This window comes from Leopardus geoffroyi, chromosome C2, assembly GCF_018350155.1.
Source record: "Leopardus geoffroyi isolate Oge1 chromosome C2, O.geoffroyi_Oge1_pat1.0, whole genome shotgun sequence".
In the NCBI taxonomy this organism is placed as follows: domain Eukaryota; kingdom Metazoa; phylum Chordata; class Mammalia; order Carnivora; family Felidae; genus Leopardus; species Leopardus geoffroyi.
The window spans coordinates 11,226,242-11,365,853 of NC_059333.1; the positions used below are offsets into that span (position 1 = coordinate 11,226,242).

Consider the following 139,612-nt stretch of genomic DNA (forward strand, 5'->3'; position numbering starts at 1 on the left):
GAGAGGTTCCTGTGAGCCTCTGACCGTGTTTATGTCAACCTGTCAATATACAGTCTTGGTGATATATGTTTCTTTTTAAAGACACCTTATTTAACTTATACTGATTCGTTAACATTGAACGAGGCCAACAACCCAGTAACTCGTGCCTCGGGGAAGCCAATCTAACACATGTGTTTTCTCTGTAAGGCACAGCACAGCCTTGTCTGCTTAGGAACACCGGTCGGCACTTCAGCACTATGCTTGGGGCCGTTTTAAACAGTAAGATCGCCAACAAAAAGCACACTGATGCAAACAACACTGATGCAAACTGAATAGATCACAACAAAGACACTTGTTCACAGTAGGAGAGCTGAAACAAGGCAGAAGGTCACTTTGTACAACCTCATCTGGAAAAGGACTCGACAGGAGGCTCAAATTTTTGCCTCCCCATCTGTGAATGACTGTGAAAATACTGTATTGATTTGGGGGAGGGGGTACAAATAAATGTTTGCAAGTAGGCAGATTGACAAATACAGATTCTTTGAATAATGAGAACTGACAGTTAACAGGGTTTGACATCTATGAAAAAAAAAAAGCAGTATCTAGTCCTCCACAAAGAGGTACTCACATTTTGGGATTCGTTTGGACAAAGAACTTTATAGTCAAGTCATTAGGTCAATAGGAGCTTTATGGAAACAATGGTCTCCTACTGACTTGGAATGGAGAGATCAGGTCCGTTTTGCATATTCCTTACTTCTGGCATTGTCCACCGAACAATGCATCCTTGTCTTTTCCACTCACGATGGAAGCATCTCGGGCAAACCTTCTCTGGGAAATGGGATGAAATCACATTTCCTTCCCCAGAGGACGCACAGCTTAGCTTGCTCTGGGGGAAAAGATGCAGATACAACACACAGACACCAATTCCACAGTACCAGACAACACTTGCAGCAACCCAAATGTTCTCGAACATTGTGGAGACTCCATCTGGTTTCAGGAATCTTTTGTTAATTGCCCCACCGGGCTTGGGGGATCTGGGACTGCACAGGGTTATCTAGGTCTTGCTGCTGTCACTACAGACTTAGGGGTTGATTTTTAGGGTCGTGGTGTGCCGCTCCAAAAACAAGACTTTGCCACCGCCCAGAAACTTCTTGGCCACCACACTATGTTTTCCTCCTGTGGAATAAGAGTGCCTTGTGCCTGTGTTTGGTTTTAAGTCCATGTGCCTTAAAGCTGTGTTCTCAAAGCAAAAAGTATGTTGGCAATTTGAGCCCAGCAAATGCTCGTGCTGGCCTCTGGGGCTCCCTTTGCTGTTTTCTTGTGGTCGGGTACAGAGCCTATTCTGTTTCGAGTAATAGCCCCACAGAACCCGCTGGCAAGCCATGAAAACAACAGCTATGCTTATCAGAAGATGAAGAGAAGTGTGCAAAGAAGCCCCTGAGAAATTATTTTAAGCCCTCCCCCTCTCCCTACCAGGTTCCCGAATCACTAATGGAATAACCCTTCAGCAAACCAGGCAGTGGGACCTGATCCAGGGCCTTGCAGACTTGGAAGGCTCTTTAAGACCGGCTGGTTCACTGGCCACACTTTTTCAAAGACTCTGAAGCCTGAGGCTGAGGGAAGACAAGAAAGTGTGTGAGATCCTGTGGCTGGAGGGTGGCAACGCAGGGCCATTGAGGCGGTCTCTGACCCAAAGTTCTATGCTCCTAACACTCTTTTCAAGGTGACCAAGAATCCCACATATTGCTCTGGGATCTTCCCACCGTCAACACGATCCTGGCCTGCCAGGAGACAGGGCAGGTCCTGGCAGGTGGCATTCCAGGTCAAGCTCAGGTGCGGTCATCTATCACCGAGCCCTCTGAACAACAAATGGCAACAGCCCAGACCACAAAAGGAGAGGATGCTGTATACTCTCACAATGCTCCCACACACAGCATTTCAGGGCACACCCAGTTCAGCTGGGGGTCACTGGGCAAGCACACGGTCCAGTGCACTGTCCACCTGCTGGTGGACATCTGACAACCTCGCCCCAACCCCCTTCGTACTTCTCCATGATGAGTTTATATAACAGTTTCTTACAAATATGTGGGTAGGGTAGAGCATTGGTCAATTAGGACGCACATTTTATAGGGAATTAGTATGCATACTACTCGTTCCTGGCTCTTCAAAATGATCCTTTCAGTTCAAGAAAACTTCAATCACGAAATGCCTTCTCACCAGCAGTCAGGGACTTGGACCCTCCCTGAATTCCCAACCTGTCGTGTGCCAGACCATACCTGCCTGGCCCCCAGGTGTACTGAAAACACTATAGTTTTGCCACCTCCCATCTGCTACCCTCCCATGCCCCACACTAGTCCCTATGCCTGCTGAAACACGATCTCTGCTGGAAACCGCACCCTCCTCCCCAGCTCCGAGTGCTAATGAATCCAGTTCTGTTTTCCATTGCACTTAGTTTAAATCTTAATTACCATTTTTATTATGGCCTGTTTTTAGATAGCGGAGTATTTCCACCTCCCCTGTCTAGGACTTTGAGGTCAGGGTCACTGCCCACTCATCTTTGTATCCTGCCCAGGGCATCACCTGCCATGTGTGCGCTTCATACACATACCCCTGGAGTATGGAGGGGGAAAAAAAAAAAAAAAGAAAAACTGCGGGAAATTACAGAGAAAAAACAAAATGTGCAGAAAGGAGGCCTGGTCTCCAGGGCATGCTAACGTTTTTATTCTGTCGTTCTCAGGACTTCTCTTTGAAGACCTGAGATAAAAACACTCCCAAGAAGTCCCAGATCCACCCTCTCCCCTCTTAAAATGATAAAGCCTGGGTCCTTGGTCTAGGTGTGGGGTAGGAAGGGACCAGGGCATCAAATCCTGGAACCAGCCCCCCGGAGCATGGCTGATTCAGCAGGGATTGCTGGTGTCCACCTCCAGAAGGATGCAGTGAGCCAAAGTTGGACTTTCAAATCCCAATCCCAATCCTCCCGTTGCCGCCTTGGACGAGTCACTTATTTTCTCTGAGCCCCATCTGTAGAATGTTAAGGGAGCATAAAAGATTACTGTTCACATGAGCACTTGCTGAAAGTGTCCCTCAGATGTGCTGTCATGCATCCCCTGGCTGTGTGGGGTAGACCATGACTCTTCTGGACTCGACTACAAGGAGGGAAGCACAGCTCATGCTTTCAATCCTCCTAATCCTTCAAACAAATACTTCATCTCAATCAAGAAAAATGTTACCTTTCAGCAAAAATCTAAGGGGCTCACCTGTGCTTAACGGTCCTTCCTTGACATTCCATAGTACAGGACCTAGTCATCCGACTCGAGATGCCTGCTGAATACCTCCATCACTTACAAACGTCTCCAGGAAGCAGTTTCTGAGACACATCTGAAACTAGCTTCTTGGGCCCACAGCCTCCATCACACTCTCTACCTGCCTCCTGAGCCCAACCCATGTGAAAAAGTACTTCCAGAAGCTTGTTCCTGTCCAAAGTGAACCACAAGTATAGTCAAGGTAACAAAACTGAGGAAGATGCATCATTTCAAGAAGTGAGCCCAAAGGGAACGCTCTGGAACCACTGCTTCAACCTTCAGCCCTGGCCTCCTGTGCTTCTGAGGCTCAGTGCATTTTGGCAGACTCCAGTCCTCCAAATTTATCCCTGTGGGTCCCCCAGATCTGATGGGATTCTTTGTCAGGGACCTCTCTTCCCCTCCACAGGGGCCGCTCTGCTCTCTAGCTCAGGGTCCCAGGGCGGCTGCATGCGCAGGGCTGGCTCACCCCCCAGACCTCAGCCTGTCACTTCTGCAGCCCTCCCCATGCTGGGTGCCACACTCACTTTCCTGCCTTCTCTGCTAGGAGCCCATGAGGACAGGGGCTGTCTTTTGACTGCTTTCTTTCCAGAACCCTGCTCCTAATCACCCCGTGAAGGAGCAGACCACCGCCAACCTAGGCAGGAGGACCAGACACTCTTGGCTCTGATGGCAAACACGCAGCCTGGAAAGGACCCCCACACAGGCCCTGCTCAGACACCAGGTATTTTGCAAGGGGACAAGGGCCCCTTAGTGGCTGACGGTCTAGCTATGAATCAGCAGCTCAGAGAGGAGAGACTGTGCCTTCATTCTGGAGCTTCCAAGGAGGGCAAGTGGCACACTGCATGGCTGCCCTACTTAGCCAGCCTCCTTCCTCTCTCTAAACTGTGCCACAGGATTCTGAACACTGGCATGACCTGGAATGCTCAAGAACGTCAGTCAACTTCCCAGGGACTAGCAAGTGCAGGAAAACAATGTGCCAGCACCACTCTCAGGCCAGGAGGACCACTACTCCTCATCTGAGCAGTCATCACTCGCCCCAGACATCCAGGTGCCTGGTTTAACCGGAGAGAATAAAGACAAGTTCGCTGTGACTGAAGGGAAAAGACTGGATGGCCTCAGGGTCCCCAGTTCAAGATTCCAGCTGTCAGTTGGTAGTTGTAGGGTCAAGGTCAAATCGCTCTGAGCCTGTTTCCTCATCCAAACACCAGGGATGACAATGCTTCCTTGTAACGCTGCCGAAAGGACTAAGATGAGGTTCCAGAGAAGACGTGTGTGGCCCCAAATATGGCACGCAGTGTGCACACACTGAACTTTAGGAGAAGCGAAAATGCGTCGGACGGCACCTGAGCGAAAGTACACACACTTGCAAGCCATTCGGAAGAAGAGTTAGTGCTCTCACGCGGCCTGGCTGAAAGCCCAAACTCTCAGGAAATTCCTAATGAAACAGGAAGTAGCGTATTTTCCCAGATAACCTCCACTTTATCCCTTTTATTTCCAGGCTACAGTTTCTAATGACCCTCTTTGCTGAACTACTGCTCTTCAAAGAGGCTTATTTTACAGTGAGGAAGTTGAAGCTCGGTGCTGTCTGAGCCCTTAAGGAAAAGGGTGAAATCTCGCCATCTGCAACCACCTGGATGGGCCTAGAGGGTATTATGCTAAGTGAAGTAACTCACACAGGGAAAGACCATCACTGAACGATTTCACTTCTTTGCGGACTCCAAAGAATAAAACAAACAAAACAGAAACAGACTCATAAATACAGAGCGCTGCTGGTTGCCAGAAGGGAGGAAGGGTGGGAGGGGGGTGGGCAAAATAGGGGAAGGGGATGAAGAAGTACAGCCTTCCAGTTATACAATCAGTCATGGGGATGTCATTTACAGCCTGGGGAATACAGTCAACAATACAGTAGTAACTCCATATGGTGACAGAGTAACCAGGCCTCTCTGAGCAATCATTTTGTACATCTGTAATGTATAAAAAGACCAAAACACTACATTGGCTACCTGAAACTAATAGGATACTGTAGTGGGTCAATTATACATCAACTGAAGACAAAGAAAGAATTAAGCAAAGGGACAAGGCAGAGACGGGCAGTGTTACAGAGGGAGGAAGCCCGGGATTAGTTAGGAGCTGGGCTCCTCCCGATTCTTGGGGACACCGGGCTTGCACATCTGTGTCTCCGTCTCGTGATTTAAAAGAGGCAGAGGCCTAATCTCTGGGCCCCTTCCTGCTTTAACATGATCTGACTGTACAAGCTACAACGACCAGAGATTGTACTCAGGAGCTGGCGCTCCCCCCAACAATTAACGCACAGAAGCTCTGTCACTACGGACACCCCGTGCAGGGCACCCCTTTGGGAAGGTGGACAGGCTGGTTAATTTCTTCCGGTTCACCGGCTCTGAGGAGACTGAGGAGGAGACGCCAGTGACCGTTCCGGGAAGAAGCCGCCTCCTCACCCGCCACAGAAGCCATCCGGCTGCCAGAGACACCGGGTCCTCCGCTTGCTAGGCCTCGGGCAGAGCCCGCAGATGGACTTTCCTTAAAGGAGAATTTGTTTCTTGCTAAAGGCCGGTGGCACTTACTGATTCTAAGACTGCAGTGTGACTTAAGGCTCACAGAACAGATGATCTGGAACTGACCAGGGATGAAATTTTAGTTTCTAGATGGGTTTTCTGGTGGGCTGAGGGAATCAGAGTTGGAGGCAAACGAGCATGCCAGCTGCGTTCTCTTCTGTTAGCTCCTGATTCTCTTCAAACTCGCCTCGGTGCGACGCCACCAGCTGCAAAGCCAGGGTGCCCGAGGCCGGCTTCCGCTCCCCAAAGCTCGGCGAGGCAGAGCACACCCCGTCTCTGGGCAGGCGTCATAGCAACGTTGCCTGCCACATAAAATACAGAACACCCAGGTAAATCTGAATTTCAAACAAACGGCACATTGCTTTTTGCTCTAAGTATGTTCCATGCAACATTGGGGCATGCTTACGAGGAAAAAAAGATTCGTTGTTTATCTGCAATTCCAATTTAACTGGGCACCCTGCATTTCTATTTGCTAAATATGGTAACCTTAATTGCACTCAGTTCAAGCAAAGACCGGTTGGTTCTTAGTCTCAAAAGCGTAACAACATCCTACAACCAACCTCTCCCCTGCCGAAACAAAAAAACGCTCAATACAAAACTTGTCTTTTTATTTCAAGATGTGGTTTTAAAAAGCAGGTCCGTAAGTATCAAATAAAAAACAGAAAAAAAGAGATGTAGCTCCTTGGAAGTCTCCCTAAGTTAAGAGCTCAGAGTGCCACTGGCCACAGGCACTGGTGCCAGCCAGCTTTTTGGGCAACCCCACCGGCTTCCAACTGGTCAGGGTAGGGGGAGAGGGGAGGAGGCAGGTGTGGGCGGGGGCGGGGGGAGTGCAGAAGAATGAGAGGAAGCAGCGCGTGAGCTCAAGCCACAGCACTTCACGTCCCTCTACAGACAGCAACACCCACCTATGGTCAAGTTAACTGTGAGATAAAAGAAAAAGTCACTGATTTTATAGAATGCCTGGTAGTGGAGGGACACACACATCCCTGCCCCACCCTCGCCCCTGACTTCTCCCAGTCTCTGCACTTGGGCTGGTAACCAGGTAACCCTCCCACGCACTGCGGGCATTCCGGGCTTCTGGGCAGACGGCGCTCAGGGCCTCTGGCGGTTCACTGTGCTGGGGCAGGTGAAGAGACAAAAGACCTCCCCGAGTTTTTCTGAAATTACGTTTATTATTCTGGTCAAAAGTTACTCATATAAATGCAGTGGTCTTAAATTTTTATTTTGCATGGTTGACTAGCCTGAATAACGAGCTTGCAGTCTGAGGCAGTTTTCAGAAGCTTTGCTCTTCAAAATGGTGTTAGCGTTGTTGTAGGGCAAAGTCCTCACCAACAAAAAAATCACACGAATGAAATGAAGTCAAGAACAACGTGCTGGTACCACAGATTACAAAGTGGCTCTAAGCCGAGCCCTTCCCCAACCTCTTAGGGCAAGGGAGATCAAGAGCTAAAAAATACCTTCAAAAAATCAAATGGCACCTGTAACACACTCTTATATAAGGGTCAAGTCTGTAAATTATTAATCCATAGTACTCAAAAGTGATAGAATTAAATATAAAGCTATAATCTGGTAAATCTTCTCACTTCCTCTTCTTCGTGGAATATAGTTTTTCTTCAAGTGGGACTGGGACAATCCCTTCACACGCTTTTACTTCCTGGGTCAGAGGGTGTTTTACAACATTCGGTCTAATCACATCAATGTCTCGAGACAAATGTTCCATTATGCTTTCCACAGCGGTTGTTGGTGCATAAAAATCCACCAAGAAATACCTGCAATAAAATAAAAATGTGTGAATTCCTGCATTCTGAAATATAACACTTCCACTATTTTGGACAATGTTTTCTACTCCTGCCCAGATAAAGATCAACTACACAAAAACACATACACACCTTTGTCAAAATAGAAAGTACCAGCTGACCAGCTAAACAGAAGTGTTTGCCCACCCCCCACCCTTCCTATGGCTCTTCTCATTAACACTCTCAGGAAAATCCAAATCCAAACTCTGTGGTAGCAAAAAGTGCCGTGACTTTACATAGAGAGGGAAATAGAGACAATACGGTAAAATGATGGGTTTAGGAACAGAATTTACTATTCAACAAGGCTGGATTTTGCAAACTATTTTTGAGAAAACATCTTATTAGGGAAGGCCTTATAGTTTTCCAAAGGGTTACACAAGTAACTCAGTGCACCAGAGAGAGTGCAGACCACCAGCCACACTTCACAAATAAGGAAAAACATTCTGAAAGGCCTGGGACTTGTCTAAGACTACCCTCCATGTTCAAGAACTGACAAAGACCAGAAAGAAAATTCTGTGAATCCTGAGTAAGACAAAGAATTTAACGTTCCTCCACTCACAGCAGAATAACGCAGAAGGGCATCTCCTACAGCTCACTGGCTTCACCACATCAACAACTGGATCGGCTCAGCTGGTTGATGTCACAAAAGCAGCAGCAGCCCTTCTCCCTGCCCACGCTCTCTGCTCAGTTCTAAAAGTTTAAGCCTCCCTTGTACCATTTGGTTTGAACCACAGTGCTGCAAAAGGCCAGTTTTCAGTGCAGTCATTCAGAATTCTGCAGTGTTCCATCTGGCTAAGGCGACCTTTGACATCACTTACTTTGTTCCAGCCACACTCTCCTCCCCGAACATATTCCCATCCTAGGTCTTCATTCTCACTGTTCCTTCTGCCAGAAATGTTCTTTGCTCGAGTTCCCCATAGCTCACCCCTCACCTCTGTCATGTCTCTGTCCAAATGTCACCTTGTAGAGAGGACCTCTTTGATCACTTCTCCTAATGCAACATCCTTCTTGCTCCACGTACCAAGCCTCATTACTCTCTCTTACTCTCTGTTTGTTCCCACAGAGCTTATCACCACCGATACAGCATATAGTTGTTTACTGTCTATCTCACTCCACCAAAACATAGTTGCTGTAAGAAGGACTTTGTTAATCTCTCCCCAGCACCCTGAACAGAGACTAACACACAGCAGGTCCACAGTAAATCTCTGACAGCGGTAGTGTTATGTTAGCATGAAAGGTGGATTTCTCACGGAAAGCAGGAGAGACCAAACTGAAAATGGACAAATTCAACAAGGAAGGAAGTTACAGGAAAAAGGATGACGTTTTGTGTAATTCCATACAAAGAGGGTTCAAACTCACAAAACAACTTGCCAGGTGATCGTTCACCCTTAGCCAAGCCTAGTGGGAAAGTTTTTCAAGTAAATAATTATTCAAAGTGGAATGGAAGAAAAACATATACTATGCAAAAACACTAATCAAAAGAAAGCTCCAGTGGCCACAATAATATTAAAGTAGATCTCAGAGCAAAGAAAATTACAAGCGATAGAAAAAGATAGTATGTAACAATCAGTTCACCAAGAAGACACAGCAATCCTAAACGTGTATGTATCAAACAACAGAATTTCCTCATACAGGAAGAAAACTAACATAACTGACAAGAGAAATCCACAACTATAGTTGGTGACTTTTAATATTCCTCTCAGTAATCAATAAAACTAGTACACAGAAAACCAGCAAGGATATACAAAAAATGAGCACCACCATCAACCAACTAGGTCTGATCTTTATAGACCCTCCAAACAAAAAGAGCAGGATACACATTGTTCTCAACTGCAAACAGCACATTTATCAAGGTCAACCATATTCTGGGCCATAAAACAAGTCTCAATAAATCTAAAGGGACTTGAATCACACAGAAAAAACTCGGGAAAATCTCCAAATACTTGAAAACTAAACATACATCTAAATAGCCTACAGGTCAAATAAGAAGTCAAAAGGAAATGTGAATTGAATGAAAATGAAAGCAACATATCAGAATGCCACTAAAGCAGGAAATTTATAGCACTAAACACTTATGTAAGAAAAGAGGAAAAGTCTCAAAATTTCTACCTTAAAAAAAAACAGAAAAAGAAGAGCAAGTTAAGCACAAACTAAGACAAAAAAAAAAAAAGAGAGAGAACAGAAGAGAAGAGAAGAGAGAAGAGAAGAAAATGAAGGAAGGAAGGAAGGAAGAACGGAAGGAAGGAAGGAAGGAAGAAAAAATAAAGATCAGAGCAGAAATCTCTGAAGCAGAAAACAGAAAAACAAGAAAACATCAACAAAACCAAATCAACACTAGTTCACCGAGATCAGTAAAATTGATACATCTCTAGTGAGACTGATCAGTAGAAAAAAATAAAGAGACAAATTACTAATATTCAGGAATGGGAGAGGTGAAATGATAACAGGATGTGACAGACTATTACTATAAACAAATTTTGCAATAAATTTGACAACTTAGATGAAATTCCTTGAAAAAATGCAAACTACCAAAACTCACTCCAAAAGAAATAGATAACCTGGATAGCCCTATATCTATTAAAGACATTAAATTTGTAGTTATAAGCGTTTCCACAAAGAAAACCAAAGACCCACATGGTTTCACCAATGAATTCCACCAAACGTCTGAGGGGGAAATTTTGTGCCAGTTTTGGCACAAACTGGTCCAGAAAATAAGAAAACACTTCTCAATGTGTTCTATGAAGCCAGCATTACCCTTATGGCAAAACAAGGCAAAGACATTACAAAAAAAGAAAAAACTGATCAGTATCTCTCATGAACATAAATGAAAAAAAATTTTAGCAAATTGACTACTAAAATATATGAAAAGAATAATGTATCATGATCAAGCAGAGTTTATTACAGAAAGCAAGACTGGTTTAACATTTTAAATCAATGTAAATCCTATTAGCAAACTAAAAAAGAAAAATCATGTGATCATTCCAATAATAGCAAAAAAAAAAAAAGCAGCAGCATTTAACAAAATTTCATATCCATTTCTGATAAACTCTCCACAAAGTAAGACTACAAAGGAACTTCTTCAACCTTACAAAAGGCATCTCTGCAAAACCTAGAACTAACTAACATCATATCAACTGGTGAAAGTCTGAATCTTTTCTCCTGAGACTGGGAATAAACAAGGGTGTCTGTTCTCACCATTTCTATTCAATATTTTACTAGAGACTCTTGCCAGTGCAACAAGGCAAGAAAAAAAAGAAAAGGTATCCAGATTGATAAGTAGTAAACTTGTCTATATTTACACATGAAATGACTGTGTATACAAGAGAATCTAAAGAAATTTATAAAAAAGATACTAGAATATGTGAGTTTAGCAAGGTTGCAAGATACAAGATCAGTATACAAAAGTCAACTATATTTCTATATATTAGCAACAAATAATAACACCTTGAAATGAAATATGAAGTACTTAAGGATAAATCTGACAAAAGGTATGCAAGACCTCTACACCAAAAACCATAAAACATTACTGAAAGAAATTAAAGAAAACCCACCTAAATGGAGGTTTATGTAGATGTCAATTCTCTAAAACTGATCAATAAATTCAAAAGGATCCCAATCAAAATCCCTAAAAGACACTTTTATTAGATATTGATGAACTGATTTTAAGGTACACAGAGAAATTCAAAGGATCTAGAACAGCCAAAACAACTCTGATAAAGAATAAAGTTGAAGAACTAACACTGATTTCAAGACTCATTATAAAGCTATGGTAATCAAGGCACTATGGTATTTGTATAAAGATACACAAACAGATCAGTAGAACAGAGTCCAGAAACAGATCCATATATGCACAGCTGATTTTTGACCAAAGGCAATTCAGTAAAGTGTCTTTTCAACAAATGGTGGCCAACAATTCTATATATGTATGCAAAAAAGGAACTTCGATCCATACTTGTATCATATACAAAAATTAACTCAAATGGGACACAGATCTGAAATATAAAACACAAAGCTATAAAACTGGAAGAAAACACAAGAGAAAACCTCTGTGGCCTTGAGTTAAGCAAAGATTCTTTAGACATGACACTAAAAGCAAAATCCATAAAGAAAAATGTGATAAACTAGACTTCATCAAAATTAAAAATTGCTCTTTGAAAGATACTGCTAATAAAAACGACAAGTGACAGGCTGGGATTTGCAAATCCCATGTCTGATAAAGGACTTGTTTCTAGAATATAAAGAACTCTCAAAATTTAATTTAAAAAAAAATTTTTAATGGGGCATAAAATGTGAATGGCCTTTTCACCAAAGATATATTCTGGCAAAGAAGCACATGAGAAAGATGCTTAATAGGACTAGGCATTAGAGAAATGCAAATTAAAACCACAAAGAGATACCTACTATATAAGCTAAAATTAAGAAGACTGAACAATACCAAGTGTTGGTGAGGAAAGACAGGAACTGGCATTCTCACACACTGCTGGTGGGATTGCAAAATGATACAACTTTTTTGGCATTTTCTTAAAAGTTAAACATACACACTTGCCATTATGATCAAGCCATTCTACTCCCAGGTATTTATCCAAGAAAATTAAAACATTAGTCCTTACAACAATTTGTACAGGAGTGCTCACAGCAGCAACACTTACAATCCCAAACTGGAAACAGAAAATATCCAACAACATGTAAACCAATAAACAAACTATGGTATACGATGGAATAGTACTCAGCTATAAAAAGGAATAAGCTATTGATACACACTACTGATGAATCTCAGAATAATTTGGCTGATTGAAAGAAACTATGGTTAAAAAAAAAGGCGGGGGGGGGGGGTACATGCTGTCTGATTGTATCTAAGTAAGATTCTAGAAAATAGAAACTAATCTATAGTGAAAGAAAGCAGACCAGTGGTTGTCATAGACAGGAAACAAGTGGAGGGAAGGATCACAAGAGGCAGGAGGGAACTTCTGGGGTGACCAGTCTGCTTATTGTCTTGCTTGTAGTGATTTCATGGGTATATATACATATGTCAAACATATATTGTGGGTATATATACATATGATACATATGTGAATGTATTATGTATATGTATTACATTATGTAATATGTATTAATAAAAGCATGTAGTTTACTGTGTTGTCAATTATATCTCTGTAAGGCTGTTGATTTAATCATGGTACATAGAAAGCTGAAAGGGTAGGACTTGGTGAATGATTCGATATGGGTGGCAGCGATGAGGGAGCAATTGCAGATAATGAAGCCGCCCAGAATTTCTCAAGAAATGAAACAGGAGCGCCTGGGTGGCTCAGTCAGTCGAGCATCTGATTTTGGCTCAGGTCATGATCTCACGTTCATGGTTTTGAGGCCCCCCACCCCATTGGGCTCTGTGCTGACAGCTCACATCCTGGAACCTGCTTTGGATTCTGTGTCTCCCTCTCTCTCTGCCCTTCCCTTGCTTGTGCTCTGTCTCTCAAAACATAAAATAAAACGTTTAAAAAAAAAATCGAAAAAGAAAAAAAAAGAAATGAAATAAAAATGGTGTAAAGTCCTCTATCATCAGGCAAACTTCTAGGAAGTGACTTTTACCTCTGCTCACTGATGATATTACCATTTGTACTTACCATGAAAATCACACACCAACCTGGCCAAATTCTCCAATGTGTAATTCCACTGGTTTATTTCTGCACCACATGGAAGGCACGAGGTTTGCAAATCATCAAACTTAAGAACTGCTCATTTGTTTGATATTTAATTATTGATTACTTACCTTGAGTAACGCTCTAATATAGAACCTAAAAAGTTACTGTGATCAATCATAAATTACCTTCTCTTTGCCAATCCCCAGCCCTTTATCCAACTCCCCCAAGCCCCAGTAACTATGGTGGCCTGGTGGGCAGGGCAGGGAACTCTCTCACTCAACACTGCCCCAGCATTTCTTTCTTCCTATTTCATTCATTTGTTCTTTCATTCTGTATTCATCAAAATGTCCCTCCAAACTACCACAGACAACTTAGGACCTCACCCTCTGTTTGCCAACATTCCCACCATACTTAATTCTACAGTTCCTTCCTCTTCCCTTGCTTTTCATCTAGTTTTCCTAGACTAGTCTTCCTCTTTTGCTTTATTACACTTAAGGCCCTGTGCTGATAGCCTGAGGCAGTGTGCTGGTGAAATGCCACATATCACACATAGGGTAATATGGAAGAACGTGCTAAAGCAAGGGCTGGACATGCTCTGGGCACTCAATAACCCAGGCAATCACTACTGGCAGCCCTTGAAGTATTCCAAGTGCCCACTACCTCCAGAAGGTCCACAGACATCTCCTGCTCTAGAGTTAAGCCTGGCTTTCTTTACAGTCCAGTATTCAAGTTATTCAAATACCGCATCTGGGCTTCAGCAACCATTGTTTTCTTCCATTTTCCATTCAAGTGTACCAGAGGCATTTTTGTGGGCTAGCCTCAGTGTCTACTAAACATTCTAAAAGAAAGCGGGTGTACAGTTGCCAACGACCAACTCAACTGCCCACAGCTCAACTCTCGTGCAGTCTTCCTGAACAACATTCTCCATACACTCGCACTCACCAAATAATCCTAAGACATCCAAAGCTTCTGGATACCATTTTGTGATAAGGATAAAAATACCCAAGGATGGAAGGAAGCTAGATGCCAGATATTATCAGAAACCTCCTATTCCAGAAATTAAAAGGAAAGGGTCTTACATAGAACTTTCTAATTTTCAAAGTGCTTTCACATCTTTCAGATAGCTTCTGAGGAAGAGGATAAGCAGGAAGTAGAAGCTCCACCCCACGTGGCCCATTCAGAAAATGCAAGAGGAAGTTCCTCTGGGTGTTATTCTGGTCCAGGAGCCCTCTCTTAGCAACACTACTGCTTTAGCAGTTTTCAAAGTGGGCCTCCTAGAGATGGCCTCCTTTGAGTTTCAGAATGATTAAGTCACTAGCTCAAGGTCACTCAGTTACTGAGTGGTCACAGCCAGGGTTCTAACAGAGCAGATCTTTTGACTCCAGGATACAAGAAGCCACACACTGCTTTGGGACCAATGGGTTACAGAATCACAGAACGTAAGTGCTGGAGGGGACCATGAAGACAATGCAGTTCAACCCCTTCATGTCACTTATGAGAGAACTGAGGAACTGATCTGCTCCAGGTCACAGGGTAAAAAGCAAGTTCCAGACTTCAGGCCCCATAGTTCCTCACTCTATCAACCACATCTCTTGGTTCCTGCAGCCAGAATTCTGGAAGTTTCTCAAGGATAAGGAGAAGTGCTAGAAAAGCCTGGAAGTCCTAAGACTGGGCTGCAACTTGGCTTCTGGAAGATCGCTGTTACTATAAAAACGCTTACAGCCTTTACCTTTTACCTACTCTGCCTTCCCCCTACCAGTCCTGACACTCCTCTAGCAACTAAACCTAAACAAGAGAACTGGCCAAAATGCAAATGGGTTTGTGCCCACCACCACAGCTGTGACAGTCATTTCATGCTCACACCCTGCTGATCTGTGCCTAGGGTTCGTGTGGGCAAAGACGGCTTCTACTCCCATGCTCCTTATTATACCGTGGAAATTTCCACAAAAATGAAACACCACCAAAACAGAAAAGAGGGGAAGTGGCTCAGAGAGGGGCAGATGTTACTGTGTTCACCAGTCCTGGGTGAAAGCTGAACCTCCTACCTCCCCTGCTCCCTCCTAGGGCATTAAGTGGTCTCACCCCACCATGAGGGAACCAAGCATAAGTCCAGGACAAACTCAATCTCCATCTACCTCAGTGGCCCAAGCCCACGGGTCAATGGTCCGTTATGGCTTCCCCACACAAAAAAGACTACGACCAATTCCTGGTTGTTGCCAGTATATATTCTTTTTTCACGTAAGTGGACAAACTGAACTGGTCAGTGAACATCTGCTATGGGCACACCTCAGAGGGAGGCTAAAAAGGAGGAACATAATGGCCTGGACCACCCAGAACATGTAGTCCAGGCAGGGAGAGAGGTCACAGGGCTACTGGGCTGGCAGAGACCTGGGGTCCCACTATTTACACTGGTCTGCCAGTTCTGGAGGAGACTGTGGCGATGATGAGGTGGTCATGGACATCCGCCTCCTGGCGGCTGGGCTTTTCTTACTACAGAAGGATGACCCGAGGAATGACAGGGGCAGGAGAGAGTACCAAGCACAGCCCTGCATTTCCAGTTTTGCACACAAACAAAGTGAAGCCTAGAAACAGCCTACTTAGAATAGGGGGTTGGGCAGCTCCTGATGCCTGCAAGGATCCCTTTCCTGTGACCACACAGGTCCATAACAGAACTGAAAAAGTGGGAGTTAGGCTAAAAAAAATGACCTTGAACTCCCCTGATACCCACTCCTTACATCCCAAAGGCTACCCGGGAGAAACCATTCTGAAACCCAGATAAGTTGCTGTTCAAGGCAAGGGAGCCAAAAGAGGAATGTCTCAGTGTCTCCAGAGGAATCCGAGAGGCCCTGCCCTCCCCTTCAGCCTGGCCCTCAGGGAGGGGAGGATCAAGAGGATTCAATAACCACAATTAAATACCAATTTTTCCTTCTTCCCCTAACCAAGCAAGCCAGAACCAAAATACAAGACCAAAGTCACAACACATGTGGACTCTCTCTTACCTCCATCCTCACGATTTGAGCTTGAAAAGAGCAGAGAAGTAGGACTACAACTGCCACTGCCTAGACATCCCCAAAAGCTGGCATTCCAATAAGGAAAAATAGTTCTTCAGTTAGCCCTCCATTCCCCAAACAGTGTTTAAGTCAGCGAATGGACAGATCATCTTGGAGAACCCAGCTTAGTGATCTAAAGTCTAATTACATTATACACTCCCAGCACCTTCAACCCTGTGCTGCTCGGTGGCACCGGCGAGCTGGTTCTGCGCACCAGGCGGCCAGGGCTGATGGAAGCATCGCCACTGCCTGAAACCCGAAGCCCAGCAGTGTTTACATTTAAATGGGGGTTTTCCCACGTGTGGTTCTAATGAATCACTTCACCTACAAGGTAGAAATCAGCTTTACCCAGGCATCTCTCTTTCCTACAGAAAAGCACTGACCTTCTATGCAGCACCAACTCTGCAGAAGCACAAGTGAAGCGGTGACTGACACCAGGCGAGCAGAGAAAGGACAGAAAGAGGTTCAATACACAAATGCAATTCTCACTGCAGGTTCCAGTGTTCAAAAGCTGGAGGGAACTATTTCATGGATAGAACCTGCGCCCGTATTCAAGGTGGTAATTTACCTTCCTCGGTATTTCTTGAGACACTCTCAACACTACAAATCTCTCCACTACTGTGACTGAAAACCCCAGGGATCTGAGAAGATGCAGAGAAATGGGTTCCCCAGGACAGACTGAGCCCGACACTGGAAAATGATGCCACTAGGAACACTCCATCCACAGCAGTGTCTTCATGGGGCGCGGAGGGGAGGCAGCAGCAGCATCTCTTCTCACTATCCGTTCCCCCCTCCTCTCTGGGGTCCTACCCCTTGTCTCCCTTAGTCACCTTGTGCCCAAGCTGTCACCAGCCCCCTCCCTGCCCCAGGTTGTTGAGGGAAGATATGCGTCTTCTGGCAATGCTCCTATTTGTTTTTTATTTCACTTTTGTTTTAACCCTGTTATTTACAAGTTTACCGTAAAAGCGCTCGCTTGAATTTGAGTTATGTTCTTTGTCTGTTTCTCTCAGACACAGTCACACACTCACAGCCTCCCCTTCCCCCTGGCAGACAAGTGGAAATTTCCACCAAAGCGCTGAGTGGCTCACGGTGGGTGGGGGGTGGAGAAGGGGGATGGGAGGGATTTGAAACCATGGAGCATCTTCGAGCCTTTTTGAGAATAGGAAACAGATCCATCTGAATGCCAGTTTCTAGACTGTATCAGCTAAACCTTGCTGGCTTCAGGCTTCGCTGAGACAGTGAATTCTTCACCTTAAAACCAAGGAACACTCTGCGTGGAAAAGCCCTATTTCCTTTTATATCTGTTGGGTCTCATACATTTTTAAAACCACTAAACCTACAGCAGAATCCTTACAAATCTTGGGGCGCTGCCACTAAAAAAGAAACCTCCAAGGCCACAGCAGCCCTGCCTTGAAACCCAGTTGTGGAGCACCTTCACACAAGAATGGGGTCAGGATGCTGGCCTGGACTTAATGCTGGCAGGAAAGCACGAGAACATGGAAATGTTAGCTAACAGGAAAACTACAGAGAAGAATCAATCTCCTCTAGCGAGGGTGCCAGCTCTCTTGGAGTAAGCTGCAGACACATTTGGGGAGCGAGTCAGTAAAATTCCACTGATTCACCATAGTGCCGGTTATTTTTATCATTCTGCTTACCCGTAAATAGAAGGGCATCTTATATGTAGGCCAGCAGACCTTATAAGCACTTATTCCCATTTTAATGCAAATGAGAATGGAGAAAGAGGGGAAGAAACAGGCAAGAAAAATCTCCTTCACTACTTCAGAGTGTCTTCACACACGCCTTCTGGAGTAAGTCCTATCTCAACGCAGTAAAATCAGAGCTGGTAAAAATGGTCAGAGCCAACCGGGGGCACCCTCTTAAAAACAAGCACACTGAAATATGGACCACAGTCTCTTCTACAGTTCTCTCTCCTCCACCAGAAAGCCTGCTCAGTCTCCGTCCAGCCCCATCTAGTGGAAAGAGAGCCTTCAACTAGTATGTGCAGTCCTGGAGTCTGACACTGGAGTGGTTCTGGCCGAGAGTGACAGACACCACGACTCAGAAAATGCCTGTCCTTTTTAGCAAGGGTCTAAAGGAACATGTACTCCCACTGCTCCCCTCTGCATATGTGACATCGTCCCCATTTAGACTCTGAGGAATGCAGTTAAGAATCTTTTACAACACCCACCTTCCCTTTCTGAGTTGATGAAGGTACCAAGGTGAACATCTGAAGGTACAAAGCAGAGAAAATCTAGTGGCCCCCAGGAGACCAAAGCAAATCCAGAGCTGAGAATAAATCTCAAGACTTGTAAGACTTGCATGCCACCCCCCATGCCTTCCACAACTCTGAGTTCTGCTCCCATCGTTTCTAGACACTGCCTGGACATAACAGGTGGTGAGGCCAGAAGCCTCTATCTATCTGGAAAGCTGGTCCAGAAGACCCAAACTTCCCAACCACCCCAACCTGGCCCAAAGAGCAACAGAGCATCTGGCTAACTCCTTCCTTGTCTAAGTCACGTCACCTGGGGGACAACTTAACTAGTACGTGGAATCCGTACATCCATACGTCTGTACATCTGTACTTTCTTTCTGGCATACACTGGTATAATAATGAACACCAGGCACTGTCTCCTTCTCTGGGGAGACTCCCCAGATAACCCTGAGGTAGCGGTATCTCCCCTACCTACGCACTCTTTACCCACACATCCTTCTTTTGGGCCTAGGTGGCACGTGTGTAGCAGTGGTATACAGCAGTCTGTGGCCGGTGCCTAGGTCAGCAATATGCTGGCAAGTCCCCGACTAGACTGACAACTCCTTGTGACCAGGAACCACAACGACCACAAGAACCATCCTAAGACCTAGGAATACCACCAGCACATATATTTCCTCCCATAAAATGCAAAAGCAACAAACACAAAATACCAACAGCACCACAATGTGATGTGGATTCTTGGAGGGCATCTAGGCTCACTCATTAGCCAGCTAAAAAACTAGCTCTCACATACCAACCTCAGGATTCAAATCAGTGCCTCACCGAAAATTGATATGTGCCATGGCCTCCAGGGTTGTTCAAAGAGTTAAAAGCTTTTGAATGCTAGGGGCGTCTGGATGGTTCAGTCAGTGAAGCATCCTACTCTTGATTTCAGCTCAGGTCATGATCTCACAGTTCATGGGTTCGAGCCCCTCTTCCGGCTCTGTGCTGACGGCTCGGAGCCTGCTTGGGATTCTCTGTCTCCCTCTCTCTCTGCCCCTCCCCCACTCATGCCTGCTCTCTCTCTCAACAATAAATAAAGTTAAAAAAACAAAAACAAAAACTGGGGCACCTGGGTGGCTCAGTCAGTTGAGCATCCGACTTTGGCTCAGGTTATGATCTCATGGTTCATGAATGCAGACCCCGCATCAGGCTCTGTGCTGACGGCTCAGAGCCTGGAGCCTGCTTCAGATTCTGTGTCTCCCTCTCTGTCTGTCCTTCCCCCCTGCTCATGCTCTGTCTCTCTCTCAAAAATAAACATTAAAAAAAATGTTTTAAAAAAACATTATTAAAAAAAAAAACTTTCGAATGCTGAATTCGTAACAAACAAGTCCACGGTTTCTTCTTAATCACCTCAAAAAAGTGAGCCTTCCCAGCACTTGGTACCTAATCCTGACACATAATCCACTAAATACATGTTTGTAACACCTTATGTGGCTACATGCAGTGCACACACAGAACTTAGCAGATGAACGAAATGCCTGGTACAAACATCACTGGGGGTGGTGACCCTAGGGGAGGACCAGCTGAAGTCAACAGGACACCAGACCACCCTCAAGCTCCAGCTGCCAACATCTGACACACCACTCGATTTAAATCTTTATCCAGGTAACTCCAAAATATATTAGCCCCTCATCTCCTCTTTTACCAAAAATCACTGTGAAGGGTATTAATGAGTGTTACAAAATAAAAGATAATGGTCAAATAAAGGTGACAAACGAAGGGATCTAACTGAAGGGCCTCTCACCATCAGTACACTGATGTATGCTACACAGCTCTAGAAGGGATCAGACCACATCTAAATGCGTGCTCTCTCTCTCTCTCTCTCTCTCTCTCACACACACACACACACACACACACACACACCATTTTTTGGTCGAGCATATCTAGTATTTCAGAGACCACACTTTGGGGAACATCACCTTAAACAAACACATACCAGACATTGATTAATCCCAGAAAAACAAGCTTAAAACATGAACCTCCCCAACTGGGAGGTTCTGTGTCTACATAGAGCACACACATACATTACACTTTAAGAATGCTGCTCCTCCTTTGCTGAGGAGTCTAGTCTGGAAGTACAAGAACCAAAAATAAAACTGCTAAATGTAAATGAACCAAGAGATGCCACAGAGTCCTTGGTGGGGCACGTGCACCTCGTCAGGAATCCAGAACGTAGGGCTAGACATCGTCAGCAGTTCTGGCTTAGTTCCAGGGAAGTTCTTCCAGGGTCTGAACTTATTCCGTCCACAAAAGAGGAACAGCAGCACCCAACCCCAGCACCGCACACAGAAGGCGGATCTCAAAGTGTGGTCCTCGGACAGAGGCATCAGCGCCACCCAAGTACTTGCGAGAAGTGCAAAATCTACAATGCTGGTCACACCAACCCTCAACAAAGTCAAATCCGCTACTTGGGAAAGGGGCAGAAGAAAACAATCCTAGTGTCCATCCCTGAGAGCACCTGAATGAGGGAACAGGCTTCTGTCCCTGCTCAGTGCCTTCCATCAGAGAACCTGACTAGTCATTCTTGGCTCAATTTTATATGTTCCTCTCTAAGCAAAAAGGCAAAAGGATTCACGGCCTTGCTGTTAAAATGAAGCCCCTTTGTGGTTAAAAAAAAATGTTACATACACAGTCTCCATCCCTCACTGTTATGATTGTGGGAGAGGAAAATCGCCACTGTGCATTTCATGTTGCCTAGCAACACCTCAGGCGCTCTTCAGAGGTGTTCTCGAGAAGCCGAACACTAGCACAAAACAAGGTGAAGCGATCCAAAGATGAAATCCGCAGGACGTGCTACGCCCTGGCAGCAGGTTTAAAGGCGGCAGGAAAGCCTCAGCATGCAGCGTGACTGCACGCAGGCCTCTCCCGTGCACGGCGCTTGCGCGGGCCCACCAGCTCTACGTGGATAACACTCCGTGCTGTCCACAGAGACATCCAGAGATGGCATCACTCGATCCCCACGACAACGTGGATGGGAGAACGACCACCTGAGTTCAAGTATCCAAGGAAGCAAGAACCAGAGAAGCTAAAGACTCGCTCAAGGCCACACAGCTGGCAAGTATCAGAGGGAGAATCAAGTCTTCAACTCCCGCACTTTTCCACGACAATGAAAACCGATTCCCATCTTCTCTATCACTACTTTTGGGAAACTCAACAATATGAGAAAATTCCTCATCCGCACCAGAAATCACAAGTGTAAAAATAACACCATCAGGGCTCAGAGAGGCTTCGAACCAACTCACCAAGCAAACTGATATCAGAGAATTTCTACAAGGATAGTTATTACTACAGAGTCAGACCTTTGACATGTTTGAGGAAGCTGCTATGAGAAAAAATTTCGTAACAGACAATTGTGATTATTGTCTGGAGTACATAAACAACCATTTCTCTATTGTGGGTTAGGCACTGGTCAGAAGGAGTACCCTTCTACTTCTTACCCGCAAGCCACATATTTACAAAGGATGCACTGAGTGTGTGCCCAGCACATTGCTCACTGAGGTGTTTTAAAGGCAAAACTTAAGAAATGTCAACAGAAAACCGTGCTTAGGTTGACAAGAAAAGTTTCCCACAATCAAAAGCTTATATACCTGTTGCTCCCAGCATGACTTGCTTTTGTACTCTGATTATGGTTTACTACGGGCCAGCTTTACTCTAGCCCCATTTGACACACAACATGGCTGGAGTGTGGACCCGCACACCACCTGGCACAAAGGCGATCTACAGAGAAATTATAACAATTTCTAAGATGAACTAACCAGTATTCTTTACAGCCTATCAAAGACATTTTTCAAGACGCATGTAGACACTTACCCTCCTCTACTGTGCCGCTGACTGTGGGCAGAAATCTTATAAGGCAGTGCTCGGTCACCCAGATTTTCCAAGCTCCTCACTACCGCCCCTCTGTCCATCAGGGCTTCTATTGTACGTTTCAAAGCAGCAGCGGTCTCTGGCTGTTTTTTTGTTTTCATTTTTAAAGAAAAGAAAAAAACATATCAGAATCAATAGAAGAACTAGAATGATAAAGTCTGGTCAGTTCCAATCATAACAGCTCTACTGGCAGGGAAAAAAGCAACAGAAACTGTCTTGCTAACTTAAAATTTAAAGAGAGAGACATTTAGTGTAAGGATAGGAGATAGCTCACAGATAACGAAGGAAAAGCTGAAGAACCAGGCCTCGGAGTGTTCGGGAACCAGAGCAGCTCCAGGGATCTGGGAGGCAGGAACTAATAAATGGCTTCTTCAGAGCACCTTGGCCAGGATGAATCCACGCCAATCATGGTCAGTCCTCGTATCCCATGACTCAAAATCTAAATTCCAGGGGAAGAGAGTCCCATCCTCTTGGCAGGACACTCTGATTGGCCGTCCCACCAGAACCATAGCCAGGGGGAAAAGGGTCGTCCCCAAAGAAAAACAGGCAGATTATAACCAAAAGGGGGGAAAAGGATGATTAAGAGCCAATCTCTGCTCTCGTGGAGCTTACAATCTAATAAAGGGATTAACACAAAAAACCCAGGTAAGAAGACACGAGGGCAGAACACAGGACGTGACACAGGGGCTGGAAAGCTCCTGAAAGAAGGCACATTCAGTTGTGAGAACGACTGCATTAAAGAAAAGCTCATTTGCGAGGAGCCCTGAAAAATGACAACGGGAGATGCAAAGAACAAATGAAACCGGTGCTGAGTGAAGGAGCAAAGGCAAAGAAGTCCGAGCGCACTGAGGAAATAACTAGGAGTTCCACCGGATGAAGACCAGGACCCGGGAGGGCTGGGAGGTGACAGGCTGGATACAAGCATACAAATACTAAATACCTGTTAGAAAAACAAAATTCAAACAATGTAAAATCTCACCACCCAGAGATAAAAAAAACTTGAAACATTCTGGTGAATTTCTTTCCAGATCTCTCCTTTACATATGTATACACAAAAGAATTCTGGAGGCAAAGATACTTTACAGGGTAAACCTGAGATGTAGCTAATGTAATGTGGAGAATGAGGCAGAGATGTGGCAAAAGAGGGGTGCCAAAATACGGTGGCTGGGAAAACGGTACTGTTGCTACCACCTAACGGAAAATCTGGAGGAGCTGGTTGGGGACAAGAAAAGATGGATTTGGTTTAAGACATGCTGAGTTTGAGATGCCTACAGCTCCTCAAAGTTGACCTCTCAAAATGTTAACTTAAGCTCAAAACAACAGGGAGGGTTAGAATTACCCATTTAATAATCATCTGCACAGGAGGGCTGTCTGAAGCCCTAGGAATAGCGGAGACGAGGAGAGAGGGTGGGGGAGGGGGCAAAGAGATCAACCAACAGAACCTTGGGGACCACAACCATCTGGGGGCTGACCAGGGAACTTGAAGTCAGAAAAGCAAACGGAAAAGGCAGTCAGACAGTATGAGGAAAATCAGGCCCACCTGGTCAGAGAAACTAAAAGGAAAGAGGCAGACTCCAGAACAAGAGGGTAGAGGACGAAAATGAAGGCAAGGCCAGCATGTGCTGGCTACACGGTCACACTGCGGGATGGGGCTAGAAGCTGGATGGCAAGTTTCCGCGGTACAGGTGTGACAGCAAGGAAGGGAGAGAAACAGAGCCAGGGCCTGAGGGGCATCAAGTCTGAGCAGAGTGTCTTAGGGGGCAGAACACATGAGCAAGTTAGTAAAGGGGCACGAAGCAAGTGAAGAGGATGGAACGTACGCTGTTTTCAACGACGACGGTGGCAGTGGCAGTGGCCAGTATGATTGTGTAATTGCTGCAAGCCCAGCACTGGCCTGGTACGTACTACATACTGTTACACAGTTAATGTTCACCGAATAAAAAAGACAAAAGGTTTACAGATTTGGAAACGGGGCCTCTGAGGGATGCCAGGACTCTGAGATGCCATGGCCGCGAGTAAGTGGATGAGCCTGATGCAAGGGAAGGAACGCCGGCGAAGTAAAATCGGGGGGCGGGCAGAGGGTGGCCGAGGACACCTCAGCAAGGAAAAGGGACACTTCTCCTCAAAGACATTAACTGAAGGGATGAAGGTAAAGGGATAGCGAAGTGCAGGAATGAACTTCAGAAAAGGCTACCTTCCAGTGGCTCATTTCAGATCAAATGAAAAGAATAATGCAGAATAATTTTAAGTGAGCACTTTAGGAACCAAAGAAAATCCACCATTCCTATCAATTTTCCTTTCTGACGAATTCTGTTAAAATGCTGTGAATGCGCGAAGTATTAGTTTAAGGTTTACCAACAAAATTTTTACTTTCATTTCACGTTGTAGCCCACTGGGTTTTTTTTTTTAATTCCTGCTGAAAATTATATTTATGTATTTAACTTTATGATAAAACAGAAATTTCCTGCAAACAATAAAAATAGGAGCCCAAATTCCTTCACAGGAACACTAACTAGGTGAAAAATCTATGGCAATCTCTCCTTATGATTGTACACATATTTTTATACAGTTCTAATCAACACGTAGACTAAATTCTTCTCACATTTCATGAGTTCACAGACATTTCCGTATTTCTGCAGAAGCCTCATTACTAACAGCAGGGTAATAATTCATTTCATTAACAATGCCATTTCTTGACCTGGTATTGCACCAATTAACTTATGATAATTGGCAGACAAACAGTGTTTCCAAATAAAGAAATGGGTAAGGTTAAAAAAAAAAAAAATTGATGGATTGCAGTCTTCTGATTAGCTACCCAAATCATAAATTTTAATTTCAGTTTTGCCTGATTAAAAAAGAATATATCTCAATAACTCTTGTCTTGTTTAAATTCCAACTGCAATGTTTACAGTATGAAACATGGAGCACCCTCCTCTGAAATAAAAAATTTTCTTCTATCCAAAAATAGAGTAAAGCTACTTAAAAAGAATGTAACTCAGGAAAATATCAAAACCTATTTTGTTTGACTTAGGTATGTCAAGTCAAATTGTAAACTGCTGGAATAGCCACATTCACTTCATGGTAATTTCATAGGTAATTTCAAAAGTTTTAAAAGAAAGATGAAGAAGCAAAAATAATTCTGGTTTATTAGGGGAGCTCCACTCATCCCATATCCCTTACCTCATCACTCTATAGCAGGGGTCAAGCAAACGAGGGCCTGTGAGCCATCTGCCTCAGTACCTGTTCCTGCAAATAAAGTTTTATTGGAACAGAGCAGCTCATACATTTAAATAGTGTCCATGCTGCTTTTATGCTAAAGGCAGATCTCTAATTACATCTGAGACTGCATGGCCTGCAAAGCTTAAATTATTTACTCCCTGGCCAACCTCTGCTCTATACTGTAATGGATTGACAGATGCCGGCAAGGCCTCAATCCACTAACCCTAAGATGCGCCACAAATGAAACCATGAGCCTGGCCCAGAGGTATGCAGACAGAGAATTCCCCATGGGATGGGTAATCAGGTAGACAGGCGTGGCACCAACCTAACTGAACATTAGCCTGGCCATTCAAATCACCCCACAGGATTCACAGAAGTGACTCTACAATATTCACCATTCCAACCTACAAGCTCCTAACTTCCTAATCAACCCAGAGTGACAACTGCAGCTTTCCTCATCTGGTGAAACCTACAGCTCTATTAAAATAAAATTCTTAGGCTTCAAAAGAAACCCAAAGTTCTCCTTAATCCAATCCAGCACAATTTTCAATCTGTAAGAACATATGGTCTACAGGAAGTAAATGATCTTAGTGTCATAATTCTCATTCACAAGGTCTCTGAACCACTGAATTTCAACTATTCTAAGAAAGGTTGTGTGTGCTTCTCATGGGCTTCTCCCACCCCATCTGAAAGCAACTCCTTAAAACTCTCCTTCAATCCACCATATGGCAATGAAACACAATTTTGGCAAGGCACAGACTGAGGGGCTAAAAACATTCAGTTGAAAAAAACTATGGAAAAGAAACAATGAATGAATGTGAATGGGAACTAGGAAAACTGGATTCCGGTCCCAGCTCATTCACAAAGGAGTTACAACCCTGGGTGAATTGTTAAAATCTGCCCATTTTTAAACTTGTGCCTCAGTTTTCTCCTGTGCAAAATCAATGGTTCCCAACAAATTTTCTGCCTCTACAACCTTTGCACAAGCAACTTTTATATTGTAATTCTCAAAATATCCTAGGGGCATACAAAAAAAAGTCTCCCTCTCTTTTCTTCTGTGCTCATCCTGATGTCCTCATCATCCAAAAGTGCCCCCTGCCTTACTCTGAGTCGTTCCCGTTTATCTCTATACAGCACTTGTGGCAATCCGTAAATATTCTTTCATCTCTAGAATGTAAGTTGCAAGAGAGCAAGGACTGTAGTCCATCATGGACTCAGCTGTATTCCCAAAGTCTAAACCAGTCCACATATCAGGGAGCAGGCACTAGAAATAGTGCTTAAATAAGTAAATTAATGTATCAATTCTACCTCCCTTACTTGCTTTCTCCCTTTTTTTCTTGAGGAACCCCAAGCTTCCTCCAATCTATACTACAATTTGAAGCCACTTTTCAACGTAGCTCACCATCAGTTAGTAACTGCAATATTGAAGCAAAATGACAATAGTGTTTTTCTATTTATTTCATGTAATGCCAAAATGTTAATACTAATATTGTAGTCTTAAAGAATCCAGAACTCATCTAATGGAAGTGAAACTAAATAGTCATGTATTTCAGAGACCAAGTTCAAATATATATACAAATATAAATTAAACTTGGATTGCTCTAATTATTTGCTGAAAAGATAAAGTACTAAAAAAATTTACACTAAACAATGCTTTAAAAAATTCACACTGTGGGGGCGCCTGGTGGCTCAGTTGGTTAAGCTTCCGACTTCAGCTCAGGTCATGATCTCACAGCTCATGAGTTTGAGGCCCACATCAGGCTCTGTGCTGACAGCTCGGAGCCTGGAGCCTGCTTCGGATTCTGTGACTCCCTCTCTCTGCCCCTCCCCTGCTCGCACGCTGTCTCTCTCTCAAAAATAAACAAACATTAAAAAAAAGTAAAAAAAATAAATTAAAAAAAATCACAGTAGACAAAATTACCAATTTTGGTCTCATTATTATTAATTACTAAAACTACCGGTATTCAGGCTACAAAAGACGACTCAGGGAAAATCTAACAGCGAACTTCATATATTTGTAGGGCTACTCTGAAAAAACATAGGTATGTCATATTTTGATCACTGAGGTTTAGCACTTGTGGTAATCTATAAAAATCTCTGAAATCAGAGGGTAAAAATTCTAGAGAAAGAGAGCCTCAATGTGTAAACAACACATTTCTGAAATTACAGCTGTATGAAAGTGAAATGGGCTGGCATGACCCTCTCATCACTAGAAGTGCACAGGTAGAGGATGACCACTGAATCAATCTATGCATTAGGTGGGAAGCTGGTCTTGCTAACTTCTAAAGCCCCAGCCAAGATTAAATTCCAATACTATTCTGGCACCACTCATCATCCTGAAGGACACTGTGAAGTGAAAGTGGGTTTTTAAAAAAACTACAACTGGGGGGCACCAGTGGGTGGCTTAGTCAGTTAAGTGTCCAGCTTCGGCTCAGGTCATGATCTCACCGATCGTGGGTTTGAGCCCCGCATCAGGCTCTGTGCTGACAGCTTGGAGCCTGGAACCTACTTCAGATCCTGTGTCTCCCTCTCTTTGCCCCTCCCCTGCTCATGCTCTGTCTCTCTGTCTCTCTCAAAAATAAAGAAACATTAAAAAAAACTATAACTGCATGGTGGTGAAGAATACAATGACTACTAGTCAGGTGTGGTGCTGTTGCCTGGATTTATATTAAGGCAACAGCTCTTTTACCCACTACTGCTTCTACTGCTTTTGTAACGGTTCCCTGAGAGGGTCCCTAGGAAGCCCAGGCTCCTTAGGCTACATTTTGAAAACCCCAGTTCTAGAGATCCTAATGGTCGAAGTTTCTACAATAAAGATGAGAGCAAACAAATGGGAAAAATAAAAGGAAGGACATCTCTACTTGCCCGCAAAATAAAATCTCCATTCAGTAAGGTGACTTAAGCTAAGAATTCATGGGAGTACTCTACCACCACCATTGGTCAATACCAACATTTTATCTAATTTAACATATGTTCGTCCTAGTAAGAGTAGCTTGTGAACAAAATTATCTTGTCAATTAGACTCTCTGCCAACCATTAAGTTTTTGAAGCCAGTGGCCCTCAGATGCACTCAGCTATTGCTACAACAGCCTCACAGTCCACCAGGAAATACAAATCACACAGAATACACAACATCTAACAGCATGCAGCACCCACGTACCCCTCACCTTTCTCACATAACAAAGAGGTGTGCAACTCTCAGGAGCAGGTAGGATTTAAGGAAGGCGGAGCCAGGCCAGAAAACTGTCAACACCTGTGAAAATGTAAGAGTGAAAGCCTTTCTCGTTCTCTGCCACATCTTAATTCTGGAATTTATGTCCTTAAAAAAAATTCCCTTGAAACCTGCATTTTCAGAGAGAATGTCCCTGGAAATTCTGCATTGAGATTCTCACAGCAATTTGAAAAAAGGAAATCTGTGAGCACCTTTCAACGGTAGAACAGGATTTAAAGGAGGTTTCTGTCACTAGCAGACCTCAGAAGAACAGAACGGACAACCATCTAGTACAAAATGTGTAAAGTGCCAGCACTGCCTAACAACATCTACAAAGCCCAACTCTGAAAATGATTCCATGGGAACTGTTTCATAAAATATTTTTATGATCAGAGAACCCCTGTTGCCCCACAATTTGAATCAAGGGTTGCAGTCTTTAAAGATTAAAAATTATTAAGCACAGAAGCAATTTTAAAAATTAGCCTAAGATTCAGTAAAGAGAAGTAGAGAAAACTAAAAAAATAAAACTACATAAATACATGCCCAAACGTGATTACATAATATGTACACTGTATAACTTGTGGGTAAGTGACCAGCATAGTAACTTTCAAAGGCTTTTCAAAGGTCAAAGACAGAAAATGCTTCTAGAAGTAGAACTGCACTGCTCTACTACTTTGCCTATGAATCTTATTTAAAAGACCATTTGTAACAAATATAGACGAGCTACTGAAGAAAGACTTAACAGGCTTTCAAAAGTGGGGGAGAGGACAGGAGACAGTAAGAGAACCAGCATCTATAAAGTGTACTAGGAAAATAACAAATAATTAGAATTCAGTGAAACCCTTTTTGTAAGCAACTATCATGTGCTCTGCAAAAAGAAAAGTACCTCAAATAGTAAAAACAATTTTAGATTAAAAACTGTACATTCACAGTTCAGACATATCAAGTGATCATTTAACAAAGTTACGAGCCCTAAGAGCTGCTAAAATGTATAACAAGTGAAAAGAACCCATGAATACGAGATTTAATTTACACGATCATCTTTACGAGAAACAGTTGTAAGAGGAGACCATCTAGAAATCTTTATTGGGGAACAACTTTAAAATAATTTTAATGACACAAATCAGTCATAAAAGAGGAACCATATTCCTGACATGTGGAAAAGGAAAGAAAACTGAACAAGCATACCAAATTCTGTGAGTTCAGAAATACAGGTTGAGATTGCCATTGGGGGAGATTAAGTATAGTCAGATAGTGACCATTTCTTAAGGCTCCACCTAATATTAATCTGGAAACACTCCTCTCAAAGGCCTCTTCAAGCCAAGTATTTCTAGGTTGCTTACTGTGAAATCCACCTCCAAAAGGGTAGCCACAAGGATGTGAAACACGAAGTCCCAGCCCTTTCAAAGTTTGTGATACAGACATGAAGACAGACACATGTAAGTAAACTAATTAAAACAGAAGTTAAACCTAAACAAGACTGAATCAAAAAGCATCGATGTGACAGGAACTCCAAAGGAGCTGCTACTTCTGACTGCTGGGTTAGAGACAGTGGACTGCAACTGGTCCAGGACAGCTGAACACCTCTCCTAGAGGTGGAGAGAGGGTCCGTTAGGGTGCTCTCAGAGCAGGTCTGGACTAACAGCAGGAAAGAAGGACAGAAAGAGTCAGATGGCATTTATTTTTGGATAGAATCAACATGGGCACTGTGTTTGGCACACGCAGAAGCCATCACTTTTGTCCATTCTAAGCAATTTTTTTGCTTAGCACATTAAGAGTTCTCTTCGAACACTCACTTATACTGCTGGTAAAAATGTAAACTTTCTGGAGGGCAAATGGCAATCTAGATTAGTCTCAAATGTGTATACCTTCAATACTACAGCCACTTCTAAGAATTTACTCTGAGAAAACTGCCATACCCATGCACAAGGACTTAGCTCGGAAAAACTTCACCATAAAGTTATTAGGATAGTGCATAAATAGAAATGTAGTTGTCCATCACAGACCACTGGTTCAATAAATTATTTTCACTGAATAGTAACACAGCCATTTAAAAAAAGGACGCTGATCCTTACGTAAGACACAAAAATATTTTAACAAAACTAAAAATCAGCCGGTAGGGTCAATCCATATTTCTTTCTAAAAGAAAAAAGTACTTATGTACACATACATTGGAAAAAAGTCTGGATGAATATACAACAAAATGTTACTACTTTTCCCTAGGTAGTAAGATGACAGGAATATTGTTGTGTTTTCTTTTCATGTTGCTTTATTACTTGACTTTTTACAGTGAGCAATAAAAAGTTGTTTTAGAAACAAACTGCTTTTGGGGAAAATTCAGTTTTGTTTTGATTTAAAGAGGATTTCTTCCCCTAAGTCTATGCCAGAGACTTGCTTGCTATCTTACTATGGATGCCATAATTTGCAAATTTTGTACTGAAGTCCTAAACCTAAGCCTCAAACATTTAGAACTCATTCACAGACTCCACATCCATATACATTTTTAATACTAATCAGAGAGGTATTGATAGATAAGCTTTCCGTGGTTACTGAGAGAGCCTTGCAAGCTGTACTTCTAACATCATGAGCTATGTTTACATTGGCTGCTCGGATTCTTGACAATCAGAGAAAAACCAGAAATCTAGAAGTCAGGAGCCTAGAGATCATTGGTCCTAAAATCAGAGCCAACTAAGGACATGTGACAGGACAAGACCAAGTCTGACCCTGAGAACACAGTGGTCAATGATATCAAGGTAATGAGTGGTGGGTTAAGCATCCTACTCTTAGTTTCGACTCATGTCATGACCTCATGGTTCATGGGATTAAGACCCAAGTAAGGCTCTGCACTAACAGTGTGGAGCCTACTTAGGATTCTCTCTCTCTCTCTCTCTCTCTCTCTCTCTGTCCTTCCCACCATGTGCATACATGCTCTCGCTCTCTCTCAAAATAAACATTAAAAAAAAGAAGAAGAAGAAGAAGAAATCAAGGTGATGAGAAAAGAGGAACTTGACCATATTCTATGGTCATGCACCAGGACTGAGATTCTTGAGACCTGGGAAATCAAACATAAAAATTTATTCTTTGGGGCATGTGATAAAAATAAAAAGAACCCAGGGAAGAATGGAAGAAAAAAAAATCAGAGGAGCAAGAGTCCAATAACTGCTGAGTCCAGCACAGATTAATGTGTGCCAATAAGAAACTGAAAATAATAAAGCAGTCACACTTCATAGCATGGCTGAGTTTGCAAATGTAAAGGTAGTTAGTAGCATGATCAGTAACTTCAGCTGCAAGGTTGGCAAGACTGCCTCTAAATCATAAACTGGACTTATTAAGGGACCCTGCAGCTAGCCCACAGTGAGTCACCAATACCAGCTTTGGTGTCAAAAGATTATAAATGAATGAATTTCAAGACCCCACAGAACAAGAAGAAAGTCATGATTACATGAGATCCAACTCTGTATGAATTTATGACTTGTCAGTTACTTACGGGCCCAGGTTAACAGTAAATCTGTGTAGTTCGACTATAATGCAGTTTTGTTCCTTAATTAATCCACTTGTTTCCCAGGTCTCAAGTCAAAGAATATCAATCAGATAGATGCCATTTCAGGCCAAATTTGGAGGTTCAATTGCATACAACCAACAGTTCCTTTCATGATTTGGGTACATCAAAAGAAAAGGGCAGAATCACCAAGGCATCCTCTAGAGCACAGTGGAATCATCTGAGGAACTTTTTTTTTTTTTTTTTTTTTTTTGTGAGAGAGAGAACGAGCGACAGATGGAGAGGGGCAGAGGAAGAGAATTATCTCAAGCAGGCTCCACACCCAGCACGGAGCCCGATGCGGGGCTCAATCCCATGACCCTGGGATCACGACCTGAGCCAAAATTAAGAGTCAGATGCTCAATCAACTGAGCCATCCAGGCACCCCTAACCTAGGAACTTTAAAAAATGAGATGCTTATGTCTCACCTCAGATATTTTGATTCAATTGGCCTAGGAATTTAAGAATCCTGGGCACTAGCATTTTTGAAACTCTCCAGGTACAGACAAAGCTGAGAACCACATTCTAGTATGAAGTTGGCTGGCTTCTCATCAGCCAAAAAATGAGTGGTTCTGGCCGAACTGTAGTTTATCAAGTATTTTCAGCAATGATCTCCTACAACTCTAATTTAATAAACATAAAAGCTCCACTTCTTTTTTCACAATAACAGAGCTCTCCCTGACATGAAATAGAGAAATAACAACCCCAATAGGTGACTACTTGTGGTTAATAGTACTTCAACAGCTGGAAACAATGCCAAAATTAAGATGTCCATCTTTGCTATTCTGAGGACATTCTGAAATCCACACCCTTTTACTGGGAGATTTCCACTTCTATCTTCCCCATCCCCACTCCAGATGCCTGTACAGATGAATAAAAGATGGGAAAGAGGAAGACTGGCAGGAATCCTGGTTACTATGGCAGCAAGTAAATGAAATGCCAAAGCTCATGAAACGGATAGTGAGAGCAGGAATCAGGTATACATCACTGAGCTACCTGTCTTGTGGACTGCTCTCCCTCACGCACAATTCAGTTCCCTGCCTTCATCTTACAGTTCGGCCTCTGCAGGGAGTAGGAGGGCAGCACTGGAATGACAGGGAGACCAAGGGAGGTAAGAACCCGCAAAAGATTTAGTGACTAGAGACAATAGGGTTATTAAAGAAAGAATCCTATTTTATATCCTGTGAATCTTCTAAACATCAGTGTACGAGTTTAGCAAAAAATGTGTTCGTCGACTGGGTTAAGAGAAGTATTTTTTTTAAATATGCACTGATGGAGAAACTTGGGCCTTGGCAAGAGCCAGATCTGCATTACCCTACAGACCAACTGTGTCCACCAACCAGGTCACTGCAGGGGTGCTTAACTTAGGAGGTGAGAGGAAGGCATTTGAGGGATTGCACTACTCTGAAGAGCAGGAGGAGCAGGGTATAAAGGCATAGTGGAATTAAAGGAATAAAAACATCCTTCCAGATTCAGTTACTTCCTAGAAGTGTGCTTCTCCTCTGCGATCCTACACGGACCGCTCCCATTCCACACACATCTTGCAAGTACAACTACGTCGAGTACCATCCCCTTCCTTAACTAAGCTTCTTCAAGGTTGCATCTATTCATCTTTACTACATGCTGGAGATGCAACGCAACTGGCACACAGAATGTGTTTGCTAAGTATTTGATGAATGCATAAGTCAAAGAATAAATGGAAAAATGAAGGGATGGAAGTTGCTAACTGCACTTTAATTCACTGAAGAGAAAGAAAATGCTAAGCCAAGTCAGAAAATTCAAGGAGAAATAAGATATTCAACTGCAAAGAGGAAAACAGCACCATTTGTTTTCAAAAGACAGATATGCATAATAAAGCTAAAGCACATCCTGTTAGTCAAAAACAGATGCACAGTCAAGGAAGAAGGAATAAACAGGTAAAAGACTGATAGAAAACAAAGACACAGCCAGACTCATAAAGGTGCTTCCAGACTTCTAAGGATTCTTGGGACATAATCAAGAATCATGGACATTCTACTCCTAGAGTGTACAGGAAATGTTACGCATCCAACTTCAGGACTCTGAAAAGCTAGGACAACTTCTGGAAACCGAGTCAGCAGGTCGTGCTGTCTCTACATACCAAGTAGAGACAACAGCATTGTACATTGTCTTCCAGAGGGTGTGACAATGAAATTTCCTATTACAACCGGAAGGACAGTGAAACCAAGGGAATGGTAGTCTTCACTGTTGTGTTTACTTCCCACCCCTACAGTCTAACGTCAGTAGTGTGTACCCTGGAGACTGTATTTGCTGATTTAAACATATAAAAAGGGACGTCAAAGTGCCTCAAAGTTGTCTGGAAAAAAAAAAAAAAAGACAGGTAAAGGCTCTCTTGCACACCCAAGAGAATGAAAAAGATAAAGCTGGATTTTGAGACTTAAGAGTACCTTTATCTTGAATATTTGTCTTCAAATACTCAAAGGGAAAAAAGGTAACACTTCAGAGGCAGAACTTGAGCTATCAAATTAAAGAGGCAGACTGGAGGTAAGAAACCCCTTTAAAATCAGAACTTCCCGGGGGCGCCTGGGTGGCGCAGTCGGTTGAGCGTCCGACTTCAGCCAGGTCACGATCTCACGGTCCGTGAGTTCGAGCCCCGCGTCGGGCTCTGGCCTGATGGCTCAGAGCCTGGAGCCTGTTTCCGATTCTGTGTCTCCCTCTCTCTCTGCCCCTCCCCCGTTCATGCTCTGTCTCTCTCTGTCCCAAAAATAAATAAACGTTGAAAAAAAAAAAAATTTAAAAAAAAAAAAAAAAAAAATCAGAACTTCCCGTAATTGAAGTGCACCTTCTGGGAGAGCCGCTGACAAAGTTCTAGTTCTTGCGGGTGGTGGTTACACGGGTGTTTGCTTCGCAGGTACAGTGGATCCTCATTACGTGCGGAATCCATACGTGCCAATTCGTCTACTAGTGAAAACTTATTTGTGCCGCCCAGGTGGACACTCTCACCAACTTCTGCAGTCATCTGCAGACACACGCATGTGGACACTGGTGGAAAATGTGCCACCCGACATGCACATTCCCGGCTGAGGCCCAACAACCGAGGCTCTGCCTTCTTGTTTCAGGTCTCCCATGGTAATAAGCAGGTGTCTTTTCTGCGGTCCACATAGTGCCATGTTTTCCTGCATTCTGGTGCTTTTTGTCAATGCTGCTTAAAATGGTCCCCTGAGTGTAGTGACATGCTGTCCTAAATGTTCCTCGGTGTAAGAAGGATGTGATGTGCCTTACAGGAAAATTGCATTAGGTAAAGCTTCATTCGTGGCATGGGTTAGGATGTTGTTGGCTTTGAGCTCAATGATTATGAATCAAATATATTAAATATAATGTCTTTATCAGAAACACACATAAAATGAGGTTATGTATCAGTCAGTTAATTAAAATGTGACCAGCCAGAGGCTCACAGGAACCCAACCCTGCATCTCCTCAAGGGGCAATGACTTGTATTCACGAATTCAGCGTTAGAGGCCACTTTACAGAAAGTAACTGCCACAAATAACAAGTAGCAACCATACTTACTGTGCTGTATACCAGTTCATTTTCATGGGACGGAGTATGTATGTTAAACTCCACACACAAAAAATGTTTTCGTAGGTGGGCTTCGTGCATCGTACAGAAGAATCAAACACACAATTCCTGAGGCCCCTTTTGAAATGTGAACCATCATTAGCTCCGCGCTTTCAGAGACCAACAGAATTTTAAAACTCCAACTGTGCTTCTGGTCGTCAACATGTTCTTTTTGGGAAGGACTGAAATGGGCTATAGACTCAGAAATGTCAACTTTCAAATACTAAGCAAAGAGCAGATACCAAAACTTCCCAGTAAGTTGGAAGTTGCAACACAAGCATCTAATTATGCTCCTTCTGAAAAACCTACTAGAACTACAGTAAAGAGCTTTTTATTGTGTGTGTTTTGTTTTTTTTTTTTTTTTAAGGTACAACTCTGAAAGAATGAGGAAGACAAGACGGGAACACAGCAATTCAATCTGGAGAAGAAAGAAAATATATGAGAGAAAGCAGCAATGGGGAAAACCAAGAATCAACCGTACTTAACAATGGAGAATTCCTCCAAAGATCCAAGAATTGGCAACACGGGGTATGCCTGTGAAAGTGGGGGTGAAGTAAGAGGCTAAAATAAAGTCTGTCAAAAGCGTAAGGAGAAACTGGATCCTTAGATGCGTGTCTGGACGTTTATTCTCTGGAGTGGACAAAACAGAGAGAAACCTCTGGACTAGGAGACACACACACAGCTCTAAGTGGGGGCACCACACCAAAAAGAGACTGAGGAAAAAAATGCATACTGAATGATGAGACCCCTGGGCTCTTTCCCCACTTAGCTCCCAGAATAATGGCCCAAGGCCTTTCATCCTTCAGTCAAAAACTCTTAAGACTATTCTTTGGGCAATCTGACCTGTTCAAAAGATACCACAGGAGTCATGCAACAAACAGCCAGGCCATGAAGGCCAGACAATGAAGCAGACAAGCTCCACCCACGCATTCAGTAGTCCATTCTGTTAAACCAAAGACCGCATACATTTGAGAAAAGCCTTTAACATGAGAGCTCAACACAGAAAAAACTGAAGTAAACAAACACTGCAGGAAGAGAAAACACTATCTTCAGAGATGAAAAGATACAGCAACCATGAAACAAGAGACTAGAAAAAAGGAAGATTCGGGGAACAAAGCAGCACTGATAAAGTAAATATCTGAGAAATTTTTTCAACAGAAGGGTTGGAAGATAAAGTTAGAAACACCCTTAGAAAGAGCAAAAAGACAAAGACAATTAAGAAAATTAAAAAACAAGAGACTGTATGAAACTGGACCAGTCCACATGATCCAAAGAGTTGAACAAAATTCAAAGTTGAAAAAACTCCTTTTTTCCAAAAAGGAGAAAACAGAGAGTAATCATCCTAGAAATAAAAGACACTCGGTTGCCAAACTGAAAAGAGCCCACCGAGGGCCAGCACAATGGAAGAAAAACTTTCAAGGCATGTAATAATGAAATTTCAGAACACTGAGACTAGAAGCTAGGGAAAAAAAAAAAAGTCTTATGCTTACAAAAACTGAAGAAAAATACTTTCCAATCTACAATTCCATATTCAGTAAAACTCTTAAAAACATCTATACACCTGCAAAAACTTTAATTCTAAAGAGTTGTAAGATTGAAAAATGAGTTACTGTGTCAATATTATCTGATTTCTTGCAGCTGGAAAAGGGAGTAATGGGGAAAGCTAAAAGAACCTTCTAGCGCTGGTGTAGAATTAGGAGGCATCAGATGTATATGAATACCCTACTTCTGTATACTGAAAAGGGCCCAGAAGAAGGGCCATGTTCACCCCTGTAAAGAATGGGCACACCCAGACCTTGATTTCTAAATTCCATTCCCTAACTAAATGCCTGGTCCCAATGGGGAAAGGAAAGTACAAGATAAGCCTGCAACCCCTTGCTGTGTTGGGAAATCAGGAAGCACTGAAAAAATGATACAAATGGGCATCAAGGACACAGAAACTAGTCTGAAGAGAGTATCAATGGCTAAATCTGGAAACATTTGAGCAAAATGATGACAGTAATGGAGTATAACCCACTAAATGAGTTCATACAAATAAATGGGAAGAGGAGGAAGCTCTTCATTTGAGTATAGCAAACAACAACAAAACTTACCAAAAAAAAAAATCACTGTTTTGCATCATCATTGTAGTAACTTTGCTCAGGCAAAAATTACCTATGGACACTGAATTCAGGGGTTCAAGCTTGATGAGGAGTAAGTTATTTACGTAATCTCTTATTATTTTCCCACAAAGTATTTATTGGCTAAAGGAAAAACAGTAACTTGACAGTGGAGAAACCTGACAGACACCGTCTTAACCAAGCATCAAAGTTAATGCCAACATTAAGGGAACAACATCACGTACCTCCCAACATGAAGCTTTGAGGACGTTATCATTGCTTCACTTATGTCATACTCCTGCCAAAAATGCATAGTGTGAATCTAACCATGAGGAAATGAGGGGCATTCACAAAATGGCCTCTAAATTTCAAAACTATCAATACCATGGAAGACAAAGAAAAACTGAGGAATTGCTAATTAAAGGAGAGAGACATAAAAGCTAAATACAACGGACTGGCTTCTAAACTTAAGAAAAAAATGCTACAAAAGGACATTATTGGAACAGCAACATTTGAATAAAGACATCAGATTAAAATACTGCATCACTGTCATGTTCCAGATATTGATAATTACATTCTGATTAGATGATTGTCCTGGTCTTAAATACACTACAACCACTGAAGGAGTAGAGGGGAATGATGTCTGCAACTTAACACTCAAATGGTTCAGAAAAGTGTGTATGATAAAAGAATGACAAAGCAAATGTGGCAAAAATGTGTACTACTGGTGAATCTGGATGAAAATGATCCCGGAGTTCTTCATACTGTTCTCACAACTTTCCTGTGATCTGAAGTTATTTCGAAATAGAAGTGATAAACTAAGAGAATTTTTATTTACTCGGTGATTGCCATGTCACTCAATTCTGAATCAACACCTGTAAGCCCTGGTTTACGCTGGTAAAGAACAGCATTAACTGGTAGGGAAAACCTGTGGTGAGCCAAGAGAAAAGGCACTGAGGTACAACCTCTTCAACTCTAGACACAGAACCTCGTCACGTTTTGAGGGCAGATGTGTTCATACTGAAAATACTCAGTCACAGAAATGTAAATTTTTCATTTTATTCAAAGTTGGTACAGAAGTGCTAATAACATTTCCATAAAATAATTACTATACTTCAGTTACAGGACAAGATACCACAGAAAGGAATATACTTTTCAAGAAATGTAGTTCATCTGAAGTTTCCAAATACTTTTGAAGGCTAATGCAGCAGCTGGCAAAATAACACACAGTACACAAAGAACAGTGTATTTTACAGAGTCAGTAATGAAAACTGACAGCTCTTTAGCAGATTTGCTTCATTGTTTTTCCATTTTTTCAACAATAACACTTTTAAAAACACATTAAACCAAGATCATACATGTCTACAATTTTAAAAATCAGATTGTATACAGTAGGTTAGAATAATAGTCAAGTTAGACTTGTCATGTATGGTTAACAATCCTAAATCTACAATTTCAATGGTATTCCTTTCAATACAGAAATAACCTGGTTTATACCAAATTCTACTTTCTGCTTGCAACTAAAACATTGTACAATGTGAAGATGGACCCCGATCAAACCTGAAGACAAAACAAAACAAAACAAACAAAAAAACCTGTGGACAACAAACGGTCACTGGAAATCAGTTTACAATTCAAAAAACTCACCAATGACTCAACAGCTTCATTTATAATCACATTTGGTCTACAATGCATAACTGACGAAATGGTACATTTACACAATACACACCCCCAGTGCACAGACTGGTCTCTTACAGAAAATATGAACAGAGTAGAATAGGGAGGACACTGGGAAAAACAGCTTTCAATGTAGACATCTTTTTAAAATGCAATACTTACATATCAAAAGTACTAGATAAAAGCAGCAGTACTCTGCTGACATTTGGCTTAAAAATAAAGAAATGAATGAAGCAATTTCACAGGATATTAGAAAAGGAATCGGTTTTCTTCTTGAAGAAGACTACTAACTTTTGCACAGCAACTATTTTTGATATCCACCTTATCAAAAAAAAAATAATAAGTACTGAGAAGCATAACATAGTTCATACATGATTGCCAACACAGGTCTGGGCAACAGAAAATGGGATGTCCAAGCAAAGAATGGGTAGATCCCTGCTCCATTTCTCAACTCTGCTGGCAATCTATAAACCAAAGCAGTACCGGTGGGGAAAGGCAGGGAACAGATGCCGTATCATCATCTGACACTAACGTAACATGTCATTATTAACAAAAATAAAGCTTTTGCATTTTAACAACGCCACAGAAAAGTCCATGAGCAAAAGACTTGTTGATCTGTTTTTGCCACTCAAAAGTTAGAGATCTCAGAGTGAAATTAGAAAATTCTAATTATACATATTTACACTGCTAGGACTACTTTCACCTAGACGAATAATTAAAGCAACTTTCCATGGAATTTTAAATGAAAGAAATTCTGCCAAAGGAATCTTCAAAAGCATGAAGTTCTTGCAAATGATTTTAAATTTAAAAACATTTAAAGGTACAGACGCATACTATATAGGATTAACAGATTATAACTGTTTTGCCTTATCACACATCGCTAAGCCAAAGATACTCCTCAAGCCTCTTTTTTTTCCTGTATTTCTGGCACCCCTCTGCCCTCACCACACACACCCCCACCCCAAGCCTGAGGTTTTACATTCTAATACTGAGGGAACACACCTGACTGCTTTTTGCTGGAGGGGGAATGAATCTCTCCCTTCAGGCGCTCTGGTTAACCCCTCTAAAACATGTGATACCAGTCTACACCAGCTTTAATCTTCATTCCATGTATTATCCGAGTTGACCAAGTCTTTCCCTAAGAAGATAAATACACAAAATAGAGGAGAGTGGGAACAAAGGTAGTCACTTGTCTCCCATTCTGAGAGTTACAGCTTTTGACATATGGGCAAAATTCAAGACAGATTATTTATGCATTCTTGATAGACTGGGACTATGCAGGTAAAGAAAACAAGGGCAAAACCGAGTGCAAGAAAAACACACTTACTTCTGCTGCACCCACAGATTTCACCTCATCTGGTCATGAAGCGGGGGGAATGGTACAGGTAAAAGAATCCTTTAGACTCTTACAACCACTGTGAAAAGCAAAGTAGCTCGTTTGGCAGAGCTGTCTCAGACTTAGTTTGATGCTCAGAATACTTGGACCAAATTCTGCTCTACTAAAATGAAGTGCAGTAAAGCACACGAAAAAATAAAGATAGGTTTACCTCTTACAAACCTACACAAAGATGAAAGACAAGTATTTGCCCTGTGAAAATGTGAAATTTCTCCATGTTTTCAGGAACCTACTGATGGCAGGTAAAACTTCCTCAAGACTTAAGATAAAAAACCAACTCAAATGGGTCTACAACTTAAAGCAGAAGTTTATCAAACTGTCCCACCCACCAAAAGCTTAAAAGTCTGTCCCAGTTAGTTCCAGATTATAGGAAAGAACCCATAAACCCCATTTTCACTTGTAACCCCAAGTATAATTGCAACATTCTTGACATTGGTCTTCTCTCCCTCTACCACAGCAGTACAAACTTATTCAGATTATTACATTTGAATCCCTTCTCATTTAGGACCACAATTTAGATGACCTCATTGTCTAGGGCTTTCAAAACGGTGGTCCTCCCTAACTCCCAAGACAGACGCCCGGTGGGCTTTATGACTGGCACTTGCGGGACACTGAGAAACACTGTGAGTCTTGTGCTTTCTACGTGTGGAGATACACACCTGCGTGAACAGGATTTGTGCTTTCTACGGACCTCTACTTTAAGCTCTTTATCTAACATGGAATGTGAAACTGTTGCCACATGTATGTTCTCAGATATGCCTATTAAACCTACACTGGAAACACAATAGTTCAAATATACTCACAGAATAAGTAACTTTACAGTTTTAATGAAGGATACAAAACAAATATAGATGAATAAATAACATTTAAACTGCAACAGGAATTAGAGCTACTTGGTTTCCTTGAACCTAAACAAACGCTGCATATAAAGTATGTAAATATAAATGCATTTTTCTATTTCCTTGACTAGTTATAACAAAATTTAAAAAGAGGAATTGTAACAAATAAATATATTCTATCAAGAAAGGGAAATGTGTAAACTAGCAGAGTCAATATTGGCAACCAGAAGGCACTAATCAAAACAGAAATTTCAGAAGCTGATTATATTATGAAATACCCTATATACTGGCCTTTGCCAATTTGGGATTTCAATATTAGCAATAAGCTTAATTTCAGTTTCCAACTATTATTACCAAAAAGCGAGTTATTAAGGAAAATTCCACTTACAGAAGTCTAGGCTACAATTAAATACTGAAAAATTATCCACACTAGTTTGTCCAAAGGCGATAAACAAAGTAAACACTCCTTCCTCCAGCAGCACTGGGGTACAAGGTGAATTTACCAAGATAAATAGAAGTCTCCAATAAGGTTGTGGTTATCTACTGTCAACTTGTGCTGTTACGGAAATCACTGAAATATGTATTTCCCCTATCGATAGAGTTCACAGACTGTAAACTATTTTTAACTGGGGGTAGGGGTAGGAAAGGATTGGAGGGGCTTTAGGATCATGGGCAACAATTATGATCTAGTGCTTTTCTGCGAGTAAAGCCATTGCTCCTACACTAAGAAAAATCTGAGACCGCTGTGCTTTTTGTCTTGACCTGCTCTTCATCTGCTTATTTGTTCTAGCATCCCTCTCTTCACACATAGTATGAATCCAGGTAACCAAACCACACTGAAAAATTATTACATAAAGTAAGGTTATTTGGTTTAAACCAACAGCTTCCAATTATGGTCTTCCCCTTAAAAGTAAAGTACATGAAATGAGTAACGATACAAATACATCAAATCTTTCTCGTCTATTTCTGAATAAAAGGCAATATATCAATGGTTAAGGCTGTTAGTTACCAGAGAAACAAGAGTGCTTAAGCCAAAGTCCTATCTTTTCTAAAGGATTTGAGATGGAAACAGAAACATAAATTATATCCATTCTCATAACATTCCTTTAAAGGTGAATCAGTAGTTGAAAGCCTTATTCCCGGCATTGGAGAGAGAAGTTTAAATAAAAACATTTATATGACTATGTGAATGATGGTGTGGGACTCAGCACTGGCAAAGCCCATTATATAGTTTGAACCTTAGCTAAATCCAATTCTAGGAGTCAGAGTAGCTGAATACCAAGTCTTCCAACAGAGGGGAGAGTCTGATAAGAAGGATACCAAATGAAGAGAAGTGACCTTAATGGAGGAAAACGGGTTTGCCGCCCTGAGTTAATAAGCTAACCGAATGTAGTAATCAAAAGATTACTTCTTACATAATCCAGCTTCACACCTTACTAGTACAAAAGGGTTTCTCTATATGCCAACTGACTAGTTCCAACTTTTCACCTTTAAAGTACTGAAAGAACAAGGCTTTTTGGCATCAAAACAAACTCCATTCCTCTCTGCATTGTGATACCACCATTTCAAAGGGATAGGTATGAAGTTTAACTATTGTTGTCTCCCTAATTTTTGAAGAAAAGAGTTTTCAGAATAAAATACTGATGGATTATTAGGGCATTTATTAGTGAACACTAGTGAACATTAGCCTGAGAAGATCATTCTGGAGAATTAACAGTTTAAGCTTATAGAAATTTCGTATATTTAAACACGACTATACTTAATGAATCATTATTTGGATCCAAGTATTCAAAACTGGGGCAAAGCAGCACTTTTGCACATCACAGCAATAAACCTGAAAGTGAATTAAGCTGATAAAATATTAAAACAGGAATCTGAGAAATGTTAAAAGAAAGAATAGGTGAAAAATTAAAGCATGTGAGGGAAGACAAAGGGAAAGACCAGTCTCTCTGAATGGTAGGTGAGTATACACACAAATAGGAGTATACCCTATTTGTAAAGTCTGTTCAAGCTAACATCAGAATGACTTATGCAATGTAACATTTTGCTAATGAGAAATCTTATGAATACAAGCCTAAAAGCATTTTTTTCTACTAAAGTGTCACTATCAAATATCAGTCATTTAACCTCAAATAGGCTTAAAAACTCCTACTTCACAATATTTAACATCAAACCAGGGTTTTTAACAGGTTGGATCTTATTCGTTGATATACGAATCTATTATGAGGAAAGGCTTAAATAAGCTGATAGCCAAGATGCTTCAAGTTCTGGAATTCACTGAATAGAATTCTACATCTGCACATTTTAACCTAATGTTTGTCTGTTACCTAATTTGTTAAGTTTGTGTTTTTATCACCCAGGTATTTCTTCTCAGCATCTCATTTATAGTTTTTCTGACTTCTTAGAACAATTGTCCTGGCATGTCTCCGTGGTCACGTAATGTAACAGGAATGGTCTACGTACATCTCTCAATCTAAACCTGGGGAATGGTAAGGTGTAACTACTCCATACCCACATGGTCCTTTCCAGCCATCATACCTCAGATGAAAATGACATAGCAGAGTAAAAAGTATAAGCAAAGTAAGTAAGCCAAATACTGCCAAGTGGGAACATTGACGGGTCTAATAATATGGCCAGTCTTCAGGACGGTAAAGAATGAGAATAGCCCACAGGCTACACTAAATGATATTCGAAGACAGAGGAGAAGATCCACTCACCCTGTAAGTATAGGGAAGAAAACAGCGGACTGAGAAACGGAGACACTTACAGACTCTAAGCGCCCTGGACAAGACTTCAGTCCCCCACTCCCAATTAGCCTCAGGTTAGAGAACTGAGTGACAACCTCCCAATCAATTCTTAAAATGTGAAGTTTCACATATGATAGGTCTCTGCTAATTACTTGACATGCTAAGAACTATGACCCTGGCCAGGCTCTTTGTACAAAAAGACAATGGATCCTTTGAGCCAAGGGAAATGGAAACCTTGGGAGAGCAGATCTGCTGAATTTAGGCTAAAGGACACAGTACCACCACTATTGCTTGATGCTTCTCTAACCTAAAGATATGAGTGATAACCTCACCAGGAAAAGAATGGCTGCAGAAAAAGCTCGGCTCAGCTATTTCTAAAGCCACATACTATCTCGGGGCAAAAGGATATAGTTATTTTTGGAGCCAATAATTATTCTGCATGCCCGAATAATAAGCTCTTCTCATCAGATCTTAAGACTGAGATTGTGTGGAAGGACAAAAATCTAAGAACTGGGGATACCATTAAGAACAGATAAGACAATATCTGTCTCTACTTTTTGAAGACCAGTGTTCTCACTTTTCATTTGGACTCTTAGGTAACTATTCTAGTCAATATCACTCTTACTCAATTCTGAACCTTAGCTTGAGCCAATATAAAAATATATACATATGTCTACAGAGCAAATGTCATCATTTAGGACCCATTTAGTGTAAAGTATGAACATTTTGCTAGCTTAAAACAGACCATGTATCATTCCATGAACAATCATTCTAATGAAATCTAGACTGAACAATGGTCCCCTGAATGAAGTTGCAATCGGCAATCCACACACTTATTCAAGCACATTATCTATTACTGGAAAGCAATACGAAGGGCAAGCTTCAGGGACTTCAGTCTCAACACAGTGATGTTTATACTGACAAGAATAAACATCCTAATGGATATGCTAATAGTCATTCCTTATTTACAGACATTAGTACTCTAAACTTGACCTACTGCTATATACACACAAATAGACACAAGATGATGTATTTCACGTATCGTACTAAGACAGCAGCAAAGAGAAAGTAGGGGGATCCTAATACTCCAAACTATTAGGACTCGACATTAAACAAAGAGGAAAAAACCTACATAAACACCACCTATTAATTTATGCCGTAAAAAGGAGGGTTAAGAAGGCTGCCCAGCCAATGTGTCAATCCTCTTTGTGGAGAGTTACACAGCAATGTGTTCAAAGAAAATTTTAATCCCTATGACTTAAAAGCCAATTTGAAAAATCTAAGGTCCTATTATTTTCCCAAATACCAAAAAGGTTGTCTCAAAGGAAAATAGTTCCTTTGAGAAAAGGACTAACCATGAGTCCAGCTTTGGATACATGGTTCTCTGTTCTCCCCAACAGACTTTTTGTAACCTTAGATATGTCACAGCCACAGCCTCCTCCATACAAGAAAAGGATGGTCCCTATTTATTTGGCCCCCAACTTCTAAATCTTAAGAATGAAATTGGGAAAAAAATTCTACAAGGCACTCTAAGCTCTCAGAAATCATGCTATTCATACATAAATTACTTTTTCATCTACAGACTCAGTCCATCAGAAAGCCTCCTGGAGATGGGAAGACATTATGCTACCTGATAATTTCTAAAATCAACTTTGGACTAATCAAGTCCATCATAATGAAACTAGTTTACAGAATACAAAAAATTGAAAGTTATTAGGACTGAGTTTTGATTCAAAATCTACAAAAGTATCTAAAAAAGTAATACTTTTCCCTAAAGAATACAAGCTTAATAAAATCATGCAATTTAAAAAGTATCAGAGATTACAGGAAAGTCAAAGAAAGTAGATACACAATTAGTTTCCTTCATATGTCACAAAGGAAAAAGGACCATGTTGAGCACACAGACACATAACTACATGATCTATAGAGCTTTCCTCCAACATCTTTTGTACCCTGCCCTCACGAAGGGGAATCAGACTGTGAAAAAGATTCCCATCCATGAAGGTTACAACGGAGTGCCATGCCATGTGAAGATCGAGGGTCCTATAATTTACACAAGTCCTACAATATCCTCCACAAGACATACTATTAAGCCCAGAAGTTCTTATTCTTGACACCTCTTTAACATGCTGTTCCACAGAAAGACAATACTGACAATCTACCAATGGCAAAACATGCACTCTGACTTTTCTGTTACTGATGCCCAGTTTGCATTGAAACCTCCTCATGCTCTAGGTCAATAAAACTTTTTAAACAAAAACGTAGAGGCTGTGTACAGATGGCAAGTCTTTCGAAAAAAAGTAAATCGGGGGGCGGGGGGAACTTCTCAAGGACACAGTATGATCTCAGAATTAAATTTTCCCTCCAAAAGCTCAACTTCAATATATCATGGGGCAACCCAGCACAAAGGCAGTGACAATTTTTTTTTTCTTTCAAATTTCTGGACATATCTTCTGACTGAATCCACTTGGAAAGGTATGTGGCTAATAAAAAATGTTACCAAATGACAAGAACAAAGAACAAAGCTAGAGAATTAGTGGAGTACGAGTAGTCACCTGTTTAGCATAAGCTGACCAAACACTGCTTGAGGACTGCTAATTCCCAAACTGTATAAACAACCTGAACTCGGTCAATAAATCTGGGGATCATCAGCAATGTTTACTTCATTTTCTCCCCTAATCATCTGACAATACAGTCATGACATAAATGTATCAAGATAGACGTGGTGGTCATTTGAGTATGGTTCACTTAAACTTCAGTCAAAGCAGGAAAAAAAGAAAAAAAAAGGAACCGGAACAACTTTTGCTCAACATTCCATATATTGGTGGTACAAGAACAGCTACAGGAAAACATTCTTCTTCCTTTCTTTTGGCATTCAGAATCCATAGGCTCATGCTAGCAAAATGAGCCTGGCAAATGAACTAACTTGTCCTGACACAAGTACCCCACAAGAACATGAGTTAGGTTTTCAGTACACAACTGATTATACAATGTCTACAAATTCAGTTTTAAATGGTAGTAGGGATTACAAAGACAGAAAAAACTTTGAAATGAGCAAGTCTTCTACTTCAGGTTAAGAAGGCCTACCAAGATTTGGCAGTGCAGACAGTATACCTTATTTGTAATATCTTAGCATATATTCTGCTCTACATGTTCTATGAGAATAATTGGTCTCTCCTTACTTTGGTATGGAAAATTTTAAACCACATTTGCACAATTCAGTCTGTTAAACAAGTTTTACTTCATTTAGGTTGAAAATTTGCTTTCATCCATCTCTGGGAAAATAAAGTCTTGCAAATAGATGATTTTCTGCTAAGTAAAATTTGGCTAAAACCTACAGCGTAAACAATGCCTGAGAGATGCAACAGTTACATGTTTTCTTTTTTTTTTCTTTCCAAAGACCAGTATTTTCTTAAGTTAGTGTCTCATCATATCCTTAAAAGTTCATAAGGAAAAATAAACAAACATGAAAATTCCAAGTGAACACACAGCAAAAAGTCCAATATTTAGTATTAGTTTAACTTGTGGAGGCTCTTCCAACATTTGTAAACAAACAGCCTCCTCCTCCATCAGGTCTCTGAGACTCCTCTTGCTGAGGCTCTTACTTTTAAAGCCACAGAACCAATCTATGAACTTCCAGTACCGGCCTCCATCCTCTGTTTCTTTCTTTCTCTCTTTCTCACCCATGAGAGCTGCTTGCCCATTGGAATAAGCATCTACTGGTGTTTCTGCCTCTGAATGACCTAATGAAGCCACTGGGTTGCCTTCTTCTCTGCAGGTCACCAAAAGATTAACATCTTCAGGCTGAAGGCCCTTGATGCTATCTTCAGATTTCCCATTGGGAATGATGTGGTTGATGGCCTCACTATTCTCATTGCATCTCAGAATGCTCTTCTCTTGCATTTTGTATGGTTCATCTTTCGGGGAGCAGCTCTCCTTCACCACCAAGCTCTTCTTAGACCAAAAGGTGGTGGTACGAATCTGTTCCTTTGTGGGAGGTGGTGTGAGAAGGCTAACAATGACAGTAATAAGTCCTGTGACCCAAAACAATGCTGTGGCCACATACATGTAATGGATGTCTTTGATGAAGCCTGGCCTGTTATCAGGTTGGTCACATTCTGGGGCACGGTATGCAAAGGCCAGTGTCAAACGGACTGCTCCAAGAACAAAGCCAGCCATTCCACCATAGAAAGCCCCTTGTTCATTGCAGCGCTTCCAGAAAATTGCCAGAAGGAATAAGGCCGCAACTGGGGGTGTCAGGTAATCTGCTACCTCCTGAATGTAAAGGTACATCTGGCCTCCTTGCATCTCCACGATGATTGGCACCCATGCAATGCTGATCACCACCATAAAAGCCACAAATATCCTCCCCACAATCATTAGTTCTCGGGAGCTTGCGCTCCTGCGGATGAGTTTATACACATCGAGGGTGAATATGGTACTGGCACTGTTAAAGATAGAGTCCAAGTCGCTCATCAAAGCCGCAATCATCACTGCCATCATTAAGCCCCGGAGGCCCACAGGAACCAGCTTCATCACCAGGCGTGGGTAAGCAATATTAGAGCACCCAGCTCTGCTTCCACATACTTGCATGCAGTGCTCTGGGTTGATGCAAGCTATATCATCAGCAAACAGTATCCTGGAAATCATTCCTGGGACAACTATGATAAACATTGGCAGAAGCTTCAAAAAGCCAGCCATAAGAGTAGAGCCTTTGGCATGAGCAATGTTTTTAGCTGCTAAGACTCTCTGCACGATGACTTGGTCAGCACACCAGTACCATACTGAAGCTGGGGTCTGCCCAAGAACGAATCCAGGCCAAGGAACATCTTCATCTGTCGGATTCCGTAACATTTTCAGCGCATCTTTCTTAGGGTGGACATTACAAGAATTTGTGTTGGAAAGGTTGTATGTCAACAAGATGGAAGTAACATTGGGCGAGGCCAACATGTACCTTCTCTTAACTTCCTCAAACCCGCCAATCTCCATCATGCTAATAATCATAAGTGTGAGTGCCCCAACGATCATAAGCAGAGCCTGTAGAGTGTCTGTGTAGATCACTGCAACAAGGCCTCCGGTGACAGTCAGCAAAGCAGTCATGCCAATGAGCAGGATGACAGACACATAGAGGTTCCAACCCAAAGACTCCTGGATAAAGAGGGCACCCGAATACAGATCCACTGAGAGCTTGGTGAAGATATAAAGAATCAGAGACAAGGCTGCGAAATAGACCTGAATCCTATGGCCACCAAATCGCTTGGACAAGTATTCAGGCATGGTGTATACCCCTGACCGGATGTAAATCGGGATGAAAACCCATCCCAGAAGTTGCAAAAGCAGTAAGGCATTGAATTCCCATGCGCCCACTGCAAATCCACTTGCAGCTCCAGATCCTGCCAGCCCAATGAAGTGCTCACTCCCAATATTGCTCACAAACAGAGAGGCACCAATTGCTACCCAGGTCATAGAGCGCCCCGCCAGGAAGTATCCACTCACGGTGCTTCTATTAGATTTCCACATGGCAAAAAAACCAATGCACATGACCAGGATAAAATACAGGGCCACTATGGCAATGTCTGCTGTCTCCAGTACAGCCCTCATTTTGGTAACTTTGTGAATAAGTGTCCAACGACAGGAAGTGTCCAACTTTTTATTTACTCATTAGTAACCCCAGCCAAGTCTGTAAACCATACGTGAACTGGACTACACAGAGCAACACAGCAGGTCAAAGTCTTTGTCCTTTGGTTTGCTGTCTTGATGGTGGTGGTTGTGATAAACTTTGAAGGAGACAGTTTAAATTTTCCTCCGCTTCTTAATTGGGATTGAGAACTTAGCTCGTACTCTTAATCCACTCTCCACAAGACCATCAGCATTTACTCAGGTGCTGGAGGAGAAATTCTGAGTTGCAGCTAAGTTAGTGAAGCCTACTGTACCAACCCTGCAAGGCAGCAAAGACAAAAGACAAAGATTGAATTAGAGGAGGGTCTCACCAAGTGATGAGGAAACTTTCAGTCTAGCAAAACGGCGCAACAAGACATTCTTTATAAAAAGAAAAACTTTTAAAATATACTTCAGTTCCAGAGGAAAGAACTATACTAGCACATCTGATACTTAAAAGTCATGAGAATATTTATCATTTTGAACTAAGAACAAAAATTCATCAACCTGATAACTAAGTGGCCTAACTTCTCTAGCAACTAAGAACTGCCTACCATGACATTGCCTTTTCTTGTCTTACTGTGATCGTCTCAGACTGGAAGACACACCAAGATCTTAATTAAAGCACCTTAAAGGAGCAAGGGAGAAAAACACTAATTATTCATAAGGGCCCCAGAATAAATCTTCAAATGCTATAAATCCTGAACAATGCACTTCTTATAGCCAGTTACGGTCCAGGATGGAACAGGCAGGTAGAGTTTACTGGATGTTATCATCTACCCCCAAATTAAGTATCACTTAGTCTATGCAAATTTATTATAATAAAATTTTCCTAAATCCCCACAAATGTCTATCTGTGGTAGTTATACAGCAATGTAGAAATTGTGAGAGGACTCCTGCCCTAAAGGAAAACAAAACATTCCACGCAAAAAAATTAGGAACATACAACTTAAAAACCCTAAAATTTTATTATTTTTGCTAGCTAAAAGGAGGACATCAGAAGATTTTTGAAAAATGTTCAAAAAGGTAATTTCCTTGCCTTCTTTTTCATCAGGCATTATTTCCAAGAGAATCTGAGAGGATAAAGGCACACAGACATAAGGTTTGATTTTGTTGAGTATTTTTTTTCCTTTTAATAATGCTTTCTTGTTAAAGGGTATAGAAAGCTAGGAGAGTAGAGAGGGGAAGAAACAATTTCTGAAAGTCCAAAAAATAAAGTATTATTATATCTTCCAAACCTCAATAAAACAAACATTTATCAACCATTAGATAATAAATTATCTTCAATTAAGTCAATCAGATAACTTTTCAGTCCTGGGTTAAGAAAAAAATCACTCTGGAAAACAGACATTTAAATCCACCTAAAATCAAGTTCATGACTGACGGTTTTTCTCCTGGAAAAAGAGACAAATTCTAAATCTACAAAGTTAATTATAACTGTAGCTGAAAGATCAATACAAAGAACAATTTGTTATTCAACCTAATGCCTTCCACACATCAACTTCTAATGTGATTTCTCCTTTTGTGATAAAGCAACCGCAAAGTGAAATGTTTTCCTATACTCAACAAAGTAGGTTGCTTTTTGATGAATCTAGGCAACTTCCTTTAAAAATCAGTAGTAAACTTAAACCCTATTAATGATACTAAAGCCACTTCTTTCCAAAACTGTTCAAAACAGACCACAGTATTAAAAACTTTTTTTTCCTTTTAATGTTTGTTTATTTTTGTGAGAAAGAGCGCGCGCATGCACGCGCATGGGCAGGGGGAGGAGCAGAGAGAGAGGGAGACACAGAATCCAAAGCAGGCTCCAGGCTCTGAGCTGTCAGCACAGAGCCCAACGTGGGGCTCGAACTCATGAACTGTGAGATCATGACCCAAGCCGAAGTCAGACGCCTAACCGACTGAGCCACCCAGGCGCCCCTTTAAAAACTTTTAAAAACACACCTCTCACTGGCAAGGAAAGGAGCTGGCAACAATGCCTAAACAGAAATGTTCTACCAAGTTAGGTTATTAGGCCTTATTCATAATGCTGCCTAGACAGACATGTCTTACTTAAACCCATCTTTATGCCTTTTTAAATGTGAAGCACTATAATAATTATACTTAGAAAACTGATTAAAATCCTTCCTCTTAAAAGCCAGTGTCAATAATGACTGAATAAAACTCCCACATACAAAAGCATAAAATACACTAACAGTTGGGATTTGTATCACCTCATACTTGCCAAATCTTGAAGCTGGTCATTATTTCTTGACCTCCAAAACTTTCTAAAGGAACCCCTGGACATTATGGAAGAAGAATGACCTAAATTTTATAAAATATAATCAGATGACTAATAAGCATTAACTATTTAAAAGAGCACCTTTAGGGGCGCCTCGGTGGCTCAGTCGGTTAAGCGTCTGACTCTTGATTTTGGCTCAGGTCATGATCCCAAGGTCAATAAGATTCTCTCCACACACACACCACCCTGCCACCTCCCTCCACCCCTCTCTCATGCTCACGCAGGCTCTCTCTCTAAAAGGGCGGGGGGCACCTTTAAGGTTTCAGTATAAGGGGCAGGTCCTTAATTACAAAGAAAATAGTTGCTGGTAGCTATGAAATCCTGCCTTCAACAAAGCTCTCCCCACCATTCAACTACCAAGCCGCCTGTTTCAACTTACACAGAAAAGCCTAACTCACAAATCAGAACAGCCCTTTCAGGTGTTGCTCTTCTCAGTGGCGGTAGCTGACCAACCAACCATGTGTTTCCCCCAAGAAGGGACAAACAAAACATCCAGGGTTTTGCTGGGAGGGGAGGGGAGAATGCATGCTGTAGCAGCCCCTACCAGTAGCTTATTTGCTCAGAGAACCAAGTGCTCAGAAACAGAACGATCACTAAATCACTAGTAAGCACTGCTAATATCAGTATCCTTGTTCTTCTTGTCAAATACAATCTATACAAGTCAGATATCCGAACCACATTCTGCTCCCTGATGAATGAAATGTTCACCCTGGTCTAATCCCTAACTTCTCTACAACAGCAAGTAAGCTAGAGAAAAGATGTTCTGCCCACAGGAGAGGTAGCAGAGAATGGCCAAACACTAGCTCAACTCTGTCTGCCTATGCCTCCTCAGACCATTCAAAAGCCATTGCCAACAAGTCCCCATCTCACTGGATACCATACCAGTCTGTGGGCAGGCTTAAGATTTTTCCAATTTAAACAAAAAACATCCAGAGACCAGTACCCGGTAGACTGGAAAAGGAAAAACAAACAAAACCAAAAATAGGTCAACTTAGTTTGTAGAATGATATAAAATACTATAATGCAATGCAGCTAAATTTTACAGTCCAGTCATGAATACAGATGGTCACAGTCTTGAACTTTACTCTGTTAGGAAATAAACTGTGCATTCCTTAAAAATGGTTCCAAATAGAATATACAATATAAGTTCTTCGTATTTTTCTCTTTCCTTTGAAGTAAATATTTCTATGACAAAAACACAATGAACGCTAACCAGAATTCCTTTATTTTCAGAAAAAATATACATGCAGAAATTTTTTCATCAGCCAAAAAGAAGCTTTTTATGTTTTTATATTATTAGAACAAAGCTGCTACTTGGTTCAGGTAAATCCCATCGAGTGAGACAAGTAATAAAAGAGGTACATGAATGATACATATATGGGTTGGTTCCCTGGTAGTAAATTTTTAAGGAAACAAGTATTTCTATCATAGGAGTATTATTTGTAGAATGTATAAAGTGGTCCCCTAGTGGTGATGGGCAGTATAATGAATTTAGCCAAATCTCAAAACACGAGGGGAGTCAGTGTAAAACAGAGCAGAAGCCCCCACAGAGGAAAGAGCTTCTTTCTCAGAAAGTGTTTTGTTGATAGTTTTGCACAAAATTAGAATACAATTTTGGTACTGTTTAGATGAATTAAATTACAACCGAAGAATTAATCTAAATAGAGAAGCATACCTAAATATTTGCTGTGTTTGAACTAAAAAGACGAAAACAGGTAACACCAAATTAAATCAAATCAGCTATTAACCTCCCATTAGGTAATAGAATAAAAATATAATTATTATAATAAGCAAATCCAACATCTCTTTCCTAGTATCTAGGGTGACCAGGTAATTTATCTTCCAAACTAGGAAATTATTCTGGGACAATCTATAAAATCCAGGACATATAGTCACTCTAGAAATAAAGTCACCAACAGAGAACAAGAAAAACAATTCCTAAAGCTATCAGGGCTCCACATCATAACAAATTCAATGAAGCAAAGGGACTAACAAAGGGTAGAATACAGTGACATTAAAAGTGACCAAACAACAATCATTTTAGCTTTGGAGTCACTTTAAAAACCACACAAAGGACCACCTGAACAGGCCAGTCCAGCACTACTAATAGTACTCTTGCCGGGTCTTGCTTACATTCTGATCCAAGGAAAAATGCTCACTGTAACAGCTAGCAATTTCAGGGTTATAGAACACAGACACTTCTGAAAACTTACATGTATATAAGCGGCATAATCAAGAAAGCAGACAAACTGAAGGGCTGGAGCCCAAGCTGTTTCTTCCTAAACGCAGGATGGAGGCAAGTAATCTCTATCAGCCTCAAGTGTCTCCTCTGTAAAATCAAATCACCAACTAGCGCCTAATGATTTGATAAGGAATAATTAACACAGAAAGAACAGAATATTGCCCGCTACAACAAACAGGCACTCAGTAAGTGTCTCTTTACCTTCTACAACTTGTGTGGACTAAAAATGATATCAACTCCTTTCAAATTGTCAACTATAATACAGGCATATTAGGTTCTTCACAAAAGTTATTTACAAAGAAAAGAACTAGGTAAAGTAATATATTAAATATGCAGTTCTCCCACAAATATTTCAAAGAGGCTCTCAACCATATCATGAATAATTAGTTCCTATTTACGTCACTTCAAGTAAAACACACACAAACTAAATTTATACAAAATTCTTAGGGACTTTTCATAACTCATTTTCACTTTTGTCACCTTGACTCAAGGTTCAGTAAAGCAAACTCCACTAGCACAGTAGACTAATGGTGCGTGGTACAGAGTATGTGAGTACTCATACAGGACCTTCTTCAACCCACACTTATTCTAAAAACGTAGAAATGAGTATTGGTAGCAGTTTATCAGTGACACTTGAAAAGCGAAAGAAGTGTTCCTAATACAACTGATATGAATTCCAGCCAATTTCAAATTACAAGTGGAGCTAAAGATAACACTACATGTAATCATATGATAGAACAGTCCCTAAAACATGTAAGGAGTTTGCCCTTAAAATCTCTCCACAAAACATTTCTATTACACCTACAACCTTACCTATTCAAATTTTTAAAAGTACGTAAGAAATGCATGAAATTCTGAATTCAAATGGCATTTAAAGTGTATTCTAGGGATTTCTAGTCCCAGTGTACCATCACAGGGGTGGAAGGAGAGGCAGAGTGGGCAGGGATCTGAGCCCCACTCGAGCAACCCCCTACCGATGGGAACAGCTCCACTTTTAGCGAAGTATGGGGGAGAGAAGGGGTTTAGGAGGACGGTTTCCCATGTAAGTAAACCATTTCTTCAAATAAAATCTTATTCACCTAAGAAAAATCATAAACTACCAGATTTATCATTTTATCCATATACACACATTCCCCAAGATATACTCATTGTAACCTGCTTCTATCAATACAGAAGTCTGGCTCACAATGTTTTGTACTGTTGTTGTTGTCGTCGTTTTAAAAGTCTCAAGAGAATGAAAACCTTTTGGGTATGGGGACAACTTTCAAATTACCACCAATCTCAACGTTTATGTGGGTGATACCACATCACGTATATGGAACAAACTCCAATAATCTTCTTGAGAGAAATGAGAATATGAAATAAGACAGCAGCAGCGCCTATGTTTGCTTGTAAGAGGTGACGGTCAAAGACAAGTGAGTGATAAATGACACTAACTGACCTAAGTCCTAACACCTTATATAGACACTGTACCCAGAGTGCTGTGTGCATGACTGTGCTCCTCACAACAATCACGGGACAAGTAGTTATTAATGACCGTTTCACAGATGAGAAACCTGAATCCAAAAAGTAGCATAACTTGCCCCACTTATTATGTTATTATTTGTATTTACACCAAGATCTGCACTCACACTCATTTGTCTAAATAGTTTCTGCCCTTGTCATCGCTAGGCAATACCAACTTTAATGACAAGAACATTTCTTTACTCACAGGAAGAAACATAAACCGTATCAATTAATAAAAGATCATTCCGTATCAACCATGTTTAAAAATCTGTGCTTGCAGAGAAAATACCTGAGATGTATACATGTACATACAACAAATGTTTACAAAATGGACAACAACACAGGATAAAAATTCAACTGAAGTATTATGTACGATCACATGTAATGGATACATGTAAGGAGAAACTGAGGTAAGCAAACAATTAGAGCAGATGGAGTCAGCTGTAAGACCAGGGCTTATCCTCCTTCTCACCATCCAAAGCCAAGGCTTCTGCCTTCATTCTCTCTGCACTGTTAATCAGTCCTTTCACCAGAGAATAAAAAATTAAATCTAGTCCCTTCTCCACCTGACTTTGTTACCGTGGGCTCTATCAGTCTACTACCCAAGCCAGGCTTCCTTCACCTGCTAAATCCTCCATCCTCAAGACATTAGGTTAAAGGAACTGGCAATACCTGATCGTCTCTTGGACCAAAGAGTTCTCGTAGTAAAATCTGTGGGGTACAGTTCTGACTGAAGTTTGGAGACGACCTATCCTTGTTTGGGAGTGTGAAGAACTTGGCTCATATCCCTTAGACCCGTCTTCCTGTCAGTCCTCCCCATCTCAAGGAATGGGAACCCATCCTCACTACTGCCCAAGTCCTATGATGTCAGTAACACAGTCATCCTTGACTGACTGCTGCTGCACGGTCTCTCTCAAGCCACACACAATCAGTCCACTGGTCTGTTGGGTCTACCTTCAAAAAATGTATCTAAAATCAATCCACTCACAATTTCAAATGCTAGAACTCTGATCCGAATCACCATTTAATCTCGTCTAGTTAACGAAATGCCCTCACCTCTTCACCTACCTCCAAATTTTGGCCCTTGGCCCACCGCACGGTATCAACAAACACAGGAAGCAGTCACCCCTTTATTCACAATGCACCAAACACACCTATGGGCCCTGACATTTGCTGTTCCCTCTGCAGGGTACACTCAGCACTCCCAGATTTTCACAAAACTTGCTTTTTTCTCATTCACATCTTTGCTCAAAAGTAACTGCCCTAGCCATCTCAGTCTCTCATCCTGCTTTATTTTATTTATTTTTAAAAGTAATTTCTACACCCACCGTGGGGCTTGAACTCATGACCCTCAGACCAAGAGTCTGATGCTCTACTGACTAAGCTAGCCAGGCACCCTATCCTGCTTTATTTCTTTCCACAGCACTCGATACCTTCTAACATAGTGTAAACTTGTTTATGTTTGCTGTCTCCTCACTACCAGAATGTAAACTCCATCAGGGTAGAGATTCTTGTCTGTGCTGTTCAGTGATGCAATCTATGTCTAGAACAGTCTGGCACACAGCAGGCAGGCCCAGTGTTTGTTAAGTAAAAGAATCAAATATTAATGATCAAGTACCCAACCGAGATACCCAATACTTTCAATATCCTACACAATCATCAATGGTGGGTCTTTTCAGACAATAAATGATGGCAGATTATTAAAAGGCCAAAAGGGAGTACAGCATTTCCTCCCATAACAAAAACATCAGCTATCGCAAAGTTTGGAAGGTGTGTGGAATGACCAGGCAAATCCAACTAGGCAAGAAGCCTTTTGCTCAGATAAAAATCTCAATTGGGGGTAAAATCTCAATGGGCCATGAGGTAGTAAAAATCTGTGTCTGGAGACACGATCTCATCCTACCTGCCCACCGTAAGAGTGGTCTACATACTTCATCGTGCTCACTCCACTTCAGAACGTGCTCCAGGTACTAGCAACATCCACCTCGTAGTGCGCAGTGATATCCAAGTGCTTCCTGTACTGCAGTCATTTCCACGCAAAAGGCACGTCAGTGTGGGCAAGCAGCACCTTCCTTTAGCCCACTCAACACAAGCCCAAGCCTCTCGCTAACGTCAGCTTATGAAGACTCTCTCCCTTCTCCGCCTCTTCAGGTGCCTCTTCATTACACCGGACAGTTTAAATGTTTCCAAAGAACTGAGAGTTACTTTGTTAACTACACTTACCAACACTAGTGCCAGGCACCATTTCTACACTACATGTACCAGCTCATCCAATCTTCACAAAAACCCCAAGAGGAAGGCACGATAATTATCCTCAATCTACAGATGAGAAAATTGAGGACATGTCATGAAGTCCAAGAACATCCTCAGCGAGATGAAGATGAAGAATGTATCCTTTTATAACGTTCCCCAGGAAGATACACATAACAGGAATAAACACAAGTCAGAAAAAAACCTCACTGATACAAAAGGAAAAATGCAATTAGACAGTCACCCTTTATAGTCCCTAATGAATCAAAGTCTAACCTTATCTCTAATCATGAGAAAGCAACTATATAAATCCTACGCAATGGTTACAATGGATGCTAGAATCCTTAGGTGAAAGGTTGATGGGGAACTTTAAACTGGATGGATGAGGCTGACAGTATCAAGAATCAATCTTCTCTAAAAGGCAGACATACAATGCCACACCCAGAATACTTATGTCCTCTTGCAAAACGAAACAATCAAATTTCTACCTGCCAGTGTACCGAAAATACCCGGAATAGATGAACACATAAAACACCAGGAAATTATCAAATTCAGAAAAGAAGGGTGGGGAATCTGTTAGAGTAAAAGACTCAACAGGCCATCTGGTAAATGTAGCCTGTGGACCTTGTTTGGACTCAGATTCAAGCAAACCAACTGGGGAAAAACATTTGAGACAATTCGGAGAATTTGAACATGGAGCTGTTATGGAATTCATTTGATGTCATAAAAGCACTGTGGTTGGCTTCTGTTTTTCTTTAAAGCCCTTAACTTTTGGATGCATACGAAACACTTACAGGTGAAATCTTGTATCTGTACTTTGCTTTAACGTAGTCCAGCAACAAATGATTCAGAATCATCAACAGATGCTAACCCCAGTGGAAGACTGAAGAGAATACTCAGTCTCAAGTTTGTCACCCCAGAGGTCACGGATTACAAAAGGAGATACATTTACATTAGGGCAATCTAATGGCTATCACCTACACCAACTGAATGCTTAACATCAATAGTGAGACAAACTGACATGCCTCTTGATACAATACACTGACATCCCTCTTTAATAATTATCCCAACAATGTTTAACCTATCTCTAGTCATGAGAAAACCAACTAGACAAATCCAAATTGAGGGATTCTGAAGACCAGTGGGCCTGGACTCTTCAAAGTGCTACTGTCATTAACGACAAGGACCAGAGAATTGTTCTAGATCAAGGAGACTAAACAACTAAATCCTTGATTGATTCTCGATTAAATACTGGATTAAAAAGTTAAAAGATATTAATGGAATAAGTTTGAACGTGTATTGAACATTTTATAATACAGTAGCAATGTCAGAATTGTGCAATGGTTATGTTGTAGTTAGGAAGTAAAGCCCTTATTCCTTAAGAAAAAAAAAGGGCCATGTCAAGATGTCTGCATCTCTCCAACAGTGCAGATTAAAACAAAAACAAAACAAAACGGCAAATATGGCAAATTCTAACAACCAGTGATCTAGGTGAAAAGCCTGCAGGTGTTAATTGAACTGGTCTTTTTTTTTTTTTTTTTTTAATGTTTATTCATTGGGGGGTGGGGGGCAGTGGGGAGCAGAGAAAGAATCCCAAACACGTTCCGCCCTGTCAGTGCAGAGCCCAAAGCAGGGCTCGATCTCACAAACCGTGAGATCAACCTGAGCCAAAATCAAGTCAAGACGCTTAACTGACTGAGCCACCCAAGCATCCCTGGTCTTGTAATTCTTCCGAAGATTTAAAATTTTAAGATAAAGTTAAAATAAGATAAAATACTTCCGAAAACAAAACCAAAGGGGCAGAGTGTAGATGAAGCAAGATTGGTAAGCGTTGACTGGTTATTGAAGCTGGGTGATGGGCACAGTATGGAGATTCACTGCACTATGTCCTTTTATGTGTGCTCAATTCTGGATCTTAATTTTCACTTCTATAAAATGGGGAAAAAGATGTACCTTAAGGCAACGTCTAGATTACTAAATGAAAAGGCCCTGTGGACAAAAAATAAGCAATAAACAACTGTTATGCACTGTCAATTCTTTCAGGAAAGGTTTGAAGGCAACCGACAAAACAAAAGCCTGCTGAACTGAATGCAAAGCTAACACAGAACTCCGACATATCTGCACTTGTTCGTCTCTTCTGCCCCCAGTTACCGGCAGCAGTGTACTTAAGACTCCTCACTTAAGTTTCCGCCTTGCCTGAGCACTCTAACAAAAATGCAATTTGCCACATTTGTCTCTCATCACGCTTTCTCTAGCATCTGCTGGTTTGTCTCCCTTACTAGAATGTAAGCTCCAAGAAAGCTGGAACTTTGTCTTCCAGTTTACCACTATATTCCCCCAAAACATGGTACTGCCAGTCCTCTCTGCAGGCACTCAAAATTGATGTGAACTACTTCTTTCAAACTAAAGGGACTTTAACTGTACCACCATGATGTTGTAAACTCCTTTTACAGATACAGTGATGAAAAGCAGAGCTTGCTTCTAGGTTGAGACTGCTCGTGAGATGCTGGCCCAGCCACTCACTGAGCTGTGTGACCCTGGGCACCTTTCTGCTTCAGGTTTTTCACTTGGAAAATGGAGATCACACCACCTCACCCTTAAGATGGCCGAGTATTGAAGGAGAAAATACACACACACACACCCTGCTTGAACTACCCACTAAGGACTAGGTAGTATCAAACAGAAGGTTCAGAAGGAGAACATCCACCATGTCAACTCTGTGGTTCACCTTCATGTTTTCTGTGCTCATCCAACTTGATGTCTTATATTCCTGGAAAAAAGATTCCTAGAAGGAACACATGCCAAAATTTTCTTTTTCCATGTAACAAGGGCCAGAAAATATAAACACAAGCCTTCTTGTAGACCAGATTCTAATTCTCCCAGGAGGCCAAGGCATAAATAGAAGATCCTGAAACTGGGATGTTTCCTCAAGCAGATACATTTGGTTGGAAAACTTTTAAACTTTCTAATTTTCTTCAAAGGTTGGGGAATATTAAGATTTTGAAGAAGTAAAAAGTAAGACCACAAAACAGGATAACTTTACTTCTATTTGGAAGGATTGGTAGAAATCATGGCTTGAATTGAATGTAAAAAGTGAACATAAAACTGGGGTATGGTGTTACAGACTACGAATGCAGCTAGATTTTCCCCTTGTATTTCAAAGATAGGAAAGGAGACTGGTCTAAAAAATCTGGAAAAATAGGATCACAACTGCTTTCCATGAATGTCAGAAATTTGAAGATGCTTAAGTTACAGCTTCCAATTATTTCAGCCTAATCAGATAAAATATTTAATTTAAAAAACTTTATCAGGAGGACTTTTTCTTCACCTTGGTCTTCTTAAACTGACCTGGCAAGCACTCCTGGCCCTTAGCCCATACGAGAATGGTTCCTGAGACCGACACTGCTACTACAGCTACTACGGACTTAAGCTCATCCTAATGGAAATGTGGTGTCTAAGGTTTTCAAAACCGCAATTACTGTATATGAGAAAGCAACTGTGTGAAGTATGCTAACAAAACAGAAGGCAAATAGCATACCAGCAAAAGAATGAGAATCAAAACAACGTACCACTGGATCATGCATTTACTTAACAGGTTCAACCGATTTTTTTAAAAGTACATCTTTTCTATATGTAACATACACCTGGCATAGACCCTACTCTCAAATTTAGCCTTTCATTCACCAACACTCACCTTAACACTGCATCAAAACCAGAACTGAACGGTATTTTATATTCATAATGTACCCACCTAACTACAGCAAAGGCTACACATGGGTTCCAAGTCAAGGACCTTCTCAGCACCTGAAATCCAAGTGCAGCTAAGGTCTTGATCGCCACCCTGAGAATGTTCCCACACTGGACTGCTCCACAGCAGTCTGGCTATATGAGAGCTGCACTTGGATGTCTTGACGAAAACTGCAGCATTTTAACAGTAAGGGTGGGTGTCAACAAGAACATTTAAAAACTGAAGTCCAAATGAAGACAACACCAGCACTTCTGGATTCTGGGGCAGAAGCCACCGAAGCCAGTTTTCAAGCACGGAGGGCTCCAGGTTGAGGAGGTTCAGATTAAGGTTTTGTTAAATCCACACTCTTCACTTGCAATTCTGTTTTTAAGCTCTCACCCACACCAACCACTCCTGAAATGTCCCCCAAAGTGGGTAGGGATTGCCTTAACCAGGACGCTGCAATCATGGTAAAAATGAATTGGGGGGGGGGGGGGGGGGCGGGGAGAAGCAGGACTAAAAAGGCTGGAAAGAACCTGAGATGGACCTGAGATTTTTAATTTGCTATTAAGTATATGAAGTGAGAGTGGGGAAGTAACAAAGACAAAAAATGTCAGTCAAGATAATAACTTGGCTTCCAATCTACAGAAACATGAAGCCTGGTCAAAAATAAAAATACTAGCTGGGGCTCCTGGGTGGCTCAGTTGGTTGGGTGTCCGACTTCGGCTCAGGTCATGATCTCACAGTTCATGGGTTCAAGCCCCGCATTGGGCTCTGTGCGGACAGCTCAAAGCCTGGAGCCTGTTTCGGATTCTATGTCTCCCTCTCTCTCTGCCCCTCCCCTGTTCATGCTCTGTCTCTGTCTCAAGAATAAATACACATTAAAAAAATAAAAATACTAGGGGCGCCTGGGTAGCTCAGTCAGTTCAGCATCCGACTTTGGCTGAGGTCGTGACCTTATGGTTCTTGAGTTCCAGCCCCACGTCAGGCTCTGTGCTGACAGCTCAGAGCGTGGACCTTGCTTTGGATTCTGTGTCTCCCTCTCTCTCTCTGCCCCTCACCCACTTATGCTTGCTCACTTGTGCTCTCTGCTCCCTCAAAAATAAAAAAAAAATTTTTAATACAATAAAAAAACACTATATCATCCCCTTGTTCTAAACTGTGACTGGAAGAGCACCTACATTTTTTCAGGGTAATATTATATTCCAAGGCTCATGGGTCATATAAGCTAATGCAAACTTCAAAAAATTTCATTTTCTCGACAAGCTGTCTGCTCAAAATAGTACTGCAAACCCCAAACAGCTTAGTACAATAGGTATAAACCAAACTGCACTAATGCATGCTTAAAATACAAAATACAAAAAAAAAAGTGTAGTACTAAAAATACCAATTTCTGACAATTTACATTAAGTCGTACTGCAGTTCTTGTGCAAGTCTCTGAAGTCTATACATACACTTTAGCCTAAATGGGCATACCTAACACGGTAGCCCCAACTAGAAACCAATACTACTTTTAAGAATTAAACAGGTTTGCCATTTATAGTAATTAACTGTTAGTCCTATCGTAAACCATTGACCAGTTAAAAAGTGAGTTTATCAACATGTGAGCAGCAATTTCTGAAACCTAAATTCTAAAAGAAGTCTAAAGACCATCAGGGACACCTTTAAAAAAATGTCTAAAGCCAATGATCTCAATCATAAATTCTAAGATGGGAGCATATCTGACCAACAGATAGATTTCATTTGGTTCATCGTGTTTAAATATTTTTGAGTTAATTGCCAACATCTTAAACATCAAATTTTCTATAAAATCTGGATTTCTGGCTGCGAACACTAGGGCAGAAAAGGACAAGCTGGCAAAACCAGACCCACGTTCCCAGGCAACAGACTTGGTTAATAAGCACCGTCCCTACCAGGACACACCATCTCCTCCACCCAGCAGCCCTTCCATTTTGCCACAGGCCCTCCCAACCCTTTGCAGTCTTGAGTTGAGACACTCCGAACTAGGACAAAATATAATCTAAACCGAGGACGACAGTTCATACTTACCCGGTTTTAAAACACAATAGTTAAAAGAATCCAACACACATCCTGGCTATTCCTCAGGCAACTTTGTTGAGTAGCTTTTATTAACTCACGAATACATTTACATTCACATTGCCGGCTCCCAAACAGAATGAAAAGGACTTAAGTTACCAGCATTGCTATTCCTCTTGGTCACAGTCTGGTTTCTTCCGTTACAGACTCACATATACACATTTCTCAAGTGTGCTTCAAATGGTGCCCAATACCTCATACCATCCCCAATCCCATTATGCAACTTCAGCAAAATAAAATAATCAGGTACAAAGTCACAAATTAAGTCTGAAATGAAGTTGGATTTAAAAGATTGACAGTTAAGTAAACATCAAAAAAAATGCACATTCTCTTGTAGAAGATCTTATCTTGGACTCGTTAGATCACGAGTATTCCTGGCTTACAAAACAATTACTAAAAAAAAATAAATAAAAAGCGTATTAATAAAATAAACATATACATTCCAGCAACATGTGCTGTAAAATAGTTTTAATTCTTTCATAAAAGTAAAATCTGTACCAACAGGAATGGAACAAATCTCTTAAAATCACCAATTAAAATGAAATATTTGGTTTTATAATACAATGCTGCATCAGAAATGAAAAATAGAATACTAACTGAAAATACCATGGAGTGTGAGAAATCAACTGGGCTATCATCTATCTGCTCCATCTGTTTTTCGTACGGAAGAGTTCACCCTTACAGCTTTAGCAATTTGGTCACATTAGCAATCGAATACTCACTGAATAAATCAAAATACTGTTTCCCCCTACACTTGCCTCAAGTCACCTTAATAATTAAGAGCCTATCCAAAGTAATTCTTCTGTTTAGATTTTCCCTATTTGTCACTTTTCCCAACTTCTCACCTAAAATACGAAGTCTTACTAAGCACTAGTTATAATAAAGTTGGATGGGAATGATAACACAAAGACCAGATGCAAATAGTGTAGCTCTTTATGAGGAGTCCCACTGCACGGTGCCTGGCAAAAGCCAGCAGTTGTTAATATAAATGATGGACATCAGTCTGACAGATTGTTCTAAGCTGGTGGAGTTCGTGGGAACCCTCATACTCACACGCTACATCTCCTAGAATCAAAAGCGTGCCCTTGCTTAATTAGTATGCAAGCTATTATGCAGTATGACTCACGTTATAAATTCAAATACTTACTGAGCAACTACCATATTCCAGGTCTGACTAACTGTCAGATTCTGATAAAACAACTTACATATAAAAAAATTTACCTTTTGGAGTCTTCTCATCAATAAAGCGGCCATAATGAAAAACTACGTAATAAAAGTTCAATAACTTGCCTGATATCACAAAGCTACTTCAGTGACATACTGAACACCTATTACCTCCAAGGTCATGTTACCACTTTATCTTCAGACTCTCCAACTTAGAGATTACTCCCATTTTACAGCGAGGAAATGAAGATCCAGAAAGGTTAAGATCCCTAGGAGATAGGTGCCAGGAACCAAAACCAGGTCGATCTGTCTCTAGCTCTTTCTAGTATCCCCGTGCCAGTTCTTTGTTTATTTCGAAATACAACCAGTATCTTCATTGAGGGTCTTATGTTCTTCTAATCATTTAGAAAACAAAAATCAGAACACTTACTGAAGCAGAAGCTTTCATATCCCAATCATATCCAAACGTAACAGGTTAAAAAAAAAAAAAAAGGGATTAACGCTAAAGCAGGAAGTCAAAATATCATACATACGTACCTTAAACATTTTATTTAAGTTTAACACATAAATGTACATTCATTTGCCAATCTTAATATGGGGTCAAAGCACTTGGAGAATGGGATCGATGAGGAGGAGCGCCTTGCTGATTGAAGTTCCTTCTGCTTGATCTAAACCACACCTATTAATGCATCATCTACAATTTCCATTTTCAGTTTCATTAAAGTGGAAAGCACACAGAATCCTTTGGGACTAATGTTCTTCCTCCCAAACTTTTAGTTACTACGGCCATATCTAATTCTACAGCCATTATTTTAGGAACTCACCTTTATCAAGTCTTTCCAAAGAATCCAACTTGGTTTTCAGGGAAAAAAAAAGTTTTGCACTCATTTTATCAGTTTACATGAGATTTAATTATTATAAAAACAAGATTACCTGCCATCAAATAGTCTTGAAAACGAACACCACTTCTAGTAGGCATATATCTTGCCCAGTGCAAGCCAAGTGCACTGACTTGAAAGCAATTCACTAACACAAGAGGTCAGCATGCTATCACCCAAAACTGTTTCAGAGATGAGAGTAGGAATCCCATAAGGTAGCTAAGTGAACACAGACATGTGCAGTGCAGAGGAGCGGAGAGGATAGAAATGACACAGGCTGGACTCTCAAGAATTTGTAATCTAGCAAAGAAGATAAACATTCACCAATTAACTACAATATGCAGTAGAAAGTGATCCGTGTGATAAGACACAGGAAAACACCATGCAAATCCAAAGGAAAAATTACAGTCTATACTCCCCCAACAGTGCAGGCCCTCAATATTTTTTTAATGTACTAACGGAGTGAAAATGAATTTGAGGCAAGTTTTCATGTATATCATGGGTAATACGGAAAGGGAGGGCATTCCAAGAAAAGCAGGATGACACAGGCACCAAAGAAAATGAAACGTAATGGTATTTATGGAGATCTACAACAGGTCTGTTTACTTAATATATGGAAAGGGGAATGAAAGAAATTGATATGAAGTCTAAAAACAAAAAAGTTGGGCATTCTATCACAGGTGGCCTTAGATGCCAGACTTCATTCTGAATGTCTCTGAAAAAGAGAGGTGTGCTGGAATTTGGCAAGTGTTGACACAATCAACTATTACAGAAAGACAATGAAGTAGTCAGAAAGCCACCACTATACAATGCTTTGTATTATCTCCTAGTTAAAAATGAATCTCAACTGAATCTGAATTTGACTGTCTTACAGCATCTCAAGAACTATTTTTGTACTCCAAGAAACATATTTACTACAGGCATTAATTATCCTCCCCTCAGCAGTGTGTTAGAGACCAGCTAAGAAACTGCAAGAATCAAGATAGAAATATTAGTGGTTCAACCTGAGCAGAGAAGACACTACATGGGATTGGGACTGCAGGAATATAAGGAGTTGCATTTGCTCAGCCACAGGTGACAGAAGACAGAAGCCACAGAGTAAGTTAGACTAGTTTTAGGGTAGGCGACTCAAGTCTGAACCATATTGAGTTTGCAGTGCCAAGGGGACATCCACGAGGCTATATAACCAGCACACAGAAGAGCACAAAACGCCAGGGTTCTGGGCTTGTTACCAAAAAAAGGCAAACCATCCATATGAAAGTAAAAGGTATAGTAATATGAGGAGGAAAATGGAAGGCATTGATGCAGAAATGTCAGAAAACAGCACCGTAAAGCTAATACTGAACCTAGGAAATTTTGTTTGTATACTCTAAACCAAGGGTCAGCAAACTTCTTCTGTAAAGGGTGAGAACAAATATAAAAAAATAAACAGGGTTATGTTCCAATACACCTACATTTATGGACACTGAAATTTGAATTTCATAAAATTTTCACATCATAAGTTATCCTTCTTTTGATTTTTTTCCCCAACTACTTAAAAATGTAAAATTCTTTCCAAGCTCACAAACCATACAATACAGGCGGCAGCTAAACTGGCCTGTGAGCCACAGTTTGCGGACTCCCTGCTGTAGCATAGAACAAAGATAAGAGAATTGGATTAACTGTCCTTTTCCAAACTCCTAAGGGCAGTTTTTCCTTTAAATATATTAATACCTTACCAGACATTCCTTAAATTTGGTTGATTTCCTTAAATTTGGTTCCACTAAGAGAGAACACGTGTTGACATCCCTGTTGGGTAAGAACATTGCCTTTCACTAAGAAGAGGTATTCTTTATAAGGAACAGAAAAATTACGCTTGTACTACAAATACAGCAAAGGCAACTGAATGAAAATTATTACCTTAGAATTTGTCCCTCATTGCTTTCAAACTCTTTGTTTCCTTTAAAGTGATTTTGTGATCTAAAGGTGAGAAGATTCAATAGCAGTCTGCACATAAATTCCCAGATTTTTAAAAACCTATAAACATGAGTAATGAATGTGCGGGTCATGAGTAACAATTAAGAAAATAAAAATTAGTGCAGAAATGTCAACTTCCGACAAGCAGTCTTAACAAATACAAACCACATCTGGTGAGGAAGGATTCCTTACCCCCAAGCCACTCCTTGTACCTTAGCTGTAGCTCAGGGGCAGGAACAGGACTCCTTCTTCAATCACTTGCTGCGGCAATGAGCTGTAACCCAAGAAAACTTTAATACCAAATGAGAGTATAACATTGCCCACAAGGCTCAAGTCTTTCATTACTGGAGAACTATTTTCAGTTGTCTGGTTTCAAGCAGACAAAACACAAAGGGTGATTATTAAAGATACAAGCTAAGCTGTTCAAGGAGGGCCCAAAAGAAAAAGACTAACTTCTCCAGCTGACAGCTAGAACAAAGAGGTTTCCTTTTGAACTTTTGTCTGCCACCACCTGAGAGCAGAAATGTCACTATTTCCTCATCATCAAATGTTGCCAACAAGCCAAGCTGCAATGACCTAGGTTTGGCCAGTCCCATACTTGAGTTATCATTAGCACTTTATGTCTCCAAAAGGGATCTCAAATGCAAACATTCTGTAGGTATTACTTTCAGAGGATTCTATGGTGGAAACAACTCTAGAACAAACACAAAACTGTTGCCAGTTTTTCTCATCAAAAAGGCTTTAGTAAAGAAAAAATAGAAGACTCTTTACCGCACAATCAGAAAGCCTACTGCTTTCTATAGGAATTACAGAAATTGTAGAAATATTCAAGGATTGGAATATCACTACACTTCTATTTCTAAACTTGTAAAACCAGGTTGTAAGTTAAACTCAGATTACAACATAAAACTCTTCGCAAAGAACTATTTCAATGACTGATTTTAAAATTTAAAATATAATCTGCTTTCCAGTGAAATTTAAAATGAGAGTATTAAACATAAAATGACCAGTGAAATCTGTTTTAATGGAAAAGAACTCAAGATTTCCAAAGTAGCTCTCTGCTATTTTATTCCTATTAGAAAAGTATATACAAGATAAATAAACACTATTTTGCTGTACACATGTGCATTCATTTAGCAATTAAACTAGTTATTATTTAAACCACTAATCTTTAATTCTTCATGTAAAAATTCCTGAGTAGCCATGGGAAAACTTCAGGAAAAGATATTTGCTCAGGGTTTTCACAACTTTAAACATGCCAACTCTGAGAAACATACTAACACGTGACAATTAAAATGTTCCTAAACTTAAAAAAAAAAAAAACTTCCTAAGCAAAGCAACCACAGAATATAAATGTTCTGCATAGATTTTTTCATCTCAAAATTCTTCTTCCTGAACCCATCCTAAAAGTAAAAATTTTATACAATTTACACAGCTTTTCCTAGGCTTTTCTTACACAGCACGTGGCTTTATCATTCACATATTGGCAGCTGTCTTCCACCTAACTGAAATTAAATACCAATCTTTAAAATCTAATTTCAAGGTGAAATGAAAGGACATCAGCCATTTTCTCAAACTCGCCAGAGAAAGGTCCTCAGGAGTCAGTGTCAGACCTCACCCGAAATGCATCACCCCTCCTCTCTCTACTTGAGTGTTCCCACTGCAAGAGGACGAGGTGGAGGTGAAGAACGAACTCTCCATCTCACAGGTAGGTAGTTTCTCAGTCGTCAGAAAACTCCGATGCTACCTGATATAGGTATATCAAGATTCCAATCTTTTTATTCTGGAAACCCTTCTATAAATATAATCTAAGAATGATCTAAGCAACCAACCATCTTTTCAAATGGCTTTAGTCATCACCTTTAAAGGCCTGGTTTCACAACATCCATTACTTTACCATTTCTAATTTCAGAATTTAGCCACACTTTCACCTACTTTTCATGCTAAATTAAAAGTCGGGGAGAAACAAAAATATGACCACTTTTTTTTTTTATATACACACATTAAAACAAACTTCAAGCTAAATGGCACCTGCCAAATAAATTTGGTCTTGGAAGGACTGGTAACTAACTACATTCATGAATGTATAAACTGGGAAATGCAACAAAAACAGAGACTCCTTTAACTTCCAGTTGCAAACTGAGAAAGAACACAGCACTGGAAATTCTAAGGGACTGATCAACACAAAATTGTATAGCTGAATAAGGACTTGTGCTGTATGCTACACCCTGAAATCTGTCAACGGAAACTCCCACAAGTGACTGTACTACAGTGCACTGGGTCTCCGCTACACGAGATGCTGAGCCTCAACACGGTATCGTGTGTTTTAATTTTAAAAGTTCTTGTTTGCTCACTTTTAAGGAGCCCAGCTAGGAGTCAAAGGAAATAAAATAGGGGAGGGGAGAGTAACATACTCCAAAGAGACTAGGAATGCTCTTCAGGCTTCCAGAGTACCACAAAAAAGAAACAAAGAGGAAGACCTCTCTGGGAATCAAAAACAAAAAGCTGGAAAAAACACAGTCTCAACTTCCATGTCTCCTGTTAAGAACTGTCAACATAAACCCATTTCCTCAATTCCAAGACACATAAATGGTTGGTTGTGGGAGACGGGGTGGGGAGGGGGGATAAACTATCACCATTAGAGGGGGTTTCAGAATCTAAAAATAGGAAAAACATGCAACTTGGAATTGAGAAGTTACAAGAGGCTTCCTGCAGCAGAAACAAACTGCCACAGACTGGAACGGAGGTTTCCCAGGCCTGCCAAAGGTGTTCAAGCTCACAAGTGGCATTTTGCATTACATACCTAACGTTCACTTTTTCATTCATTTTCCCAAGCATTGATGCTATTTTAGAGTCCAATTCCTAAACTGAAAACAAAACTGTTCAAAACCAGGAAGTCTGTTTGTTACACATTCACAACCTCCTCCAAAATTAGTTTTATGGGGGGGAAAAAAAGGTGTTTTTGCTGTTGTTTAATCTTACTTTTATTCAGGTCAAGGAATTCAATACAACTTCACCACTGTTACAATGTCCTATCAGAGGCCACGGAGGCCTCCTCCTCCAGGGAGGAGTTCACCTTGATTATCTGCTAGTGGGTCGCCCCACCCCCTTGAATTTCAAAGAAACTATTGAATTATTTTCCCCAAACTAGCACTAAAGTAAAAAATGTTTGCACCACATACAGGAGCATACAAAAAACAGAACACAAAAAAAATACATAGAACATGGTAAAGGCAAAACATTTAACTAATCTACTTGGAGCCATGTGAACTACCCAATGTACTTGGCAGCTATGCTAAAGACAAAGTGCAGCGTTTTCATTTCAAAGGTTTATGGAATGAACAAACATTAGGTCTATACTCGGACTCTTTAGCGATCACCTGTTTGGTCCCAAAACGAGGTAAAATAAATGTCAATAAACACGTTTCCCAAGCTCTATGGTATCGCCTCAGAAGCACAGATTAAAGGGCAGGGCCTAACCGATTTCTACATGATTAAAAACGTTTCCTTTTTAAAAATGTGCTTTTTCTCATCCCTCGTTCCTCTTCTCTTTAGGCATAATGTCTTAGCATGGAGACAGAAGACCCGGGGTTGGGGGGAGATACTCCAGAGGTTAAACAACACAATCCTATCTTCTTCCAAATTCTGATAGAACGAAGTTGGGGACACAATGGCATGCCTGACCAGACTCTCCGGACCTGATCAAGAGGCACTGGTGTCCTTTCCCACTTTATAGTGTGCCAAGACTGTAACAACTTCCTACCGCTCCCTGACTGCCAGTTTTTCTACAGAGGTTGGACCATGATCCCAGCCTTAAGTAAGTTGAACCAAACTTCATTGAATAGCTACTCCTCAAAATTGACCCAGAGCGTGATTATCTAGCTGTAGACAGCTCTGCCTCCCAAGTTCAGACGTGGTACAGGTTTTATTATTTTTTTTTATTATACCTGGGCTTGGGGGTGGGGGTGGGGGGCACACACCACACTCTACGTTACCGAATTCACGGGAAGAATGGGGATTTCGGCGAAGGCTGGTGGAGTACCTGACCCAGAACAGAGGACGAAGAGCTGCCTTCCGGCCGCGGGGCCCTGTCCTCGGCCACACCATCACTTGCAATGAACGGGCTGCAGGTTCGCTTAGCATCCCTCCAGACCTGAAATTCCCTACCTCAAGAGCAATCAAAAGCAGGGGGAGAAAAAATTTCTTCCGGAAGGCGCAAAAAAGGCCACAACTTGGATGAATGAAACCGGGCTAAGGGCACCCGGAGCAGGATTTTCGCTGAAGTCAGAAAAAGAAAAGTCAAAGATTTTTTTAACGTGAGACCGGTTACAAACGCCCGTGGTCCAGATAACTGCACCAACACGCTGTGGAGGACGTTTTATTGAGCGCGGACGGCTCCGGGGCGGCCGGCGGGCGCTAGTGTGGAGGCGGGCGGCGGAGCGGGCGGCGGCGGCGGCGGCGGGACCGGCGACGAGGCAGCTTCGCGACGACGGGAGCGGGGCCGGACGCTCGCGCGTGTCCTCCCGCGGACCTTCCAGGGACTCCCGCGGCCGCCCCGCCCCCCGCCCGCCCCGCCGGCCGGCCGCGTGCGAGGCACACCCTCCCGCGGCCGCGCTCCCGCGCGGGCACACCCCCGCCTCCCGCGCGCACGGGGCCTCGCCGCGCCGGCCGGCCCACGCGCGCCCCCTCAGCGCGGACGCCCGCCGCCCGCAGCCCGCCCGCGGCCCCGGCCTCCCCCCGGCCGCGCGGGGAGGGCGGGGGGCGACGGCCTAGCGGCTGGGGGTGGGGGGGCGCCCGCGCGGGAAGGCGGGCTCTGGGGGGGGGGGAAGGTCACTTACCCGCTGCATGGCTTTCAGGATCAAAGCCAGCTCGTAGCGGGGCATGCCCGAACGCTCCGCGCGCGGCTCTGGACCGAGCCGGTTCACGGGACGCAGGAGGGGAGGGAACCGCGGGGGCCTGACGGACTGCTGGGCCGGAAAGCTCCCGGGCGGCGAAAGCACGCTCCGGCCGCGCGAGCCCGGGCTTTAAGGCTCTGGCAGCTGCGCAGACGGCCCGCCACGCCCCCTCGGCGCGCCCCGCCCCCCCTCGCAGGCCCGCCCCGCCCCCTCCTTAAGGCGGCCGCGCCGCGCCCCCTCGACAGTCTCTTTCCCCCCAGGCTCGCCATCCCCGCCGGGACCCCCCGGCCCCGTAGCCCCCCGCGTGGGGGCGGCTCCGCGAGCCCAGCCAGGAGGGGCCAGTACGGGCCGCACTCCGCCTCCGACCCTGCCGCCGCCGTTCCAGCTACCTACGGTTCTCGAACCAGCTGGAACTTTCCATGCCTTCCGTCTCATCCTGGGCGGCGGGCGAGCGTGCGCCCTCGTGTGCGCGTGCGCTAAACAGTGCGGTCTCGTCCGTGCGCGCGCCCCTCTCCCGCGACTTCTCAGCGCGGGGGACCTTTTAGGCGTCCACGCTGCTCCGGGCGGGGTCGCGGCTGGACCTGGGCTCTCCCCGCCTCTGGTTGCGCAGGGGAGTTCCAGAACGTTCCGGCCAAGGACTACGGTTCTGCGCGCAGGGAATGCTTGGTGCACCCTGCCCCTCGCGCCCCCTGCCCACAGCCGACCTCACGCGGCTGCAGGCGCGGATTCCCGGGTCCCTTCCCCTGCGAGGTGGGCGCAAGGCGCAGACTGTGAGCCGCTGCGCGCGGGGTCGGGTCAGGCCCATTCCTCGCCGGCAGCCTGACCTTGGCAGGCTGCTGCGGAAAGGGGATGTGAAGGGCACCTACTTCCCAGGACCGCGATGCCTTTGAGTGAGCTGATGCACGTAAACCGCTGACAACGATGCCTGCACAGACAAAGTGAGGCGCGACACAGTCATCTGTTGTTGTGTGAGCCCGGTCTGACCCACGTGTTGTTGCCAAGGGCAGACTAATACTTTGGCTCAAACCGATATTCTTTAAATGTTTGCTCAGTGTTCATTTAGAGGACCAGCTGAGAACTTGGAAAGCCGTTTAGTAACCGTCTGGGAGCCTGAGCGTGCTCTGGAGGGAGGAGAGTCTCGTGGTGCATTCCCTTTACCCCCAAAAGGGGCACGCAGGGCTCACCTTTCCCTCCAACCATTGGCTGTACTTTCCCTGCTAGGCATTGTATAAAGTGCGTTTTCTCCAGCGCCACTCCTTGGAGACTGAGCGTGCGGCCATTGTCACCCCTGCCCATGCTTGTCCCATTAAAAGGGCCTGTAGGTGAAATGTTTGCCTTCAAAGTGCTTTAATGATACGAGGTAAAACTTAGTGAGCACTTACTGTGTGTCAGGCACCACGCTAAGGTTTTTACATGCCTCTCCAAAAATTCTTGCTTTATGAGGCACGTACTATTATTAACTCCCACTTTAGGGATTCAAAGATACGGGCACGCAAAGGTTATGTAACTAGGCCCAGGTCAAACAGTAATAGAGAAAATTTGGATCCACATAGGAAGGCTGAGCCCATACTTAGTCCAGCCTCTGCCTGTCTCCTACCACACAGACTAAGGTGCTAATAATAATGTTATTTACCAGGTATTCCCATGTAAACTTAGAGTCCCTTTGTCACCTTATCCAGAGACCTTAGTATTTCCTGTAGCTTACCTCCCAGCTCCCACCAAAGATAATGATTTGAACACGCCTACTCTGTGATATTTGGGTTTTAACATTTTCTATTCTTGCGCTTCTTCACAATCTGTATTCTTCCAAAGAAAAACTACCCAGGCATTAATACAAATTACCTGGTTAGTGCTGACTAATTTCACTTTTGGTTAAAAAAAAAAAAAAAGAATATTATAAATAAATTACAGAAGAAAGCAAAGAATTTTTGAACCTCTAGAAGTGAGATACAGGTGTTCCAAGATGGTCCCTACTTCAGGTGTCCCTCCTGTTATCAGCCACATATCCCATTTTGGGAATGAGAAAACACAGACCCCAAAGTAATATGCCAAGCCAAAGGCCAGGGCACTACCACCAGTTGGCTTCAACTTTCAGTATTTCCTCTTGGAAGCTCCATAGTTTTTCCTAGCTAATACCCAGGGATGAGTGAGGGGGGTCAATTGGCATAAGGAAATTAGCCTGATTGCATAATGCCTCAACACAGCACCCCCAGCCTTCCCGATCTGGTGGCTGCCCACAGGCTCACTCCATTTCTTCTGAGAAGGAGAGGAAGGGCAGCTGCCCTGATTTGCCCCCTTCAACTTCTTCTTTTTTAAAGCACAGCACCAGAATGCTCATGGGTTCATTATAAAATGATAAAATCCCAAGGAAAGCTGATGCAAATTTAGTGTCTTCCTGTTATAAGTACAAATTTAAATTCACCAAAAGATTCTTTGAGTTTTGTACTATGTATGTAAGGCAGCATTTAGAGTTATAAAATATCACTGTAGTAGTTAATGTATTAAAATTACTCTGGTACTTAGGAATAAGCTTAACCAAGAAGATAAAAAATCTGTACGCTAAAACTATAAAACACTGATGAAAGAAATTGAAGCAGTCACAGATGAAAAGATATCCATGTTCATGGATTAGAAGAGGTAATGTTAAAAAGCCCAGACTACCCAAAGTGATTTACAGATTTAGTGCAATCCCTAGCAAAGCCCAATGACAATTTTTAGAGAAATGGGAAAAAAATTTTAAATTCATATGGAACCACAAGAGAATAGTGAAAGCAAATCTGAACAAGAAGAACAAAGGTGGAAGGCATCATACATCCTAATTTCAAACTATGTTACAAAGCTATAGTAATTAAAACAGTAGGGTACTGGCATAAAAACAGACATATAGACCAAACAGAATAGAGAACCCAGAAATAAACACACATGTATGGTCAACCAATGGTCATCTGATTTTGACAAGGACCTAAGAATACACAATGGAAAAAAGTCTTTTTATTTTATTTTATTTTTAAGTTTATTTATCTTGAGACAGAGAGCGTGAGAGGGGGACAGGCAGAGAGAGAGAGAATGAGAGAATCCCAAGCAGGCTCCACACTGTCAGCACAGAGCCCAACACGAGGCTCGATCCCATGAACCCGTGAGATCATGACCTGAGCTGTAATCCGAAGTCGGACACTTCACTGACTGAGCCATCCAGGCGCCCCAAGACAGTCTTTTTAATATATGGCTTTGGGAAAATTGGATATCTACATGCAAAAGAATGAAATCAGACCCTTATCTTACACCACACTCAAAAATCAACTCAAGATAGACTAAAGTCTTAAATATGAGACCTGCAACCATAAAACTCCTTGAAAAAAACTTTTTGATGTTGGCCCTGGTAATGATATTTTGCATGACACCAAGAGCACGGGCAACAAATGCAAAATAGACAAATGGGACTACATGATATTGTAAAGCTTCTGCACAGCGAAGGAAATAATCAACAGAATGATAAGGCAACCTACAGATTGGGAGAAAATATTTGCAAACTATATGTCTGATAAGGGGTTAATATCTAAAACATATAAGGAGCTCATACAAGTCAATAACAAAAACAGCAACAAACAAAAATAATTACCTGGTTTAAAAACGGACGAAGAAAGGAGGACCACCAGGTATGTGAAAATGTACTCAATATCACTAATCATCGGGGAAATGCAGATCAAAACTACAATGACCTATACCTCACACCTGTTAGAATGGTGTCAGGAGTTATCAGGTGTTGGCGAGGATGTGGAAAAAAGGAAACCCTTCTACGTTGTTGGTGGGGATATAAATTGATGCAGCCACTATGGAAAACAGTATGGAGACTCCTCAAGAAATCAAAGACAGAACTCCCATATGATCCAGCAATCCCTCTTCTGGTTTCATATATAAAGGAATTGAGAGCCGCCTGGGTGGCTCAGTCGGGTGAATGTCCAACTTTGGCTCAGGTCATGATCTCACGGTCCAGTCCGTGGATTCGAGCCCTGCGTTGGGCTCTGTGCTGACAGCTCAGAGCCTGGGACCTGCTTCAAATTCTGTCTCCCTCTCTCTGTCCCTTCCCCCATTTGCGCACTCTCTCTCTCTCTCTCTCTCTCTCTCTCAAAAATAAAAAACATTAAAAAATTTTTTTAATAAATAAAGGAATTGAAATCAGACCTTGAAGAGATACCTGTACTCCTATGTTCATTGCAGCATTATTCGCATTAACTGAGCTATCAAAGTAACCTAAATGTCTGTGGGCAGATAAAGAAAATGGGGTACAATGGAATAGTAGTCAGACTTAAAAAAGAAATAAATCTTGCCATTTGAGATAACGCGGGTGAAACTGAAGGACAAATACGGACACAAAAAGGCAAATGCTACGTATCACTTACACCAGGCATCTGAAATAGTCAAACTCATAGAAGCAGAGATTCTAATAGCCAGGAGCTGGGAGAAAGGGGCAATGAGGTGGGTGATATTAGTGAAAGAATCCAAAACTTCAGTTATACAAGAAAAAAATTATTCTGCCACATAGAGTCTCCCAAACGTTTTATATGGTATGGATTTAAGATTTGGTTAACCAGGGGCGCCTGGGTGGCGCAGTCGGTTAGGCGTCCGACTTCAGCCAGGTCACGATCTCGCGGTCCGTGAGTTCGAGCCCCGCATCAGGCTCTGGGCTGATGGCTCAGAGCCTGGAGCCTGTTTCCGATTCTGTGTCTCCCTCTCTCTCTGCCCCTCCCCCGTTCATGCTCTGTCTCTCTCTGTCCCAAAAATGAATAAACGTTGAAAAAAAAATTTTTTTTAAAAAGATTTGGTTAACCAGACATCTTGATTCATCTTCAAGTAAGGCTTTATGAGAGACAATAGAAAAGAAGAAATAAGGACAGAAGTTGAAATCCAACCCTATTTCTACAAAGTAACTTCACCATATGCTCTGGGGCAGTTTAATCATTTTTTTTACCTTCTTATTTTATATTACTGTATAATAAGGCTTTACCTTGAGCTCACACAAGGTCGTTAATTCTCAAAGATATGTCAAAGACAGGCCTCCTTTACTTAAAGACAACTCTCAAAAAGTGAAGAAATGTGCAGGTGTTCAATTAATGGAGAAAATAATCCCACAGTCCAGCCAAGTCATATTTTAAGCTGTCAGTCGTCACTCTCCTCAGCCTATCATCTTCTCCCTGAGGAAAGGACGCCGCCATTTCTCTGCCGGACGGCTCAGCGTCTATCTTTGTTCCTCAGCTGATGGCCCAGACCCAAGTCACATTTCAAACTTATTTTGTGTTTAATGTCTTCCTAGTGAACTCACTGGCGTTTCTTTAAAAAGAAACAAATGTTTATTTTTGAGAGACAGAGAGCAAGCAAGGAGGGGGAGGAGCAGAGAGAGGGAGACACAGGATCCAAAGCAGGCTCCAGGTTCTGAACTGTCAGCACAGAGTCCCACGCGGGGATCGAACTCACAAGGCACAAGATCATGACCTGAGCCCAAGTGGGTCACCCAACAGACTGAGCCACCCAGGCGCTCCTGACCTCTGGTAGTTCCAAACTCCCTTGCACACACCGTCACCCACCCTTGTAGACCGTTATAGGGTCATCTCCCACGTGATATTGGCAGAGTGCCCTCCAGCGTGAAACACTTTGCGCAACATACATATGTTATTAGGTCAGGCATTTTTGGAGCTCTTTTTTTTTTTTTTTTTAATTTTTTTTTTCAACGTTTATTTATTTTTGGGACAGAGAGAGACAGAGCACGAACAGGGGAGGGGCAGAGAGAGAGGGAGACACAGAACCGGAAACAGGCTCCAGGCTCTGAGCCATCAGCCCAGAGCCTGACGCGGGGCTCGAACTCACGGACCGCGAGATCGTGACCTGGCTGAAGTCGGACGCTTAACCGACTGCGCCACCCAGGTGCCCCGGAGCTCTTTTGATCCACTAATTTCCTAATTATTTTTCTAATTTTGATCAAGAAAGTTTTTAGGTGGGGGAGATGGCTCAGATTTGGGCTCCACTTTATAAGAAAAAAAAAGTGAAGCAAAGGTTGCCTCAATGGAATGTTTCCTCACTTGCTCCTCTGCCTCCCCTCCCTTGCAAAAAAAAAAGATTGTGAGATCGTTTTTAGGAAAAAATACTATATTTTTGAACTTAAAAAAAACAAAATCCTTGCTGCATCTTCACTTAGGGAAGAGCTTAGTTTTTCTTCTGACGTTACAATGTCTTCAACAGCCGATTGGGGGACGTTAATGTTAAATGTCAATAATGTCGGAGGTGTGAAACAGCTCTATGTTCTTGCTCCGCAAGTGCAAAATCCGGAACGCACCTGGAAGGAGTTTAGATTCAGTAAAAGGAACAAAGGCTGTGAGCCGAAGACGTGCAGGGGGACGAGGAAGCATCTGAAGGGGTCTTCAGGGGACGAGGCTTCCCCAGGGGAGGCGCTGTATAAAGCGAGCGGGAGCACCCAGCAAAATAAACTAGGGGGCCGTCGCTCAGGGTGAGGCCCAAGACATGTGCAAGCCAGGCCTGCTCAGCAAAGAGCAGTTTTAAGGCTGGACAGGAACAGGCAGAAGGTAATCAGACCCTAACGGATTCAAAGGGGGCAAGTGCAGGGGCTGTGTCAAGCTCAGAGGGCGCGGCACAGGCCGAAGAGGGGATGGGGGCTGGCAGAAGTTGAGGGGAGGGGTGTGAGGGGATAGAATCTGTAGGAGCTGGTGACTGATTGAATACTTGCCGGGTAGCTGGTGAGGCAACAATGGATCCCAGGCTTCTCTTCAATAGACATTCTGGACTGACTTTCCTTGGTTCTGGTCCCGCCTACATGTGGTATTTCCTCAGCTCCTAATTCATGAAATTTCTATTACAATTCAATGTATTAGTATTTTTTTCTCAGGGTGTCTTAGCTTCATAAATCTTCACAGCGAGATTATAATCTTCTGAAAAATTGACAGCGTATCTTTCATTGCTCTAAATAGTCTCCCTATTCAGGGCTTTAACCCAAAGAAAGAAAGCGATAGTCCTAAAGCCTGTGAGGATCCACCACCTGAATGATCTGGCCACCCAAGGAATGTTGAAAATTGGGTGTCACGACACCGCTAGTCAACACTTCCTGGTGAGAAGATCAATATACAAGTATCATCTCAAAGTCCAGCCCTCTGTGAGGATCATCTCGCCTGTGTTGCTAGGGTTCTGTTGATTCGTGTGGGGGAGAATGCCCTAATTATAAGAAGAAAGGCTTGCACAGATTTGATAAAAGGAGCAAAGCCCATCGGCATTAAATTCTATCCAAGAGTTATTAACGCAGCCCTCCCATTGACTCAGGGTCAAAACAGAATTGTGTCCTTGATCTGATCCGAACTTCTTTGGACTTTCCTTTTACTAAGGCAGATGACAGGCGGGTATGAGCATGTGGGAGGCAGAGGGGATTCCAAAAGACAACATATTCGGGAAGGAAATGATCTTTTGCAATGGAGAAATTGTCTGGGAGGAAGTCAAGCCCCTCAAAAGCAGCTATCAGGAAGATTTTATACTTTAGAGCCTACCAAGTCAGGATGTAATATTTTAGTATTAGATAATCTCTATTTTTTTTTCAAATTGCCCATATTAAAAAAAACAAACTTAATGGCAACAATAACAGCAGCTATCTATGCTGCCAAAAGGAAAAAAAATCCTACGCACAATTAAAATTACAAGGTAATTGGGAGCTACCTGATGATACCTCCTACAATAAATCGTCTTGAACTTTCAGCCTAGGGTTACCAAGACCTGAAGAGAATACGCAGGAAATATCTTGGGAATTTCGCTCCCAACTTGAATAAAGTCCACAACTTAATACTAAATACATAATTACTAAGAAAATATTAAACAACCATGTTAACCCAGTGCTCCTCTATAATATTGCAAATGGAACAAGTCATTTTAGTAATTAAAGAATCATTACATATAGTGCTATCATTAAATGATTCCTGAAAGGGAATTCCTAAGGGGTTAGCTTTTGCAGTGATCAGTTATTTACAAATTCTTTTTTTTTTCTTTCTTCCTCTGCCCCCAAAATGTTCAGCATCTAAATGAGAGGGCCTTTGGGACCAAGGATGACACTTTATCTTCAATCCATAATATGCCTGGTTGACATTAGAGAGCAGCCAGATAGGAGAATCTCCTCCTATTGTTAATGATTCAGTGATTAAGAAATGGCAAAGGCCCTACATGCAGAAAGGAGGGCCTTTGGTCTGACAGGAAGATCACCTTCAGGCCTGGGAATCGGTGCTATTAAATTTGACTCCAGCTGGAAGCCAACAGCTGCAAGCCCTGGACAAGTGTCACAGGCAACACTCTAGAACCAGGAACCCTTTCTTTGCCCACCTCACTGCCACCCATCTGGGTACTGTGAGGTATATCCCCACACTGAGGCCGTAGGATCTTTCTGAAAACGTACATCTGATTCAGTTTCTCCGCAGCTTAAATACTTCAGTGGCTTTTCCTTTGCACTGAAGGTAAAGTCCAAACTCTCAACAGGGAGTTGGTTACAAGGCCCTTCCTTCTGCAGTAGCCCTCCCACCCCCCCCACCCCGACCTACACACGCCTACCTCCATCCCTCTCGCCACTCCTCAGTGTCACTCCTTGGTGTTTGCAACCTCTGAGCCCTGTGCACGCTCCCCCTTCTGTCCTTTGTCTTCCGCCTGGAACACACTCCAGGCCCTTCCCCAAGTTACGGAGTGTAGTTGTGGCTCATTTATTTTCATCGCCGAAGCTACTCTATTGTCCAGCTAAACCGCTGTGTATCCGTTGGGATGGCAGACATGGTTGTTTCCTTCGTGGGTGGCTTTAACCAATAATAACACTGGGAACATCTTGTACGCATAGACAGGTGCATATAGGTACATGTGCAGAGTGGAATGCTACTCTAAACTTGAAAGTCTGGATCAGGTGCACCTCATCTGTGCTCTTTTTAGCACCTATGCTTACTCCATCATCACATGAACCACACCGTGTTACAGCATGCACAGGACAGAAGCGAAAAGATACTGCTAAGATCCCCAGCTGCTGTCCCTCTGGATCCATTGCTCTATTAGTTCTGAGGCCACATGTCCCTCCGGCTGCTCCCAGGTTCATTTCTCTTATACACAGCACTCCTCTGATAGGTGACTTGGGCTCAAAGACTTTGCAGTGACCTGAACAAACCCTTCTTGGAATTGTACGACAGTCCTCTCCCCTCTGGCCTTCCCCCTTTCCTGCACAGGTGTCAGACCTGCAATGTCTTCCCCCAGCCTTCTCTGCTTCCCTCCCTTTGTCCTTCACAGGCATTTCCTCCAAGAAATCTCTTACCTGTCTAATCCCGTCTTGGTGTCTTCTTCTTAGAGAGCCCGATCTAACACGGTGTCTATCTCTTCATTACCCTGTGGCCTTAACAATTAATACGTAAATTCTCAAAAAAGAAACTCTTGTGCCCGCAGTGCCAACCGGAGGGACTGATATGTGATAGATGCTGAGTAAATATTGGAGAATAAGTGAATATAAATAAATAAATAAATAAATGAGAGGCCTACTCCATATGAACATGTTTCTGGCATCATCTTGAAGGCAGAAGAAAACTGCTTGGCCCAACTCTAGTACCTTTCTTTCTTTCTTTCTTTCTTTCTTTCTTTCTTTCTTTCTCTCTCTCTCTCTCTCTTTCTTCCTTTCTACCCTCCTTGAGAGAGACAGAGAGAGCGAGCATGAGCGGGGGGAGGGCAGAGAGAGAGGGAGAGAGAAATCCCAAGCAGGCTCCGCACTGTCAGCACAGAAGCCCGATGATGCAGGGCTTGAACTCACAAACCAAGAGTCAAAAGCTTAAGACAGCCACCCAGGCACCCCACCTCCCTTCTTTCCGTGGGCCTACCCACAGACTGTGCTTTCTACTTAAAAGGTGCTGCCAGTGTGCAATGGCGGACAAAGGAACTAAGATCTCACTTTCTCTCCATGAGGGAAGGGCAAAGTCTCCCATTAGGTCATTGGCTTGGGAACACTCTCTTTGGCACCTCATTCCATATTTCAGAAGCTTCTGATCACAACCCCAACCTACCAGACTTGTGTCACTGCCACGTGGCAAAGAGAAGGGGCCTATGGTAAGTGGCCTTTAGGATGGTCTCCTATGATCTCTGCCTACTGGCATTACACTTTATATAATTCCCTGTCCTTGACTGTGATCCACATTTAAAAACCCTAAGGAATTGTATACAGCGGAAGTGATAGGATCTGCCGTCTGAGTTTACATTATAAAAAGACTGGAGCTTCCATGGGTTGAGAGTCAGAAGACCTAAGTGTAACCTTTATCTTTACAGGGCACTGGCCAAGTTATTTTCTTTTTTAAACTCTTTTTTTAAGTTTACTTATTTTGAGAGAAAGAGAGCATGCTCACACGCTCACAAGTGGGGGAGGGGCAGAGAGAGACTCCCAAACAGACTCAGCACTGTCCATGCGGAGTCTGATGCAGGCAGGGCTCGAGCCCCACAAACCCTGGGAGCGTGATCTGAGCTGAAATCAAGAGTTGGGTGCTTAACCTACTGAGCTACCCAGGCACCCCCTGGCCAAGTCATTTTCATCTCTTTATGTCTTAGGTTCTTTATCCATTAAGTGGATTAAGTAATACCTAACTAATTATGATTAGTTTATGTGGGAAATTATATAAAAGCCAACTTTTATATAAGTTGGTATATATATATATATATATATATATATATATATATATATATATATAAACTTCCATGGGTGAGTACTGTTATCATCCTCATTTCTTTTTTTTTCTATTCATACATTAGACGTTTATCCATACATTACAATTTTATTTTTGTGTAAAAAGTTGTTTAACAATCACTGAATTTCTAGGCCAGGTTCAGGTACCTGAAGAGCCTTTATAACTAATTTATATTGTCTAGATCCAAGGTATGCTGCAAACACGGTCTGGAGCAAAATGGGAAATAACATCTTTCTAAAGGCAGGCTTAGAAATTCTAGTCCAGCAAGTTAAGATGTTTCCTTTTTCTGGTAGCAAGGCTGACTCATAACTGGCTGCTAGGCCACCATTCACAGGTATAGCCAAGAAAACAGGGTATAGACCACCAAAAACAAGACCAACCCGTCCACCCTGTGTTATGGTACAGGTTTCACAATTCAAATCACCTGTATTCAAAGGTAGATTTACAAAACCTTTGTAAGGTGCATGCGCAGTCAAAAATGGGATCACTGCCATTGGTAAGCCAGCAGCTGTACGAGCCTGTATCACATTTAAGATGCGTCAAAAAAGACTATTTGCATTAGACCACAGAGAGCAGCATTAAGTGCAATATATACTGATCCATGTTCAAATAGATTCCTTTCTGCTTCTGGGAGGTGGTTAATTTTTCTGGTTATGATATTGAAAATTAAGTCTTCCTTGACAGTATCATCTGGTTCATGACATTTCAACTTGAGCCCTATGCTCTCCTCACAACCCTCCTTGGCACGCTGGGGTTCACGCCAACCTTTGCTCGACTAGCCTGAACGCAGCCATCTTTTCATACAACTCAGCAGTAAAAAGAAGAGAGCTAGTCACACGTTCAGCAACATGGACGAACCTCAGTTAGGCCAAATGAAAGAAGCCAGACCCCTCCCCCGCAAAAGAACCCACACCAAGTGATTCCTTTTATATAACATTCTAGAAAATTCAAACTACAGTGACACAAAACAAATCAGTGGCTGCTTGAGGAAGAAGTGAAGAAGAAGGATTATAAAGGTGAATGAGGAAATGTTTAGGGATGATGGATATTTTTATTATCTTAGAGCATATGATTAGAACATATTTTAGAGCTCTAGATGGATATTTTTATTATCTTAGAGCATATCTTAGAGCATATATGATTAGAGCAATATTATCGTGCGTGTATACCTAGGTCAAAACTTACCAAATTATATACTTCAAATATGTATGATTTATTATGTATCAATTAAACCTCAAAAAACCTACAAAAATCTAAATCATTCACATCATTATTATACTCAGGAAAGCCATTCTAGGTCATTGTTGTGATATATCTCTACTCTCTTCTTACCCTGCTTCCCCTTCCCCAAATTCCTGAATAAGAGGTGAAGACCACACTCACCTCTGGTATTCCCGTCAATTAAGAAAAAAAAAAAAAAATAGGTCCATATGGAAAGAATTTTAAGTTTTACAGGACATGCAAAGATGGATAAGAAATACTCCATGTCTTTAAGAAATTGTAATAGGGGCGCCTGGGTGGCGCAGTCGGTTAAGCGTCCGACTTCAGCCAGGTCACGATCTCGCGGTCCATGAGTTCGAGCCCCGCGTCGGGCTCTGGGCTGATGGCTCAGAGCCTGGAGCCTGTTTCCAATTCTGTGTCTCCCTCTCTCTCTGCCCCTCCCCCGTTCATGCTCTGTCTCTCTCTGTCCCAAAAATAAAAAAATAAACGTTGAAAAAAAAAAATTAAAAAAAAAAAAGAAATTGTAATCTACGCAGAGAGAGAAGCTATAAGTATGTTTAAAACTAAATTGTCTAACGGGGTTTAAGTGTCAATTCTAAGAAATAGAAAACATCTAAAAGGGGAGTGATTAACTGCCTAATGAAGAGTCGAGGCAAAAATTTCCAAAGACACATGACTTCGGGCTGGGATGGCTTGGGAATGTTTCATGTAGGATGTGGGATTTGAGCTGGAATGTGAAGAATGGATAACATTTAGATAGATGGAAGGAGAAAAGAGAATAAACACAAGATGTTTTGGTGGGGTCAGAAAATGGTGACATTGAGTGAATAAGTCTGACAGGAGGAAAGGTGTCTGTAGAAGACTCACAGGACTTAGCTCTACAAAAGTGAGACCAGAGTTGGAGGGTCTTGAGTACCAGGTAGAGAGTATAAACTCTCAGCCTATATTTCATCTTAACAACAAGAAGGAAGAGAGCTTTTCGTTGTCAGAATCATTCAGCAAAGAGCATATGAGCATATATGAGGAAGGTGGAAAGGAGATAACTTGTCTGAATGGACTAGTCCCTCCCAATCCTGAGACACTGGTCACAGATTCACCGGCTTTGAAAGCGTCAAAGAGGTAGCACTGGATATTTGTTTGATCATATCTGGGTTCCTCTTGGAGGTGGTGCCTAACTTCCATGCCAGGGTCAACAGGGACAGATTTTCCCCTATTCCACCAAGTTCAGCCAGCAAATGGAAAATGATCCATGTACAACCATCAGACTCTCTCTCATGATTTTGAGTCCTGAGTAAATGACTCAGTGACATGAGGAACAGTTAGAGGCCACTCGTCATGCTCACCAGACCCTTCCTTCTCAATGGCTGTGGTTATTCTTCTTGATAACTAGCACTCCAAAGTACTCTTGGTTCCTAACCAGTTCTCTAGTCTCTGGTCAATTCTGAGATTCCCCCAAATATTATTCCTATAAATTTCATTTTTGCCTGAGACTGTAGAGTCTGTTTATGTTACTTGAAGCCAACAACTGGGTCAACGTAGAACTCTTTACATCTTAGCACTTCAGGCCCTGCATAAACCTGTTGGCCTTAGTTCAGCCCCTTAGGTCCATACAGAACAAGTCTATCCCCTCTTTCACATGAATTCTTCTTATGTCTGAAGACAGCTCTCTGGCCTATCCTGAACCTTTCTTTCCCTGGGCTGTATGCCCTGTGTTCCATTGGGCACGCATCAACTCACATGGGCTGGATTGCTTCACCAGCCTGAACAGTTTTTCCAAAGGTGCTCAGCTGTTCACATTCAGACCTTGGTGACTTGATAAACATTTGTTGAATGATGGCTACAATTCCTCTTGTAGGAAACAGTCATTCGTTTTTGGTTTTCCATGCAAAGGCTATGTTGTAGTTGGGGTATTGGTTCAACTACTGAAATAAATATCAAAGTAACATTGACTTATATAAGATGGTTTATTACATGGAAAGATCTAAATTTAAGTAGGGCTGGGGATCCAGGCTTTTTCCAGCTTGTTACTATCCATTTATACCCATTTATATTCATTTATAACACATGGCTTCATCTTGCGGTCTAGCATGGCCATTTCTGCATCTAGCACCATGTTCACATTCCAGAAACAGGAAAGAAAGGGAGAAGAAAAGTCTTGCGGCATTCCTTTTAAGGCATGTTCCAGAAGCCATCACCTCTACTTATCTTCCATGAGTTGGAACTTAATCCTAGAACTTTGCCTTGCCTTCTTTTTAAAAAAAAAATTTTTTTTTAACATTTTATTTATTTTTGAGACCGGGAGAGACAGAGCATGAACAGGGGAGGGTCAGAGAGAGGGAGACACAGAGTCTGAAACGGGCTCCAGGCTCTGAGCTGTCAGCACAGAGCCCGACGCGGGGCTCAAACTCACGGACCGTGAGATCATGACCTGAGCCGAGAAGTCGGCCGCCCAACCGACTGAGCCACCCAGGCGCCCCTGCCTTGCCTTCTAAGAAGGGCTGGGAAATGTAGGTTTAGCTGAAAGAGGATGGTAAACTAGCAGTTTCTACCATAGACCATACAATGAAATTTAGATATCTTCCAATAAAACACTCCCAAGTATAAGGAGATGCTACACAAGTCACAAGTAGCTTATTGGCTGTAACTTTCTTATATTCAATGTTGGGTATTTTGCAAGTGGCTATCAGGCTAGAGTTATGCTAAGAATGGAGCTTTAGGTAAATTGGATTCATGGATTTACCAGCACACATGCCTTGGACTAGTCCCTGTACTTATAACCCAAAGGTCAGGTCTACACTGTAAAGTTCCTCCAACTGAGACAATCAAACAGCTATTTCTTTTGAAAACAAAACCCACAAATTTGCTTCACACAATGAGTTTAATATGTGTTCACACATATTAGATAGTATTCTTTTGGTTACAAGTAATACAAACTGACTGTAGTTTGTTTAGAAGGGAGGAATGAATTATTATAAGCGCACCAGATGTATCACAGTACTCAAGGCAATGTGCAGCTGACTGGGCCTCTGGAACAGACTATAATTAAAATGCTCTCCATCTTTTATTTCTGTCCTTCTGCCCAGAAGCTTTATTCTTCTTTGTCTTAAAAGACCCTTTTTCTCCGCTTTCCAGTCTGCACAGTAGACAATGACTATTCCTAGCTTCTTGGTCTACATGTAATCCCTCAACCCACCCAGAGATATCTGAGGCTCTCCTTCAATTGCCATGTTTATTACCCTTGGTTGGGTTAGTGGTCCACCTTGGGCCAATCGGCCAGGTCTAAAGAGTAGGCCAAGGGGCTCCTAAGTAGCTCAGTGAGTTAAGCATCTGGCTCTTGAATTAGGCTCAGGTCATGATGCCCGGGTTGTGGGATCAAGCCCTGCCTGGGGCCCTGCACTGAGAATGGAACCTGCTTGTAATTCTCTCTCTCTCTCTCTCTCTCTCTGCCCCTCTCCCCTGCTTTCTCTAAAATAAATATTTTTTTTTAATTTTTTTAAAAAAGAATAGGTCAAATCTTATCTTTATGACAGCCAGCAGCTACCTCTGAGCCCTGTAGGTTTAGAGGGTTACAGGCAGGGAAAAATAGTTTCCAGCGAAGGGAAGGCTAGACAGGCATCTCAACAGGCATATTCTCCACCCATTCATACGTGGAGGATTGTCATGAGCGAAATGAAGTTTAAAAATGTAGCTATGAGGTCGGTGACACTCAAGTTAGCAGCATGATGCAATGCGGCTGGGGGAGAAACTATGTCTGCCTCAAGACTGTTTTCGTTGTAACCGAAACCCATCCAAAAGCTCTTAAGCGTATCACTCGAGATATTTAATCCCTGAAGAAGGCTTTGATGTACGGAGGGTCACCTCTAGTTACTTGTTTTAACTATTACTCAAGTTGTCAAAGTTGTATTATTTTTTAAAATACTTTATTTTTTAGAGTAGTTTCAGGTTCACAGCAAAATTAAGCAGAAGGTAGTGAGGTTGCCCATAAACCCTCCTACCCCCACATTTGCATGGCCTCCCCCATTATCAAAGTCCCACACCAGAGTAGTACGTTTGTTACTGTTGATGAACCCACATTGACACATCGTCACCCCAAGTCCATAGTTTTCATGGATATAGTTCACTCCTGGGGTTGTATATTCTGTGGGTTTGGACAAATGTATAATGACAGGTATTACCTGTTACAGTATCGTACAGAGTATTTTCACTTCCCTAAACATCTTTTGTTCTCCACTTATTCATCCTTCTGTCCTTGCTAACTTCTGGCAATCATTGGTCTTTTAACTACCTTCATGATTTTGCCTTTTCCAGAATGTAATATAAGTGGAATAATACAGGATGTCGCCTTTGTAGTTACAACCCGAAAAGCACAATCCATGAAAGAAAGAAAAACCTGATTTAAAAATAGGCCAAAAATCTTTTTCGCAAGAACACAGGTGTTGTGAAAACCACCACTAAACCTGACCCAAAGTGGGAAAGGAAAAGACTCATATCAACGTCATTGTCATTGGACACGTGGAGTTAAGGCTGCCTCTGCCAGTCATCTGATCTACAGATGTGGTGGGACTGACAAAAGAACTCTCGGAAAATTTGAGATGGAGCCTGCTGAGATGGGAAAGGGCTCCTTCATGTATGCCTGGGTCTTGGAGAAACTGAAAGCTGAACATGAACATGGTATCACCATTCATAGCTCCTTGTGGAAGTTCAAGACCAGCAAGTATTATGTGTGCATCACTGATCTCTCAGCGCACAGAGACTTTATAAAATACATGTATAAAAAATATGATTATAGGCACATCTCAGGCTGACTGTGCTATCCTGATTGTTGCTGCTGGTGTTGGTGAATTTGAAGCAGGTGTCTCCAAGAAAGGGCAAACCCGTGAGTATGCCCTTCTGGCTTACACATAGGTGTGAGACAACTAATTGTTGATGTTAGCGAAGTGGATTCCGCTGAGCCACCCTATAGCCAGAAGAGATACGAGGAAATCATTAAGGAAGTCAGCACCTACATTATTATAACTGGCAGGAGCGCCCGGGCGGCTCAGTCGGTTGAGCGTCCGACTTCTGCTCAGGTCACGATCTCACAGTTTGTGGGTTCAAGCCCCGCATCGGGCTCTGTGCTGACAGCTTGCTCAGAGCCTGTAGCCTGCTTCAGATTCTGTGTCTCCTTCTCTCTCTCTGTCCTTCCCCGACCCATGCTCTGTCTCTCAAAAATAAATAGATGTTAAAAAAAAATTTTTTTTTTTAATTGGCTACAAACCCAACACAGTAGCATTTGTGTCAGCTTCTGGTTGGAATGGTGACAATGTGCTGGAGTCATGTGCTAACATGCCTTGGTTCAAGGGATGGTAAGTCACCTGTAAAGATGACACTGCCAGTGGAACCACACTGCTTGAAGTTCTGGATTGCATTCTGCCATCAGTTCATCTGACAAGCCCTTGCATCTTTCTCTCTAGGATATATACAAAATTGGTGGTATTGGTACTGTCCACGTGGGCCAAGTGGAAACTGGTGCTCTTAAACCCGGCATGGTGGTCACCTTGGATCCAATCAATGTTACAACTGAAGTAAAGCCTGTTGAAATGTACCACGAAGCTTTGAGTGAGGCTCTTCCTGGGAACACGTGGGTTTCAACGCCCAGAACGTATCTGCCAGAGATGTTTGTCATAGCAATGTAGCTGGAGTCAGTAAAAATGACCCACCAATGGAAGCAGCTGTCTTCACAGCTCAGGTGATTATCCTGAACCATCCAGGCCAAATCATTTCTGGATACGCACCTGTGCTGGATGGTCACACGGCTCACAAGTTGCCTACAAGTTTGCTGTGCTGAAGGAGAAGATTGATCGTTGTTCTGGAAAAAGGCTGGAAGATGGCTCCATGTCCTTGAAATCTGGTGATGCTGGCATCGTTGATATGGTTGCTGGCAAGCCTAGTGTGTTGGGAGCTTCTCTGGTTAGCCTCTTTGGGGCCATTTTGCTGTTCCTGACAGGAGACAGACGGTTGCTGTGGGTGTCATCAAAGCAGTGGACAAGAAGGCAGCTGGAACTGGCAAGGTCACCACGTCTGCCCAGAAAGCTCAGAGGCCTGAATGAATATTATTCTCAATACCTGCCACCCCAGTCTTAATCAGTGGTGAAAGAATGGTCTCAGAACCCTTTATGTCAATTAGCCATTTAATTTTAATAGTAAAAGACTGGTTAATGATAACAATGCATCGTAAAACCTTCAGAAGGAAAGGAAAATGTTCTGCGGACCATTTGTTTTGTGTGTAAATGTGGCAGGTTTCAGTTATTAGTTTTTTTTTTTAACGAGTACTTTTTAATGGAAACAACTTGATCAAAAATCTGTCACTGAACTTCAAGACCCATTAAAACAAAGGTTTAATGAGAAAACTGTGTCTTCTTTTGGTCAACACTGTAACTTCATGTAGTACCATTCAGGTAAAAGATTAAGAGTTGCCCATAACCTATTTCTGGTGTTATCTTATGTCAAAACTCGGAATTTGGGTTAACATTTTTTTTCTGGATGGGAATTTTTTTCACCTTGTCTGAGGGAGAGAAGTCATCTATTTAAGAACATAGTAAAAAGCTATGGGGAAAGGGGATCTGTTGGTGTAACATATCATAGCTTAGAACAGATAAGCAAAGAGTAACAGTATAAGATAGCTTATAAAAAGGTTAAATTCTGTAATACTAAAATCAGTGTGTCTCATATAGTTTGTATTCTATCAATATTGGGTAAACTTGGTGATACCAAAAAAAAAAAGGGGGGGGTGGGTGAGGGTAAAGATTTTAACAGATACCTCACCAAAGAAGATATACACATGGCAAATAAGCATATGAAAAGATTTTCCACATCATCCACATCATCAGGGAAATGCAAATTGAAACAACAATGAGGTAATGCTACACATTTATTAGAATGGTCAAAATCCAGAACACTGACAGCACACAATGCTGGTGAGGATTTAGAACAACCGGAACTCTCATTTTATGCTGTAGGAATGCAAAATGGTACAGTCATTTTGAAGGACAGTTTGGCAATTTCTTACACAACTCAACATACTCTTACTGTATGATCCAGCAATCGTGCCCTTTGGTATTTACCCAAAGGAGTTAAAGACTTATGTCCACACACGTATACCTGCACGTGGATGTTCATAGCAGTTTTACTCATAATGGCCAAACCTTGGACACAACCAAGATGTTCTTCAGCAGGTGAGTGGATAAAGAAAGTATAGTATATCCAAAGACTGGAATATTATTCGGCAATGAAAAGAAATGAGCTATCAAGGCATGAAAAGACATGAAAGAAATTTGAATGCATATTACTAAGTAAAAGAGGCCAATCTGAAAAGTTGTAACATTTTAAAACCTAGGTTCTTCCAAAGGCTTTATGTTTAATTCACAACTCCTACCCTTATTTATGTCTAGTAATTTTTATATAGAAATAATATTAATCACTTTCATTTTTTCTCTGATTAATGTTGAATTAACTAAATTTAAGTAGTAAGTTGTCCTAAGTAATTAACCCTATTTATAAGCTTATGATTTAATTCTCTGAAACATTTTAAGTGCATTTAAAATTAAAATATAAGGTTTTCTAAAACACTTCAAACATCTGATGTGGCAAACTTATAAAACTGACAAGCAAAATTTTTCTAGGCCTTTAAGTAATTATTAAAATTTCATAAACCTAGTGAATGGAGTTTCTTAAGATTCATGGTGGATGACTATCAAATGTTTTCTAGTATTAATGCTCCCCTCTTTGCCTTTAGTTAAAACCTCTGAGCTTTAGCTGGACATATGTCCACCCAACAATAGACTACATTTTGCAGACAGCCGTGGCCATGTGACTAAGTTTGGACCAATGGGATGCAAGTAGATATGATATATGCTACAACTAGATCATCTCCCTTAAGACACTTGCTGTGGACCCACCTCTTTCCCACTTCCCTGGGATGTGGTGGTGAGCAAACATCAACCATGCTGATGAAGATAACACAGGCAATGGCAGAGCCAAAGGAGAAAAGGAATCCATTCCCCAGACCTCACACAGCAAAGCTGCTTGGCTTGCAGCTTTGGACCCCTTACTACTTGACTGTTACATGAGAGTGAACAAACTTCTATCATCTCTGAGCAATTGTACTTTGGGGTTAGATTGTTCCCCAATAATACAACATTCAAAGACTTCCTATAAACTCAATTAGTTATAATTTCTTAAACGTTTCAAATTCAAATTGCAAGTCCAAAAGCTCGGTTTCCTCATATGTTAGATTTTCTTCAATGTTTCAAGTTCTTTAAGTAACACATAGATTATAATGATGATTAAACACTTGTTTCTGCTGTTACCACGAAAGGGACGCCCTATTTCATGGGATCTAAGATGTCTTCGATTTGTAATAATATCACCATTTATAACTGATGCCACAGATTGCAGAATGCATTCCAAATTCCAAGATGTTAAAACAGAAAATGTAGCAATACTCTGGTTCTAGTTCAGCTCACCATCTATACTGATCTGTGCATTTTCTTCAGGTTACAAATTTACTTACCCAACCAAGAGAAGAAGATTTGCTGCCGTAGGCCATCTGAATCTAGTAGTGGAAGATTCAGGATTTTGAAGTAGTTACGGATTCAAGTTCTCGGTAGAGAAGTGAAGGCAGGACCTGGATGTGGGTGCTTGGTACGTCCAGAATGACTCTACCTGAGAAGCTGTATATACCAGTTGGGATACTGGAGTTTGACTTTGTCCTGTCAAAAGGAAGCTCTGTGCCCACACCTTTAACCCAGAATCTAATTTCATAACACGGTCTTCTGTGTTTTCTGGGTGGCTTTCAAGTTTCTCACTCAACCTATTTTAATTGCATCTTCTTTCAACTTCTTATCACTTGATTTGAGTAGACATACCCCATACAGACTCACACCCATACATACACATGGCAGATTGCAGGTGTAAGATTAGGGTTATTTGAATGCTTTCTGCAATACTCTATATTTTATATTTTTGCCTGTCTCATTGACCACCATTTTGTAATCATGGCAGTGAACAGGCAAAAACAGGGATTTATTGCAGGATTCCAGACTATATCCTAGATTCCGGGATAGGATCTGGGGCTCCTGAGGAGCTAGATGTGACATTTCTGGTTTCTCTGGGACTACATGTATCTGTCTCTGCTCTGCTCATGAACCATCTGACCCTGCCTCTCCCTTCTCCCCACCCCATCTTGTCTCTCTGGACACAAGTGCTCTCTGGTTCTCCATGCCCACTTGGAAGATGGCTAGCCCATAGCCGGAATGTCCTGAGGACAAACATGCTGAGTTCAAGTGACCAACAACACTGACACTCATCTTTCATATGAAATCCATCTTGAATCCACAACAGTGTAGCCATGAAACGCAAACACTTAGTCCTCAGGAAAGAGCCGTCCTCGGAAGCTGCAGACAGGGCAGGTCTCACCAAAGATGGCTGCTTGGGGGGAGTAGAGTTTGGTGGCTAAGGATATGGAGCCCAAGCCAGACTGCCTGGATCCAAACCCAGGTCCTGCTGCTTCATGACTGTGTGACCTTGACCAAGTAACTGAATGCTCAGAGCCTTAGTTTCTGTAACATAATCTGTAACATAATCATACCTGAGGCATAGGGTTGTGGCAAGGATTTCATGATGTATGTGGAAAACATGGGAAAATCTGCCACGTGGGAAGTATTCAATAACTAGTTTGCCATGTATTCTGATGGCAGAGACAGGAAACAGAAGCAGGTTGTGTGAATGTGCTCTCCACCTCAGGTGCTAGAATCTTTGCATTTATGTCTTTGCTTGTTTATTTGTTTATCTAAATCAACTGCTTTGGCTCCCATCTACCAAACCTAACAAGCTATTCCATCTCAGTCATGACTTGCTTCTGGAATGCTCATTCTCCATCCAGACCAAAGAGATGCATCCAGAGGTAGAGGATTGCATCCCCCCAGGCCAACATGAGTGTGAGTTCATTGATTCACTCACTGTGGAGTGGTCATTATATGTGCTGAGGCCTGGGGATGCAATGGTGACCAAAAGCACCATGGTGACCTTTCTGCCTCTGGAAGAACAACTTCAAAAGTGTAATCGGCAAGGCTTGGTGATCGGATGGATGTGGAGGGTGAGCATGAGGAGGGGGTCAACAGCATGCCTGGGCTTTTGTTTTATGTCATTGGATAGATATTGATGACATTTAGGGAGACAGCGTGAGAGGGAAGTCACAATTCTTGTTTGGGGCAAAAGCCAGGATGTTTGGAGTGAGAGTGGGGCACTGAGAATCAGGCTGCCAAGCCCCAGCCCAGCCCCACACTCAGCAGCATTGCAACATCAGGCGAGTCCCTTAACCTCTCTATCGGTTTTCATCTCTGAAAACGAGGAAAGTAATAGCTGTAGGTCACAGGGCTGTTGTGAAGATAAAACATATTTATACAGGCGTATCTCATTTTATTGTGCTTCACTTTATTGTGCTCTGCACATATCGCGTTTCGTACAAATTGAAGGTTTGTGGCAACCTGGCATCGAGCGAGTCTATTGGCACCATTTTTCCAACGGCAATTGCTCACTTCCTGTCTCTGTGTCACATTTTGGTAATCTCACCATATTTCCAACTTTTTCATGGTATTTGTTACGGTGATGGGCTCGCTGATTACATCTTGCTGAAACCTAAGATGATGGTTAGCATTTTCTAAATGAAAGTATCTTTAAGGAAGGTATATACATCGTTTTTTTTAAGACACAATGCTATTGCTTGCTTAAGAGACCCCAGTGTAGTATAAACATAACTTTTGTGTGCACTGGAAAACCAAAAAATCCATTGACTTGCTTTATTGCAATATTCACTTTATTTTGATGGTCTGGAACCGAAACCACGATATCTACAAGGTGTGCCTGTACACATAAAGTGTCTGCAACTGTGCCCGGCTCTCTAAGTGTCACCTTTGGCACATGATGGGTTTGAGGTGCCTTTGAACCATCAGAAGAATGCAAGCTCCTGAGAGCAGGGATGTGGTCAAATTGCTCTTGGATCCTGGCCCCTGGTATAGCGGCTGACACATAGAAAGTACCCAACAAATATTTGTTAGCAGGACAAGGTAAGGATTTTGTCTAGAGGGTGGAATGCGAATATCAACCTATGAGTCCCTGTATGGGTAGGAGCTGAAGTCTTTGGCTAGGTTGAGTCCTTGGGAGGGAGAATAGAGGGAAAAGGGTCTGAGCTGGAGGGCTTGAGGAGCCTTAGACCTGGGGCCAGGGGGTCCATTTGGGACATGGGTGTCTCCCATTTCTGCCCCCACACCCCTTGCCTTTTCAGCCTCATTCTCCCCAGGGATCCCGAAACATAAACATTCTAGGGAGTATTTGAAGACAGCTTGAACCTTAGGATAAGGATGTTGGCCTTTCCATCCTAGTGTGGGGTGGGAAAACGTGGCATTTTCTACTCCTGGATCCACAGCTGGGCAGAACAATAATATTGCAACACTATTGGAGTTTTTCTTCCTACGAATCCATCCTGTGGAGAGTCAGCTGTAACCCATGCCGGCTGTCCTGTTCTTGCAGCCGAAGTCCCGTATGCCACCTCCCCCCACCCCCTCCCTTTCCTCCCTCTGCTCTTGTTGGAAGACCTCGAAGGTGCCAGAGACTGGCCCCTGAACTCTGTCAGGATGGTCACCCTGTCATGGCTCATATGCCTCCCTGGGCCAGCTGTCTGGCAATTTCCCCCTGTCTTTGATGGTGTTATTTCCCCACGGCCTGCAAGTTCACTCTTGGCATGCCAGGGTGGGGCACTCAGCCAGAAGGGCCCGCAGGAGGCTGAGCGCCTACACTTGTGAGCCCACCTCAACGCCTTCATGACCAGTGTCAAGGGCAGGCTGTGGAAATGAGCAGGGAGAGGGTCTGGTTCCCAGTGGAGGGCCTGCCAGAAAGCCCCAGCCTGCTTCCGTGAACTTCCCCAGCTCAGCAGATAGAGCCCAGGCCACAGAGGACAGAGAGGGGCAGGGGGAGGACCAGGACAGTCTTGTCCTTGAAAACCTGAGGAAACAAGGTCGCTATCAAATTAGGTTTCAGGGTTTTAAAAAGTTATTTTTATTATATGCATTTTCCCATTGTAAGATCAATAAAATCTCATTACAGAAAATTTGGGAAACAGGAACAAAAAATGCCCCAAATCCCACAGTGCAAACCCAGCCACTGTTGACATTTTAGAGGTTTGTTTCTAAACTTCCTATGTGTGTGTTTTTATTTACATAGTTTTAATCATGCTGTATATATATTTCTGTGTTCTATTTTCTTCTTGGTATGTAATCGTTAGCATTTCCATGTTCTTTTTTTGTATTTTTATTTTTTTTACATTTTATTTATTTTTGATAGACAGAGAGACAGAGCACAAATGGGGGAGGGTCAGACTCTGAGCTGTCAGCACAGAACCCAACATGGGGCTCGAACCCACAAACTGCGAGGTCATGACCTGAGCCGAAGTCGAACGCTTAACCGACTGAGCCACCCAGGCGCCCCTCATTTCCATGTTCTTAACTGACCTTTGTAACTAGTATTAAACACTGTTACATTATATTCTACCCAAGGAAATGCTGTTGTCCACTCAATCATCCCCTTTTGGACATTCTGGTTCACACTTTTTCGCTCTTCGTTCTTATAGCTAATTCCAAGATGAAATCCTTCTGCATCGGATTTTTCTGCAGTTAGGAATGCTTCCTTTGGTTGGCATCCCAAAGTAGGACGCCTTGAATCATTTATGGCTCCTTAGGTCTATTGCCGCTGTTTTTTCCAAAGGGCGTGCCGGCAGTGTGGAGCAGATTAGAATCAGAAGCAGGGGAAACTGAGGTCCAAAGAGCAAGGACCCTCTGCTCTCAGTACCCCAGAAACTGCAACGTGGCTTCCCCAGGGCTCGGGCGAGAGGTCAGAGGTTCTAGGAAGAGGACCTGGGGATGACTGGAAACGCCTGATTTATGTGAAAATCTGTGCCAAAGAATGTGAGTAATAAATCGATGTGTAATTGCCCGTGTGCGGATGTCGTGTTCCCAGGCCTCCCCAGAGGTGCACCGCCCTGAGCAGCTGATTGCTCGAGTGCTATATAGCAGTGAATTACAAGAGAAGGACAGGTGAAGGCCACAATCCTAGGGGTGTAACATTTAAAGGAGAAGCTCTAATCACCTGGCAGGTGGCATGGAAAGTTACTGAAGGACAGAATGCACCCCACCCCGATGGCTCCTGGAAGCCACCTCGCCCCCACCTCACTTAGAGCATCCTATAAAAAGAGAGTTCTAGCACCTGCTCCCTGCTTGGTTCCAGGCTGCCTGCCTCAGCCCATTCCCCCCACCTCAAGCCATCCTGGATTGTATCCTTTCGATATACAGTCTTACTGGACATTCTTTCATGTTTCAATTATGTCCAATGGCAAGGTCCTTGTATGTTTGAATTTGGTTCCTTCAAACCATAATTCTGGTTCCAGCACCCCCTGCTAGCATCTAGCAGGCTTTGGGGCACCTCTCCGCTTCTTCCTTTCCCATGCCATCAGGACGACCGCACCTCCCTCCCTGAGCTCTCTCCTTGTGCGTTTGGGCTCCACGGCCCAGACCCCGCTGGCATCTGTATCTTCCCCCGGCCCAGACCTTTCTGCTGGGCTCCAGGCCCACATTCCAGTCTGGAATTCCAAATGCAGTTCAGATGCAGGAGTCCAGGTGAACCCAGCATCTCCCCCTTTGGGTTGCACCCGCCCCAGCCCCTCGTCCTGTGAGTGGTACCACGAAACAGCCAGGTCTTAGGCCAGAAAGGCAACCCTCCCAGGCGTGCCCTTACTTCTTCCCTCCCATCCAATCAGTCGCCAAGTAGTTTTCAAATCCACCCCTTCCTTCTGACCCACCTCCCTCCGGGGTCCTCGAATTGACTCCTGGGGTCACTCCTCACTGACCCAAGTCTTCCTTCTTTCACTCTGTGGCTCCCAGAGTGCTCCTTCTCAAATGTCCATCTAGTCAGGTCACTTCTCTATTTCAAAGTCTAACTGGCTCCTGGAGCAAGGGATGCTACAAGGTAACATTCCAGATCCTTTGATTCATTTACGCATTCGGCAGATACTTACTGAGGTCCTACTATCTGACGGGCACCGTGCCAGCAGTAGGTATGCATTGAGAAAGAGAACAAACATAGCGATATAATATTCAGTGAAATTCAAGGTCACCTGTGAATGGCTCTTCCATACATATCCAGTTTAATCTCTCAATGCATCCCTGCCTTTTACCATGTAGTCCCATCCATGACCTTGCACGTCCCTGCCTTTGATGAGTTGCTTCCCAGACTTGTATAGGCTTCTCCGTTTCTTTGGATAAATGTGTTCTTCCTAACTCACTTGTGCTCTCTCAGCTCCTCGAAAGCTTTCCCTAACACCCCACCCCAACTCCTCCGGATTGACCTGCCCTTCCTCTATGCCCCAGCACCTGTGTTTATCTCTATAATTGTATTTACTATGCAGTGTGGTGACATAATTTACTGGCCTGTATTCTCTTTCACACACACACACACACACACACACACACACACACACACCTGCTCCTTAAGATAAGAATATTTCTTATCACCCAGGCTCAGCAATGTGTGGTACATAGTCAGCATTTGGCAAATATACCATATAAAAGTAACACATCATTCTTGTTGTTTAGTATCATATTTAATATGATATATAAATGTATATAATTCATAATAAATACAGGTAACCATCTTGGTCACTTTGGATGCAACATTTAATAAGCTATTGAGAGAGTAGCATTAAGTACATCTATTCAGTGCCCATCGAACTAGTTTTTGCTTGGTGCCTACTATGCGCCAGACATCATGTTAACACTAGAGATACGGCAGTGAAAAAGTTAGACAAAACCCCTCTCCTCATGGAGCTTGTATTCTAGTGGGAACTTCCTTCTAGTGGGGAAGGAAAGAAAGAACTAATTCTTGAGACTTAGCGAAACAGTGGAAGTAGGAAAAAATGTCTAGAAAATATTCCATATGAAGCCGTTCTAGACCACCTCCATCAAGATCTTGAGTGGCTTGACTCAAAATTCTCAGCTTGGTCCTCTCTCCATCCTTCCCTCCTTCCCATCTTCCTTCCTTCTTTCCTTCCTTCCTTCCTTCCTTCCTTCCTGCCTGCCTGCCTTTCTTCCTCCCATCCTCCCTTTTTCCCTTCCTCCCTCCCTCCCTTCTTTTTGGTTTGTTTTAGTTATACAAAATCATACCTATAGCTTCTCCCAACAGCACTCAACCCTCTCCCTATAGGCAACCACCATTTTTAGGTAGGGATACTTCTGAAATTATTTCTTATGTGTATGTATATATGACCATATATCTAAAAGTATATGGTACTGTCTTGTTTTGATATGAATGTACTATATTGTGTGTATCATCCTGCAACCTGCAAATTGTTTAGTTTTCTCGGAGGTAATAATATGTCTTCAAAAACTCCCCACTGTCACTATGTAAAAATCTATTTTGTTTTTTAAAACTGCTACTTAGCATCTCAACATGCCACAATTTACCTGTATCTTGGTGTATTTAATCATTCTTTTTTGTATTTAGTCACTTGGTTCTATAATGACTCATTATCCAATAGAGCAAATCCTTCTGTGTTATTATTCTTCTTACGAGGGCTTTGCTAAAAGAATAAATGTTGTTAAAATGTCCATATCATCCAAAACAACCTACAGATTTCATTCAATCCCTATAAAAATATCAAAAGCATTTATCACAGAATTAGAACAAACAATTCCAAAATTTGTATGGAACCACAAAAGACCCGAATAGCCAAAACAATCTTGAAAAGGCAAAACAAAAGTGGAGATACATCACAATTCCAGATTTCAATTTATATTACAAAGCTGTGGTAATCAAAACAATATGGTACTGGTACAAAAATAGACACATAGATCAATGGAACAGGATAGGAAATCCAGAAATAAACCCACAATTATATGGTCAATTAAACTTTGACAAAGGAGGCAAGAATACACAATGTGAAAAAGACAGTCTCTTCAACAAATGGTGCTGGGAAAACTGGGCAGCAACACGCAAAAGAATGAAAATGGACCACTTTCTTACACCATACACAAACTCAAAATGGATTAAGGACCTAAATGTGAGATCTGAAACAATAAAAATCCTAGAAGACAGCGCAGGCAGTAACGTCTCTGACATTGGCTGTAACAACATTTTTCTAGATGTCTCTTGAGGCAAGGAAAACAAAAAAGCAAAAATTTTGGGACTACAAAATAAAGAGCTCTGCAAGACAAGGAAATGGTCAACAAAACTAGACAACCCACTGCATGGGAGAAGATACTTGCAAATGACACATCTGATAAAGGGTTAGTATCCAAAATACATACAGAACTTATACAACTCCACACCAAAAAAAAAAAAAAAAAAAAAAAAAAATCAATAGAAAATTGGCAGAAGACATGAATAGATATTTCTCCAAAGAAAAGATCCAGATGGCCCACAGACACACAAAAAGATGCTCAACATCACTCATCGTTAGGGAAAAATGCAAATCAAAACCACAATGAGATATTACTTCACACCTGTCAGAATGGCTAAAATCAAAAACATAAGAAACGACAGGTGTTAGCGAGGATGTGGAGAAAGGGGAACCCTAGTGCACTGTTGGTGGAAATGTAAACTTGTGCAGCCACCGTGGAAGACAGTATGGTGGTTCCTCAAAAAATTAAAAATATGATCCAGTAGTTGCACTACTGGGTATTTACCCAAAGAATTTGAAAACACAAATTCAAAAGGATATATGCAACCCAATGTTTATTGCAGCATTATTTACCATAACCAAATTATGGAAGTTGACCAAGTGCCCACTGATGGATGAATGGATAAAGAAGATGTGGTAAATATACACAATGGAATGTTATTTAGCCATAAAAAATGAGATCTTACCATTTGCAACAACATAGATGGGTCTAAAGAGTGTAACGATAAGCAAAATAAGCTAGTCAGAGAAAGGCAAATATTACATGATTTCACTCATATGTGGAATGTAAGAAACAAAATAAATGAACATAAGAAACAAAAGAGACGAACCAAGAAACAGACTTTTTTTAACTTTTATTTTTTAAAAAATGTGTGTTTATTTATTTTGAGAGAGAGAGAGGCACCGAGAGAGGGAGAGAGAGAGAATCCCAAGCAGCCTCTGTGCTGTCAGCACAGAGCCTGACATGGGGCTCATTCTCAAACTGTGAGACCATGACCTGAGCTGAAGTCAAGAGTTGGACACTTAACCAGCTGAACCACCCAGGCGCCCCAAGAAACTGACTCTTAACTATAGAGAACAAAGTGACGGTTACCAGAGGGGAGGGGAGTCGGGGGTGGGTGAGATAGATAAAGGGGATTAAAGAGCACACTTATCTTGATGAGCACTGAGTGCTGTATGGAATTGTTGCATCACCATATTTTACACCTCAGGCTAATATATCACTGTATGTTAATTACCCTGGAATTAAACATTTTTTAATGAGAATTTCAAAAAGTGCTTTACTATTCTTGGTCCTTTGCATTTCTATACCTGTAGGTTCTTTTGGATATTTTACACATACTCTGATATAATCTATATATAATGAGAGTTGTATATTTTTCTTTCCGATTAATATATCTTTCATTTCCATGTCTGGCTTTTCTTCATTGGGTAGGACTTCCAGTACGATGTTGAATAGGAATAAAAGTAGACATTTTTGCCTTTTTCCCCACTTTCAGAGTGAAATCTTTCAACATTTCACCAGTGAGTAAGATGTTTGCTATAGCTTTTGTTTTTTATTCAAGGTAAGTTTCACCAGATTGAGGAAGTTCTCCTCTATGCCCAATTTTCTAAGAATACTTTTGTATGGATGATAATATTGTATTAAGCTTTTTATTTTAATCCCAGTACAGTTAAGGTAGAGTGTTATATTAGCTTCAGGTGCATAATACAGTGATTCAACAATTGCACACGCTACTCAGTGTTCATCATGATAAGTGTATTTTAAAAGGATAATAAAGGGGAGCCTGGGTGGCTCAGTCGGTTAAGCATCCGACTCCAGCTCAGGTTATGATCTCACGGTTCGTGAGCTTGAGCCCCGCATCGGGCTCTGTACTGACAGCTTAGAGCTTGGAGCCTGCTTCGGATTCTGTGTCTCCCTCTTTGTCTCTGCCCCTCCCCCACTCATGCTCTATCTATCAAAAAAATGAATAAACATTAAAAATAATAATAATAAAACAATAAAAGGATGATAAAATGTCTCAAAAGATTTTTCTTCATCTCTGGGATAATCACAGCTTTATTGGTTCTTGTGGTAACTTCTATTGATTTTCAAATGTTACTCTTGGAGCTGATTTAATTCCATCATGAAATTGTCTTCTACTTAATGCTGAATTTGGTTGGCCGGTGTTTGTTTGGGACTTTTGCTTGTGGATTCTGTAGTAAGATTGACCTGAATTTTCCTTCCTTTTCAAGTTTTGGCATCAAGGTTATGCTTTCCTCATATAATGACTGTTAGATTATTTTTTCTTCTTCTAGTTTCTGAGACCATTTGTGTAAGATTGGTGTTATTCTCTAAATGTTTGTGCGGGGTGCCTGGGTGGCTCAGTCGGTTAAGCGGCTGACTTCAGCTCAGGTCATGATCTCGCGGTCCGTGAGTTCGAGCCCCGCGTCGGGCTCTGTGCTGACAGCTCAGAGCCTGGAGCCTGTTTCGGATTCTGTGTCTCCCTCTCTCTGACCCTCCCCCGTTCATGCTCTGTCTCTCTCTGTCTCAAAAATAAATAAACGTTAAAAAAAAAATTAAAAAAAAAATAAATGTTTGTGCGAATTCACCATTGAAGACTTCAGCGACTAGAGTTTTCCTTGAGAGGAGGTTTTAAATAATAATTAAATTTCTCTAATAGCTATTCAGGTAATATGTTTTTCTCGAGTCTATTTTGATATGTGGAAATTTTCTAGGAACTTCCTGCTTCCTTTTTTACACACAGTCTTTTCAAACTCCCCTCTTAAAAAAAAAACCTCTTATCTTTTTGAGGCCGATGGGATCTGCAGCGAAGTTCCTCTTTTAATTTTTGCCTCTTTGGTCTACTTTAATGTAGATAATACTATATTATATGCTATATACTATAATCTATATATATATATATATATACTATCTATTTATACCATATACTATAATCAAGCTTGGATCTGTACTGTCACACAAACACCATTTCCTTCGTTGTTCCTCTCATCTGGAAAGCCAGACTTCACTTCCCTGTCTTTTCAAATGATGCTCATCCATTAAGACTCCACACAAGTTTCACGTAGAATTTGATGACTATCTCATCCTGCACTCATTTCTTTCTCCTCAGGACATCTATATATTTTTATCTCTAATCTCTATTTTTATCTCCAGTTCGTTCCTAATCATACACTTTTTCTGTTTTATTGTTTTGTGCCCTCTAATCAAACTGTCTGTTCTGAAGGTAAGAACAAAGACATTTTCAAATTTCCCATAGCAGTCAGATGGTGATAATTACACAGAAAGGCTCAGTTAAAGAAGAATACAGACTGAGAGACTCATCCTATAGTCCTATAAACGCAATACTACAGAAATAGCACAAAAAATAATACAGAAATATTGCCAAAAAATCACAATCTCACAGTCTCACTGCTTGATTGATAAAACAGTAGAATAACATACTAAGGATAGGAAAAATAAAAGCACAACCAAAACTGTTCATATGCCAACTCTTCAGTAGGAAAAGAGCATCACCCTTTTACACCAGCCTCCACTGTCTCTATTCCCACAAAACGTAAAGTCTGAACTTAATAAGCTTACATGTGAAAGTTAAACAATGAAGTTACAATTTATTTTTTTTAATGTCAACAAGCAAGTAAGCAAAATAAAACTAAAACGGGGAAGAAAACTACTTCTAACTGGAACTTTAAAAAGCCCTGTTTATTACACACTCTGATTAATCTTATCCAGATATGATACAATGTGGATTAAATGGAAAGACAACTTTGGGAGTCACTACACAATTCCATAGTGCATTAGTCTAGTACGATGGGACAGGTAAACCCATTTGGAGAATCATCAGAGAAGGAAAACCATGAAGACATTGGGAAAACTACAAAAACTTGAGGGAACTTTGTAAGAGATTTTAGTTTGTTCTTAACCTGTTCAGGCTGCTATAACAAAAGTACTGTAGATTGAGTGCAACAGGAATTATTTCTCACAACTCTTGGGAAGTTCAAGATCAGGGTGCCCACAGATTCAGTGCCTAAGGAAGGCACTCTCCCTGGTTCACAAAAAGCTGACTTCTTGCCCGATTGTCACATGGTAAAAAGGCCAAGGAAGTTCTCTGGGGTCTCTCTTACAAGAACGTTAATCCCATTCACCGGAGCTCCACCCTCGTGATCTAAAAGGCCCCACCTGCAATACAATCACATGGGGGGATTAGGTTTCAACATATGAATTGTGGGGTGACATGCACGGTTTAGTCTATAGCATTCATTGATACTTGTGAAAAATTGAGATCCATAAGGCAAACTACTATAAAAATAGAGAAGATATTTGGAAGTTAAAAAAGAAAAGTACATCAGAATAACCTTACTGGGGGTGCTGAATAGCAGAAACAAACTCAGTGTTTGCACAACTAAAAAAAATGAAAACCAGGAAATGGACATTTTAAGACTAGGATATGAAATATGGGTAGAAATCTAAGAGAGTCAGCCACTTAAATGAGTTCCAAAGGGCAATACTTCACTTGGGAGGAGAACCATAATCCATTAAATAGTTTTTAAAACCCCTCCCCTAAAGAAAGAGTTGGATTTTTATATCAAAGGAACCCACCAAACACATGTAGCAGGAATATTAAAGAAAACAGTCAACTAACCCTGCCGTGATGAGATTTATTTTCCCCATATTTATTCCCCAAATAATAAAGAATGTATTTCCCCATATATTTAACGTATAAAACATGATGATTTGATATGTGTACACATCGTGAAGTGATGACCTCAATCAAGCTAATTAACACATCCATCCACTACCTCACACAGTTAACTTTTCGTGTTCACCCGTTTTTGGTGAGAACACTTAAGATCTACTCTCTTAGCACATTTCAACTATCACAGTACAGTATCATTAACTATATTAGTTCTACAGTCACCATGTTAGGTCCCCAGAACTTATTCATCTTACAACTGAAATTGTGTACCCCTTGGCCAACATCTCCCATTTTCCCCACCTCCCAGCTCCTGTCAACCACCATTCTACTCTCTCTGTGCATTCAACTTCTAAAAAATTCCACCTATAAGTGAGATCATACAGTATTTGTCGTTCTGTGTCTGGCTTATTTCACTTAGCATAGCATTCTCCAGTTCCATCTCTGTTGTCACAAAGCTGAAGATAAAAATCCTACACCCTTCCAAACAAAAACAGAAGACCACTGATGGAAGACTCACGTTGAAATTCTCATCTGCAGTTTTCAAAGGCTGGAAGAGAGAAACCACACTGACGGAATGCAGAGGGAATTCTAGAACTCCGTTCCCAGCCAAACTAGGATTCTTGTATGATCAGAAAAAGAAGACAGGTTTGGACATACAAAGATTCAAATTACATGTCACCCCATAATCTTTCTGATTATATCTTATTTAATTTTCCCACGATAACCGTGGGTATGACTTCTTATTAGCTCCATTATATAGATGAAGAAAACAAGACATACAAATAATTTGCCCAAGGTTGTACAGCCTTTTGGCAAAGCTGACCTTTGGACCCGTGAGACTGACTACACAGCCGCCGCTCTTACTCATCTTTTTTACTTTGATGGTAAACAATAAAACCATCTATTAAGTTATTCTAGGTGCTAAAGATAAAGGTGTAAATAAAACAAAGGACCTATCCTTATCATATCTGCACTCTTGTGAGCACAAAGTCGACAAACATACATGTGCTATGAAGAAAAACAATGTAGAATAAAGCGTGAACGGAAAAAGCTGCTATTATTGATGATGGTGGTCAGAGATGCCATCTCTGAGGAGACACTGGATCAAAGACCAAATGAGGTGAGGAAGGCTGCCATGAGGATGTAGAGGGGAAGTGTTCCAAGCACTGAAAAGGCAGATATAGTCTTGGAAAACTCAAGAAACAATAGGAGGCAGGTGTGGCTGGAGTCAAGTGAACGTAAGGAGAATAGTGGGAGGTGGAAGGGCGGAGGTACCAAGAAACCAGATATCCTAAGGTCTGTATACAATGGAAAGGACTTTGGATTATATTCTAATGTGATGATAAATAATAGGGGGAAAAAATCACTCTTTCTTTGGTTTGGAGGCAAGACTGTAGAAAGGCAAAGGGAAAGAATCAGGACAGTTAAGAATCTATTGTGATAACCCAGGAGAGATGTGATGTTGCTTTGGACCAGAATGATATTAGTAGAGGAACTGGAGATTTGCTTTGAAGATAGAACCAACAGAATTTCCTAGGAGATTGAATGTGAGGGGTACGAGAGAAAGTGGATGTTCCAGTTTGATTTGGGCATGTTTGACCTGAGTAAGAGGTTTAATAGGGTGCCATTCACAGAGGTGGAGAATACCCGAGGAAGACCAAATCTGGGGAGAGAACAAAGAGTTTCGTTTCGGACATGTTAGTTTTTGACATCCCTACCGGACATTCAAGGGGGGAGATGTCAAATTGGCGAGTGGAGTTTAGAGATCAAGATTGGAGGTACAAATGTGAGAATTACCTGTGAAAGATGGTGTGTAAAGACATGGGACCAGATGAGATCACCCAAAGTATGCGGTAAGTGAAGACAGAAGAGGTCTGAGGACTCCGTCTTGGCATACTCCACTATGTAGAAGTCAGGAAAAAGAGGAGAATCAAGCAAAAGAGAATGAGAGGGAGTCTTCTAGAGATAAGAGAATACTGGGAGTATGAGGTGTCATAGAAGCCACAGAAGGAAAGTAGCTTAAAGAAACCAATGCAGGGGCACCTGGGTGGCTCAGTCGGTTAAGCATCCGACTTTGGCTCAGGTCAGATCTCATGGTTTGTGGGTTCCAGCCCCACATCGGGCTCTGTGCTGACAGCTTGGAGCCTGCTTCAGATTCTGTGTCTCCCTCTCTCTCTCTGCCCCTCCCCCACTCACTCTCTGTCTCTATCAAAAAATAAATAAATGTTATGCCATTCGCAGCAACGTAGATGGAACTGGAAGGTATTATGCTGAATGAAATAAGTCAGTCAGAGAAAGATAGCATACGTTTTCCCTCTTGGATTTTGAGAAACTTAACAGAAGACCATGGGGGAGGGGAAGGGGAAAAAATAGTTACAAATAGAGAGGGGGGAGGCTAATCATAAGAGACCCTTAAATAAAGAGAACAAACTGAGGGTGGATTAGGGGGTGGGGGAGAGGGAAAAATGGGTGATGGGCATTGAGGAAGGCACTTGTTGGGATGAGCACTGGGTGTTGTATATAAGCGATCGACTATGGGAATCTACCCCAAAAACCAAGAGCACACTTTACACACTGTATGTTAGCCAATTTGACAATAAATTATATTAAAATAAATAAACAATAAAGAAATAAATAAATGTTAAAAAAAGAAACCAAACCAATGCAAAAAATAATTAGAGTGTTCTTATATCATTTAATTTAAAATTTTGTAAAGGAGACTTAAAATAATGTTACAAAACGTTGGAGGAAAACAATGTTTAAAAAAAAATCCCTAAACAGTCTGAGGGGTGCTTCGAGGTAGTAGTTAAGAGCTTGGGAAAAATGAGACGACGCATATAAAACAAATATGGTACTTGGCACTTAGCACTCAGCACTCAACAAGCAATAATTATATGATTTCCATTATCATCATCAACAACAAAATCTAGGATGTACAGAGTTGAGTAGGGAGAGCAAGAGTGAAGCAAATTTCTCAGGTTGTGGAGATAATAGAAAGGAAGAGGAGTTATAAATGCTATTTAATTCTTGATGTTGATAGATAAATGTAGGTTAAAATAGATTTGTTGAAAATGTAAGACTAATAGAATGAATTTTTTTCTTGCATCTCTTTTTTAAAAATTACTTTTCTTTTTTAGATTGAGACATAATTTACAAAGCAGCATAAAATTCACCTTTTTAAAGTGTTCATTATATTTTAGTATATTCATAATGTTGAGCCACAATTTCCACAAAAAGAACCTTCGTTTCCATTAACAATCATGCCCCATTTCTCCCTCCCCCAACCCTAGCCCCCGGCAACCACAATTGTACTTTCTATCTCTACAGATTTGCCTGCTCTGGACATTTCATGCTAATGGAATCAAACAATTTGTGGCCTTTGATATCTGACCTCTTTCATTTAGCATGATGTTGTTAAGGTTTATCCATGTGGTACCTCAAATCAGTACTTCACTCCATTTAACGGCTGAGTAATAGTCCATTATATGGATATACCACGTTTTGTTTCTCAGCTCATCAATTGATAGAATTTGTGCTGTTTTCACTTTTCTGGAAACTATGAATAACGCTGCTATGAACATTCACGTGCAAGTTTTTGTGTGAACATATGTTATCATTTCTTGGGTATGTACCTGGGAGAGAAATCTCTGGGTCATATGGAAACGCTGTGTTTAACTTTTTGAGAAACTGTCAAACTTTTTTCCAGAGCAACTGCACAATTTATTTTACATTCCTATCAGTAATGTATGAGGGGTCAGTTTTTCCACATCCCTGTCAACACCTATTACTATCTGTCTCTGATTATAGCCATCCTAGTGAGTGTAAGGTATTTCATTGTGGGTTTGATTTGCATTTCCCTAGTGACGAATGGTATTGAGCATATTTTCATGTGCTTGTTACCCATTTGCATATCTTCATTGGGGAAATGTCTGTTCAATTCTTTGCCCATTTTTAAATTGGGTTGTCTTTTTATTGTTGAATTACGATAGTTCTTTATATATTCTGTATACCATATCTTTATCAAATAAATTATCTACAAATATTTTCTCCTCTTCTGTGGCTCTTTTCACTTTCCTGACAGGGTATAAATGGTCCCCAACTTACAATGGTTTGATTTATGAGTTTTGGGCTTTACAATGGTATGAAAGTGATATGCGTCCAATAGAAACCATAACCTCAGATTTCTAATTTTAATCTTTTCCTGGACTAGAAATATGCAGTATGATAGTCTTTCATACCTATGTTTTCTTCTAAGAGCTTTATAGTTTTAGCTCTTACATTTAGGTCTTTGATCCATTTTGAGTTAAATTTTAAAACTGGTGTGAGCTAAAGCTTCCACTTTCATTTTTTACACATGTGGATATCCCGTTGTCCCAGCACCATTTGTTAAAAAGATCACTTTTCCCCATTGAATTGTCTTCACAGTCTTGTTGAAAATAAATGCATGTCCCTAAATGTACGGGTTTATCCTTGGATTTTCAGTTCTGTTCCATCGTCTAGTCTATCCTTATGCCAGCACCACACCATCTTGATTACGCAGCTTTAAGTTTTGAAATTGGAAAATGTGAACTTTCTTCTTTTCTTTTCTTTCTTTCTTTTTTTTTTTTTTTTTTTTTTTCAGAATTGCTTTGGCTTTCACTCATCCCTTGTATTTCTATATGCATTTTAGGATCAACTTGTCAACTTCTGCAAAGAGCAGCAGCTGGAATTTTGATAGGGATTGTGGTGAACCTGAAAATCAATGTAGGTGATATTGCCTTTCTCTGATCCAGAACGCAGGATGTCTTCCCATTTGTGTAGGTCTTCTGTGGGTTCTTCTACCGAGGTTTTACAGTTTTCAGCATGCAAGCCTTGTGCTTTTTTTGTTAAATTTATTCTTAAGTATTTTGTGGGTGCTATTATACCTGGGATTATTTTCTTAAATTCATTTTTGGATTTTCCATTGCTAGTGTGTAGGAATGCAACTGATTTTTTTATACTGACTTTTTCTTTTTTGTGAATTCCTGAAGATTTTATATATATGACTTTTTTCCCATGTCTTTCTTTTGTCATGGTTCCCTTTAGTTGCATCTTTTTAAACATACTTAACAAAGCTGATTTATTTTGTATAAGAAGTTCAATTTGTGTCTCCTCAGAGACTGTTTCTAGTGACTCTTGTTGTGTATGGGACCTACTTTCTTTTCATGTCTCATAATTTTTTGTTGAAGACTGGACATTTTGAATAATATAATGTAGCAACTCTGGAAATCAAATCTCATCCCAGGTTTCCTGTTTGTGTTGTGTTTGTTTGTTTATTGAATTTTCTGCACTGATTCTGTAAAATGTATATTCTTTACTGTATGAGGCCACTGAAGTCCCTGATCAGTTAACTTAGTGGTCTGTTAATGATGCAACAGAGACTTCCTTAGATGACTGGAACCAATAAGGCTCCCAGTCCTTGCCAAGACATTTAACCAAATACCTACAACTCCATCCTAACCAGTGGGGAGAGCTAGGGACTTCTCAGGTCTTTCCTAAACACACATAACAGCCCTGTGCAGGCTCAGAGTCCTACACATTTGCATGGTCTTCTGAGTTCCCAGGGATACTTCAGAGATTTTCAAAGCCCCCTATGGACATCCATTCTTCGGCTTTTCCTTTTAAGCCTTTTGGTTAGCCTATTGTTTGTCCCAACTGTTTTCTGCCACCTCAAGGAGCTGTGATGTTCAATAATTGCCTCTGATTCTTTTCAACACACACCCCTGGGGAAGAGGCTGTTTGTGCTAGATGAGCTCAGAGTCAGATCAAATAAAAACAGCTTTGCAAATGGGGTCTTCCAAGGAACCATCAGGCAGGTCAAATAATGACAATTCTCTAAGCATGGGGCTTTCAAGGAGCTCCAGCCCCATTCTGTACCCCCCACTCCCCAGGGGCGACCAGGCTGCCCATTTTCACTGAGACTGCAGGCTCTTGGATTTCCGGGCTGCGGCAGTGCTGGGGAGGGGATATGGAAAGAGGGCAAGTTAAAGTGACACAAAGCTCATTGTTCTTACCAGGATTCAGCTATTTTTCTTGAATAGATGCTCTGCAGATTGCTGCAAGGCTTTGGTTAATTTCCAGAGTTCTGAAAAAGTCAATTCTGAAATTATTTGCCAAGGTTCTTGTGGCGTTTCTGGAAGAGGGAATTTTTGGAGGTCCTTCATTTTTACTAATGTCCTAGAATATAATTTTGATGGAGATTTTCAAACCTCTAGAAGTGTGCTAGCTACATGTGGTTGTTGAACCTTTGAAATATGGCTACTGCAAATTGAGATGTGTTGTACCTGTAAAATACATAGTGGAATTCAAAGACAATACAACAACAAAAAATTTAAACATTTTCTAATAATTTTTACTTTGAATATATTGATATGATAATATTTCAGCTATCTTGTATTAAATAACATTTTTATTAAAATTAATTTCACTTTTTTTTTTTTTTAACCTTTTTAATGTGTGTGGTTGTCAGAATTCTTAGATGACCCCCAGCATCATGCCTCTGTGGCTGCTAGAAAATTTTAAATTACATATGCGGCTCCCATTACATTTCTGTCAGACAGTGTTTGTCTAGAAAGAAAAAAAGTACAAAAAAACACATATTAAGCTAGTAAAATAAAATATATTAAAAATTAGAAGCAAGCAGTAAGAATAATAAACAGAAAATATAAACCATGATGAAATAGAATGAGACTAAACCTATTTGTTTGTTAGATCTGAATAGAATACTCTACAGATATTGGAAAGATGAAGCATTGTCCCTCAGAGCTCTCAGCTTGGATGGAGGTTTGAAGGCTGGAGTTTTACTGGGAAATGCCCTCAGGTACAACACCTGTGTAGGAATGAACAAAGTAGGAGGGGACAGAAGTTGAACTAAGATGTGTTTGGAACGGGGGCCCTAGCTGATCCCAAATGAAACTCTGAAGCTGGGAAGGCTTTTCAGAGTAAAGGCTGAGCCTCTGTACCCTGCACTGATGGACCCCTGGATGGGAGCTGCCGCCTGGGAGAAGGTGTCATTTTGATCAAGGGCAAAGCCTAGGCTGTGATCTGTCACAGATCAATTTCCTGACAGCTGGGGAAATGAGTGCCTCAACTCTAAGACAGGATCTGGGGAGCATGCCCTTCCATCCACTAAATTAAGTGGGAAAAAAGTGGGTTATAGATAGTATGCTTGATATGCTAAACATTAAAAATACATGTTTATATGCAGGTATTAGAGGGGCGCCTGGGTGGCTCAGTTGGTTAAGTGTCTGACTTCGGCTCAGGTCATGATCTCACCGCTCATGAGTTCCAGCCCTGCGTTGGGCTCTGTGCTGACAGCTCAGAGCCTGGAGCCTGCTTCCAGTTCTGTGACTCCCTCTCTTTCTGCCCGTCTCCTGCACACGCTCTGTCTCTTTCTCTCAAAAATAAGTAAACTTTAAGAAAAAAAAAGAAAGGTTAGGAAAGGTACACATCAAACCATTAAGAGAGGGGCACCTGGGTGGCTCAGTCAGTTAAGGATCCGACCGACTCTTGATTTTGGCTCGGGTCATGATCTCATGGTTCGTGAGATCAAGCCCCGCATTGGGCTCTATGCTCACAGCATGGAGCCTGCTTGGGATTCTCTCTCTCCCCATCTCAATCTCTGCCCCTCCCCCACTCGCTCTCTCTCTTTTTCTCTCAAATAAATAAAAAAAGTTTAAAAAAAAACATTGAGACTCTTTGTGGGGAGAAGGGAAGGGTTGGCAGTAGCTGGAATGGGGGAAAATATGTACTTTCGAGTATTCTAATTGTTTTTACAATGATTGCATATTACCAGGGAATGGGAGGGATAAATATATGAAAATTAAGGACAGATTTGCAGTCTGGGCGTGCCTTATGGTGATCAACTGCAGTATAGGATTCAAATCTCAATTAGAATTGCTTTCTCAATTTTGCCTCCAACGTTTCCCAAGATTCTACACACAGGCAACAACCCCAGGTAGTTCTGACATTAAAGAGAATGAATCCACCTTCATTGAATTGCTACCAGGCCAGATGGCATCTGCCTTGTTGTGCAAACTTCGTCTTATTTTAGGCCACATGTCTGCTATTTTATCTGGTTGAATTATTCCCGTGACTTTTTTGGTACCAAAAAAAGAAAAAAGCAGCAGACATAAATTCAGATCCTTGCATCATGAGGATGGAGTGTCTTCTCTAAATTTGGTTTTCTCAATCACCTAAACAAAAATCTTTTCATCCTGAAAAAACCACAGAGACTTTTGCAGACAAGGGAAGGCATGGCACCTTCCACCGCCTAGGTGGGTGGGAATTTATTTTAATTGCCCTATAAGCGGAAGTGACAGCTATTAAACAATCCATGCAATAACAGGCATCTACCAATTAGACACAGGTCCTTGGGGAGGTTGGGAAGTGTCCAGGTAGTGGTTATGTGGCAACCAGCATGAAAGCAGTTCACTAATTTAACAGATTGAGATGCACCTGCCAAGTTGAGATTGCACCTGACCACAGGTGCAAACGCAGGCACAATGGCGGGAAGGCAGGTCACGGAGCTTACTAGGTGAATGAAGAGCTCCTAACCCAAACTCTTTCTCACTCAAGCTCCGGAACACGTCGGGTGGATATGAAAGCACACGGCAAAGTCATTCAACTAGGACTCGCCCACTTCCTTCCCATGGTCCAACCTGAGTCACCAGTGTCTGTAGGTTTATCACAGCACTTCGCTTCAGCAAAGATAGAGGTGCACAGAATAAACGACAAACAGCTTCCCCTTGATTGAAAGTCCGTGTGTGTGCTGCTGTCTCCAAAACACTAGGAGTGGGAGACAGGAAAAGGAGGGTGGGTTTTTTATTTCACTTAAAAATGCCACCGGACTTGTGGTAAATTGAAACATTGTTTTAAGGAATTGTAGGTATTTCCAGGCAGGAGAAATATGAGATCAGCTTGATCACAGTAATGTTGACTTTAACTAGTGTTCCTTGGGCAGAAATCTAAAACCATTGTGGACAAATGGACGTTCTAAAACACCTAACTGTGGGCAGAGCACTAAAGGTTTAGGACGTGCTGTTGCTCCTTATTTCGATACAAACAGAAATAAAGAAATGCACAAGCAGTCTCTTTGCATCTCATCTGACCTTGGCCATCAGGCCCCTTTATAGGCTAAATCAGGTGAGGAGCATCTCCAAGGCCCCAAATCTCCCCTCTGGGTCCCACCTCCCCTTGGGTATCATCCCCCTCTCTGAGTAAGGACCTTCTCAGTACTTGGCCAGGTACACCATCCTCCCTGAGTACTAACCTCCCCTCTGGGTACTATCCTGATTTCCAGGTGCTAATTTCATTGGGTGCCATTTTCTGCCAAAGACAAGTCCAGACAGTCTCAGAGTTAGATGTTTTGACTTACCGATTTTTTGACTTTATGATGGCGCAAAAGCAAAATGCATCCATTAGACGTCATATGTCAAATTTTGAATTATCCTCTTTTTTCCAGACTAGGAATATGCAGGCCCATCATCTCTCATGACGCTGGCCAACAGCAGCCACATGATCACAATCCCAAGGGTCATCAACTGATACACTGACAACCACTTTTTCACTTTAGGTGCAAGTAGTCAGTAAATTGCATGAGGTAGTCAACACTCTGTTATAAAATAGGCTTTGTGTTAGATGTTTTTGCCAACTTCAGGCTAATGTAAGTATTCTGAGTACATGTAAGGTAGCCAGGCTAAGCTAAAATGTTTGCTAGGTTGGATGTATTAAATGTATTTTCAACTTAGGATTTCAACGTATGATGTGTTTATCAGGATGAAACCTCATTTTAAGTCAAGGAAGATCTGTACTCCCTCATGTTGCCTAAATGAGCCTTCCCTCCCCCACCAAGAACAATAATCACTTACAGGTGTGGCCTCAACAGGTGACCAAACATTGTCATTCACAAAGTCTCCTTTGCCCCTCACCACCACACTGGGAAGAGGTGAGAATGGCATCCTCCAGTTTACAGATAAGGACATGAGGACTCAGCAAGAGTGTATGATTCCATTCAACCTGAAGAGGACAAGCATGTACCCATAATCCACACTGCTCTCACGTTCCAGGACCACAGGGTGCAGGTTCTCAGCACGCCTAGCTTGGAAGGAGATGGTGAAATGAAGGTAGCTGGAAGGAGTCGCTCAACTGTTTCTGTACCTAACTTCCAGGTAGGGTGAGAAGGTAAAGAGATGATGTAGGTCAAGCATGTATTGTTACGTCTGGCACAACAAATGTCTGATGTTATGAGTCCGATATAAAAGATGCTCTGGGAGGAAAGTCTCATCAAAACCCCGTGTAGCATTTTCCACACCAAAGTGAGTTTGCTGAGTGGTTCCACCTCTCCCTTGGCGTTAAGACTGGGGGCCTGTACAAATACCTTGGCAAAGCTGTGCACCACACTTCCCATGGGACCTCTGCTTCTGTGCAAATTCATGTCCATACCATACGCTGATCTCACATTCCAGAGGTATTACAATTGCATGGTAGGGAGAGGGCTTGTACCACCATATGCAAAGAGGGCTCCCAGGTCAACATCTAGCTGAGCCTGGCATCATAACCAGTCACTGCCAAGGGACCATCTCTGAGCTCCAGGACTAATGTTTGGGATGGGTCCACCCTACTGATATTATATACAAGACTCTCCTTGGCCCTCAAAGGGTCACAAATGATAGCCAAGATCTTGAGTTCTCAACATTTTCAGTATGGCCAGCAGACCAAGATTTATGCAGATATAAATTCAGCAATTCCAACGATATGCTAGAACACAACATGGGCTCACGTGGAAGGTGTGTGTTTGGAAGTTTATGTGCTATGCAGGTATCACTACGTGGGCATTACAAATGAGAAGAGACAAGAGAAGAGTTTTGGCAAGCTGACGAACCATTTTTTAAAGATCCATGATCTGAACAAGTATGAAGATCGTGGGGGATAAACCAACTGACCCCCACATTCCAGATCCTCTTTCAAGTGTCAAAATTTGGCTCATCAAGACCATATCTGGAGAACAACCACCTCTTTGTTCTTGAGCTAAACGTCAGAAGGCTTCTGGAATCTAGAAGGATCAGGGTTGGCAGTGGGCCTGGCACATTTTCCTTAGGTTAAAAAAACAAAGAACAAAATAACAAAATAGCCCCCCACCCCCACCACTGTGTCCCCAGATAAAACACGGCAACAGATCTAGCAGGGTTTTCCCTTTTCCCTTCCCCTTCCCTGATCCCTTTTCTTTGAGTGTTTTATCAACTACTGGAGTGGGCGGCATCTGGGCTACCGGTGTTTTTCTACTTACAGGAGTAAGAAAATTCCATTAACTGAAGAATAATATGGTTGACTGCCCCAATGGGAAAGGCATTCGGCATACTGCGTTCTTGTTTCCTGTGTCCCTCTCAGGACCCTGAGGTCTAGACTTGCTGGCTCCTGCTCCCTGGGTTGTCCAGGCCTCTGGGTTGTGACTCCCACCCACAGAGAAAGTACAGTGTGTGCTAATGGGGAGCACAGGGACAGATGGAAGAGAAAATGGGGGCAATTAGGCAGGTGAACTATTTCTTTTCCAAGAAAAGACAATAAAGAAAAAAATGCAGGCATAAATCTGAATTAGAGCTCATTGTGAGGACTCTGGAAATACAATCAGGGTCTGGAACCATCCAAAAAGGACCCACGAATTGCACCCACCAATCCCTTACCATTTAGGGTGAATGACTTTAGCCTTCTTGTTTGTTTAAGAAGACAAGGTCTCATGCTTTATTGGTGTAAAATGGTACCAATCACTTGAGAAAACTGGAAGTTTCTTATATAGTTAAACACACAGCTACTCTATGCCCCCAGCAATTCCATGCCTAGGTGTATTTACCCAAGATAAATAAAAACATATGTCCACACAAGGGTTTATATAAGAATTTTCCTAGCAGCTTTTTCCAGAATAGCCTCAAACAACAAACAACCCAAATTCATCAAGAGGTAAATGGATAAAAAAATGGTGGTATATCCATATGATGGAATTACATGAGTTGCCTAGTGTCACTATAACAAACTACCACAAATGTAGTGGCTTAAAACAGCACACATTTATCCTTTTACCATTCTGGAGGGCAAAAGGCTAAAATCAGTTCTCCTGGGCTAAAGTCAAGATGTGGGTAGGGCTGGTTCCTCCTAGAGGCTCCAGGAGGGAATCTGTTTCCTTGCCTTTGTCAGTTCCTGGTGGCCTCCTGTATTCCTTGGCTCATGACCCTTGGCTCATGATTCCTTGGCACCACTTTGATCTATGCCTCTATCATGTTGCCTTCTCCTCCTCTGTAGTTAAATCTCCCTCCTTGTCCCTTTTCCAGTGATTACATTTAGGATCCACCTGGATCTTCCAAGCTAATCCTCCCTTCTCAAGATCCTTAGCTTAATCACAATGACAAAGTCTCTTCTGCAACATAAAGTAAGATTCATAGGTTTTGGAGATTAAGACATGGATATGTTGGAGGCCATTACTCAGTCTATCACAGGGCTATACCACCTAGAAACAAAAAGGGATGAGATGCTGATATACACAACATGGATGAATCTTGAAAAACATCTGTTGGGTAAAAGAAACAAGACAGAGAGAGAGAGAGAGAGAGAGAGAGAGAGAGAGGACATCTGTATGATTCCATTTCATGAAGTTCCAGAACAGACAAAACTAACTTATGTCAATAGATATCAGAACAATGGTCACTGGGAAGCAAGGAGATATGGACACAGAGAACTTTCTGAGGTGATGAAAACGTTCTATATCTTGACTGGAGAGTTGATTACACAGACGTATACATTTATCAAAATGCATGGAACTATATACTTTAGATCTGTGCATTTAATTGTATCTAAATTGTTCTTCAAAAGAAAGTAGTATTGAGGGAAAGTAGATAACAACAAGGAACAAAAACAAAGAAGGTGGACAGGGACAGAGAAACAAAGCCTGGTCTAAGTAGGGAACACATTTCCTCAGGACAAGCTCCCTGTCACGGAAAGAGCTGGGACACAGAGGAGGAAGGTCAGCCACCCTCCAGCTCCTTCTAAGCATATATGACACCCAAAGCCATTAGTCTACTTTAGAAAAATTTGTAAGTCAAGACACCCAATGGAAAACCGAAAATATGTTGAACCCTTCCTTCCTCTCACAGGAAGTGAGAAAGTAACCTTATTTTTTACATATCAACTGCTTTCACTTTTCGCACTCCCTTCTAGAATTTATACAGATTCCTTTCACATTGTTGTTCTCATAGCAGGGGGATCATTTATCTTCTGCCTTTTTTCATTTAACATCATACAAGAACATGTTCCCGTTTTGCTAGAGAGACTTCAATAAGCATAGCTTTTGATCATTGGATGATAATAGTTCACTGAGTTGGTTAAGTTTTCACCAAAGAATTCACTTAGCCTTTTCTTTCTTATTGAACATCTAGGCTTTTTCATTTTTTTCCTACGGAAAAATAATAGAGCACTGATTGCCTTTGTTCTTCTTTTGAATTATTTAAGAAGTGAATATTGAAATAAGAAATCAAGAAGAGGAGCGAGGAACAGCAAAGAAACCAGTAGCCCAGGATTTAGAGCTCAAGGAACCTCCAGAATTATCTGATCTAAAATCCCAGTTTTGCGGAAGGGGAAACTGAGCGAGGCCAGGGCAAATGAAATGCCAATGCCACATTGCACCTGAGTCACAGAGCAGAGACTCAAACTCAGGGCTTCTGACCGCGTGCAGCACTTTTCAGTTGAAACCAAGTAAGTACAAGCTCCACTCTGCTCTGCCTACACAGCAAGCACCAACAGGGACAAATTTTTTCCTGTCTAAACTTGTCATAAAATTGTCTCCCAGGTCAACCATGACGGAAGTAACAAACAAATAAAGAACAGTTGGTCAAAGCCTGTAATGTTACATTGAGCTCAGAATTTAAGCTACCCTTTAACTCAGCGAAAAAAAAGAGAAATACCCCTGAAAAATGGAGAGGAGATACTTTTCTTTGCATTTGTGTGCTTGGGAGATGCTCTGGGCACGTGGCGTTAAAATACAAGGTTGTTGGCTCTCTGTTACTGTACTAATAGCAGAAAACCCTATCACAGATCCTACCAAATAGAAACTAATGCAAAAAATAATTTGCAAGTGCTTTACATAATTTTCTGGCAGTGGATTCATCTTCTTAATTCTGTTTACCATAAAACTTGTTTCTAGAATATTTATCAATTGGAACATAGAGAGTGGCTTGATCATACCAGAAGAAGGAAGAAGAAGGAGAGAATGGCTATTTACAATGTGCCTATTCTGTGCCAGGCAATAAACCAGACTTCACTATTCTCCCTCGTGGGTTTTTATCCCCACTAAATAGGCATCTGAGGCTCGGCTGGATTAAGTAACTTTCCCAAGGTCACCCAATTAGATCAAAGTCAAGATTCCATTCCAGCATGGCCTGAAGTGGAAACCCACGTGTTTTCAACTCTACCAGGAAAATGAGATCAAATTTTATTCAACAAATATTTATTTATGTGCCTTCCACTTATCAAATCGTGTTTGCTAGGTAACAAGGGCATGAAAATAAATAAAAGAAATATCCCTTGTGATTATTAGACCGTTCTAGCATGGAGGATCAATCACACATAGTAGGTCATACATAAATATTTGATAAATGAGGGAATGGAGCCTCTTAGAGAGGAAGCTCACATCCTTACGTCAATGATAGACTGCTTAAATGCCAATCGGCATAGTTACATTCCTGATTGTTTCTTACAGAATGTGAATTCCATGCAACTACTCAACCCTACTCTAAATCTGAGACAAAAAAAAGTATGTTGATTCTCATTTCCCAATGGGGCTGCAAAAAAAAAAAAAAAAGAAAAAAAAGAAAGAAAGGAAGAAAAGAAAAGAAAAGAAAAGAAAAGAAAAGAAAAGAAAAAAAGGATCAAATAAGGTGACTTTCCTGAAACCTAGACTAGTTTGTGTTCCACCTCCTTGCCTGAAATGAATTATAATCATCTAAGGGTAATCACTTGTTTAAATAACGTAATTAAATTCATGATTTCTGAATGGGGAGTTTTTGGTTACAAGTAACAAAAAATGCATATCACCAATTCAAAAATGTTTGATAATAGGAAACATTTATTATCTCTCATTTAGAAAAATATCTAGAGAAAGCACAGCCCCAGGCTGATTCAACTGGCCTCTTCATGATGTCCTCAAGCATCTAAATTCCTTACCTCTTCCTCCCTTTTATCCTCAACATGTCAGACTAATGGCCTTCATGGTTGTAGCATGGCTGCCATAATTCCAGGCATCACACACTGGGGCAGAGACTTGCTATGTGAAGACCAGTTGCATTCTATCTGGGTACACAGAAAGGCTACATTTCCCAGTTTCCCATGTTGTTAGTTGAGGGCATATGACTAGATTCTGGCCAATGGGATATGGACCAAAGGACTGAGTTTGTGCAATCGCCCACCCTCTTGCTTCCCCTTCTCCAAGGAATAGATGTGGCAGCATCACAAGTGGGCAGGAACCTGGATCCCTGAGTCTGCACTTGAGGAGAGCCTCTGACTTGCTAAACAAGATGTAAAGGTATATGAGGCTAGGCCACCGAAGTCTTGGACTGGTTCATTATAGGAGCTATCCTGACCTTCCTGCAGACTTAGTAATATCCAGCAGAAGGAGAGAGGGGGTATCTTCCCTGAGTGATGGGTTCCTGACATAGGGGCTCAGTCAGCAAGGAAAAGGGGATGAGTGGGAGAAGCAATCACAACCTCTGCTAGACTCCACTTCCAGCTGGACTCTTTATGGTACCCAAGAATTCCCTGTGTCCCTCGTCAGTCCTCTGGGTCTGCCCATGGACTGTTGCCAGATTTCTTCTCACTTCTCAAACCTCCCATTGGCCATGCCTGCTCACCCTCAGGATGGCCCTGCACTCTGGCCCGCAGGGGGCTGCCTACCAGATTCACTTGGCTTCCTGCAGCCAAACCTCCAGCCCCACCCATGTCTTCCCTGAGCTCACTGGCCCTCCATCCTGGATCCCCTACCTCCCCCTTTTAGAGACCCTGATCTAACAAAATCTTCCCTTTCCTGTAGTTTCAGAAACGATTTTCCTCACTACTGACTATTTCCATCAGCACTTAAACATGATCACATTCTCATATTAAAAATAAAATCTCCTGAACAACTTGTAGCCACTGCCCTCTTTTTTCCTTTCCTTCCATACCAGATTTTTTGAAAGAGTTGCCTATGCTCAGTCTCCACTCCCTCCTGTCATTAGCTCCACTGCCCCCTGCAGCCTGGGGCCTCATCATTGTTATACCCAACCTGATCTCTGTCACTGCAATTTCTTATGATTGCCTTGTCACTAAATCCAGTGGGCACATCCCCTTCTTGTATCAGTTTTGTAGGGCAGCTGTAACAAATTGCCACAAATAACGGGTGTCTTAAAACAACAGGAATTTAATCTCTCACAGCTCTGGAGGCCAAAAGTCCAAAATCAAAGTGTCAGCAGGGCCATGCTCTTCCGAAGGCTCTGGAAAAAGATCCTTCCTTGTCTCTTCTAGCTTTTGGTAGTTGCCAGCATTTTTTGGTGCTTGGCTAGTAGCTGCATCATTCCAATCTCTGTCTCCGTATCCATAGAGGCTTCCTTGTGTTTCTTGGTACACAAATTTCCCTTTTCTTAGAAGGACACTAGCCATTGGATTAGGGCCCACCCTAAAATCTAGTAGGATGGCATCTTAACCTGACTACATCTACAAAGACTCTACTTCCAAATAAGGTCAATTCACAGGGGGTTAAGTCCTCAAGATATTTGGGGGGGGGGGGCACAATTCAAACCCACAGCACTTTCATATCTAACTTGACCTGGCCCTGTTTCTTCTCTCCTTGAGACATCATCTATTCCTGGTCTTCCTTGGACCTCTCTGAAATCTGTTTCTCACATTCCTTCTTGGTCTTCTCTTCCTCTGTCTACCCTTCTGACATTGGTGTCTCTCAGGACTTTCCATAGGCCCCTTCCTTTTCTAACTTACCTGGAAAATCCCAACCAATCCCGTGGCTCCAATGACCACTTGCAGACTGACCCACATGTACAAAAGCTCACAAAGCCAAAACATGTTCAGTTGAAGGTCCCACATCAAAAATCCATCATTTTCATCCAACCGGCTCCACCATGCACGCAGTCTCCTGAATGGGCCTCCATTCCTGATCACTGAGCCTCCCCCTCTATCACTCCCCACTGCCATCGAGGCCTGTCGAGTCTACCTCCCAAATACCTCTCCCCACACGGCAACGGTTCTATAAGAGATTTCTCATAGTCTGCCTGTCCTCGGCTCTCATCAATACTTTCACATTAAATACTTTGATTGTCCTTATCACTGTCAGAATAAATTCCAAACTCTTTAACTTGCCTTATAAGGCCCTCCATGATCCGGCTCTCCCTACCCCTAGACTCATCTCTCCATATTCTACTCTCATATGTGTGTACTCTGGCTGATACAAATGCCACAGACTGAATGTTTGTGTCCCTCCCAACACCAAAGTCCATATGTTTATACCTCATCCCCAGTGTGATGGTGTTTGGCTATGAGGTCTTTAGGAGGTGATTAGGTCATGAAGCTGGAGCCCTCATGAATGGGATTGGTGACCTTATAAAAGGGACCCCAGAGAGCTCCCTGCCTTGCTGCCATGTGAGGACACCAAAAGAAGACAGCCAGCCTTGAACCAGGAAGCTGTACTCACCATTCACCAAAAGTGCTAGCACCTTGACCTTGGACTTTCAGCCACCAGAACCGTGAAAAATAAATGTCTGTTTTTGGCGTGCCACCCAGCCTATGATATTCTATCATGGCAACCTGAGTGAATAAAGACTGCAAAACCATCTGCACTTTGCCCCCTGGTCTTTGTTTATGCTTATTCCTCGCCTGGAATATTCTCTCCTGCCCTTTTGGCTGCCCACATCACACTTAATGTTTCCTGTTCATTCGGTAAATATCTATCGAGTACCTACCATGTGCCATGAACTATTTCGGGCACTGAGGATAGAGTAGGAAAAAAAAGAGAAAAGAATCTAAATTTATGGTTGAAGGAAGCAGACACGAAGCATAAACAAGCAAACATGTAGAGTGTGTCAGATGGTGATACGTGCTGTAAAAAAATTCAGCAGGCTCTGGGGTTAGGGTGTACAAGAGGGTGGCGGTTAGGTTTTTCAATAAGGTGGGCATGAGAGTCCTCGCTGAGATGACGACATTTAAGCTCTGCACGTACCTTGCTTCCTCCAGTATGCCTTCTGGAAATTTTCCAAGTCCAGGTTAAGTGCCATTTTTATGAGCTTCCATGCAATCTCTGGCTCCATCACAGCACTTAACATGCTATATTTTCCAGTCGATTTGGGAGTATCAGCTGCAAAGTGTGGGGGCAGGGAATGAGTCTCTATATATTGTATCTCACCAGCTTCTTGTGGATGTTCATTACATGTGTCTTGAGCCAATAAATGAATTGACAGTCACATCATTTACATGTCATGCGAAGAATTTATATAGTATTTATGGTCATGTTGCATTTGACAGAGTGGTCTCTCACCTGCCGTCTCACCTCAGACAGGCAGTTATCATTGTCTTTGTCCCCTTTTAGCAGAAACTCGGAAAGATTAAGTTTCTTGCCCGAGATGCCACAATAAGAGGAAACTCCAGTTCAATCTGACCTCTTACATCTCTAGAACCAACGGGCTTTCCAGAAAAACAAAAACAAAAACAAAAACCACTGCATTCTTGAATCATGCTCTGTGAAAACACAAGCCACTAATTCAAGTGCATTAACCATCCTCAGCCAAAGTACATTCAATTTTTATCATGAAAAGATCTCTGCTCCTCCCTGGGTTCCCATATTCCCATCTCCCGAGAAAACTCTCGCCAAATGGCTAAAGCCAACACATAAACCCAAAGGTAAAACCCTCTAGGATTCCTTTATGTAGCCACTGCCTGGTATGCCCCATTCTCACACTGTTTTCCAGAATGTTTACTGTCCTTCTCCAAGTACACATTAAGCAGATCCATTTGGACAACCACAGAGCGGGGATCAATTGAAGTACTCTCTTCTCTGGCACTTTGGAGCTGACGTTGCCTTTTTGATGTGTTAATTAAAACATGTGGGGTTCATAAAAGCTGCAGGCAGAATCACAGGCAGGAGTCAATTAGCAATAATTCATATCCTCTATTCATGGCCTGCCACCCCACTGATAAAGTGTCACTCCATTTGGACACAAAGAACAGAGAAGGGGATTGGGCAAAAAAAAAAAAAAAAAATTACCATTTAACCAAAACTCTACACTGGGAGAAGGGCAGGCGGGTGGGCCCCAAAGAGCAGTGATTGAGTCTCCAAGGACTGAAGGATCACCTAGTGGGGAAGTGAACGCAAGCTTCCCTCCCTTCCACGTGGTGACGTGAGTTGCAGGCGGGCTGGGACAGTTCTCGGTAGTTTTCCACTTGCTGCTTACAAGTTCTTACCCTCTTTGGTTCTTTGTCACTTGGCCCCATAAAAAAACGCCCACTTCGGGGAACTTGAACGCTTGCTCATGCCACCCACCAACCCAGTGGCATGTGGGGATGAGGGTTACAAGTTCACATACCCTTCCCTTTTGTTTTCTTGTGCTTCTTTCTGCCTAAGCACCTCGAAACAGGCCAAACGGTTGTCGTTGCCATGTGACTTTGGACTGGTGGTTTCCTTGCTCCCTCTCATTCTTGAGGGCCGTGGGGAGCGGGGGAGAGTTAACTGTTTGAGAAATGGTTTCCAGGATGAGTAGGCACACCCAAGAGTGAGCCAGGATGCTTTGAAATGAGCCGCTTTGTCACTGAAGGGGCTTTGTCATTGAAGGGCTTATTTCCGCCCTGAAGTACTTCCTTGCAGTTGAATAGATAGTGAGAAGGATAAACACTCATCTTTCTAGGGGGAATACGGTTCTGTCGGGAAAGCTGGAAAATTCTTCTGTAAGTGTAATCATTTAGGGAAGAACAGAGACAAGTGCCCTAATTCTAGTAACTAGGGAGAACTGAATGGCTCACATGTTCTCACCTTCACCCCTGCCCTTGTGGAAGGTTCCGACTGCTTATGTTCCACTCCTGTTCCCTCTCAAGGAGGAAAATTGTTAACCCTTCAATTCCTCTCCCACATCCGATGCAGATCGCTTCAACAGCTGGACGCCTTTGAAAAAAAATGACTTTCATCATGGCGAAAACATATTACTTGCAAACAGAGCTGAGAGAAAAGAAAAACATTTTCTGTGATCATTCTTCCTTTGGGTTTCTGAAAAGTGAGGGAAGTTTTCTGGAAAAAAAAAAAAAGCCATAAAGTTGTCTGAGGATGAACTCAACATAGATGAGGGAAGACAGCCATTAAGATAAAATAAATTAGAGAATGAGAAACCATTATGATTCTCCGCTGTTTCTTTTCAGGAGGGTTTTTTTTTTTTTTCCAGAAACTATTAAAACATCTAATAAAAGCAAAATGTTTTAAGTTATGAGTGGCTTTTCAGGAACGTATCCCTTTGCCTCAAGTGTGACTAACCAAAAACATGCAAGTAAGATAAATCTGTGTGAAAGAAAGAAGTGGACCAAAGTGAATTACTGACCTTGGCTAGAGATTAATCTCAAGGGTTGTACTGAACCATCATTCCTGGTAATTGTGGACAAAGTCTCTGGAAGTGTAGGTGTCCTCACCTCGGGAATGGGGGAGCAGGGGTGAGGGCAGAATGCCGCAGATTTGCGCGCTGGGTTCAAATCCAGGCCGAGTCATTTCCTAGTCCAGTATGCTTTGGACAAATTACTCAACTTCTCTACCCCGAGTTCTCTCCTCTGTAGAATGGGAGTAATAATAGTACTGCCTCATCCATCACAATGTGTTGAGCAGATTAAAAGATAAAATGCTTAGAGATACAAACTGCTTAGTATAGCGTCAGAAAAATGACTAACGGTTGCACAACACACACAATGAACGTTTCCCCGTATGTGCAAAGACTTGATGCTAAAGGACGCAGTGCAAGGTATTCCCGTGCGGAAGCGTGTTCAACCTGGGCTAAAACCCAGATTAAATAGTATTCACAAAGTCCGCTGGCAAACTTTCATGGTGTCAGCTCACATAGCACAGTGCTCAGGGATGGGGAGAGAGTACCATGGACCGGATTTTGCCCATCCCCCAATTTATATGTGGAAGCCCTACCCCTCCAGTGTAAGTATATTGGGAGACAGGGCTTTTAGGAGGCAAAATAAATTAAGTCATAAGGGTGGGATCCTATTATGATAAGGATCAGTGGTCTTCTAAGAGGAGGAGGAGAGAGAGGTCTCTTTCTCCAAGGGCACCAAGGAATTTGAACTTGAAAAGCCACGTGAAGGTAGAGCAAGAAGGCAGCCGTCCACAAGCCAGGAAGAGAGTTCTCACCAGAAACAGAATCAGCCAGCACCTGACTCTTGGAATTCCCAGGCTCCAGAACTGAGAAATAATTTTTGTTGTCATTTAAGTCACCCAAACTGTAGTACCTGGTTGTGGGAGCCTGAAATGATGAAGACAGAGAATAAGATGCCACTTTTTTCTTTCCCTGCAACCAGAAAATTTAAAAATGTGCCTTCAAGGACAGAGAATGCCCTGTCCTAGCCTTGAGAGATGGTCAAGTGTGCATAAAACGAATAATGGTTTCATCTGATTTTGAAAGAAATACATCCAATCTTATTTTTCAGGGTAAGTAACTTCCAAATGGGGAAAAACCTTCACCTCCCATTGGAGAGGCATGCTTCACCCACCAGTTAGTTGGGGAACATGTTTTGCTGCGCAATTCAAACCTTTAGGCAGGTTTAAGTGAGAAATCTATGTCAATGACTTTTGTGGAAAAAAAAAAACGAAAACAAAAACAAAAACAAAAAACTCCTTGAAACTAGAAGGTTCAGTGCTCTCTTGACAAGCATTTCTGCAAATGATTCACAAGTCTGAAGACAGATGTTATCATCAGTTATTAACATCGTTTCCCCAGGGAGTGGGCAGTGTCCCAAGAGAGATAAAAATGTAGACAGAGGATGAGTAAATCCTGAGACATTCTAGTAATTTCTGCGGAAATGAGGTAGATGGCCATGGTTCTGCCTCTTTGCCAGCCCTACCCTAAGCAGATTGCTGCACAGCCCTCAAAAGTGGGGATGCCGTAGGACAGCGGCAAAGGAACCAGGCTGGGATTCAGGAGATCCGGGGCAAATCCATTAGCTCAGTAACTATTCATTGAGGGCCAACTATGCATTATGGTAAAGTGGTGAGATTCAGAGACTAGAGCCAGACTACCAGGTCAAGTCCAGCCCTGCCCTTCACCAGGGTGATGGGGCCTTGGGCTAGTCAGTCTTCTCCTGCCTTAGTTTCCCCAGTTGATGGGTTGGACTGAGAACAGGGCCTGAATGTCGTAAGTATGTGTTTGCAGTTATCATTGCTGCTACATGGGCCGGGGTCTATCCCAGCTCCTGGCATCAACAACCCCCTTCTGATACTTCATAGCTCTGTGTGACCTTCAGCAAGATCCTGAACTTGTATGTGCGTCAGTTTCCCCATCTGTAAAAAGGAGACAGCAGTGCCTGCCTCACGGGATTCTATGAGTTAGTGAAATAAAATATGCAAAGTGCATGGTGTAAAATAATTGCTCGGGAAATGTTTTTCTTATTAATAATGGTTAATTTTCTTTTTTCCTTGACTTTTAGCTCCTCCACTCCCCTCCCCCCGCCCCCCACCGCCAGCCATCACCACTTCATTATTTACCATGGAGAATCCTCAGCCTCAACCACAGGCAAACCCTGATAATACTTACAGGCGAGAAACGTTGCTATGTTCTCTCTCTATGGACTTTCTCTCTTTGATCATTTGTGGTCAGGGTCTTAAACACACAGCACATAGTAGAAGTCAAAATAATTGTCTAAATCAGGGGCCAGAAAGCTTTTTCTATACCAGGTAGTAAATACTTTTGGCTTTGCCAGCCATACGATCTCTGTCACGATTACTCAACTCTGCTGTCATAGCATAAAAGCAGCCTTAGACAATTTGTAAATGCATGAAAATGGCTGCGTTCCAATAAAACTTTATTTACAAAAGACAGGCAGTGGGCTGGAATTGTCCTGTGAGCTGTTACTTTGCTGGCCCCCTGATCTTAATCTAGCCACTCAACAAATACATACTGTGCACTTCATATGTGACAGGCACCGTCCTAAAGTGCTGGGGATACAGCTGTCAATGAAACAAAGCCCTTGCCAAAACCGAGCTCAAGTCATATTTAAAAAGCGTTTGTTACTGTCTATTTCCCACAATGAAGTGACCAAGTAAAGACAGTTTTCCAAAAAGGGAGTGATCATTTGTGGAAGATGCTGTTAACCGTTTGGATAAGCTGAGAACTGGGAATTGGCCATTGGATTTGGCAACAAAGAGGTCATCAGGTGATAAGAGCAGTTTCCATGGAATGGTGGGGACAGAAGCCTGACTGGAGTGAATTCAAGATGGACAGGAGGCAAGGGGGTGGGAACCATGTGGACAGGGAGGAAGGAGAAGCACAGAAGCGAAGTGGTAGGTGGAGGGGACTCGGACTCAGGCTCAAGGAAGGGGGTTGTTGTTGCTGCTGCTGTTCTAAAAATGAGGCGATCCAAGCATGCCTGCACAGAGAATGATCCAGAAGAGAGGGACAGTGGGATGTTATGACACAGGTGAGGAGAAGTGGTGTTCTCGAGCGATGTTCCAGACTGGCAAGAGGGCAGGGTCCCCAGTACCCAGCTGAGGGCGGGTCTCTGCCAGGAGCAGGTGCGGTTCACCCCTGGTAACAGGAAGGAAGACAGAGCAAAGGATACAGATTCAGTTCCGGGAGAATGATACAGTCCTTTTTTTTTCCCCCACTCAAATCAGAAGCACTATCTGCAGATGATAACAAGAAGGGGAGGAAGTTCTGAGGAGAGATAAGGACATTCAGAACGGTCATCTCCAAGGGTGGGAGACTGTAGGGGTCTGTGACACAGAATCAGCTTGCCAGGCGGTGCTGAGGTCCCTTAATGGGGGGTGACCAGCCAGCAGGCTGGTGTGTTTCTCCAGCCACTGCCCCTCCTGGGAAGAGTTTTCCCACTAGGATCCTTGCTAGGCCTCTGGCCAGCCTACGGAATGAGTCCTTTCAGGTTGTTTGTCTACTTCTGGTGCAATCGCCAGAGTCCAAGGGGATGGCCTCCAGGGCACGAATCATAGCCTATTCTGTCCATATAACTGTCCGGCTCTGTGAGGGGCTGTATGTTGGGTGGGGGTAGTTTCCCTAGAGTGACCTGTGGGCATCATCCCCTACAAGGGGGCCAAGGCACTGAATAATGGTCTGTGGTTAGGCCTGGGCAGATTCAGTTGGTATCAGGTGGCCATGACTTTTTTTTTTAAATGTTTATTTATATTTGAGAGAGAGAGTTGGGGGAGAGTGGGGGAGGGGCAGAGAGAGAATCCTAAGCAGGCTCTAGACTCTGAGCTGTCAGCACAGAGACTGACGCAGGGCTCAAACTCACAAGCCGAAGTCAGATGCTTAACCGACTGAGCCACCTACGTGCCAGAAGTGACCTTGACTTTGATGTGACAGTGAAATCCAGGAGTATAATATAATATTCAAAGCGTCCAAAGCACAACATTGCCATATCCCACTCTGTTTTCAAAAGTTCTTGCACATGACCGTGAGCCCTGTGTCTGTAGTGAGAGGCAATTTAGTTTTGTACCACCATGTTTTCGGTTCTTAATATGTACCAGGCACTATGCTAAAATGTATTATTTCAAGTAATCCTTAAAACAATACATCAGTAGGAACTATCGTTGTGTCCAAAGTTTGTAAGGCAGTATATCCAAGGTCACTGAGCAGAAAATATCACTAGGGCTGCCAAACCTCTACCACTGGGAGAGACTGAAAATATCCGTGATTCAGTTAGATGTCTCATTTGACTGCAAGTAACACGAAACTCCCAAAATATCAACTTAAACAAATTAAGTGGGTTTTTTTTTTCTAGTGTGAAAAATCCAGTGGTAAGAAGTTCAGGACTGGTAGATAACTGCACCACACCATCTAGAACTGCGGTTTCTTCTGTCTTTCTGCTTCCCTATCCTTGGTTCGTTGTTACCTCGTGGCTACAAGATGTCAACGCTACCTCCAGCATTGTATCGGCATTCCAAGCAGAAAACAGGGAAGGACAGAGGACCAAGGTACGTGCTAATTTATTCCCCTCACTCCACCTTTTAAAGAGCTTTCCTGGAAGCCCCACCTCACCACATCTGCGTTCATCTCATTAGCCAGAACTGCCATAGGATCAACTCGGGCTAAAAATATAGAATTTGGGCTGGATCCATTTCAATCCTAAAAATAAATAAATAAATAAATAAATAAATAAATAAAACGATGCCGCACTTTCCACTGTTTCTCTAGCGAACCTCTTTGCCAAAACTGCTAAGGCAGTATGCATTCTTTAAGATCAGAAGAGCCAGCTTTCCGAGTCGTTGGCCAGGCAGGTCCGGGCGGCCTGAGCTAGCGGTCTTGTGTCGAGATGCTTCAAAGTCTTGTTTAAAATGTTTGGATTCCCATGAGGCCAAGTTTGCGAGGAGATTTGGGTAGGAATGGGGTTGACGGGCTTTGTTGTTTTTAAAATCAGGACTGCTGATAAAAGAAGTAAAGCTTTGAAAGCTTTGAGTCATGCACCTGCTCTAGGTCGTCATTAACCAGCTTTACCTGGAGCGCACATCGGGCGGACCGTCAGCCTGGCTGTAAATTTCCGCAAGCTCTGTGAGATGGGAATGGGCATTGCGGTACACTTGTAGAAGGTGGCATGAATACATGCACCTGGGGGAGGCACCACTGCCTGTGCCCATGTTCCCTGTCAGTGCCCCCCGTGTGCCTGTCCTACTGTGAATAGATCTTTGTAACATAGCAGGTACAGTCAGAATCTCACCGAGCCATCTCCTCATTGGAAAACCTAAGGAACTGAAGAATGAATATCTCGATTATCATAGATGTTGGGGATCAGAGCTAGGCAGCCACACTTCTGACATTCAATCAATATCTGTTAAACGGGGAAAAAAGATTAGAAGAGCCACATGGTTAATATTCTTGGAAGGTTTCTACGCATGTGAAGTGTGGTTATGTCACAGACAAGCTTCTCCTCATCGTCTTAAGGGAAACACCAAACTTCTTCAGGACAGCTGAGTCACTCCACGAGGAGCAGTATCCAAGACTTTCATCTGCCAAAACAATCCAACTATCAAAATGCATCCACCAGTTTCCCAAGTCATTCCCCAAGGATCTGGAATTTCACAAAAGGGACAGTAACAATTCCATCCAGAGGTCTTGGCACCACTGCATGTAGGAGCTAGAAAGACCCCTCTTCTTCCTCTTTCTTCTTGGAAAGAAGACCCCTCTTCTTTCAAGAAAGGACAGAAGAGCTTACACTTCCAAGGAAACAAGATACTTTTAAATCAGTTTACACATGTACCTAGTGGGCTGACCCCAATGTGTGGTTTAATAAGGCTGAGTGGTAGCATCTCGCATTGGGGTGGTACATTTGTTATGATTGATGAGCCAATATTTACACATTATTATTAACTGAAGTCCATACTTTACATTAGGATTCATTCTTTGTGTAGTACATTCTATGGGTTTGAACAAATGTATAATGACATATATCCACCATTATAGTATCATACAGAGTAGTTTAACTGCCCTAAAAATCCCCTGTGTTCCATCTGACTCCTCCCCCCTCCCCCAAACCCTTGACAACCATTTTACTGTCTCCATAGTTTTGCCTTTTCCAGAATGTCGCACAGTTGGAGTCAGTATGTAGCCTTCTCAGATTGACTTTCTTGACTTAGCAATATGCATTTAAGTTTTTTCTGTCTTTTCATGGCTTAATAGCTCATTTCTTTTTATCACTGAATATATTCTACTGTCTATATGCACCACAGTTTGCTTATCTATTCAACTACTGAAGGATATCTTGCTTGCTTCTACTTTTTGGCAATTATGAATAAAGCTGCTATAAACACCCGTGTGCAGGTTATTATATGAACATAAGTTTTCAACTTCTTTGGGGAAACGCCAAGGAGCACAATTGCTGGGTTGTATGGTAAGAGTATATTAGTTTTATAAGAAACTGTCAAACTGACTTCCAAAATTGCCGTACCATTTTGCATTGCAACCAGCAATAAATGAGAGTTTCTATCGCTCCACATTCTGGCCAGCACTTGGTCCTGTCAATGTCGGTAGTTTATAGCTCGTTCATCCAATAAATATTCAATCTGCACCTAATTAATGCCATACACAGAGACACTCAGTCTCTTAAGTTGCTTGGAGTTCAGAATACCTGTAGGTTGAAAGTGGAAAGTTTTGAAAAGTTCCGCCTCCTTTTGATCAATAGTTCTTAAACTTTAGTTGGCATCTGAATCACTTGGAGAGCTTGTTAAAACATAGATTGTAATGGGCAAAGGAGGGAGGCAGGGCTCACCTCCAGAGTTTCCGATTCAGTAGATCTGGGATGGGACCCAAGAATTTGTGTTTCTAACAAGTTTCTGGATGCTGTTGCTGCTGCTGTTGGTCCAGGGACCACACCTTGAGCATCACTGCTTCTCACGTGGAAGAAAACTGTCAAATGGGACGGCCACACCCACCTTGGGCATCAGAAAAAACCCTGCCAAACGGGATAACTACAACCTTCACATTAGGCTCTGTTTTAGGACTTCTGAGATGCACCTAACCCATGGGAAAGTTCATGACATCTATGTTTCCTCTGCTTTTAAAAGATCTCAAGCCTCTCTGAAGGGGTTTAGTTTAATTCCTATAGGAGAACAGAACAGAAAACCATTTGTTAGGTGCATTGTCACTGTCTAAGGGAGCAGCTTTATAGTGGGGAAGCCTAGCATGAGGATCCCTTCTGGAACATCAGGCAGATGTTGTTGTCAGAGGCTGTGCTAATGCATTTTGATGAGCATGACACATGTTGGGTTTTTTTTTTTTTTTTGGTTTGTTTTTGTTTTTGTTTTTGCAGGAGCAGATGCCTCCTCATGCTAGAGCTTGTGCTGGGCTACCAAATACCAGGTGGCCCCAAGACCCTGATTGTTTATGGTTTACTTCGCAAAAGCAATGTCATCTGCAGGACATGCCTGACTATTACCCCCAGAGCCAGGCCATTCCACAGTTCCTTCTTTGGTTCTACCCTTTACAAGTTACATTAAATACAGCCTCTTCTGCACCTCTGGCCTAGGAACCAGCTGCTATTCCAAGGCAATGTTACCCTAGGAAGACACTAGCTGTCATTACTATTTTGTTTGCCAGCATTTTCTAGGCCTGACTGTGCCGCATGTCTTCTCCTTAGTCTTCCCAAAGGCCTCTTCCTGTTAGCATCACCATCCCCAATTTGCAGATGAAGAAACTGAGGTTGAGGTTCAGTGCAGTTGAGACACTCACTCCAGGTCATACAGCTAATATGTGGCAGAGCCAGAATTCAAACTCAGGTCAGGCTAATATTACAGACCCTCATATAGAAGGGTAGATATGAGCAGAGCTACTAAGATATGGACCTACAAGACAGGAGATAAAGTCTAGAATCAAGAACAAAGACGTTTGTGATACATATCTCCAGTTGGAAATCTCCTTCCACCTTCAAGTTACCATGGAGCTCTATTCATACCCCTTAGGCAGCACCTCTCTTGGACCATGGATTAATAGAATTATTTGTATTTCATTTGTCTCATCTGATCCAGTCTTGTCCAAAGTTGGCACTGGGAAAAAAGCGTACGCTTAGGAAAAGGGCGGATGGATGAAAACCAGTCAAACTGAGCATATCTAGCACCTAGATCTTGGTTTCTTAAACTGTACTCCAATATAAGGATCCAGTGATCCTCGGAGAAATGGCTGAATCTAGGACTGGAGCAGAAAATATACAAGATGAACCTGAGACATATTGTAGTGCCAGAAACTAAAGAAGTGCTCCCCCAGAAAAGAAGAAAAACAACTTCACAATGAAGAGGGGTTTGTCAAAGGGGCACAGGATCCAATGGGAAAAGTTTCCATTGATTAAAACTAGAGCAATTTGAGCAACAAAATAAAGTAGTATTGGATTATAATCCAAAAAATAAAATCAATATCCATGAGCTCATTATGATATTAATAACTGATTGAATAAATAAATAGAAAGAACAGACAAATCTCCAAAGCAGAAGAATCTCCTATCAATTGTGTAGATATTCCAACTCTCAAGGCTGTAGGGCATAACTTCCTACTCCTTAAGAGTGGGCTTTACATAGTGACTTCCTTCCAGAGAGGACAACATGGAGAGAGAGGGGAAAAAATAACTTTTACGGTGAAATCTGACAAATACTCTCCCAGCCAGGTGATTGAGGTCAACACCAACAAGATAAGTCAAGTCAATGCTACGTGCCCTGGATACGACTTGGTAAAAATGACACTTCGCCTTTGTGTTCTTCCTCCCCAAAGCCCACGGTCCCAGTCTAATCATGAGAAAAAAACATCAGGTAAATTCCAATTGAGGAGCATTCTACAAAACAACTGACAAGTATTCTCAAAACTGTCAAGGTCATCAAAAACCAAGGAAGTTTGAGAAACTGTCACAGCCAAGAAGAGCCTAGGGAGACACAATGACTAAATGTGGTATCCTGGATTGAATCCTGGAAGAGAAAAAAAAGACATCAGAAAAAAAATCCAGAAAATCTTAATAAAGTATAGGCTTTAATTATTAATAATCTATCCATATTGGTTTATTAATTGTAACAAATGTATCATATTAACAAAAGATGTTAATAAGAGACAGAAGTGGGTGTGGGGTATATGGGACCTCTCTGTCCAATCTTTACAATTTCTCTGTAAATCTAAAACTACTTTAAAACATAAAGTTCATGTTTTGAAAAGGCCAAATCATGCCATTAAGTAGGTGGGATTCCAGATTGATTACTGTATGTAGGCAGACGAGGGGAGCCATATAGAAAATGGAAAGCACAACAAAGCTACTCACAGTTCTCAACATGAATGGTCTTTCCATTAAGGATGCATTTTATTCATGGATTGTTATTCTAATAATGATGTTTATATTCTCGTGGCCATATTGAATCAATCTATTAGCTGCATGGTATAAGATAGCACAACTATTCAAATGCATGGATTTTTCCTTAGAAGGAACCAGGATAGCTTAATAAAGAGTGTCCATCTAGTTTCACAAGACCATTCCAGAGGCGGAATTCTGGAAGGTATTGTTCCCTTCTTCGTGGCTTTCAAAGGGCTTCTAGTTCCATTTCTAACCTCTATCAGAATCCCTACACTGCCCCAGGCAGTCACAACAAGTAGATGACCAAGCACAGGGGTTTCTAATAAAGGTCTACACTTGCCTTATCTGTGTTTTTTTTTTTTAATTTTTTTTTTAATGTGTATTTATTTTTGAGACAGGGAGAGACAGCATGAACGGGGGAGGGTCAGAGAGAGAGGGAGACACAGAATCCGAAACAGGCTCCAGGCTCTGAGCTGTCAGCACAGAGCCTGACGTGGGGCTCGAACTCATGGACCATGAGATCATGACCTGAGCTGAAGTCGGATGCTTAACCGACTCAGCCACCCAGGCGCCCTGCCTTATCTGTGTTTTGATGATCATGGCTTATCACACTCAAGCAACTATAGAGTTCAGGTGAAAAGATGCCCTACAGTAGGTGGTCAAGGCAATCAGCCAGAATTTCCATACTTCCGTGAGTTCCATATTTGACAGCAAGGAGTCAGTCCTATTTCTAATGAGGCAGTGTGTGGGTGAAACCCATCCTTCCTCCTTGCCTTGCACTGATCACAGAGAAACTGACCCCTGCAGATTGTGTTTTCCAGGGTTCCAGGCGAGGTTAGCAAAGGGGCAGCATTGGCAGGAGATTGAAGAGTGGGAAGAAGGGAGAAATCAGAGTATCTCTCCCCTTCTCTCTCTGCCTCACGGGGCATCTCAGCGAGGACTGCATCTCCTGCCTGGCTCCCAGCGCCCACCAGCCATGCCCACCAGGGTTGTTGGGTGACCAAACTCTTAGCTCTGGTAACACCCCTCCTCCCTCCGACTCCCCAGTCTAAGGAATTAGTGGCTTCCCACTGTTGCTGACTTCTGGATTCCTTCGCTGCCCTCTGTTTGGCTTCTTGGAGATTTCATCAGCTGCTTAACCAATTTCCTCTATTAAATATCCTCTATTTAAAATACTTTGAGTGGATTTTGATTTCTGGATTAAACTCTGCAATGTCTTAAGACCTGAGTTGTTTTCATTCCCATCCAGATCAAGAAAAGGACACACACATGCATCCCCTCACACTCACACACGTATGCTTTGAAAGCGCTTTGCATATTTTCTCCTTATTTTATATCATAACAGTTAGTGTTTATTAGGAGCAAGTTGCTGAGCAAAGTGGATCCCTATTTCTATGATCGAGTAGGGAAGTCTTAAGGGGACCTGAGAGAATGATCCAGAGGAGCTCAGCTGAACTTCATATGACCTTCAGGCCTGACAGCACCAGCAAAATCATTGTATGAATCTCCTCTAAAACAAATTTTTTGGCTACACACTTTGAAGGTTCTCCATGCCCGCACAGTGAAAGAAGCAATGACCTTTGCTCACTATGATGTGTCATGGGGTCATCCTGGTATCTCTAGGTTAACTAGATGAACTACAAAGAGAGCTTCCTTGATGGCTGAATGATGCCAATGTTCATAAAAAGAAAGATATTGTGGCTGTCAATTAATATTGGCATCTGCATCTGGTCTAACTGACTCCATGTGGTCCCTAGATTCAGTGGCTTAGGGCATTTAGAGAGCTAGGGTGGCTTTATAGTAACTAAGAACTATTTGGGTTAAGGTCCACTTGTTACTTTGGGAGTGGGTTTGTTTTTACGCTGTCCAATGTAATCGATTCTGCCTAAGTTAACCAGATAGTTTTAAACTAGGAAGTTTAAAACTAAAAACTTCACTTGATCCTAAAATAAAGCAATTTGGATCCACCCAAATTTATCCAAAAATGATCAGTACTCTGACTCCTTGCTACACTGATCTAATATCAGTGTCCTTTCAGCAACAGACATCAGTCCAGATTTATGCACAGTGTAAATTCCAGAAAGCATTATCATTGAGGACCGGGCAACTCTTGAGTGATCAAACACACAGGAATCAGTATATGAATACACAAGTGCATATATATTCATGGCAGATTTTAAACAGTTTCACTAAACTGCTTTTTTATCACTTAAAAATTGTTGGCCTCAGAAAAATGAGAAGTTCAACAAAGTGGGTTTTATTATTTTTCTTTTGCTTTTATCAACAGGCTGCAATCACATATATTGAAGGATACAGTCTTCCCAGAAGACACGGAGAAGCAGCTTCTTAGAAATACTGTTGGTGGGCAGATGATAACCATAACTGCAAAAGGACAAGGCACATGTATCAATCGGCAAGAGCGAAGGCTTAAAGTAGCCCCTGTCTTTAGCAGTTCAAACTTTCCCTACAGTAAATAGACACGCAGTGAAACAAATTCACATGGCCATCAGCAAAACGAAGCCAGTCTTACTCTCCACCGCCACGAGGTGCTGCGATGGATTAAAAATATGTGAAGGATTTTTTACAGCCAATGGCTCACAACTTTGGGGTGTATCAGGATTGCCTGGCAGGTTGCTGTGAAGCAAATTCTTGGCTCTAGTTCGCACATACTTGGTAGGTGATTAGGAGACCAAAAATCCGCCATTGAACTAGATCCCCTCGATTCTAATGCAGAAGAGTCTCTAGATCATGTTTTGAGAAATGCCAGACGGGGCACCACTCAGGAAAAGACACAGCCCCACCCCCAAAAACAAATAAGTTTGGTAGATTTCACTTTTTAACTTGACAGGTGCCACCAGCCGTACCATAGTGGGATTAGCTGATTGAGGGCAAGTACCTTAGGGCAGGGACAAAACGTTCCTCACTTGGTCCCTGCATGGTGGCTCCTCCGTGTCTTTGCTATTATGAAACTCTTGTGGGGACACCTGATGTCCTTCATGCGCTTTCATTCCGTGTGCTCTTTTCCAAGGAGGGAAAAGCTATCCGGACAACAAATCATTGCCTTCCTCACCAGAACCCCTGGGGAGATCCCACAAATGTTATTCAAAGTGTGGCTGGCACCCCGCCCAGGCCCAGAGGTACTCATCTAGCTGGTGCCTGGACAGGGTTTGGAGTCTGGGTCAAATCTGGAACGGGATTCT

General features: G+C 42.0%; 3 protein-coding genes, 1 long non-coding RNA gene and 2 pseudogenes across 11 annotated transcripts in view; 2 read left to right on the forward strand and 4 right to left on the reverse strand.

Moving 5' to 3' along the window:
* Positions 1-7,006: 7,006 nt before the first annotated feature.
* Positions 7,007-73,887, reverse strand: MRPS6 (mitochondrial ribosomal protein S6). 3 transcript variants are annotated; one of them, XM_045501466.1, is made up of 4 exons: positions 73,381-73,579; positions 22,404-22,543; positions 22,181-22,310; positions 7,583-7,623 (listed from the first exon to the last, which is right to left on the reverse strand). In XM_045501466.1, the coding sequence occupies exons 1-3, from the start codon at positions 73,423-73,425 to the stop codon at positions 22,217-22,219; spliced, it is 279 nt and encodes a 92-aa protein (XP_045357422.1). In that variant the 5' UTR covers positions 73,426-73,579; the 3' UTR covers positions 7,583-7,623; positions 22,181-22,216. The 3 variants fall into 3 exon arrangements, with proteins under 3 accessions (XP_045357421.1, XP_045357420.1, XP_045357422.1); XM_045501465.1 differs by lacking the exons at positions 22,181-22,310; positions 73,381-73,579 and adding an exon at positions 73,831-73,887 and having other exon boundaries at positions 7,007-7,623; XM_045501464.1 differs by lacking the exon at positions 22,181-22,310 and having other exon boundaries at positions 7,007-7,623; positions 73,381-73,571.
* Positions 36,542-73,895, reverse strand: SLC5A3 (solute carrier family 5 member 3). 5 transcript variants are annotated; one of them, XM_045501461.1, is made up of 3 exons: positions 58,374-59,289; positions 48,726-50,721; positions 36,542-36,789 (listed from the first exon to the last, which is right to left on the reverse strand). In XM_045501461.1, exons 2-3 carry the CDS (start codon positions 50,382-50,384, stop codon positions 36,649-36,651), a joined length of 1,800 nt encoding a protein of 599 aa, XP_045357417.1. In that variant the 5' UTR covers positions 50,385-50,721; positions 58,374-59,289; the 3' UTR covers positions 36,542-36,648. The 5 variants fall into 5 exon arrangements, with proteins under 5 accessions (XP_045357417.1, XP_045357414.1, XP_045357416.1 ...); XM_045501458.1 differs by lacking the exons at positions 36,542-36,789; positions 58,374-59,289 and adding an exon at positions 73,827-73,895 and having other exon boundaries at positions 39,170-50,721; XM_045501460.1 differs by lacking the exons at positions 36,542-36,789; positions 58,374-59,289 and adding an exon at positions 73,831-73,872 and having other exon boundaries at positions 39,170-50,721.
* A 10,352-nt stretch (positions 73,896-84,247) lies between these two features.
* On the reverse strand, positions 84,248-87,507 carry LOC123576008 (annotated as a pseudogene).
* Positions 87,508-89,555: 2,048 nt separating this feature from the next.
* LOC123576009 lies at positions 89,556-99,184 on the forward strand (annotated as a pseudogene).
* Positions 99,185-131,909: 32,725 nt separating this feature from the next.
* Positions 131,910-132,081, forward strand: LOC123610618 (ATP synthase subunit ATP5MJ, mitochondrial-like). The gene is given in 2 exon segments (XM_045501467.1): positions 131,910-131,953; positions 131,955-132,081. Coding segments are annotated over 2 exon segments (171 nt in total).
* A 6,565-nt stretch (positions 132,082-138,646) lies between these two features.
* Positions 138,647-139,612, reverse strand: part of LOC123610619 — a 6,441-nt gene continuing 5,475 nt past the window's right edge. For both annotated transcript variants that reach the window (XR_006718225.1, XR_006718226.1), the window contains one exon: positions 138,647-139,612. This exon is cut by the window's right edge and continues 1,318 nt beyond it. This is a non-coding gene — a long non-coding RNA (uncharacterized LOC123610619).

Coding starts and splice junctions, on each gene's coding strand:
- SLC5A3 (XM_045501458.1), bottom strand. CDS start 50,384: ATGAGGGCTGTACTGGAGACAGCAGACATTGCCATAGTGGCCCTGTAT.
- MRPS6 (XM_045501464.1), bottom strand. CDS start 73,425: ATGCCCCGCTACGAGCTGGCTTTGATCCTGAAAGCCATGCAGCGG. Junction 22,544..73,380: donor TCCTGAAAGCCATGCAGCGG/GTAAGTGACCTT, acceptor ACAAAAAAACAG/CCAGAGACCGCTGCTGCTTT. Junction 7,624..22,403: donor CAGCGGCACAGTAGAGGAGG/GTAAGTGTCTAC, acceptor ATTTTATTGCAG/GTATTTCTTGGTGGATTTTT.